At 45.6% G+C, this 144,179-nt stretch overlaps 1 protein-coding gene across 1 annotated transcript; it reads left to right on the plus strand.

The window, feature by feature from the left end:
* Positions 1-6,721: 6,721 nt before the first annotated feature.
* CHP1 (calcineurin like EF-hand protein 1) lies at positions 6,722-76,041 on the plus strand. Its single transcript, XM_082275769.1, has 7 exons — positions 6,722-6,823; positions 12,181-12,253; positions 49,066-49,146; positions 54,249-54,376; positions 57,159-57,220; positions 69,762-69,884; positions 75,798-76,041. Exons 1-7 carry the CDS (start codon positions 6,757-6,759, stop codon positions 75,849-75,851), a joined length of 588 nt encoding a protein of 195 aa, XP_082131895.1. The 5' UTR covers positions 6,722-6,756; the 3' UTR covers positions 75,852-76,041.
* The last annotated feature ends 68,138 nt before the right edge of the window (positions 76,042-144,179 follow it).

Consider the following 144,179-nt stretch of genomic DNA (forward strand, 5'->3'; position numbering starts at 1 on the left):
GGTATCCCAGAAACCGAAGGCAGCTACGTTCAAAGAGGCATTTTTCAATTTTGGCGTAAAGATGGTTAACACGGAGACGCTGGAGCACTTGACAAACATGGAGACGGTGTTCTTCCAGAGTGGAGGAGAAGATTAGTATGTTGTCAAGATAGACCACTACGCAGGTATACAACAAGTCCCGGAAGATCTCATTGACAAAGTCTTGGAAGACTGCAGGAGCATTGCACAGGCCAAAGGGCATGACAAGATACTCGAAGTGGCCATCTCTGGTATTGAAAGCGGTTTTCCACTCATCTCCTTCACGGATTCTGATGAGGTTGTAAGCGCCCCTGAGGTCAAGCTTAGTGAAGACCTTTGCTCCGCGCAAACGGTCAAAGAGCTCCGAGATGAGAGGCAGCGGGTAGCGATTCTTTACCGTGATTTTGTTGAGACCGCGATAATCAATACAAGGACGTAGTGACCCATCTTTTTTGGCAACAAAAAAGAATCCTGCTCCGGCAGGAGAGGAAGACTTCCTGATGAAACCTTTCTCAAGATTCTCCTGAACGTACTCCGACATGGCCTTGGTTTCAGGAGCGGAGAGAGGGTAAATCCTGCCACGAGGTGGTGTGGTACCAGGAAGTAAGTCAATGGGGCAGTCAAAGGGTCTATGTGGTGGTAAGACCTCTGCCTGTTTTTTGCAAAATATGTCAGCAAAGTCTTGATAAGCTTTAGGAAGGCCGAGCAAAGGAGAGGAGATTTGTCTGGTGGGTACCGACTTGAGGCAACGAGTGTGGCAGGTAGGGCCCCATGATTTAATGTCCCCAGAGGTCCAGTCGAGGGTAGGAGCGTGGCACTGGAGCCAAGGCAAGCCAAGAAGGATGTCAGAAGTGCAGTTAGGCAGAACAAAAAATTAAATCGTCTCTTGGTGGAGAACCCCTATGGTCATCAGCATGGGTTCTGTGCGGTAACGCACGGTGCAGTTCAGATTCTCTCCGTTAACTGTGGAAATAAAGAAGGGCTTGATGAGACGGATAACAGGGATGTTAAACCGGTTGATGAAGGAGGCTTTAATGAAGTTTCCTGCAGAACCAGAGTCCAAGAAGGCCTCCGCAGAGAAGAAGACTTTAGTGGCTGGAGAAATTCGTACTGGAACGATCAGGCGTGGAGAGGAAGAATTTACACCCAGTGACGCCTCTCCCACGTTCACTAGGTGCGAGCGTTTCCCGGACGCTGAGGACGAAGAGGACAGTCCTTTAAAAAGTGTTCAGAGCTCGCACAATATAGACATAAGTTCTCATTCCTCCGGCGAGACCTCTCTTGTTGGGTCAGGCGAGACCGATCCACTTGCATGGCCTCCTCGGTGGAAGGCAAGGTAGCAGACTGCAAAGGGTGCTGGAAGAGAGGAGCCAGGCGTGGGTATCGCCTGACGTGAACAAGATCTTTTTCCTGGTGGAGCTCTTGACGCCTTTCAATGTAGCGCATATCTATGCGAGTAGCCAAGTGGATAAGTTCAGTCAGGGAGGCAGGTATTTCTCGTGCGGCCAGACAATCCTTGATATGGCTGGATAAACCCTTTTTAAAGGTCGCGCAGAGAGCATCGTTGTTCCAGGCCAATTCGGAGGCCAGAGTGCGAAATTGTATAGCATATTCGCCCACTGTAGAGTCTCCTTGGACGAGGTTCAGCAAGGCTGTTACCGCGGACAAGGCACGGGCAGGTTCCTCGAAGACACTGCAGATTTCAGAAACGAAGGACTGGACAGAGTTAGTGGCAGGATCGTTGCGGTCCCAAAGTGGTGTGGCCCAGGCCAAGGCCTTCCCAGATAATAAACTGACCATGAACGCCACCTTAGACCATTCTGTGGGAAACTGGTCTGACAACATCTCTAGGTGCAGGGAACATTGGGACAAGAATCCCCGGCACGTCTTAGAGTCTCCATCAAACTTGTCCGGGAGAGATAAGTGGACTCTAGCGGTAGCAGCGGCAGCTCGGGGAGGAGGAGATGCAGAAGCTGGCTGTGATGGCAGAAGCTGTTGAATCATGGCGGTCAACTGCGTCAGTTGTTGTCCTTGTTGGGCAATCTGCTGGGACTGCTGGGCAACCACAGTAGTGAGGTCAGCGAGACTAGGCAGCGGCACATCAGCGGGATCCATGGCCGGATCTACTGTCAGGGTCCGGACTGGCGGCAGATGACTGCACTAGAGGTGGATCCTCTGTGTCAGTGAGGGATTGGCGTGGACCGTACTAGAGGACCGGTTCTAAGTTACTACCGGTTTTCACCAGAGCCCGCCGCAAGGCGGGATGGACTTGCTGCGGTGGTAGCAACCAGGTCGTGTCCTCCGGTAACGGCTCAAACTCACTGGCAGCTGAGACTGGCGTGGTACAATAGGACAAGGCAAAGGCAAGGTCAGACGTAGCAGAAGGTCAGGGCAGGCGGCAAAGGTTCAAAGTCAGAGGTCAATGGCAGAAGGTCAGATACACAGGCAAGGCAAACACAAACCGCTTTCTCAAGGCACTAAGGCAACAAGATCCGGCAAGGACAGGAAGGGGGAGTGGGTTTATATAAGAAACAGGAAACAGGTCACAGGAAACAGGAAATAGGTCACAGGAAACAGGAAACAGGTCACAGGAAACAGGAAGGGAGGTTTGGATCAGGAACCAATTACTGGTGCACAGGCCCCTTAAATTTCAAACAACCGGCGCGCGCGCGCCCTATGGTGCAGGGGCGCACGCGCCGGGAACCACATGAGCGGAGAGCGGAGGAAGGGGCCTGAGCGGGCACAGGTGAGTGGATCTGTAAGGAACGCCGCGAGCGCTCCAGTCCAGAAGCAGGGACCGGAGCGCTCAGCGTTACACCAACATTGATGTCAGTAACTGCAATAATAACTCCTAATAGTGTCAGCCACTGCAATAATAACCTCCAGCCTTGGTGTTTTTCCCTGCAATGACAAGCCCCAGCATTGGTGTCAGTGGCTGCATAATAACCCTCGCATTGGTGTGAGTTGCCACAATGATAACCCTTGTATTGGTGTCAGTAGCCACAATGATAACTCTTGTATTGGTGTTAGTTGCCACAATGATAACCCTTGTATTGGTGTTAGTTGCCAGAATAATAACCCTTGCATTGGTGTCAATTGCCACAATGATAACCATTGAATTGTTGTCAGTTGCCACAATAAAAACCCTTGTATTGGTGTTAGTTGCCACAATGATAACCCTTGTATTGATGATAGTTGCCTCAATAATAACCCTTGCAGTGGTGTCAGTTGCCACAATGATAACCCTTGTATTGGTGTTAGTTGCCACAATGATAACCCTTGTATTGATGATAGTTGCCTCAATAATAACCCTTGCAGTGGTGTCAGTTGCCACAATGATAACCCTTGTATTGGTGTTAGTTGCCATGATGATAACCCTTACATTTGTGTCAGTTGCCACAATGATAACCCTTGTATTGGTGTCAGTGGCCACAGTGATAACCCTTGTATTGGTGTCAGTGGCCTCAATGATAACCCTTGTATTGGTGTCAGTGGCCACAATGATAACCCTAGTATTGGTGTCAGTGGCCACAATGATAACCCTTGTATTGGCGTCAGTGGCCACAATGATAACCCTTGTATTGATGTTAGTTGCCACAATGATAACCCTTGTATTGGTGTCAGTGGCCACAATGATAACCCTTGTATTGGTGTTAGTGGCCACCATGATAACCCTTGTATTGGTGTCAGTGAGTGGAATACTAACCCCAACATTGATGTCAGTAACTGCAATAATAACTCCTAATAGTGCCAGCCACTGCAATAATAACCTCCAGCCTTGGTGTTTTTCCCTGCAATGATAAGCCCCAGAATTGGTGTCAGTGGCTGCATAATAACCCTTGCATTGGATTCAGTGGCCACAATGATAACCCTTGTATTGGTGTCAGTGGCCACCATGATAACCCTTGTATTGGCATCAGTGGCCACAATGATAACCCTTGTATTGGTGTCAGTGGCCACAATGATAACCCTTGTATTGGTGTCAGCGGCCACCATGATGACCCTTGTATTTGTGTCAGTGGCCACAATGATAACCCTTGTATTGGTGTCAGTGGCCACAATGATAACCCTTGTATTGATGTCAGTGGCCACAATGATAACCCTTGTATTGGTGTCAGTGGCCACCATAATAACCCTTGTATTGGTGTCAGTGGCCACAATGATAACCCTTGTATTGGTGTCAGTGGCCACAATGATAACCCTTTGTATTGGCGTCAGTGGCCACAATGATAACCCTTGTATTGGCATCAGTGGCCACAATGATAACCCTTGTATTGGCGTCAGTGGCCACAATGATAACCCTTGTATTTGTGTCAGTGGCCACCATGATAACCCTTGTATTGGTGTCAGTGGCCACCATGATAACCCTTGTATTGGTGTCAGTGGCCACCATGATAACCCTTGTATTGGTGTCAGTGGCCACAATGATAACCCTTGTATTGGTGTCAGTGGCCACAGAAAAGTCCCCAGTGTTGCTGTCTACTGACTTCCATTCCGCTTTAATTGTGCAGACATTGTAAAACATTCTATGGCCCCATTCACACAGTGTTTGGGTGGAAGACTTTTATTGCTGGTTTTTCCTGTCATGCACATAGAGCGCCCCTTTACCTCTTTGGGTGGTGATCTTCTTTCTGTTGTTACTGCCTGTTTTGCTGTTTCTGTTAGCTTTGTTTAGGGGTGTTATGAAGAATGCCACTGCAAGTGCAAACCTTTCCAGAATAACTGCAGTCAAGCCATCAGACAGTTCTAAATTAGTGGTCATGCTATCAGACAAGTTTTTTTTGTGTTGGAAATTGTAGACGGAAACATTATTTGAAACAATACAAAACCTACGAAATAATTATTACACAAATGTTTAATACACTCCCCTCTACCATATCTTACAATACGGTGGGATTTTACTGTGGGAATTTAAAGATACAGAGCCCCAAATATTACCCCTAAGGCTACAAATTGACATTTTTTTCCAAATTGTTAAATGGGAGAAAAATAAAATCACCCATTGGACCAATACGTTTACAATGCAGATGTGCCATACACACCCCCCTCTACCATATCTTACAATACAGTGGGATTTTACTGTGGAAATTTAAAGATACAGAGCCCCAAATATCAATCCATTGACTACAAACTGACATTTTCACAATACAGGCATACCCCACTTTTAAGTACACAATGGGACCAGAGCATGTATGTAAAACGAGAATGTACTTAAAGTGAAGCAATACCTTATTTCACTTCTCAATGTATGTAAATACACTAACTCCATAGGAAATCTTGGTCAGCTTGACATGGCATTGCTCCCAAACCATGTGACAAGGACACCAAGCTTGGGGAGCATGTTAAGGGGATCCAGGACTATGACATAGTAGATTACCTAGGCAAGCTGGCCAGCCACAAACAGGATATGTTGTAGTCCTTGGTCCCCTCTCGGTGCTCCCTAAGTTTGGTGTCCCTGTCACTTATGGTTTGGGAGCAGTGCCATGTCAAGCTGACCAAGATTTCCTATAGACGCCAATGTTAAAAACCGGGAGTAGTGTCATGCCAAGCTGAACAAGCTGTGTCCTTACTCGCGAGTGTACTTAAAGCGGGGTATGCCTGTACTTCAAAATGGGTCAGAAAGGAAATCTCCCATTGGACCAATACGTTTACAATGCAGATGTGTCATAAACACCCCCCTCTACCATATATTACAATACAGTTGGATTTTACTGTGGAAATTTAAAGATACAGACACCCAAATATCACCCCTTAGGCTACAAATTGACATTTTCGCAATTCTTTAAAATGGATCAGACATAAAATCTCCCATTGATCCAATACGTTTACAATGCAGATGTGTTTGTAGCCAATGGATTGATATTTGGGGCTCTGTATCTTTAAATCTCCACGGTAAAATCCCACCGTATTGTAAGATATCATAGAGGGGGGTGTGTGACACATCTGCATTGTAAACGGATTGGTCCAATGGGAGATTTCCTTTCTGATCCATTTTGAAGAATTGTGAAAATGTCAAATTGTAGCCAACGGGTTGATATTTAGGGCTCTGTATCTTTAAATCTCCACAGTAAAATCCCCCCATATAGTAAGATATCATAGAGGGGGGTGTGTGTGACACATCTGTGTAATAATTATTTTGTAGGTTTTGTATTGTGTCAAATAATGTTTCCGTCTACAATTTCCAACACAAAAAAAACTTGTCTGATAGCATGACCACTAATTTAGAACTGTCTGATGGCTGGACTGCAGTTCCAGAATACATGGATGATGTAAATGGGTCAGAGGGCTAGAATTACATACACATGGACTTTCTAACCAAGGACGGTATCTTTTTTGGTGCAATGTAGTCTAACCGTATCTGAATAGATGCTACAAATACAGACGCCCACCAGAATAACAACTGACGCCGGCAGAGTCACTAACATTGTCGCTGTCATCGACCTATTACCCCGTTCAGTTGAACTTGTAAAATAAAGCTGTGTTGAAAAAAAAAAAAAAAAGTTATGCGCAAAAATGGTAGGCGGGGCCCCAATTAGAAGGCGATTGGTAGTCTGGGCGTGACCCGCAGAGTAGGCGGCGTTTTTACAGCCAACCAAAGTTGACGAGGAAGTCGCTGAGCATGTTGTGGGCGTATTTGTACGCCGGTCACTAGACACGCCTTCTGGGTAAATAATAGAGGTTGAGTTTCTCTGTGTATAGAGTTGGTATCGCATTGGTGTAGAAGGATTGTTCGTCATCATGGGCTCTAGAGCTTCTACGTTACTGAGAGATGAGGAGCTGGAAGAAATCAAGAAGGAGACTGGATGTAAGTGGAGGGCGGGGGGAGCAATGGGGAGTCAGTGACAGTCAGTGACAGTGTACAGAGCACAGTCCGGGCCTGACACTGTCTGTGTGTAACACAGGGCTGTTATCAGGGAGCACAGCGAGTGCCTGGTGTCAGCGGACTGTGCTGTGCTGTGCTATGTATGTGGAGGGCTCGGTGTATGGAGCTGGGGGTGTCCTGTGTGTCAGCGGACTGTGCTGTGCTATGTATGTGGAGGGCTCGGTGTATGGAGCTGGGGGTGTCCTGTGTGGTTCCGGGTTCTCCTCTCCCCGGGCCGGGTCTGAGGTTTATAAGATAAGCCGGCTCTTGTCTTCTTCATATCGCTTCCACATTCAGCTGAAGGGGACAGATCGGACTTTCTCCTGTACTCCTGATCCCCAGCCATGAAATCTTTGTACTTGTATTGGGCCGGCTTGGGGTCACACCTCTGTGGAAGCTGAAAATTCATGGACTAGCCTGAGATCCTGGCTCAGGGTCCCCAAATTCATGTACTAGCATGAGATCCTGGCTCAGGGTCCCCAAATTCATGTACTAGCATGAGATCCTGGCTCAGGGTCCCCAAATTCATGTACTAGCATGAGATCCTGGCTCAGGGTCCCCAAATTCATGGACTAGCCTGAGATCCTGGCTCAGGGTCCCCAAATTCAGTACTATCCTGAGATCCTGGCTCAGGGTCCCCAAATTCATGGACTAGCCTGAGATCCTGGCTCAGGGTCCCCAAATTCATGTACTAGCATGAGATCCTGGCTCAGGGTCCCCAAATTCAGTACTAGCATGAGATCCTGGCTCAGGGTCCCCAAATTCATGGACTAGCCTGAGATCCTGGCTCAGGGTCCCCAAATTCATGGACTAGCCTGAGATCCTGGCTCAGGGTCCCCAAATTCAGTACTATCCTGAGATCCTGGCTCAGGGTCCCCAAATTCATGGACTAGCCTGAGATCCTGGCTCAGGGTCCCCAAATTCAGTACTAGCATGAGATCCTGGCTCAGGGTCCCCAAATTCATGTACTAGCATGAGATCCTGGCTCAGGGTCCCCAAATTCATGTACTAGCATGAGATCCTGGCTCAGGGTCCCCAAATTCATGGACTATCCTGAGATCCTGGCTCAGGGTCCCCAAATTCATGGACTATCCTGAGATCCTGGCTCAGGGTCCCCAAATTCATGGACTATCCTGAGATCCTGGCTCAGGGTCCCCAAATTCATGGACTATCCTGAGATCCTGGCTCAGGGTCCCCAAATTCATGGACTATCCTGAGATCCTGGCTCAGGGTCCCCAAATTCATGGACTATCCTGAGATCCTGGCTCAGGGTCTCCAAACTAAACAGAGGACCTGTGTACTGTGCTTCAGACTTTAGGGGGGCAGGTTGTGGTTATAAAAAATGCCCCAGTTTGGAGGATTAGTTGAACTGAAAGCATTACACTGCACTAGGGTTGCCACCTCATCCCATTAAACCAGGATACACATTGATTACACAGGTTCTGTGGCTGATTAAACTCATTCAGTGCATTATATTAGCTTCAGAACCTGTAATAACGTATGTGTCCTGGTTTAAAGGGATGAGGTGGCAACCCTACACTGTACCCCGCCGCCGATGGTGTGATGGCCACCATCTTCAGGGTGCCATGTTGAGCAGCTGCCCAGTAACCACTGCAGATGGGTTCAGGTGCCCCCTAACCTCTGAACTCTTGCTTCTTCTTATCTCCCATGAGATGTGGGTCGGGTTTTACCCTTCAGCTCATGAAAACTGGAGTTAGAAAAAGTAGGAGTTTGGTGTTTGTATAGCAGTGACTTTGGAGAACATTGGTGCTCATCTTAAGCATCCGTAGAGTGGCAGTCGCGAAGCTCAGCTGCCATTAAGCCCCGGTTCACACTTATGCGATGCGGGAAGGCTGCGAATTCGCAGCCTGTTCCTGCATCGCACACGCACCCTTGGCAGTTCACACTGCCATATGCGATACGCTGGGGGTGTCAATGTAATTTTAACGACACCCGCAGTTTGATCGCATATCGCAGTGCGATCTTGCAGTTTGCACAGGATCGGATCGCACAAGTGTCAACCGCTGTGCGATCCGATCCTGATGCGGCTGCAAAAAAGGGTCATGTGCGTCTTTGCTGCGGGTGCGGTGCGAATTTAGCCATACAAAGTGTATGGCTAAACTCGCACTGCACAGCCAATCGCATGTAATGAAGTGCCGGTTCACACTAGTGCGGCTGCGGCGATCACATGTAATGTCGGAGCGCACTGCTCCTTCGTTACATGCGATCGGCTGTGCGGTGCGAGTTTAGCCATACACTTTGTATGGCTAAATTCGCACCGCACCCGCAGCAAAGACGCACATGACCCTTTTTTGCAGCTGCATCAGGATCGTATCGCACAGTGGTTCACACTTGTGCGATCCGATCCTGTGCGAACTGTAAGATCGCACTGCGATATGCGATCAAACTGGGGGTGTCGTTAAGATTACATTGACACCCCCAGCGTATGGCATATGGCAGTGTGAACTGCCGGGGGTGCGTTTGCGATGCAGGAACAGGCTGCGGATTCGCAGCCTTCCCGCATCGCATTAGTGTGAACCGGGGCTTACAGGATGACTTGTATTTTTCTCAATGAATACAAAGTGTTCTCTGGATGAGGTGGAGAGGAGACAACTGTGAGCCAGGCCTTGCTACATTACCAAAAGTATTGGGACACCTGCCTTTACATGAACTTTAATGGCATCCCAGTCTTAGTGCATAGGGTTCAGTATTGAGTTGGCCCACCCTTTGCAGCTATAACCACTTCAACCCTTCCGGGACGGCTGTCCACAAGGTTTAGGAGTGTCTGTGGAAGTGTTTGACCGTTTCTAAAGAAGAACATTTGTTAGGCTAGCCACTGATGTGGGCAGACAACTGAATGACCCAAGCGCTCACTCCAATGGGAATAATAGGCGTGCCGCTCTCCTCAGACGGACGGGGAACTCCAAAGACTATAGACATGAAACCAAAAGGAGGCGCAAGCACCTAGTGCATTACCCTTGGACACCTTTAAAATGTTTATTAATATGCCAAAAACCTACTCAGACATGAAGAGCAAATGAAAACGCATACGAGTCCTCCAAATGTGGAAATGGACATGTCCCTGTACTAGGACCGCTAACGCATTTCTGGAGACACGCTCACTAATGTGGACAAGAAGGTCTAGCTTGCAGTCCCTGCTCTAATTTATCCCAAAGATGTTCTATCGGGTTGAGGTCAGGACTCTTGGGCCAGTCCAGTTCCTCCACCCCAAACTCGCTCATCCATGTCTTTTTTTTTTTTTTGTCATTCTTTGTGCGCAGTTCCCACAAAGTTGGGGAGCATGGAATTGTCCAAAGTGTCTTGCTATGCTGAAGCCTTAAAGTTCCCTTTAGTGGAACTAAGGGGCCAAGCCCAACCCCGAAAAACAAACCCAAACTGTAATCCCCCTCCACCAAATTATTTGCACTGGCGCACAAAGTGAGTTTAGTGTGAAGGACCTTGAGTGGCCTGCAGAGTCCTGACCTCAACCTGATAGAACACCTTTTAAGATGAATTGGTGAGACAACTGCGAGCCAATCCTTCTCATCCAACATCATTGCCTGACCTCACAAATGTGCTTCTGGAAGAATGGTCAAACATTCCCATAGACACTCCTAAACCTTGTGGACAGCCTTCCAGATAAGTTGAAGCTGTTCTAACTGCAAAGGGTGGGCCAACTCAGTATTAAACCCTATGGACTAAGCCTGGGATTCTATTAAATTACATTTCATGCTTGTGAATAGGCAGGGAACTCAATACTTTTGGTAATATAGTTTATAATATGTATGATACATTCTGACTGTGTGCCTCTAGCTACAGCCTTGGGCTTTTTGTGTAAGTTGTTAATTATGGATGTTGCTTAGATGCTTGCCTAAATCCTAAGGTTGGGGGGGGGGGGGGTGCACAAGGGACAGTAATTAGTCAATTTGAAGTGTCCCTTGTGCTGCTGGCTGGAGTTGTAGCTGTACTAAAGCCTCTGTAGATGAAAAGTGATCTATAAATGGAGGAGGTGGAGGTGGACCTTTTTTTATTCATCTGCCTGTCCTCCATCCATAAGTAGTTTTTCATTCATGGAAGCTGTAGAAAAGCTTTCTATGAATGGAGGAGGGGCCGTAAAGGGCAGGCATAGTTGGCTATCTTGACAAGTGGCTGTAACAGATCCCTCAGCTCATATTGGCCCCACTGCAACAGAAGATTGTGACTGCCAGGTAGGGGGCATCAAAGGATTTAGGTCCCTCACCCACCTCTCCAAAGATCCCTGCTAAGCAGGCAGATGACAGGTCCATGTCCGCTCTGCATCAGCCTGCTGTTCCCTGAACTCTTCGATGGAAACGGACCACCTGTCTGTTTTCAATCTGATCCAATCCACCAGACTGCTTTTAGCGGATTGGATGTTGGTGGAAGTCATGAACGGACACACGTGCATTGACATTCTCTGCTCCATAGAGGACAATGGATGGTCTGATTGGGTCCGCCTTAAAAAACGTACAGGTGGATCTGATCGGTCCGTCAGTTTAAAAGGGGCCTTAGGATTTTAACTAAAACTATAGCCAGCAGCACAAGGGACCCTTCATGGACTGTCTTCATCCCTTTTGCTGATTTATTTATTATATTTTTTTACTTAAAGAGAAAGTAAACCCTCCTCTACAACTTGTACCTATAGGTAAGCCTATATTAAGGCTTACCTATAGGTACTGTAAATATCTCCTAAACTTGCACCGTTTAGGAGATATTTACTTTGCATGCAGCCAGTGACATCACTGGCGCATGCGCTCTGAAGGAACGGCCGCTCGTGCCGTTATCGTCGGCTCCCGCGTGCATGTGCGGGAATGATGTTATCGCGGCTCCAGCCAATCAGATGGCAGGATGCCGCAAACCCGGAAGAAGGGCGACAGAACATGTCACCCATGGACAGGTAAGCGGGCGGCACTGCAGGGCTTCGTTCTTAGGTAAGTATTTCATAATGAGCTAGTATGCGATGCATACTAGCTCATTATGTGTTTTTCTTTTAGGTGTTCGTTTTTAAAAAAAAAAAAAAAAAAAATTGGAGGTTTACAACCTCTTTAACCTAGGCTTTAAAAGAAATAGTGCTTTGTGGTGCTACTTAAACCTAAATGCCAGAATTAGTTTAGAAATAGATTGAGGAATAATAAGCAGAATTATTTTCACTTCTCAAACTGAACTGGAAAAAATGAAATGTAATTCGAATGTTATGAGCAACACTTCCAAGCCTAAAAACAATCTAGTGCAAACGGTTGAGTAAACATAACTTTTTAACTTGTATTTCTTTTTTTCCCTAGTTTCTCACAGCCAAATAACGCGTTTATACAGCCGGTTCACCAGCCTCGATAAGGGAGAAAATGGAACCTTAAGGTGGGTGCTTAATAATTGCAAGAATATCTTCCAAAATCCCCTATAAATGAAATCAATTTGTCATTTTTCAAAACTGATCATCCTCTATGCTTAGAGGGGATCTCTTTCCACATTACATGATACTTCACAACTGAGCAGTCTTGGCTGCTTGTAGATTGCAGATGTCTGTGACGTCTGATTGGCCTTTAAAGTGCAAAGTAAGTTTTGGTACCTTAAATATATACCCAAAAAGAGCAGCGCTCGCAATGTGAAAAAAAAATATATGTAAAATAAAAAAATCATTTCATATTATAATGCTGAATATATGCATAAAGTGCTAGGTGCAAAAATTATGTTAATCCAATTAAGTGCAACAAATGCTGAATATTAAATAAATACAAAAAAACACAATATGCCCTGTAAGGTGCAAGAGCGCCAAAAATATATTCAAAGTCCCAAAAGATATTGTGGTAAACGTGCTCCTTTTTAAGGTGCCAATTTTCAAGGTGTGACGGTGCTCCACACAGTGACGGTGCTCCAAGTCCCCCCTGGAGGGAATCCACTCACCGGAGCTGACGGGTGAATGAGCCTTTATAGTATTGTTGGCCAATGCTACTCCAATCCTGGCAAGTACAGAGCTCCCCTCCAGTATTATCCCCTTCCGTATTACTCAGGAAAAGAATGAGCCAGAAATAGTGAAGCCCGTAATATCCATTTATTAAAGATAAATCAAAACTACTCACAATAAGCCATAAAATAGTCAGCAGAAGAAGAAAATTGATTAGTCACAGACACCACTCCGCTCCCGGAACACAACCGGTTTGCATTCCACGGGATCCAGGAAGTGACGTAATATGTTAGCCGTTCACCGGAAGTGCGTTGACACGTTTCGCCCGCCTACATGGGGGGTTATCAAAGACAGTTTTTTTTTTTTTTTTCCTTCCAATTTTGGCGTGGAGTTCCCCCTCAAGATCCCCCAGAGCGCAATTTGCATCGCAAGTCGGATCCTCATGATCTGACTTGGATTCGACTTTGATTCAAATCAATGGGCTTAAAGCCATGTCAGACGGCTCATAGGCAACCATTTGATTTTGAATGGAGGTAGAAAAACGCTGTTAAAACCCGTTCCTATTAGAACGGGTCCTGTGCTACTCTATGGCAGGCGACTTGTCAGGCGACCAGGTCGCCTGACAAGTCGCCCCAGTGTGAACGGGGTCTCAGATGTATATTTAAAAAAAATATAAACATGCTACATATAAACAAGAGTATAGTTATAATACAGAATTGCCATATGACTCTTTATCATACCAACGTCCGTGTAGAAGGTTGTGATACAATCATGATCAAGTCAACATAAAAAGTTTAAGGGCCCTTTCACACGAGCGCTCCGTATGTCCGCAAATCATCCTATTTTTTTGCGAATCATTTACGGACATAATGTAAGTCAATGGCATTGTGGATGTCAGCGGATGACCATCCGCTGACATCTGATTTTCTTCCTTTCAGTTCTGTTCCGTTTTTTGGAATGGAACAGAACCCTATTTTTCCTCCGTTCAAAAAACGGAAAGGAAGCAAAATCGGATGTCAGCGGTGTCATCCGCTGATATCCGCAATCCCATAGACTTACATTATGTCCGTATATCATCCGCAAACGGATGGGATGATATGCGGACATACGGAGCGGATGACACAAGTGTCATCTGCTCCGTGAAAAAAAAAAAAAGTCCCGCAGCGGAGCAAAAAACCAAAGCGGCCGTGTGAAAGAGGCCTTATTCTGTGAAAACTGATTGTGTGGTAGCAATAACTTCCACCAATTATTTTTGGGAGCGCACTCGCCTTTATGAATTGACCCTCATTAGAAAGGTCTTATTGCTCCTTTAATAAAATGAATCGGACTCCATGCAGGGGTGGACTGAACGGTCGGTCACTTCGGACGTGGTCCAAGGGCCGGGCCGGGGAGCAGCTGGCCAGTACAGCATTAATTCACCTGATGTTGTCTCAGAGACAACATCGGGCTATCGGGGCCATGGTGGTGAATTTGGGGGAGATCACATATTGGTGGGGGGGTTATGACCCAGCAGTGAACTTGGGGGAGATGACATATTGGTGGGGGTGTCGGTGGTGTGGGGGGGGGGGTGACAGCGGAGATGTCGCCACCGCTGTGTCATACCCCCCCCCCCCACACCACCACTGACACCCCCACCAATATGTCATCTCCCCCAAGTTCACCGCAGTGTCATTCCCCCCCCCCCCCCCCCCACACCACACAATTCACCACTGATTCCCCCACCAATATATAATCTCACCAAATTCACCACTGCTGTGTCATCCCCCACCACCCCACACACTTCACCACTGTCACCCCCCCCCCACCCCAACATGTGATCTCCCCACGAAATTCACCACCACTGTATCATATTACCCCCCCCCCCCCCCCCAATTCACCACTGATCTCCTCACCAAATTCACCACTCCTGTGTAATTCAGGGGGGAGTGACACAACAGTGGTGAATCTCAGCTCTCTCCCTCAGTCTCCTCACGTATCACTAATTTACTATCAGATATATCGGTCTGGATGTCACACCACTTCCTCAAACTCAATCCATCCAAAACCGAGCTTATCATTTTTCCTCCACCGCGTGCCCCTTCCCCGGATTTCTCCGTCAATATCGATGGCATTGCTATCAGCCCATCCCCCGCATGCCAAGGTCTTAGGTGTGTCCTGGACTCTGAACTCTCCTTCAAACCCCACATCCAATCAATGTCCAAATCTTGCCGCCTCAGCCTCCGCAACATCTCCAAAATACGCCCCTTCCTAACCAAAGACACAACAAAGCTCCTAGTTCACTCCCTGCTCATCTCGCGCCTCGACTACTGCAATTCCCTTCTCATTGGCTTACCTCTACACAGGCTATCCCCCCTTCAATCCATCATGAATGCTGCCGCCAGACTCATCCACCTCACCAATCGCTCAGTGTCCGCTGCTCCTCTCTGTCAAGCCCTCCACTGGCTTCCAATCACCCAACAAATTAAATTCAAAATACTAACATCATCTTACAAAGCCATCCACAGCTTAGCCCTCAGCTACATCACCAGCCTCTTCTCAAAATACCAACCTAATCGCTCTCTTCATTCCTCTCAAAACCTCCTGCTCTCTAGCTCACTCATCGCCTCCTCCCATGCTCGCCTCTAGGACTTTTCCAGAGCCTCTCTAATCCTATGGAACTCCTTACCCTTATCTGTCCGATGATCTCCTACTCTATTAGCTTTTAGGCGATCTCTGAAAACCCTCCTTTTCAGAGAAGCCTATCCTACCCACACTTAACAAATAATACCTCCATTCTCTCAATCAGCCCATCCCCCATGGTTATTGCCTTTTTGTTTCACTTGACCCTCCCTTCTAGATTGTAACCTCTTAATGAGCAGGGCCCTCTAGTTCCTCCTGTTTTCAACTGTATTGTAACTGTATTGTCTTCCCTCACATTGTAAAGCGCTGCGCAAACTGTTGGCGCTATATAAATCCTGTATAATATTAATAATAATAATAATTCTGGTGTGAGCCTTGTGAATTAAGCTTAGTGTATGATCATATCCACTTATATAGAACCAGTAAAGCATATGAAAGGGTGGAAAGAGTTAGCGCAAGGGCCTGTAGGTAGTTCGATTGGCAGAGGTACCTAGTGAGGTTGTATAAAGGATAGGAATGAGCCGATTGCTTTATTTCACCAAATAAATGGGTTTCGTGGCTTTAAATTGACACTTCCTCAGTTTAAGGTGATAAAATTTGTCTGTTGATAAAAAAATTGTCATAGGTTAAAAAGCTATTGTGCCCTAACTCGAACCCAACCAATAAACATATAAAAAGCAATTAAATATGTGAAGTGTGCGTGCTACACATGATTTATATGTCAATCTTCTGCTGTCTCTGATACATTTACCAATCGCTAAGGTATACCACTTGTGCCGGACCTTTGAACAACCTCCATTGGGTGCCTCCTGCAAATCGAATTGCCTATTACCTATGGGCCCTTTTTTGTGCTGACTTTCTACTGCTTCGTTAACCCACCTGAGAACCCAATTTGGTCACCAAGGATGGGAATGCCCGAGGCATAGAGGGTGACCACACTGAGCCTGCGTAAAGACCGGGTTTTCTCCACTCATGCACTAGGAAGGCTGCATGTTCCCCATAGATGGATGACCGCAGCCTCAACAGTTGTAAGCCCTTTTTGACCTTTTTTCCTTTGTGGAAGTGCTGCGTTCTTGTGTTTTTGAATTAATCTACTACACTCTTAAGGGCTCTCGCGCCTCCCTCCTTTTTTTTTTTTTTTTTTTTTTTTTTTTTTTTCGGTGGACTGCCTCCACTGCTCGCTGACACAGGAGCGCGGAGGAGGATGAACTGTTTAAAGCAGAGAAAAGGAGAGAGACTCACTATCACACTCATGAGCCCTGAATATACAGTGATCGCTGCCGGAGTTAACTGTGCTAGTTAATGAGAAGGCGATTGGTTGCTAGGACCGCCTATCATCCAATCACCTGCTCATTAACTAGCACAGGTAACTTTGGCAGTTCCCGCTGACCGCTGTGTATTCAGGGCACGTGAGTGTGACGGCGAGTTCTCTGCTTTAAACAGTTCCTCCTCCTCTGCTCTAAGGTGGGATTTGTATTGTAGAGAGGTTCTATTGGGGGGGGGGGGGGTCTGCATTGTAAAGGGGTTCTATTGGGGGGGGGGTTGTATTGTAAAGGGGCTCTATAGGGGGGGCATTGTATTGTAAAGGGGTTCTATTGGGGAGGGTTTATTGTAAAGAATTGCAGATCGCCGCCATTACTCGTTAAAAAAAAAAAATGACAAAAATCTTTCCCTTTGTTAGTAAACGCAATAACTTTTGCGCAAACCAATCAAAATACGCTTTTTTTTTTTTTTTTTTTTTGCGGGAATCCTGTACCGATATACCGTAGCTTCGGCTACATACAGTATACCGCGCTAAGCCAATCACGGTGAGCGATTGTATTCCATTATTGAATGCAAAGCCTGCTTGGATTGGCTGAGTCAGAGAGTAACATCAGCCCGCTTTTCTGACTCCGCCAATCCGAGCAGGCTTTGCATTCAATAATAGAATACATCGCTCACCGTGATTGGCTTAGTGCGGTATACAGTATGTAGCCGTACATCCGGTATACCAATACAGGATTCCCTCACAGCCAGCGCCTTGAGAGATTACATCTACCGGTAATACTTGCGGTACCTTGGAGATATGAGAGATTACTTTTACGATACCTTGGAGATTAATAGGGCACAGACAGCCAGCGCTTTGAGAGATTACACCTTCTTACCTTGGAGATTTTTATTATCGGCGTATAAGACAACCCCCCCTCATTTTTGATGAATTTTTTTTGAGGTTAAAAAGTCGTCTTGTACGCTGGAAAATACGGTTTGTATCTTTGGTGGTGACGTGGGGGTTTTTTTTTTCTGCTGCTTGACTGTTGACTTTCTATAAAATATGTAAACTACTTTAGTCTGGTTTTCCTCCTCAATAACAAGCTAAACTTTATTTGGCTTTAAACCTTGAAGTAAAAAGTTTGTGAGATGACGTGCATGTACATGTCTGTATGCACAAGGACATATAGGTGTATAGGCATGAACTGAAACCCTGGTGGAATAGCATGAAGAATATTACTCTTGTATATGCGTTAGGTTTAAGGAACCTAACTTTGCTTTTTTTTTTTTTTTGTCTGGATCCTATCACAGCCCCTGGCCTGTATAGACGCACCGCCCGCTTCCTCTCCCGGCAGCTGACTGACGTCACATCCAGGCCGGGGAGTTCTCTGTACCTATCACAGCGCGCCGCAGCCCCTGTACAGACGCACCGCCCGCAGCTGACGTCACATCCAGGCGCGGCGGTGGTCCGTTACTGGGGAGTTCGGTTCCTGTGCGGCGGACTACGAGCTGGCTGGAGCCCCGGGGTGTGTGTAGTTACGCGGGGGCTGGCTGCACAAGCGGAAAAAGGCGAAAAAAAACATAGTACTTTCAAGTTCTAATATCGAACGTTTTATCGTTCAATTTTTTTATTGCTATCGATCACGTGACTATCACGATGCATATCGGTATCATTTTATCGCCCAGCCCTACGATTTACCTTTTCTATGTAGTGCAAGGGCCTGCCAGATTGCATACAAATTGAAGTGTTTAGGTTTGACCTCCATATTATATGGTTTTGGTAAGTCTGAAGGAAAAAGTCTTCAGAAAATCTTATAGTGTGTATGGCCCATAAGGCTGCTATCAAAGCAACCTGGGCTTCCATAACACCTCAGCAGGCTGATCACCTCCATGCTATGCCATTGATGCAGTAATTCAGGCAGGAGTCCCGGCCAAGTATTGAGTGCATACTATATTGTACGTGGACATACTTTTCAGTAAGCCAACATTTTTGTGATAAAAATCTTCTTTTTCTTTTTTTTGTTCTTATGTAGTAAACTAATTTTATGAGATGCTGAATGTGGGGATTTCACTGGCTGTAAGCTTAAATCCTCAAAATGAAAAGAGAAATGTTTAAAATATGTGTGTAATTACGGTAATCTAAAATGAGTTTCACTTTTTTGAATTACTGAAATTAACTTTTTGATCTCATTTTTTTGAGATGTACCTGTATAATTTGTAAGCTTCCATCAGAAGGGTCCTCCTATTCCTTCTGTATTGTAATTGTACTGTCCCCCCTTTACACTGTAAAGCGCTAAAATCCTGTATAATATAATTAATATATCATTTTATATTTCAGTTTTTTTTTTCTAATTAAACAACAAACCCCCATCTGTCCCCTTGTCCAGATTGGAAGAGAAGGTGCCTTATCTTTGTGTGCTCTAAATAAACCATTTTTCTATTGCCTTTTTGACCACAATGCGCCTATAATACCTTGTGGTTTATCGGGGTTATGGCTGAAAATCTCAGCCGTAACACTAGTATGGTCTTTTTTTTCATGAGCCACTGGAATACTTTTAGAAGCGGCAGGAGAGGCGTTAGTGTTTGCCAGACTTACCAATTCCGCTGGCTCGCCCTAGGAACGATCCGACCATGCTGTTGGCTGGTCACACAGGTGATCAAAATAGATCTGTTTTGATCGCCTCTATGGCCTCAGAGGACCTGGAGCGATGGCATGACATCCCTTCCAGTCCAGTGTGGAAGCAAACCAATGCTTTTAAAGCAAAAGATCAAAATAATTTCTAATAAAAAAACTTTATTATTTGACCCCAGATCTCTAAATAAAGAGGGCCTGTAATCCTTATTTCTATTACAAGGAATGTTTTTTTTTTTTTTTTTTAAATAAGGAGGAGAATATGAAAACGCATACATAAGTAATCAGTGTGCGCACCACACATGTAAGGTAACGCTGGCCTATGGAGATTTTAAAGTACTGTAGTTTGTCGCCATTCCACGAGCATGCGTAATTGTAAAGTTTGACATGTTTGCTAACTATTTACTCCGTGTAACATCATAATTCATATTTGGATACAGATTGTGGGGTGTGTGTGGGGGTTATTAAAATGTATTCCCCAAAATAATTGCGTTTTGAAAAACTGCTGCGCAAATACCGTGTGGCATAAAAAAAAAAGATTTATGTCTACCTTTGATGCACTATACCCAACCCATTCAGGGGGGTATCGTATGGTTTTGCACATTAACCTTTTTTTTGCACATGCACTAGTATTTGCACTTTAGGAGCCATTTTTATTATAGGAAATATTATCTATTTACGTTCAATACCTATCTGCGTTGTGTTTTTGATTTTGCATTAAAAAAAAAATTGCAACGATCAACATGTTCCCTAGGGTCTCAAAAAGATGTATTATTGGGGGGTTATAAGTAACTTTCTAGCCAAAAATACTGTTTTAACTCATCTTGAAGCCTTGTCTTCAAGTGGTTAAAATTCAGATGTTGCCATACAAACTGTAACATGAAATCCCTTTTTTAGGCATGACCTTATATAAGTTGAATAGAGGTCTAGGATGCAGTTTTCTCCAAGGAAATAAAAACCTGCTTTAGCAGGGTGGTGAATGTTTTTGATTGCTTGCAAAGTAATTACTTGCATAATGACAAAGTTTGTTTGAAACCTAACTGCAAATTGTGCTTCAATTTAGCGTTTTAATTATAGTAAACTGCTGCTAAAAGGCATGTAATTGCCTTGGGAATGTTAACTTGGGTAAATGTTTAACTTTTGATGAGCAAGTGGTGAGGAACGTTCGATATGACTGTGTTGGGTGACAAGTTCACATTTCTAATGTATTGTGTGGGGTTTTTTTTTTTTTTTCCTCCATGTAGTCAATGCATTGCATTGTTCTGGACATTAGACACTTTTTTTTGAAAAAGGAAAAAACAATTTTTTGGCACAACAGAAATCCAAATCAATATTTGGGGTCACCACCCTTTGCCTTTTAAAACAGCATCAATACATCTCGGTACACTTGCACGCAATTTTTGAATGAGCTTAGTGGGTTGTTTAAAACATCTTGGAGAACTAACCACAGATCATCTGTGGTTGAAGGCTGCCTCAAATCCCGCTCTATTTATGTAATCCAAGACACCATTTTTTAGATCGGGGTGCTGTGGGGGCCAAACCATCATTTCCACAACTCCTTATTCTTGACACTGGAGATGGTTCCTGACATTGGCTGTATGTTTGGGGTCATTCACATCGCTGCATGTTGTGCAGTTTGCCTGGTGCTGTAAGTGCGTGATCGGTGTTGCGAGTCTTTTTGTAGGGTTTTCTCTCCCTCTCTGCTATAGCACTGGTAATGCTCTGTGCTGAACCCTGTGGTGTTGCCAGTGTGGTGGGTGGTGTCTCCTGGCAGTGTTTTGGGGTTTTTTTTTGGGTCCCCCTCTTCTTTGAGTCCCTGGAGCACATTTTTCTACCCGACCCCCCCCCCCCCCCACCCCCCCCCCCTCTCAGAGGCTGCTGTGCCCTCCGGGTCCCAACAATCCCTTACTGCACTGACGGTGGTCCTTTTGGTGTCCTAGCAAAAAGTGTCCCCTGCTTCATCTGTCTCATCAGAGTCTGAATCTGGTTCAGCCGCGGATGCGGGTTACCCTTCTGTGTCTGCATCCACGCACCCTAGGTGCTCATATAGCGTGGATGATTCCTCTTGCTGCGCATAAAAAGGCACTGGTAGATGCGCTGATTGTGTCAGTGTATGAAACTTTGAACGTGGAGGATGCGGCTGATGCTGCCTCGGAGGCTCCGGTCCCTTTTGGCACCCACAGGTCTTCCAAGGCGGTGAGTGTGTTCCCCTTTCCTGCTTACTTTGATAATATTGTCACTAAACAGTGGGGTTGTCCAAAACGCACTTTTGCAGTCCCTAAGTGTTTTGCGATGCAGTATCCTTATGAGGATTCCCTGCTTAAGAATTGGACGGTCCCAGCTGTAGTGGACTCGCCGGTTTCCAGGTTAAATAGTCACCTTAATTTCGGTTGAGGAGTCCCCGGCCTTTAAAGACCTGGCTGATTGGAGGTTTGGAGGCTTTGAACCGCCATATGTTCACTGTGGCTGGTTTGGCCAGTGGGCCGGTATTTACTACTGCCCTGGTGTCACAAACTCTGGCCGAGTGGGCTAAACATTTTTACGCCGGGACCTAGGGAGGGGGGGGGGGCTGCTTCCCCCTGCCTTTTGCGGAGCTGGCAGATCAATTGGTACAGGGGCTACAGTCTGATGCCTCTTTGGATGTGGCTCCGTTTGATTTCTAGACTGTGTCTCAGGAGTGATTTATCGGCGCATTTGGCTGAAATGCTGGTCTGCGCATCAGACTTTGAAAGGCCTTATCTGATCGCCTGTTTGTGGAGGTCCTTGGATGACATAACCACTTCTGGATGGTTTTACCCCCCTTAATGACCAGGCCATTTCTCAATTCTTTGACAGACGCAGCTTACAGGGGTCTCTTTGAGGTGGTGCAAGACTTGATACTTTAAGGCGTGATTGTCCCGGTTATGACTTGGGGGTGTTTTACTCAAACCTGTTTAAAGTTCCCAGGATGGAAGGCAATGTACGTCCAAGTCTGGACCTCAAGGCACTAAACTGTTTTCTGTGGATACAGAAGTTCTGAATGGAGTCCATTCGCACGGTAGTGACGTCCCTATATCTGGGGGATTTTCTCGCTTCTATCGACACCAAGGACGCCTACCTTCGTATTCCAATATGTGCCTGTCACCAGCGCTTCCTCCGTTTTTTGCCGCGGGCGAGGAGCATTATCAGTTTGTGGCGTTACCCTTTTGCCTCGCCTCCGCTCCTTGGGTCTTCACCAAAGTGTTGGCCCCCGGTGCTAGCATCAGTGTTGCGTCAGTGGGGGATCGCAGTACTGGGCTACCTGGACGATCTTCTGCGAGCAGAGTCTCTGACTGCTCTGATGAACACCTTGGAGATTACTCTGCGATCTCTGAGGGAGTTCGGTTTGATTCTGAACCTTCAGAAGTCTGCTCTGGTTCCGTCCACAAAACTGGACTATCTGGATGATTTGGCCTCAACCAGAGTGTTGCTTCCGCTGGCATAAACTCCAGACATTGCAGGAGGCGATTCAGCTTCTGTTGTTCAGCAGACAGTCATCCCTCCAGGCTTGCATGCCGGTGCTAGGACTGATGGTGTCTACCTTCGAGGAGGTTCCGTTTGCTCAGTTCCACACGAGATCTCTGCAAAAAAATTCTGGTGAAGTGGGACAAGAATCCAGTCTCTAGAGGTGGCTTCGTTCTCTGGCACTTCGACAGGGAAATCCTTCTCCCCGTGTTTTGAGCGATTGTCACCACGGATGCCGGCCTGTGCGGGTGGGGAGGCGTCCTCGGTACAGCTGGTGAAGAGAAGACTGCCGATCAATGTACTGGAACTCCGAGCGATCAGACTTTGTCTGGATCATTGGACAATTCATCTTCTGAGGTGTCCGGTACGAATTCAACCGGACAATGCCACAGCTGTGGCCTACGTCAATCACCATGGGGGCACAAGTGTCCTGGCGGATCTGGAAGTAGCTGGCATTCTAAGGTGGGCAGAACGATCATTCTGGCCCCCTCTGCTGTACACATTCCATGAAAGGTACAGAGCTTTGTGGCATGGTCTCGGTATCCTCTGACTCCTTGGCATCAGTATCGTCTGCTTTATGCCTTTCCCCCTCAAACTTTTGCCAAGACAACTGTGCAGGATTGAGGCAGCAAGGGATTCCTGTTTTTCTGGTGGCTGCAGACTGGCCTCACCGATCTGGTACGGCTGGTCGCCGATACTCCTTGGAGACTTCCTCTCAGGGAAGATTTGCTGTCTCAATGACCATCTTCCATCCTGTTTTACATTTGCTGGCTTTTCACGTCTTGCCTGTTGAAAGCCAGGTGCTAAAGGGTAGAGATTTGTCTAAATTGGTGATTCCTAAGCTGTTAAAGGTTAGAAAATCTACCTCTAGGAAGATCTACCATCGTATTTGGAAGACGTATGTTGCGTGTTGTGAGTCTTTTAGGGTTCTCCCGCGCTCCTTTTTTGGTCGCTCGGATATTGGCTTTCCTCTAATGGGGGGTTGAGCAGCGCCTGGCCTTGAGTAACATCAAGGGCCAGGTTTCGACCTTAGTGGCTTTCTTTCAACGTACATTGGCCACACTTTCCTTGGTACGTACCTTTTTTTTTTTTTTTTTTTTTTTTTTTTTTTTTTCTATCCAGGGAGCTTGCCACTTGGTTACTCAAGTGCTGTCCCCATTACTGCAATGGGTGCTCAAATTGGTGTTGCCAGTTATTCAGGACTCTCCCTCCGAAAATATTGGGAGGTTCCCCTGCTTGCACTGTCCCAGGAGGTGGCCTTTTTGATGGCTATTACTTCTGCGTGCAGGGTGTCGGAGCTGGCGGCGTTGTCTTGTCATTCACCTTACTTGTTTTACAGAGCGAAGGTGGTTCTTCGTCCCTTTCCGTCCTCCTTCCTTCCAAAGGTCATCTCTGATTTTCATTTGAATGAAGACATTGTGTTGTCTTCCCTATGTCCCAGGCCTAAACATCCTAAGGGAATAGCTCTGTATTCCCTAGATGTGGTTTGGGCAATCGGGGTGTATCTGGCAGCTATGGAGTCTTTTAGGAAGTCAGACTCGGACCTCAAAGGGTTGGCTGTTTCTGCTGCGACCATTTAAAGATGGATTAGACTGACATTGATTCATGCCAATTCCATTAGGGGTCAGGTTCCTCCTTTCCCTGTTAAGGCACACTCTACGTGGGCGCTTAGTGCCTCCTGGGCCTTCCGTCATCAGGCATCAGTGATGCAGGGTTGCAAGGAGGCCATCTAGTCGTCTGTGCACACTTTTACAAAGTTTTATAAAGTGGATGTGTTGGCATCTGCAGATGCTTCTTTGGGCTGCAAGTTTTTGCCGGCTGCTGTTTAGAGGACCTGGGCCTCTTCCTTTTTTTTTTTTTCAGCTGAGCTCCATGATTTCTGGCTGGCTATGGTTAGCCTTGAAATTTTATTTATTTTTTTTTTTCTGCGGTTTTCTCACCCATGTTTAACACTGCTTTGGGACGTCCCGATAGTTAAGAAGAATCAGGAGCTGTGTCTGTCAATGAACAAATGAGAAAATGGGATTTTTAACTTGCCGTAAAATCTTGCCGTGTATCCCCCACCCCAAAGCACCTTGCCCCCATGTTGATGAGGACAAGGGCCTCATCCCCACAACCCTGGCCGGTGGTTGTGGGGGTCTGCGGGCAGGGGGCTCATCGGAATCTGGAAGCCCCCTTTAACAAGGGGGGGCCCCCAGATCCCGGACCCCCTCCCTATGTGAATGGGGTACACTGTACCCCTACCCATTCACCCCATAAAAGGCAATGTATGGAAATAACGACAGACGTTTTGGAAAGTTTATTAAAAATCTTCTCTGCTCTTGTCTTCTGCTCTTTTGCTGTCAGCTCTTCTGCTCTTTTCTTCTTCCTCCGGTCCTCCTCCAACGATGTCTCCGGTGATTATGCCCGTCTCCGGTCTCTGCAGCTTGTTATATAGCCATTGTTGGCGTGGCCCCAGATGACGTCATCTGTGACATGAGGGGGCAGGCCTCCCAATGACGTCATCTGGGGCCACGCCCACAATGGCTATATAACAAGCTGCAGAGACCGGAGACCGGCATAATCACCGGAGACATCGTTGGAGGAGGACCGGAGGAAGAAGAAGAGAAGAGCTGAGGGCAAAAGAGCAGAAGAGCGGACAGCAAAAGAGCAAAGGACCAGAAGACCAGGAGAGGGAGAAGACCAGAGCAGAGAAGAACAGATGAAGATTTTTAATAAACTTTCCAAAACGTCCAATGGGTCAATGTGATGACAATTGGGTGAATAAAAATCAGTGATGAGAGCTGCCTCATCTATAAACCACTAATTGCCTCCATATGTAACAATTTAAAAAACATGACAGTATTTAAAATGCATATAAAAAAAACCTAATAAAACATAAATTTATACAATAAAATTAAAATTTGTGTGGTTTTGCACTTGATTTTTGAGGCTATTTATGAACTTTCACTTGTAATTTTTTTTTTTTCCAAATAATTGAAGTGTAAAAAATAAAAAGCTAAAAAAAAAAAAAAAAAAAATTACAAGTGAAAGTTCATAAATAGCCTCAAAAATCAAGTGCAAAACCACACAAATATTAATTTTATTGTATAAATTTTATGTTTTATTAGGTTTTTTTATATGCATTTTAAATACTGTCATGTTTTTTAAATTGTTACATATGGAGGCAATTGGTGGTTTATAGATGAGGCAGCTCTGATCACTGATTTTTATTCACCTAATTGTTATCACATTGACCCATTGGCGCGGCATTTTACATCTATTGGGCTTTTATTTGTGTTAAGTGAAGACACTATATGTAAGCTGCCATTGGGTTTAGCTCCTTTTTAATATTTGAACATTTATTTGTGATTGCGCTGATTTTTATTGATTTATTCATCTATAAGTATGGGTTCACTTATATAATGTCTCTACATTTGATTATTACTGGTTTTACTGGTACCGACTGCTTACACTCCTTTAGCCTATGATGCAAGCCTGAAAAGGAGGTTCGCACACCGCTAAGTATCATCCACCAGAAACTTTGGAAACTTCTCAGACAGAACATAGTTCTGCCATGGTGTTCTCTCCAAGCAGTCTCCAGTAACGTTTTTTTGTGGATAATACTAGCGGTATGCAACCCTCCTTTTTTGACTGGTATAGAATTGTATTCTCAAAAAAAAAAAAAAAAAAAAAAGAAAAAGCAGATGTCCAGAGCACCCCGCCCCCCCCCCCCCCACCACCATCAGTCAGGAGTCTCCCATCCTCCTTTGCATCACAATGCACCCCCTACCTTTGTGCTGCAGCTGGGAAGAAGCTGGGCATAGGGTTTGGAGGAGGATCAAAGGACTGGATTCTTCTGCCCAAGTCTGCTGAATGCAGAGACTAAGGGGTGCTTTGGCTGCACTGAGGCAGGATCTGGAGGAGTTTTGTCCTCCCCTCTGCTGCCAACTGCTGAGACTGGGGGGTTGGGAAGAGACCACCCTCTGCAGCTTGCTGGAGGAGCACTGCCGACTGCTGAGAAAAGGTAGGTGCCAAGTCGAGGGGGGTTCTGCAGGAGAGGTGCAAGGGCCACATGAATTGACCTGGAGGACCGCATTCAGCCTGTGGCATTTGTTTGGCACATGTGGCTTAGATCACTGCTCGTTTGCCCTCAAGAAGCCAGTTTGAGACAAGGCCTATAGGTTTTGCTGACTGCCATATGCAATTGCGACCTATTCTTGCTGAGCTGTATGAAATTTGAGCCATGGGTGTCCTTGCAGCAACACCCAGGTCGACAAACTTCCCTGAACAGTGACTGAATCCAATAGGGAAAATCCATCCACATACTTGTTTGGCTAGTCTGCTTGATTAGCTAAAAAGGTGGAGAGGCTTATCAAAGTCATGGCTACCCCTTCTTTTTTGGAGTCGGGATGTTAATGCAAATTCCTCTACTGTCTACAGTTTGTGGTTCCAGGAAGCTTATTCAAGGCTAACACACACTTGTTTTTCCATGCATTTAGTAAAACATTAAGAAGGGCTTTGTGTTCCAAAACAAACAGAACGTGCAGTATACAGGACTAATTGGCTAATCCTGTTGGTAGGTGTACACTGTATGTTTGCTTACAGACTACAAGGCATTGTGCTTTGTCTACTAGTTTGTGTGTACAGTTGTGCTCATAAGTTTACATACCTTGGCAGAATTTATGATTTCTTGGCCATTTTTCCAAGAACATCAATGAGAATACCAAAACTTTTCTTTCACTCATGGTTCGTGTTTGGCTGAAGCCATTTATTATCAATCAACGGTGTTTACTCTTTTTAAATCCTAATGACGACAAACTCCTAAATGACCCTGATCAAAAGTTTACATACCCTGGTGATTTTGGCCTGATAACCTGCACACAAGTTGACGCAAAGGGGTTTGAATGGCTATTTAAGGTAACCAACCTCACCTGTGATCTGTTTGCTTGTAATTAGTGTGTGTATAAAAGGTCAGTGAGTTTCTGGACTCCTGACAGACCCTTGCATCTTTCATCCAGTGCTGCACTGACGTTTTTTATATTCTGAGTCATGGGGAAAGCACAAGAATAGTCAACTACCTTTTCCTGCAGATCCTTTGAACTGTATAAAACAGGAAAGGGATATTAAGATATCCAAGGAATTAAGAATGCAGTGTTCAAACTCTAATCGAGAAGTGGAAAATGGGGAGCGATGGGTTTCTCTTGTACCAGAGTTACAGAATGAGGATTGGGACGATATGTGGAATCAGCCCTTTAAATGCTTGGTGTCATCCAAGCACTGCCTTATACAATACAAGATTCTCCATCAGGTGTATTATACGCCGACTAGAATTGCAGGTATATAAAATATAATTTATTTACTTACATTTTGCACAAAATTTCCAGCGTGCAGGACAGTTCCACAATATATAATTTTTTGCACTTTATACAGCTGTGTTAGGCAGCTATATGTCTTTATAAACATTATATATATATATATATATATATATATTCTTTGTATATAATTTCCAGCATACAGGCTAATTCCATAATACATTATTTTTGCACTTTACTCAGCTGTGTCAAACAGCTGGTATATATTTACAAAACACACATTTATTTATATATATATATATATATATATATATATATATATATATATATATATATATATATATATATATAATTATATATAGTGGGTACGGAAAGTATTCAGACCCCCTTAAATTTTTCACTCTTTGTTATATTGCATCCATTTGCTAAAATCATTTAGGTTCATTCTTTTTCCTCGTGAATGTATACATAGCACCCCATACTGACATAAAAAACACAGAATTGTTGCAGATGTATTAAAAAAGAAAAACTGAAATATCACATGGTCCTAAGTATTCAGACCCTTTGCTGTGACACTCATATATTTAACTCAGGTGCTTTCCATTTCTTCTGATCATCCTTGAGATGGTTCTACACCTTCATTTGAGTCCAGCTGTGTTTGATTATACTGATTGGACTTTCCTCAGTGTAAGACACATGAAAGCCCGCATGGAGTTTGCTAAAAAACACCTGAAGGACTCCAAGATGGTGAGAAATAAGATTCTCTGGTCTGATGAGACCAAAATAGAACTTTTTGGCCTTAATTCTAAGCGGTATGTGTGGAGAAAACCAGGCACTGCTCATCACCTGTCCAATACAGTCCCAACAGTGAAGCATGGTGGTGGCAGCATCATGCTGTGGGGGTGTTTTTCAGCTGCAGGGACAGGACGACTGGTTGCAATCGAGGGAAAGATGAATACGGCCAAGTACAGGGATATCCTGGACAAAAACCTTCTCCAGAGTGCTCTGGACCTCAGACTGGGCCGAAGGTTTACCTTCCAACAAGACAATGACCCTAAGCACACAGCTAAAATAACGAAGGAGTGGCTTCACAACAACTCCGTGACTGTTCTTGAATGGCCCAGCCAGAGCCCTGACTTAAACCCAATTGAGCATCTCTGGAGAGACCTAAAAATGGCTGTCCACCAACGTTTACCATCCAACCTGACAGAACTGGAGAGGATCTGCAAGGAGGAATGGCAGAGGATCCCCAAATCCAGGTGTGAAAGACTTGTTGCATCTTTCCCAAAAAGACTCCTGGCTGTATTAGATCAAAATGGGGGCTTCTACTAAATACTGAGCAAAGGGTCTGAATACTTAGGACCATGTGATATTTCAGTTTTTCTTTTTTAATAAATCTGCAACAATGTCAACAATTCTGTGTTTTTCTGTCAGTATGGGGTGCTATGTGTACATTCATGAGGAAGAAGAATGAACTTAAATGATTTTAGCAAATGGCTGCAATATAACAAAGAGTGAAAAATTTAAGGGGGTCTGAATACTTTCCGTACCCTGTGTGTGTGTGTGTATATGTATATGTGTGTGTGTGTGTGTGTATATATGTGTATATATATGTATATATGTATATATATATATATATATATATATATATATATATATATATATATATATATATATATATATATATATATATATAATTAATAGCCCAAATATATTTTTGATTGTGGATGCGATATCTACAACTTTGCACTGGCACTTTTTTTTTTTTTCATATTGTGGTTTAAAGGATATTCGCAGCCAGGTGTGGTTTATATAAGCATTTGCGCTTGTTTTTTCTTTAGCCTTAGAATTGCAGGTATGCCTTGGGATCTGCAGAGTACTGGCGGTGCTGGTGTTCTAAAATTTCATCGGACCCATGAAAATTCCAGACCTTGTCACTTCCGAGACATTTTCAAGGTCCGATGAAATTCTAAGACTTAGCAAACAGCTGACTGAGAGGAGGCGGGGCTGAGGTGGGACGGAGTTACCGCCGCCGGTGCGCCACAAGGCACAGTTGACTGAGAGGAGGAGGGGCTGAGGTGGGACGCACACACCGCCACGGGAAAATTTTACAACACGTTGCAGAGCTGACTTATTTTTTTTTATTATTATTTAGCATACTAACAGGAGGAGTCGCTTTTAGTGCATTCATTACGCACCTCTGTCCCGCCCCCTCTAAGTCAGCTCTACAACTCCATACCTGAAAGTGGGGGGTGTCATGGCGCTCTTCTAATATCCCAAGGTGGTACAAGGAATGTGGGTGGATGGGAGGGGGAGGGGGTTATGGGGCTGCGTGGGGGGGGGGAACAAAGTTTGGTACTGTAGGGAAGCTATAGTCCGCGGCAGCCGGCTGAAGCGTGGAGAAGCCCTGAGAGATGCAAGAAAGGAGAGAGCGGCGCCAGCTTAGTATAGTACAAGTTTATTTAACACTGTTAAAATTGGTGACTCACTGTCCGAGGTTGGGGGAGACCGGTACACAAAGACTGTTAGGGTCATCCATCTTCCTCTTCCAGGATAGTGGTCATAGGAGAAGGTGGTGAGGTTCCAGAGGTATAGCCGAGCCGCTGTGGGGCTGCTAGTTGTCACTGGCCGCGGCGGAGCATGCACAACAGGGCTCCGGCTGCCGACTTCTGATCCCTGATGACATCACTTCCTGGCAGGAGAAAAATAGGGGTTGCACGCGTTCAGAGCATCCGTGCTCCTTCGTCAGGCGATCACCCAACCTCGGACAGTGAGTCACCAATTTTAACAGTGGTAAATAAACTTGTTCTATACTAAGCTGGCGCCGCTCTCTCCTTTCCTACAACTCCATACCGCCTCCCTGTAAGAACTCGATGACGCGGAGGTAACTCCGTCCCACCTCAGCCCCGCCTCCTCTGTCAGCTGTTCGCTAAGTCTTAGAATTTCATGGGACCTTGAAAATGTCTTGTGCGCATGCGCACTGGGGCTCGCACCAGCTGGGTTATGACGTAGCGTTACCGGAAGTGACGAGGTCCGGAATTTTCATGGGTTCGGCGGACTTCGGGCATGTTTTTTGGCACGGTTTGCTCATACAGAGGTTCTGGCAGGGGGTGGTTGGGACTCTTGAAGTCGCCACTGTGAGGGTGCCATTGACACTGTATGTATGTATGTATGTATGTATGTATGTATGTTGGATTTGGGGGAGGAACTGGCACTCTTGAGAGCACAAAGAACCTTGTTGTCAATTACTCTGTTCTATGTGCGTAAGGCTATTCTTCTGCATTGGAGGAAAGCTATGGTACTGGAAATCGCTTGTGAACAAGATGGTACCCTTTTACACAGCAAAATATCTGAATAGAGGATGTATTACGAAGTTTCAGAAAGTATGGCAGGGTTGGACTGAGAGCTCATCCACCCTTTGTTGAGGTGGCTGTGGCCTGCCACCGGTGAGGGTGGCGGCCCTCCTCGGGGGGTGGCTTATAGTCCTCTAAAATATGTCATATATTTTTTTAGAGTAGAGGTACAGTGGTGGTGGGGGGGGGGGGGCTGCTTCATGATCCTTAGATGGTCACTGTATAGGAGAGACACCACCATGCTGCCTTTCTCCTGTCTCCTGGAAGATACTCCTTCGCACTTTTTCTGTGGATATTGTTACACTTGTACATTGCACTGAGGTTAGGGGGGATGTAAGGGGGGTTTGAATTGTTTTTGTTTTTCTTGTTTTTGTTTTTTTTTTTTTCTTTTGTGCCTGGCGTGGTGCCCACCCGGTTTCCATAGTGCGGTAAATAGTGTCTCCCCTTTTACTGTTGGGGTGGAAATGGGGCCCCTCCCTGGGATGATCGGGCCCTCTTGAGTTTCCGTCCTTCCCGCAGAGTGCCCCCCCCCCATTTATTGCGGTCCCGCTGTGGACCACCCCCCATCTGTCCACACCTAGCTCCGCCCCACCCCCCTTTATGGGTGTCCATACAGACCTGGCTGTTTTGGGGAGGAGTTCGGGTGATGGGGGCTGGGGAGGGGCGTGCCACCGGCTGCTACAAACGTGTTTTTTTGGGGGGGGTCATGGTGGGGGCTCCTACTGGGGCCCTCTCACCCCTTATTCGTTTCTGGGGGTCCCGTGAGCTGCGTGGAGCCGCCATTTTGCCATGATGGCTGCTATATCTATCGGCGGCCATGTTTGTTTAGTCCAGCGGCCATTTTCTTCAAGTTTCCCATTGAATAAAGTGACGGCCATGTTTTGATGCCTACAGAGCGGTGATACGGTGGTTGGCCTCCTAGTGTTAACTCAGGCTCTTCCTCCTTTCTGATCGCCGCACGGGGTGCAGCCGAAAGCTCTGCTCTGTACCTGGCTCTGTGTGGTGAGTCCTTGTGGGGGTAAATGGCTCTCCCTCTTCTCTGCTTTTAGCAGCAACTTGGTGGGCTGGGACCTGTGGTGCCACTTGTGCAGCGGTGGTGGTTTTTTTTTTTTTTTTTTTTTTTAAAGCCGTGTTTTTTTTTCTATTATGCTAAGGTAGTCAGTGGGTTAACCATGGAGCCCCTGGAGCATGTTTCATCACCTGACCCTCAGAGGCTGCGGGGCCCTTCGAGGCCCAGTCCGCTTTGTCTGCAATGACGGCGGTCCTGGAGTCACTAGTGTCCAAGGTGGACATGGCCCTGCAAAACAGGATGGACAAAAAGCGCCCCCCCCCCCCATCTGTGCCTGCATCCTTTGTCCCCTTAACTTTGCCACCGCGGACGTGAGTCTCCCTACTGGGTCTGCGTCCACGCACCCTGAGTGCTCTGATAGTGAGGATGATTCCTCATCCACTACAGCTGGGCACAAAAACAAGGCGCTAGTGGATGCACTGATTGTAGCAGGGCGGGAAACTTTAAAACTGGAGGACACAGCTGCTGCGGCATTGGAGGAGCCGGTACGTCTCTGTACCCGCAAATCCTCTAAGGCGACCAGGGGTGTTTCCCTTTCCTGCCTATTTTGACAAAATTGTCACGAGTCAGTGGGGTTCACCTAAACTCTGTCGGGGTGCCAAAGTGTTTCGCTAGAAGGTATCCTTTTGAAGAGTCCCTGTTAAAAAAAAAAAAGCTGGCCGTCCCACCTGTGGTGGATTTTCAGGTTTCCAGGTTAAATAAAGCTACCCTTCTCCCGGTGACGGACTCTCCATCTTTTAAAGACCCTTTTGACAAAAGAGTGGAGTCTCTGGTCCGACATCTCTTTACAATGGTCGGTTTCATCCTTAGACCTGTGTTTACCATAACTTTGGTCCCCCAGACCTTAACGGAATGGGCAAATCTTTTGTGCCAGGATTTGGAGGGGGAACAGATTTCCCCTAACCTCATGGAGCTGGCAGGTCAGTTGGTCCAGGGGTTGCAGATAATCTGTGATGCCTCTCTGGATGCGGCTCCTTTAGTCTGTAACAGCTGTGACCCTCAGGTGCATGATTCGGCTTAAAAATTGGTCTGCGGACCAGGCTTTCATGAAGGTCCGGTCTGATCTCCCCTTTTATAGGAGATATCCATAGAAGCTCCAAACAGGCTGAGATCATTAAGGGTCTTACGGGTGTTAGAGCACTCTTCTCCCACAGGCTACCAGGAGCAAGGCAGCTCATCGCAAACGTGGCCCTTTTTTCTCAGCTCACAAGCGGCCCTTTCGTTTCTTAGTACAAGGGATCAAAATCCCCTCAAACCCCCTCAGGAGGTCCCAACAGGCCCTGGTCTGGTAAACCGAGAGCGGGTCCCTTCAGACCCGCAGACAAGCCCTCTTTTGCCTGAAGGGGCGCACTCACCCGTATCTGGGGTGGGGGAACGTCTTTGCTTTTTCTGAACCCGTGGCCCTCCTTGATTCAAGACAGGTGGGTCCACGAGCTGATCTGGTCTGGTTACAAGATCAAGTTTCTGCCTTTTGCCTCTGGCAAGGTTCTTCCCTTCCAACCTGCATTATTCTCCAGTTCACCTGTGGGGTCTCCTCAAGGCAGTGCAAGATTTACTTCTACAAGGGGTCATTGTACTGGTTCCTAATTCGGAAAGTTTTGTTCAGGGGTTTTACTCAAACCTGTTCACTGTTCACAGGAAGAAGGGAAAGGTTCGTCTGATCTTGGACTTCCAAGGCCTTGAACCTCTTTGTGCGGGTACAAAAATTCCAGATGGAGTCCATTAACACGGTAGTGGCATCCCTTCATCGGGATCTTCTGGCCTCCATAGATATCAAAGACGCTTACCTTCATATTCCAATATATGTCAGGCATCAGCGTTGGACTCTGCCTCAGCCCGGGTGTTTCTTCCAGGGGAAAAAAATCCAGAAGTTGCATTATGCTATTCTGCTCCTGTTGTCTAACAGGAGGTCATCTCTCAGGACTTGTATGCAAGTGCTGGGCCTGATGGTTTCCACCTTCGAGGCGGTTCCGTTTGCACAGTTTCATACGAGACCTCTGCAAAGGGAGATTCTTGCCAAGTGGGTCTCTAGACAATGTGATCCTGTTGAGTCAGGGTATGAGAGGGTCCCTGATTTGGTGGCTTGGCTCTCCAGCTCTTCGACAGGGAAGATACTTTTTTCCCCTGTACTGGACGGTGGTCACCACAGATGCCAGCCTGTCCATGGGGGGGGGGGGGGGGGGGGGGTGGATGTCTTGGGCACAGATTGTGCTCAGGGTGTTTGGACTCTGGAGGAGTCCAGGCTGCCGATCAATATCCTGGAACTTCAGGCGATCAGGCTTTGCCTGACCCATTGGATGGTTTGTCTGCAGGGACGCCCGATCCGGATTCAATAGGACAATGCTATGGACTTGGCATAGGTCCATCACCAAGGGGGCGCAAAAAGTGTCCTAGCGGCCTGGGAAGTTGCCAGCATTCTACAGTGGGCAGAACACTTTTTGTACCAGCCCTCTCTGCTTTGCATATTCGAGGGGTGGAAAATTGGCAGGTGGATTACCTCGTGCGCCAGAGCGGAAGAAAAAAAAACTTTAACCTCTGCAAATCATGTGCTTGGGTTTGGATTTCTTGTACTGGAAGATCTTTTTTAATACAGATCTTTGCCAGCTCAGCTTGTTCGATTGCGTTACCTGCCTCACCTTTTCTGCCTCTGATGTGGTTTTTATCTCACTGGCCTTTTTAATAAACTATTAAGTCGGAAATGCTGTAAAGAACTGCCCTTTGCACAACATAGATATGCAAAAGATAATCTCAATGTGACAAGATGTGATGTAACACAGAATGAAAAATTTTTGATCGGTTTGGACAAGGAGCATTTTCTGTTTCTTCAGAAATTGCTAGTTATCCCTTTTGCGGAAAGATTGAGAGTAAGCGCAAAAAAATGAAAGGCAAAAGGAAAAGTGAAAGGAAGGTTTATGTAGAAGTGGTATCATGATTTTATCAAAGTTTCTCTCTGCAGAGTAAGCAAATCTTCCCATGTTTGTATCTTCAAATGAATGCTGCAAGTATATAAATCAAGTGACATGGTGTTTGACCTGGCTCCATTGGCTTGAGATGGGAGCAGATCTAAACAAAGATTTTGAGCTGGATTGTGGCTTGGGCTCTAGAGCCTAGAGCTGACATTCCACATCTGCTGTTTACCTGACATTGTCATACATGTAATGCATTTAATAGTAGCAGAAACCATGTTTTGCATAGTGGAGCTATATCCTTCTTTTTTATCTTGCAATCTGTGGGCAGCACAGTTGCATTTTGGTAAAATGCATTACGTTATGCTCTCCTGTCTTCCGGTACAAGATAAGCTACAGGAAACAAGCAATCCAGAAATTCTTACGGGAGTTTGTCAAACCGATAATTTACAGAACACAAATCCCCTTTATCAAGATGCAGAGGAGGTGGACAATATACAGTGGTCATGTAGACTGCCCTACATTCCAAATCCCGTTGCTGGTTTCTTTAGTTGCTGCAAAGCCAGAAGGGGCTCAGATTTCAGGGTTGGCTGATCTTCTTCTAATTTTGCCTTTTTAGAAGCTTTAACAAGACCAACCTAGTAGTGTCTTTTGGCACTACATTTTTTATAAAGGCTCTCACCCAGGTACCCAGATGCAACGTGTAAGACGGCAACAGAGTGCGTTACAGGTTCAGGGCAGAGGTGCACACAACTGGAGGAAACCTGTCCCTAAAGGCTCCTTAAGCCCCGGTTCACACTAATGCGATGCGGGAAGGCTGCAAATTCGCAGCCTGTTCCCGCATCGCAAACGCACCCTTGGCAGTTCACACTGCCATATGCGATACGCTGGGGGTGTCAATGTAATCTTAACGACACCCCCAGTTTGATCGCATATCGCAGTGCGATCTTGCAATTCGCACAGGATCGGATCGCACAAGTGTGTACCGCTGTGCGATCCGATCCTGATGCGGCTGCAAAAAAGGGTCCTGTGCATCTTTGGTGCGGTGCGAATTTGGCCATACAAAGTGTATGGCTAAACTCGCACCGCACAGCCGATCGCATGTAATGAAGGAGCAGTGCGCTCCGACATTACATGCGATCGCCGCAGCCGCATCAGTGTGAACCGGCTCTAAAAGGGCTATGCCCATCAGAGGGGTGAAGATTGAATATGCATACTAATCCTACCTTGGTGTTTTTTAGCTTTTTACTTTGCCTGCCACAGGGTCATCCAAACCACCAATGACAAAAGCAGAGAAGCGCCTCCTAAGTGCAATAGGATGGTGTATTTTAATAAACCCCACAACAGGGCTACTTACAATTTTTTGATGGGTAAAAAACGGCACAAAACACACACCCAAACCAAGATGGATACAAGCTCTACCTCTTCCATATTATTCAAAACATAAAGAGATTTTAAGGGTACTTCTAAATATCCCTAAAGAGGATAACCTGTAAATACACGTGCTGCTGACTTCCATCTATGTACAGTGCCTTGCGGAAGTATTCGGCCCCCTTGAACATTGCAACCTTTTGCCACATTTCAGGCTTCAAACGTAAAGATATAAAACTGTAATTTTTTTTGTGAAGAATCAACAACAAGTGGGACACAATCATGAAGTGGAACAAAATTTATTGGATATTTCAAACTTTGTTAACAAATAAAAAACTGAAAAATTGGGCGTGCAAAATTATTCAGTCCCTTTTACTCTTAGTGCAGCAAACTCTCTCCAGAAGTTCAGTGAGGATCTCTGAATGATCCCATGTTGACCTAAATGACTAATGATGATAAATAGAATCCACCTGTGTGTAATCAAGTCTCCGTATAAATGCACCTGCACTGTGATAGTCTCAGAGGTCCGTTCAAAGCGCAGAGAGCATCATGAAGAACAAGGAACACACCAGGCAGGTCTGAGATACTGTAAAAACCAGGGTATGGAGAGAACAAGAATCCCCCCAGAGAAAGAGTCAACTAAGGACACCGTTATGCAAATTAAACAAAAATAAACTTTATTAGGCACATGTGCCAATGCAAGGTAGCAAAATCAGTGTAATAAGGTGTGACATAACAACATAAGTTAAAATCAGATTAAAAACACAATATCATCCAAATGAAAAACATCAACCCGGGTTGGATAAATGAGCTTCCAAAGATAATTAGATGGTAATACTGATGATGATGATGATGATGATGATCATCATAATGATGATGAGGGATATCAGGTTACATAAACCAGGAGTGTGAATAAGATCAAGCAATCCCAGGGTCAAAGAATCAATCACATAAGTGCTGCCCGTATATAGTTCAGCCGATGTAATTCCTCAAGTAAGAGCTCACCACCATGGGTGAATGGATGTAAGAAATATAGGGTCCTATATGAAGAACCTGGAATCAACAAGAGCCGAGTATTTGGTAACTGAATGGCAGGCAGATGCGATTTGCTGATGTACACAAACTCTCAGGTAAACCCAGCGTTGTGTGGATAATGAGTTCTCTCAAACCATATCAAATAAAGAGACTGTTATAGGAGAGATAATGAGTTACCATCCTGGAGAGTAAACCATGGAAGTCTTCACGGGAGATGTTGACCCAAATGACCTGTAGACGGTGCACTCCGGCAAAGGCGTTCCCCGTGTCTGGCTCCCTCTGCGCGCTTCCCTATGGCGGGAACAGGAACGTCAATGGTAGCCCGACATCACGCCGGACGTAGGGGGCGGGGGAACGGATAAGATCCAACCGCACGGTGCCCGATGGTCAAAATTCAATTGGAGACAAGCTAATGACGTCTACGCTGACATGTTTCACTGGTGCCAAGCTAGTTTCCTCAGAGCTCTGATATTTCTTACATCCATTCACCCGTGGTGGTGAGCTCTTACTTGAGGAATTACATTGGCTGAACTATATACGGGCAGCACTTATGCGAGTGATTCTTTGACCCTGGGATTGCTTGCTCTTATTCACCCTCCTGGTTTATGTAACCTGATATCCCTCATCATTATGATCATTATCATCAGTATTACCATCTAATTATCTTTGGAAGCTCATTTATCCAACCCGGGTTGATGTTGTTTTTCATTTGGATGATATTATGTTTTTAATCTGATTTTACTTATGTTATGTCACACCTTATTACACTGATTTTGCTACCTTGCATTGGCACATGTGCCTAATAAAGTTTATTTTTATTTATTTGCATAACGGTGTCCTTAGTTGACTTTCTCTGGGGGGGATTTTTGTTCTCTCCATACCCTGCTTTTTACAGTACTGCTCTGTCAACGGCCACCTGTTGTGAATCTGGATTTCACCAATTTTTTGGTGCTCCTGTTCACTGGGGCCTTTTGGGTATATGCTCTATTTTTGGTAGGTCTGAGATACTGTTGTGGAGAAGGTTAAAGCCGGATTTAGATACAAAAAGATTTCCCAAGCTTTAAACATCCCAAGGAGCACTGTGCAAGCGATTAATATTGAAATGGAAGGAGTATCAGACCACTGCAAATCTACGAAGACCTGGCCGTCCCTCTAAACTTTCAGCTCATACAAGGAGAAGACTGATCAGAGATGCAGCCAAGAGGCCCATGATCACTCTGGATGAACTGCAGAGATCTAAAGCTGAGGTGGGAGACTCTGTCCATAGGACAACAATCAGTCGTATACTGCACAAATCTGGCCTTTATGGCAGAGTGGCAAGAAGAAAGCCATTTCTTAAAGATATCCATAAAAAGTGTCGTTTAAAGTTTGCCACAAGCCACCTGGGAGACACACCAAACATGTGGAAGAAGGTGCTCTGGTCAGATGAAACCAAAATCGAACTTTTTGGCAACAATGCAAAACGTTATGTTCGGCGTAAAAGCAACACAGCTCATCACCCTGAACACACCATCCCCACTGTCAAACATGGTGGTGGCAGCATCATGGTTTGGGCCTGCTTTTCTTTAGCAAGGGACAGGGAAGATGGTTAAAATTGATGGGAAGATGGATGGAGCCAAATACAGGACCATTCTGGAAGAAAACCTGATGGGAGTCTGCAAAAGACCTGAGACTGGGACAGAGATTTGTCTTCCAACAAGACAATGATCCAAAACATAAAGCAAAATCTACAATGGAATGGTTCACAAATAAACATATCCAGGTGTTAGAATGGCCAAGTCAAAGTCCAGACCTGAATCCAATCGACAATCTGTGGAAAGAACTGAAAACTGCTGTTCACAAACGCTCTCCATCCAACCTCACTGAGCTCGAGCTGTTTTGCAAGGAGGAATGGGCAAAATTGATAGAGACATACCTCAAGCGACTTACAGCTGTAATTGCAGCAAAAGGTGTTTTTTTTTTTTTTTTTGTTTTGTTTTTTTTTTTTTTGTTCACTTTTTTTTTCACTTTTCCCGATTTTTAAATCGGTATTGACCCCGGGACTTGCCGATATTGTGTATGTTGCGCACTTGGCCTAACCTTCTGCCTTCTTAGGATACCTCCCTCACCTTGGACAGCCTTGTCTGGAGTCGGGACAAGTCTTTCCGGAGTGTATAACACAGCCTGCCACCCACCCACAGCCCCTGTGCCTGCTAGCCACCACCACAGGGTGCCAGCCAGCAAGTGTTTTTTTTTTTAACCCTCTTTTCAATTCCAGTAGTGTCTTTCAAATTTAAATGGAGATGGATGCAGATGGCAAAAGTAAAAGTGTGATCTGGGAGTATTTCTCGTCTCCATCTCCAGGAAAAGCAGCAGTGTGCTACACGTGCACAAACAATGTAAGCATGGGATCAGCAATTGCAAAAACCCAAAAATACATCAAATCTTTGGGCCCATCTATGAGTTCATCATGTTAAATTAAAAAAAAACACAATCACAAGGTAAAATACCAGTACCCAGGCAACAATAACAGATATGTTTCAGAAAAAAACAGGTGGCTAAATTTGGATGGAAGATCCCAACTGCTGGACAGAGTAATCAGAGATGATGGTCACTGAGAACCAGCCATTTTACAATAATGGTGTCTGACTTTGGATTTTAAGTGGTGCTGTCCATACTTGAGCCAAGGTACACACTGAAGAGTGATAGGTATTATCGAACCGAAATGCCAGGAAAGATTCACCAAAAGGTTGTTGAGAAAGTAAAGTAAAGCAAACACACACACACACACACACACACACACACACATCATAGGTTGAACTGGATGGACTGATGTGTTTTTTTTCAACCTCACAAACTATGTAAAGGCTATGCTGAAACCAGAGAATGCTGGCAAGCCATTCTCGTTCACTACTGAATGCTGGTCAGGACAGAGTCCCTAATGAGTCTTACATGCCACTTCATTGACCGTGGATAGACCAGAAGGCCTTTGGTGTTGAATACAAAAGTGATGCAAGGATCCCACACTGGGGAGTACATTAGAGAGTGGTTTCTAGGCATGCTTGAAGACCGGGGAATCGCCAAAGACCGAGTGATGCTTGTGCTTCGAGACAGCGGAGCGAACATGGTGAAAGGAATGAGGCTTGCTGAAGTGTCAGACCTCAGTTGCATGGCACACACCCTCCAACTTGTGGTAAATGATGGTCTGTCAAACCAGAGAGCTTTGCTTCATATAATTGGCATGCTGAAAAGGTGCACAGGCCATTTCCACCATTCAATTCTTGCCAAGCAGCGACTGAGGTGCATTCAGGAAGACCTTGGCCTACCCAAAAACTTGATTAATGCCCTTCCAACACGATAGAACTCAAACTTCACATGCTACAAAGAATGCTGGAGCAGAAGCGAGCTCTTACCATCTATTCAGGTGAATATGGAGGATATACTTGTCCTACTGCTGATCAGTGGGGCATTGTAGCCAATGTCATTGAGAGCCTCCTCCCCATAGAGGAAGTGACACTAGAGGGGAGTCATTACGACTCATCTGTGTCATCTGTCATCCCATGTGTGAGTGCTGAAGATGCCTCTTCAAGCGAATGAAGGACCCAACACATGTGGCACTAAAACATATAGGCAGGCCATGAGGGACAGCTTCGCCAAACGTTTGAGAAGCATGAAGAGAATAAAAATGTTGTGCTTGCATGTCTTTTGGATCCTCAATACAAGAATCGTGCTTTCTCTTCTGAGGACGTATTGGCCAAGGCAAAACAATGGCTGACAGAAAATATTCTGCAGGAGGAAGTCAGGAAGAGCAGGTTTCTAATCTGGAAGAGCAGGATGCTGCAAAAAGAGAAAAATGTCCAAAAAGACAACAGACAAAAGGAAACTTCATCGTGGGCAGATAGATGCCATTTTCAGTGTTTTTTTATTGGTGTATCATGCAGATCTTCTAAATCTGCAATAATGACCCTCGATGATGATCTTCATCTCTATTTGAAGGAACCAGTAATTGAGTGGTGATCCTCTTCAGTGATGGAAAGAAAATGAGGCACACTACAAAAGACTTGCTTCTCATGCTAGAAGATACCTTTCGGCTCCCCCTTCCTCAGTACCAAGTGAGCGTATTTTTAGTGAAGTGGCAGCAATATATGAAAAAAACAAGCCGTTTTAACTGATGAACATGCTGAAATGTTATGCTTTTCTGCACTGTAACATTGTTCTTCTTAACTGGGAGAATTGAAAGTGACTAGTACTAGTGTCCAGTCCACACAGCAGCTACTAGATTTAATCATTGTCAAGAACCAACCATGATATCGGGGTGGGCAGGCCAGAGGCAGCTGACCAATGATGTCGGCATAGGGTGGAGCGATTGTGTGTTTTTGGGCTCAGCCCCCTCCTTCCCTTTTTTTTTTTTTTTTTTTTTTTTTTTCCCCATCCCCAGGAAAGACTGCAACTCCATAAGCACACCTACTGCTGAGGTTACAAAATGTTTCTTTCTTTCCTCTCAGGCCTCCTGCTCTCACCTGAAGTCGGTAGAAAACATTAATTTCATCAGATGACAATGGTCTCTAAGCCAGCCATGTGTGGCTCCAACCCTCTTCCCAATGAAGGGGGACCCTCATCTGCCATTTGGGGCCATAGTGTAATTCCAAAGGGCTACAAAGTGGAGCTTTGAACTCTGCCTTTCATGCTCTTGCTATGCGCCTTGATGGGCAGATCTTCTTGCTGCTGTTCAACAGGTCCTTTTTGCAGTGATTTACCGTAGTCTCCAAGTTTCTACTCTAGCCTGTTCACAAGTCCCAAGCCAAATTAATGAGTGAATACCCCTTCTAGATCTGAAGACTCACAAGTTGTTCCAGCGGTTTCAAGTTCCGCATGGAATTGACTAGGCCTGTCATTGCCTCTCCTTTCGGGGGAGTTTTTGGCTTCTGTGAACATCCAGGATGCTGACTTGCACATCCCATTTTTCCTTCCCATCAACACTATCTGCAATTTGCTGTAGATCAGCTTTACCAGTTTGTTGCCCTTCTCTTTGGCTGGTGTGCCAGAGTGCTTACCTTGTTTTAGCTATACTGTTTCTAGGGGATATTTGTTGTGGGTTCGACAAGTTTGTGGTAAAGGAATAGTCCTCTCTGTCCTCTGGACATTGGCTGTCAAGAATAGAATGCGCACTCTGCACAGGTTTGGTTGGATCCTCCAACGTCAAGATTTTTTGCTCGGAGCAGACTCACCAGTGTGAGTACGTAGGCCTTCCTTACATTTGACCCAGACTTGTCCAGGCTTTTCCTGCATCCATCCAACCACCACCCCATTGCTCTCAACCCCCCCCCCCCCCGATTTGTACCTGTTTAAAGATCTTTGGCCTGATATAAGTTTTTTTCCTTCTGGCCAGTGCCAGACATAGCCAGACAACTGGCTGGCTCTCATAGTCCACCCTTGTAACCCCTTTTGTGAATAAGGTCAGATATTGTAAAATATCCCTAAGTGTCCTTGCGATCACCTCTATCTGAGTTGTCAACCTTATTTTGTAATGAGCCTTGCTCAGTGTTCCACAAAGACAAGCTTGTCCTGAGAACAAAGTCCATTTTATATATAAAGAGGTTTACTCCTTCCACCTCAACCAGGACCTTGCTCTTCCCTTCTGTCCTGTTCTGAAATATCCCATGGAAACTTTTCTTCACGGTCTTTGACGTGATATACACTGTAATAGTCTGTCTTTCGACCACAGGCTATTTCAGGCAGTAGGATTCTTTGTACTTTCTAAGGGTTACTGTAGGGGGCTCTCTGCTTCTTGTGCCACTATTACTAGGTGGATTAGGCAATCCCTAATTTTGAGATTTGTTCTAAAAGAGTTCAATTTTAGATCGGTTTGTGCTTCATGGGCTTTTCAGCACCAGGCATCGGTTTCTCAGATTTGTAAGGCTGCTAGCTGTTCTGCTAATCACATGTTAATTTCAACAGGTGGATGTAAAGGCCGCCTCTGATGCCAGCTTTAGACGTCAGGTGTTACACACTTTTTGAGTCTATTGGCCTTCTTGACCAGTTTTTTGTTATGTGGGTCTATTGGAGTTTGTTTACTGTTGCCCACCTATCAGTTTGACTGCTTTTGAACAGCCACTGTTTGACTAAAGATCCTATGGTCCTGTTTTGTACGCTTAAAATGGATTTTTGATTTGGTAACATGTAAAATTTGTTTCTTTAAGGTCAGTACATGACTGTTCCTTTGCCCAGTACTGTACTTTAAATGCTTGCCAACTGTGGCTTTTTTTTTTTTTTTTTTTTTTTGCATGCATGTTAAAATCCTGCATATATATATATATATATAATATAAAAAATTACATAGAACCCACAAACGGAGACCCCAGAGAATAAAATGGTGGCATGTCATAAACACTGCTCAAAAAAAATTTAAGAAACTCTTTGAAATTACATCAGATCTCAATAGGGAAAAATATCATGCTGGTTATATATACTGATATGGACTGGGTAATGTGTTAGGAATGAAAGGATGCCACATCATTTGATGGAAATAAAAAATTATCTATCTACAGAGGGCTGAATTCAAAGACCCCCCCCCTCGAAAATCTGAGTAAAAAAATGATGCAGCAGGCTAGTCCATTTTACTGAAACTTCATTGCAGCAACTCAAAATGGTACTCAGTAGTTTGTATGGCCCCTATGTACTTGTATGCATGTCTGGCAACGTCTGGGCATGCTCCTAATGAGACGGCTGATGTCCTGAGGTATTTTCCTCCCAGAGCTGGACCAGGGCATCACTGAACTCCTGAAAAGACGGAGGTGCAACCTGGCGGCGTCAGATGGACTGAAACATAATTTCCAAAAGGTGTTCTATTGGTTTTAGGTCAGACAAGCACGGGGGCCCATGGTATCAATTCCTTCATCCTCCAGGAACTCTGGCTGCATACTCTCACCACATGGGGCCAGTCATTGTCGTGCATCAGAAGGGACCCACTGCACTTGTGTAGGATCGGACAATGGGTCCAAGGATTTTATCCTGATACCAAATGGCAGCCGGGTGCCATTGTCTGTCTAGCCTGTAGAGGTATGTGCGCGCCTCCTCAGACATCCCTGAACCACCACCACCACCAAATTGGTCATTCTGAATAATGTTACAAGCAGCGTAACCTTCTGTAGACCTTTTTCATGTCTGTCACGTGCTCAGGGTGAACCTGCTCTAATCTTTGAAAAGCATAGTGCGCCAGTGGCGGACCTGCCAATTTTGGTGTTCAAATGCCAATCAAGCTCCATGGTGCTCAGGCCACCCCCATGAAGTCTGTTTCTGATTGTTTGGTCCAAAACATTCACACCAATGGCCTGCTGAAGGCCCTTTTGTAGGGCTCTGGCAGTGCGCATCCTGTTCCTCTGTGTACTTAGGAGCAGATACCGGTCCTGCTGATGGGTTAAGGACCTTCTACGGCCCTGTCCAGCTCTCCTAGAGTAACTGCCTGTCTCATGAAATCCCCTTCATGCTTTTGAGACCGCCCATGCTAGGAGATGCAGTAAACCTTCCTGCAATGGCACGTATTGATGTGCCATACTGGAGGAGTTGGGCTGACTTTGCAATCTCTATAGGGTCCAGGTATCCCCTCATGCTTCCAGTAGTGACACTGATGCTATCCAAATGCAAAACTAGTGAAAAAGTCAAAAGACGAGTAGGGGAAAAAAATAAATTTGCCTCCACCTGTAAAACCATTCCTGTTTTTGGAGGTTGTCTCATTGTTGCCCATCTAGTGCGCCTGTTTTTTTTTTTTTTTTTTTTTTTATTTATCTTTTATTTCATTAACACCAAAGCAGCTGAAACTGATTAACTACTCCCTCTGCTACTTAACTGACCAGATCAATATCCCAGGAGTTTAATTTAATTGATGCTGTACTCCGATTAAAAGTGTTTCTTTAATATTTTGAGCAGTGTATTTGCACAGCTGTTTTTCAGACTCAGATTATACCTAATATTTTGTTAAAATATAGAAGATCATACTGTCAGGTAAATGGATACCAAACTTGTCAAGATTTAAAATTGTGCATGTTTAAAAAATGACGACAAACTATGGTACCTAAAATTGTCCTCAGGTGACACTTTGTCACATCACGGCACCTCTGATGAATGTGGTCTGACGGGAAACTCAGTTTACAAACTATAAGAACATATGTTAGATTGTCAAAAGTATTGGAACCCATGCCTTTACACACACGTGAACTTTAATGGCATCCTAGTCTTATTCTGTAGAGTTCAATATTAAGTTGGGCCACCCTTTTGCAGCTATAACAGCTTCAACTCATCTGGGAAGGCTGTCCAGAAGGTTTAGTAGAGTCTTCGAGCATTCTTCCAGATGTGCAATTGTGTGGTCAGGCACTATGTTGGATGAGAAGGCCTGGCTCACATTACCCACTCTAATTCATCCCAAAGGTGTTCTGTCAGGTTGAGGTTAGGACTCTGTGCTTGCCAGTCAAGTTCCTCCACCCCAGTCTTGCTCATCCATGTCTTTATGGACCTTGCTTTGTGCACTGGTGCGTAGTCATGTTGTGATAGGAAGAGGCCATCCCCAAACTTTTACCACAAAGTTTGATGCCTTAAGAGTTCCTTTCACTTGAACTAAGGTGTCAAGCCCAACACCTGAAAAACAACCCCACACCATAATCCACACCCTCCCCCTTTTTCCAAATGATTTGGACCTGTGCCCAATGCAAGGTCCATAAAGACATGCATGAGCGAGTTTGGAGTGGAGGAACTTTACTGGCCTGCACCGAGTCCTGACCTCAACCAGATACATCTTTTGGGATGAAATGGAGCGAGACTACATCAGTGCCTGACCTCACAAAATGCACTCCTGGAAGAAAGGTCAAACATTCCCATAGACACACTCCTAAACCTTGTGGACAGCCTTCCCAGAAGAGTTAAAGCTCCAAAGGGTGGGCCAACCCAATATTGAACCCTACGGACTAAGACTGGTATGCTATTAAAGTTTGTGTGTAAAGGCATGTGTCCCAATACTTTTGACAATATAGTGTATATAGTAATATACCAAACAGAGCAGGCTCCCCTGGAGGCAGTCTTTTCCTTCTTAAAGGAAAAGTAGGGTCAAATCTCTTATTACCCCTATTTCTCCTGTAGGTCACAGGAGTGCACTTGGGTCTGCACTCCTGTGTACAGAAAGAAAGAGAACTCACTGCTCTAGGTGATTCCAGTACAGAAAGGAAGAGAACTCGCTGCTCTAGGTGATTCCAGAAGCCTGATGATACACCGGTGCACGCCTTGGCTCTCCTCCGTGGATAATCAAATGTAGAAGAAATGGCTGCACTCCAAACCTCCATTTGAGAATATTCGGGAGATTCTCTTGCCTTCCCTATCCCAGAAGGTAACATTCTTGGTGGCTATTACCTCAGTCCGCAGGGTATCTGAATTGGTGGCATTATCTAGTCGCAGTCCCTATTTAATGGTCCATAGGGATAAAGTGGTTCTTTGCCCCTGTTCATCATTCCTGCCCAAAGTTGTCTCTGACTTCCATTTAATAATGAGGACATAGTGTTGCCTTCCTTGTGTGCCAAGTCGGCTCAGTCCAAGGAATTTACTTTGCGTACCTTGGATGTGGTTCATAAGATTTGGGTGTATCTGGCAGCTATCGAGTCCTTTCGGAGGTCAGACTTGCTTTTTGTGGTTATTACCTGACCAAGATAAGGCCTGGCCGCTTCATCTACCATTTCCAGATGGGTCAGACAGGCGGTGACTCAGGCCTATTCCATTAAAGGTCAGCTTCCATCTTTCCCTGTCAAGACTCATTCTACTCAGGCGCAGAGTGCTTCTTGAGCCTTCAGGCATCAATATCGCAAATTTGCAAGGTGGCTGCTTGGTCGTCAGTGTATATTTTCACAAAATTCTATAAGGTAGATACTTTGGTATCTGCGGATGCTTATTTTGGCTTCAAAGTTTTGCAGCCTGCGGATTAAGAGGGGTTGTTCCCTCTTGAGAGGTGTTGTGTGTGTTGTTTTTTTTTTTTTTTTTTCTTTTTTTCTTGAACCTTTTATTTTTCAGACGGTGCTCCTGTGACCCCGGTTAAGGCTCCTGTGTCCTGGTTAAGGGCTCTTATGTTAAGCCATGGGTTATTCTCCCCACCCCTCATTTTTCCTTTTGGCACTGCTTTTGGAGGACCCAGCAGTTATGATTTATGGAGCGCTGTGTCCGTTGATGGAAAGAGAAAAAGATTTTTGTACTTGCTGTAAAATCCATTTCTGAGTTTATCGATGGACACCGTACCCACCCCTCTATGGAGTTCTGATACTTCTAATATGGCTTGCTATTAAACTGATTACCTAGAGCAGAGAGGGTGGTTATATACCAAGCTGAGGACGGCCCATGGGCGTAGCCAGGTGGTTTTAGTTTTGCCTAGTCCTACTCCTGGAGGAGGCAATATAACCCAGTAGTTATGATTTATGGAGAGCTGTGTCCACCGATGAGCTCAAATTGATTTTACGGTAGGTACAAAAATCCAATTTTTGCCCCTGTACAAATCATTAGTAAGACCTCCTGTAATACGCAGTTCAGTTTTTGGGCACCAGTTCTCAAAAAGGATATTGGAACTGGAGAAGGGCAACCAAACTGATAAGGGGCATGGAGGAGTTAAGTGATGAGGAAAGATTAGAGGAACTCAATTCTCTCTTGAGAAAAGGAGATTAAGGGGGATATGATCAACATGTATAAATACATAAGGTGTCTATATAGTGAACTTGGTGTTGAGTTATTCACTTTTAAGGTCATTCCAGAGGACAAGGGACACTCTTTAAGTCTAGAGGAAAAGGGATTTTTTCCAAATAAGGAAAGGCTTCTTCACAGTAAGAGCTGTGAAAATTTAGAATGGACTCCCTCCAGAGGTGGTTCTGGCCAGTGTACATAACCGGGTAATGCTATTTATAGGTATGGTTGATCCAGGAAATATCTGATTTGCTTCTCTGGGGAACAGGAAGGAATTTTTTCCCCTGCTGTAGTAAATTGGATCTTGCTTTGCTGGCTTTTTTCTCCTTCCTCTGGATCAACTGTGGGTATAAGTTTGTGTGTGTGTGTGTTTTTTTTTTTTTTTTTTTTTTTTTGTTTTTTTTTTTATAGGTTGAGTTAGATGGATTAATGTCTAACTGTGTAACTATAAATATGGGAGTCAGGAGAATGCTAATCAACTGGCAGAGGGGTGCCAGCACATCTCATGCTAACTTAATTTCCGTTGTGGCTTGACTTACATTTTATTTATTTTTTTCTCCATCTTTCAATAGCCGTGAAGATTTTCAGCGAATACCAGAACTAGCGATAAACCCATTGGGTGACCGAATTATAAATGCATTTTTCTCTGAAGGGTAAGTTTTCAGTCCTTTAACTTTTTTGTTGGTCCATGCCTTGGAAAAAATGTTGATTTATAATAATGTTTGTTATCAAGCTAAGGACTGTGGAGATTTAGCAATTAATTGGCACAATTGATTGCGCTAATTTTGTTTTTTGTTTAATGTTTTTCTAGTTCATTTGAGAAAATGCCAGTTGCGGTCTGGATTTAAAAGAAAACCACTTTCTTAGAACTGTGGAGCTTTGCAGCAGTTACATTTCATTCGTACTCCATTTGTATTCATATTGACCTGATGGGGTGCCTGCTACTTCACATTTTCCAAAATTAAGGAAGAACATAAAAAGTAGCACAATAGGCATCACTATTCTCACTATTCACCTTCAAACAATCTATTTGCACACACATCACGTGAACCACACACAGTACTGCAAAAACATGAAAAAAAAAAAAAAATGGAAAATTGAAGCACCACACCACTGTTAAAGGGTCCAGGTACAACTTTTCTCCAATAAAAGTCAGGGAGACAAGCCAATGTGTGTAGCCAATCTGTTTCTGGGGTCCAGAAATGACCACTGCATCAGTTGATTAAAAATAATATATATGGATTAGACTTTAACTGGACCTTCCCCACTCCCATAGTTAAGACTGTAAGCAACCTGTATGACTCTTCTCCCCCCTAAATGTTTGGTATTTTTGTACTCGATCAAAGGAGTTTTTTTTTTTTTTTTTTTAGAAATTCTGTCCCTTAGGTGATTGTAGCTGTTTTTTGCCTTTATTTCCAGATCCCTCACCCCAGACTAGAGGCTGGAAGCTTTCTTCAGGCCTATGTCAGCTTTCGAGCCAGCTCAGGCTATAGTTGTACTCTATCAAACCATGGCTGACTGGTCATGTCCCTAAAACAGGATTTGGTCGATGCTGACCTAAACCAAGTGATGGATGATTATATAAACTGGGTGATTTTTGGCCCTAATGTTTAGTTATGATGGGACACTGGAGCCTTCTCATTCTGTCTTACATCAGCCTTCAGTCAGCACACATGCACAGAGCTCTTTAACCACTTAAGCCCCGGAAGATTTTACCCCCTTCCTGACCAGGGGGTATTTTGCGATTCGGCACTGCGTGACTTTAACGGACAATTGCGCGGTCGTGCGACGCTGTACCTAAACGAATTTGACGTCCTTTTTTTTCCCACAAACAGAGCTTTCTTTTGGTGGTATTTGATCACGCGCTATAAACAAAAAAAGAGCGTCAATTTTGCAAAAATAATATTTTTCACATTTTTTTTATATGAAATTCCCCCCAAAAAAAAGTAAAAATCAAAATTTTTTTAAAATTTTCGGTCAATTTGTTTTATGCTACCTATGTTTGGTAAAAAAAATCGCAAAAAGCGTATTTTGATTGGTTTGCGCAAAAGTTATCGCGTTTACTAACAAAGGGAAAGATTTTTGTCTTTGTTGTTTTTTTTTTTTTTTTAACGCATAATGGCGGCAATCTGCAATTTTTTTTTTTTTTGCGGTACTGCGACATTGGGGCGGACAGATCGGACCCTTGACTGACATTTGTGACACTTTTGGGGTTACCAGTGACATTTCTACAGTAATCAGTGGTATACATATGCACTGTTACTGTAAAAATACACTGGTTGTGAAGGGGTTAACTTTATTTGGGAGGGAGGGGCTGTGTGTGTCCCTAGGGGCGTGCTTTCTACTGTGATTGGCTGTGGCTTGAGCTGTAAGGACACTGATCAACGGATCTACATACTAGATCCGTGTGATCAGTGTCTTTACAGCGAGGAGAATGACAGGTGGCTTGTTTACACAAGCTGCCTGACATTCTCCCTCTCCCCCGCCGATCGCCGAGTGACCGGCGGACATCGGGTCCGCTGGTCACACGCGCGGGGGGGTCCGTGACCACGCCTCCGGGGGCGCGCGCTCGCTCCCTAGACCCTCACAAGCTAGTGACATAGCCCTACGTCACTTTGCCTGTGAGGGGCTGACTGCCGACGTAGATCGGCGTTAGGCAGTCGGCAAGTGGTTAAAGGACTGAACTATGGCATTCCCTTGTAAGCAGCATTTGTTCCACAGACCGCTTCCCTTTTTATCTGTAGTGTGGGATATAAAGCTGTCTCTGACCGTTAGTCCTAGGAGCTATGGAGTGAGATTTGGTGATGTCACTACTGCGCTGCTCACGGTTTTGCAGGTAGACTACAGAGAACTTTTAATTGACACCCCCTGCGTATCGCATATGGCAGTGTTCCTGCATCGCAGAAGTGTGAACCGGCACTTAAGAGTACAATTCAAATTTTATTGAACAAACCTCCTAATAACTATTTTTTAAAACCTAAACGTACAATGCACTGTTCCAAATTATTACGCACAGTAAGTTTGAAAACACTTTATAGGTTGTAAAGAGCTGAAAATTGTCATTTGTTGTGTTTGCAGCATATTTACTGAAATCAAAAGCTATTTCAATCAAACTTATAACAACATTTTAACTTTTTAAACATTTAACATTTAACAGGTCACGTTACATTTTAACATGGGACCCCTTATTTGATAGCAGCGTCACAAGTCTTGCATCCATTGAACTTGTGAGCTTTTGGACAGTTTCTGCTTGAATTTGTTTGCAAGATGTCAGAATAGCCTCCCAGATCTGCAGTTTGGATGTAAACTGCCTCCCACCCTCGTAGATCCTTTGCTTGAGGATGCTCCAAAGGTTCTCAATAGGATTGAGGTCACACCATGACTTTCTCTCCTTTTATCCCCATAGCAGCCATTGATGCAGAGGTATTCTTTGCAGCATGAGATGATGCATGAAGATGATTTTATTACGGAAAGCATAGTTCTTCCTTCTTTACCAGGGAAGAAAGTAGTCAGTCAGAAACTCCACATACTTTGCAGATGTCATCTTTACACCTTCGGGGACCCTAAAGGGGCTGACCAGCTCTCTTCCCATGATTCCGGCCCAAAACATGACTCCACCACCGCCTTGCTGACATCGCAGCCTTGTTGGAACAGGGTGGCCGTCCACCAACCATCCACTACTCCATCCATCTGGACCATCCAGGGTTGCACGGCACTCATTAGTGAACAGGACTGTTTGAAAATTAGTCTTCATGTATTTTTCTGCCCAATGCAGCCGTTTCTGCTTGTGAGCATTGGGTAGTGGTCACCGAATAGTAGGTTTATGCACAGTTGCCAGACTCTGGAGGACACCAGCAGCTTCAAATATTGGTTTGCTGATATTTAATGGTATTTTAGCAGCTGCTCTCTTTATCTAATGCATGGATCTGGCAGAAATCTTTCTCAATGTGCCTTTATCTGCACAAACCCGTCTGTGCTCTGAATCAGCCACAAATATCTTAATAGTGCGATGATCACGCTGAAGTTTTCTTGAAATATCTAATGTCTTCATACCTCGTCCAAGGCATTGAACTATTTCACTCGTTTCGGCAGCAGAGAGATCCTTTTTCTTCCCTATAGTGCATGAAAAAGATGCTCTGCTTTAATGATGTGGAATCCCCTCCTTTTTAATAGTTTTTCCTTAAATTGGGCTAACCTGGCAATCTAATTATCACGGGTGTCCGAAATTGTTTTCAGCGATCAAGAGTCCTGAGACACAATACCATCCAGGAGTTAAAATGAAAAACAAAATATTTAATCTTTGTGACCCTTAAATAGAATTTGCATAATAATTTGGAACAGGGTACACACGTTAATTTCATTACCACCAAAGCAGCTGAAATCGATTAACAACCCCCTCTGCTACTTAACTGACCGGATCAATACCCCAGGAGTTTACTTGACTTGATGCTTTAGTCTTATTAACCGGTTGACGACCACACGCCATCTTATTTACTGCGGCAGTGTGGCTCTCCCAGGCAAACCGACGTAGGGCTACGTTGGTCGCACGCTTTCAGCTAGGGGGCGAGCGTGCGCCGTCGGCGGCACGCTCCCGCCCTCGCTTGTCAGCAGGAAAGCCGATGCACAGGTCAGGCTGCTCCGCCTGACACCCACGATCGTTCCCCGCTGGGAGTGAAGGACGGGCAGCTGTTGTAAACACAGCGGACCGTTCTTCTCCCTGGAATGATTACAGAGCCCCTGTGATCCTTCTATATAGGATCACAGGTTACTTGGCACTGATTACTGTAGTAATGTCACTGGTTCCCCCCCATAAATGTCAGTCAGGGGTCCGATCTGTCCGCCGCAATGTCGCGGTCCTGCAAAAAAATAAAAATAAATCGCAGATCGCTGCCATTACTAGTTAAAAAAAAAATAAAAATGACAAATCTTTCCCGTAGTTAGTAGACACAATAACTTTTGCAAACTTTTTTTTTTTTCAGAATTGTTGCTATGTTTTTTTTTTTTTTTTTCTTTTGTTTATAGCACAAAAAAAAAAATCGCACAGGTGATCAAATGCCACCAAAAGAAAGCTCTATTTGTGGGGGGAAAAAAAGGACATCAATCTTATTTAGGTACAGCATCGCACGACCGCGCAATTGTCAAAGTAACGCAGTGCCGAATCGCAAAATATGGCCTGATCATTAACCACTTTACGACCAGCCACGTAGACTTACGTCGGCTGACTTTGCGTGGGTGTACCGGGATGATGCCTCTAGCTACCGTGTTTTTTTTTTTTTTTTTTTTTTTTTGAGCTGGCGGTCGACTTTCTGGTGGCAATGACCGGTGCAGCTCAGAAGCCGCTCGAGCAGGAGGGGATGCCCCTCCTCCCGCCGCCCTCTGTGGCTCTGCCCAGGTCTCCCGTCCCACTGGGAGACCCGAGCACCCAGCCGGCGGATGCGGCTTCAATCAGGTCTCCGATGACGTAACCCAGAGGGAGCATCCATGACGTCACATCCGGGTTACTCAGGTGCTAAAGGCGGCAGTTTTTAAAAAATGAGTGTATTCAAAAATGCCATTTTCGGTGCTTTGAATACATGGAAGTGTAGTGGAGGGGTCTGGGGTCTTTTTTGGCCCTCGATCCCTCCATAAAGAGTACCTGTCACTGCATATTGCTGTCACAAGGGATGTTAACATTGCTTGCGACAGCAATAAAAGTGATCAGTTTTTTTTTTTTTTTTTTTAATAAACCCGTGTTTATGAATTTTTTTATTTTCAGAGAGGACCAAGTTAATTTTCGTGGTTTTATGAGGACTTTGGCTCACTTCAGACCAATTGAAGATAATGAGAAATCTAAAGACCCGAACAACCCAGAACCTCTGAACAGCAGAAGCAACAAACTCTTGTGTAAGAAACACGCCTTTCCTATTTGGTATTCTTTCCTCTTTTGTGTTCACTGTAATATATTGTCAGTCTGTTTTATATAAAAATAAAAACCTACGCAATTCTATTCCAAAGCAAATTGATCATAAACTCGGCCAATCCAGACGGAGTTTGTTAGTAATGGGTTAGCAGAGGCTTTGTGTTGAAACTTTGTACAGTACTTCTGTCCATTTTTACATGGCCTAATGACCAGGCAGGAGACCTGTTGTTGGGTTTTTTTTTTTTTTTTTTTCCTCTGCCTTAATTTGCATCTTGTCAGTGCCTGTAGCCTGCAAGTGCACAGTTAGGGAGAAGCAGCATACGGATGGGCTCATCTATTCATCTTTTCTCTGTGTCAGCATGTTCTTTAGCACATGAGCACTGCAGAAAAACCTGATTGGCTGGCTCTTTTGTGCCTAATTCTCCCTTGCCCAGTCTGAGCTCTGCTATAAGGGCACTAAGGCTGATACCAGGTCAAATTTAAGTACACTATTTGAATTAAAACATTATGTCTTCATTTAAAGCATGGGTGTGCAACCTTTTGGCCTCTCTGGGCCACATTGAGTGTAGAGAAATTTTCTCGGGCCGCATATAAAATATATACTATAGTTAATGTATATAAGTAATAAAATTCCCCCGCGCCCTTCCTGCGCGGCCGCACCCCCCTCACTAATTTACCACAACTAGAGGATGATCAAATGAAATGGAATCAGTATACAGAGGTTTACTTCTTCTGAGAGATATTAAAGGAACACTAACCACTATGACCACTTCAGTGATTTGATGTGGTCATGGTGGTAGGAGTCAGAAACACTGCACATGCTCGCCTCCCCCCCTCCCCCTCCCCTCCGAGGCAGCCTCTGCCTACCATTAGTTGGAAGACGCTGTGGCTGTAGCAAAAAAACAAAATTGTCAGGGGGCAGTGGGACGCATTGCCTGGGGTTCCGGGCTGCATGTGGCCCCCGGGCCGCAGGTTGGACATGCCTGATTTAAAGGTATGCAACCCTTACCATACAATATGGTGTTTATATTACCTTTTCAATGTTGATATCCAGTTATATTTTGTGCATCTAGGAATGCATCCAGCTCTTTAAAAAAACAAAAAAATATCTACTGGGCTAGTACTAGTTCTTGAGGGGGTATATGTTGGTAAATACCTGTCAGCTGCTATTTATGACAATGTTTAAACTGAAATCTGTTTAATATTTTGTAGTAATGTGGCATTCGGTTTTAAGTATAATTAAAAGTCAAGACCTTCTTATATTTTTTTTTTTTTTTTTTAGTTTGGATAGAATAAAGGGGGATTAGAACGCCTGTCAGTTTATTTTTAATTTTTATTTTTTTTATTGCTGCCTGTGCCCCTGTTGAGATTCACCCTCTATTTGTTTCATTCACAATTATCATTCAAAGTAAAAGAAAATCCTAAATGTTGGGTTGTCCCAAAAAAGTAATAGGGGGAAATCTTCCAATGAGGACACTGGGGTTCTGGTGACCTGGGGGGGGGGGGGGGGGATGCCCAAGGAATTCCCCAAAGAATTACCTTAATTTGCAGGGGTTTCCTCTTACTTCCTGTCTAACTATGGGGCAGGAAGTAAAGAGAAATCTCCTCCGTAATGAGCTACAGATGGTGGAAAAAAAAAAATCTGGCAAGGGTTATAATCCTCCCTACTCTATCCAAAAATAAAAAAAAGTTTTACCTAGAGTTATTCTTTCAAACCCAAACATTTTAAAGTAGAAGTGAATTTAAAATCTACCATTGAACCCCTTCTATTCTAGAAAGATAAAAATGTAACCTAACCATTGTATCTTTTTCTCTTGAGAAATATGTTGGTGCACTAAGCTGAAGACCAGGAGTAACAATTTGTGGCAAACTGACTTTTATGGAGGATCCAGTGTAGTTTGCCACAGACTGCCTTCTCTGTCTTCATCTTGGAGATTTTAAAGCGGAGTTCCACCCTGGGACATTTTTTTTTAAATAAAAATACCCCGGGACAGTCAGGGCTAGTGCATTCCACAATGGCTAGCCTCTGATCTGTCCCGGGTTGCACTTACCTGCAAGAAGAAATACTTACCTTGAAAATTTATTGTCCAGCGCTGCCATCTCAGGTGTGGGCAGCTTGAAGCCAGCGCGATCCTCTTCTGTGTCCTCTTCCGTCTTCTTCGGTCCCACGATGCACTGCACCGGCCCCACGGTCACTTCCAGTGCGGCAGCGTCATCCCTGCACAGCTTCTAGGCATACCCAGAAGCTGTTTAGCAAGGTATGACGGCGCCTGCACCGGAACTGACGTCGGGGCCGGTGCATTGATTCCTGGGAGCAATGACGTTCAGCTCCCAGGAATCATTGCAAAGCCAGGAAGTGACGAATCGCCGCGGCCACCGAGGGGAGGAAGAGGAAGTAAGGTGAGTATATTATCTTCTAAACCAGGTAAGTAAGAAAAAAAAAAAATTGTGATTATCCATTTGTTTTTCAGGTGACCCGAAGCGAGAAGATGGAGGCAAGTTTAATTTTAGGGTGGAACTTTGCTTTAAGCAGTTTGTAAAGACTTTGACTTCAAACTATTTCACCACCCCAGTTAAGCCAGACTGTAATAATGAAGTGTACTTGATTACAGAAATGTTGCTTTTTGTTGCAGAGGCCACCTGGTATCAAGAAAAAGTTTATTATAAAATGCATTATTCTTAAAGACAAACTTAAAAAAAAATGTTGAAACAGATGCTTTCTTCAATTGAAAAAAATATTAATGTGGTCATGTTTGCATGTTTCAGTTGCTTTTAGATTATATGACCTTGACAAAGACGACAAAATCTCGCGGGATGAGCTTTTACAGGTAAGGCTGCTTCTCCGGAATGATCTAAAAGGCAGATACTTAGGAATGTGCAATAAACAAATTGTCTACTTCACATTTCGTTTTAGTTAACACAACAGGGATGGATCTTATTAGGTTAATTTCCTTCTTTGAAAGTTGCCACTGAAATTAGTATTCCCTGTTCTAATGATGGCTCAGGATATTAATATTCATATATAAACCCGCGCTAGGCATATACAACAAAATATAATTAGATATGCAGTTGCTGTTCAGCTAGTAAAAAACTCAGAGATATAAAAGGTAATAACAGCGCTTACCCTTACAAAATATACAAATGACAATCCTAAAAATTTAAAGCGGTTGTAAACCCTATAAAAAAAATAAAAAAAAAAAACCTGCAAGACAAAGGCATAATGAGCTAGTATGCATCGCATACTAGCCCATTATGTGTAACTTACCTTAAAACGAAGCCCCGACACGGACCTCCGGACATCGCTGCGGGCGCTGCCATGATCCCTCGTCGTCTCTTCCGGGTTCGGCGGCTCCGGCGCGCTGATTGGCCGGAAGAGACGGCTCCGGCGCGATGATTGGCCGGAGCCGCGATGACGTCGCATGCGCGCGGGAGTGATTTTTCCGGCAAGCTCCCGGCAACTTAATTGAAGGTCCCCCCGGACCTTCAGAGCGCATGCGATGCGCGAGCGGCTGCATGCACTGTAAATATCTGCTAAACCGTAAACCGGTTTAGGAGATATTATTTGTACCTACAGGTAAGCCTTATTATAGGCTTACCTGTAGGTAAAAGTGTCAAAAAGTGGGATACTACCGCTTTAATAAAGTGTTCTGTGATAAAAAAAATTTAATTCATAACATCAAAGTGCTTGGGGGTTTCTAAAAAATCTCAGAAAGTTGCTGATCCAAGTGCTGAAAGTGCTCCAAGATATCGACAAAAAGTGCTAAAGTGCTTCAAGATAAAAAGAAACTGTTGGAGTGCTTCAAGACAAATCATGCAGTGCGGGGTGCTTCACTCCACTCCCCTCCTGTGTCCCCACTCACCAGAAATAATGGACCCTCAGCTTTTTCAGTTTAGGGGTCAGTAAGGCTTATAGTGGTTGAGATGGACGCCAATACATCGCCACACCACTGCTGTACCCCGACTTGCAAAGGATCTTTTTGGGACTCAAATGAAATTAACAGATACCATAGTGAAGTCCGTTTTTTTTTTTTTTTTTTTTTTTTTTTTTGTTTAATGCGCATATAAGATGTTACTTACAGGAATTATGTGCAGTAGCTGCTTGTAGAAGAACATACAGGCTCTTCCGGGAACGCCGTCTAGCGTCCGTTCCATGGAGGACAGGAAGTGACGTCAATGATTCGGTGTAACCGGAAATACGCCAACGCGTTTCGCCACAACCTTCCAGGGCGTCAAAGGACTCCCACCTAACAAAAAAAGATTTTTAGGGTTTTAGGTACACACTTTTAGGGAGTCAGATCAATTTTCTGAATCCAAATATCCCCAACTGTTGACTGTGGATAATATATATTTCCATATAACCCGGCTCTTTTGAAATACTGTTTCTCTTTTGTTCATTGACTGACACAGCTGCTGTCATTCTTGACCATTGGGTTATACTGTCCCCTACAGGAGTAGGACACTAGGCAGAAAAACTTCTGGCTACACCCATGGGCAGTCCCAGGGGGGTATACCCCCTCTCTCTGCTATAGTTACTTTTTTACCTGCCTAGTCAGGAGTAAGGATCTTTGGTCCTGGCAACATTTTTTACATAGTAGATCTCACAGGAAAAAAATCCAGGAGGAAAACCTTTTCTGTCAACTGCCGAACTAGACAATGGGCTGGATAATCTAGATCCAGTGGTCACCCCAATCTGGGCAGCGAGCATGCGCAGGCCTCAGCTCCGCGCTAGGTCGGCCGTGACATAGCCCCACTGGATGGGGGCTGGCCCTGTGAGGTAAATGTCTCACGAGGTCGCATACGTCCTGGCCTCGGCCTAAATCGCAGCATTCCTCCTGGCCGACAGCCCCCCCATTTCAATGGAGAGGAGGATCTGTCTGGAGTGGTGCCCACCTGGTTCCTGGTATGGTGAGTACCTCCCCCCCCCCCCCCCCTTGCTCCTGGAGGGTTTTGGGGTGGACAGGGGCCCCTCCTTGGAACGGTTGGATCCTTGGGTTCCCCTTCTTGTAGTCACCCCTCCCCAGTTTTTTCTCTTACGTCCGCCGACAGTCGCCGCCACCTCTAAGTCATCACTATTGGGTATTGACTTCCGGTCCGCAGGAGTAGCTAGGCATGAGACTTGGTCAAAAGAACAAAAGCATTTAGCATAGACACACCCATGGGGGCTGTCCCACTGGTCAATACCCCCCTGCAGTGATCCCACCCAACTCAGTTTGTTTCTGCCTAGCGTCAGGAGTAGTTTGGCTTCCCTGTGCTGGGGCTACAGTCTCAGCCTTTCTAATCTTTTTTCTTTGATTTTCTTTGAAAATGTCAGGTTTTTTTTTCTTTGATTCACTAGCTGTTTATTTTGTCAGCTTTAGTTTTAGTCGGATCTTCGGATGAAGATGGATTCTTGCGGAGCTGGGAATCGGACTAACCGCCCTGGTTCCCCAGGGCAGAGGGTCAGAGGGACCCCCAGCCCGCCATCGAGCGTTCAGCCATGTGTTCGTCCTGGCATTATGAACGACCCATCCCTGCTCGCAGCAGGGATGCAGCCTGTGAGGTGGCTACCTCACTGGACACATCTGCGGTGCTGCAGTGTCCTGTCCTTGGCTAACGGCATTCCCTGTCAGATGAGGACAGCGGCTTTCCATTCATAGAGGCACCCCACACCATCCGGTACAGGTAAGTACTGCTGTGTGGGGCCTCTGTCTGGGGTGGCAGTCCTGTGTTGCTGTGTATTCCCCATGTCTGTACCTGTGTGGGGCTCCCTGATGCGATCCCTGCGGGGGTCTCCTTTTTACATGCGGTGCTGTGTGGTTTTGGGGGCCCCTTCCCCTGTGTCACTGCAGTGTTTTGGGGGTGCAGACTGTGTGTGGCGGCCGCAGCGGGTAAAAACCGCGCGGTCCGCCATTTTAGGTATGGGCAAGCATGTCTGGCTTAACTATATGCTGTTTTGGCGCCATCCGGCGCCATCTTGTGTGTGGCAGAACGATCGTTCCGAGCACATGTTCGGCGGCCATCTTGCCGAAGCCTCCCATTCAGTTCTATGGGCAGCCATTTTCCCTGGGTCTTGCAGCTTATAGTTCAGCCTCTGATGACCTCCCTTCCTTTTCCTCTGAAGCAGCGATCGATGTGGTAACACTCTGTGGGGGCTCTGCAGACTGTCTCTTCCATAGCTCCTTGTTTTTGTCTCCTTTTTGGGGGTCTTTGTTCACTGTGCATATAGCGGTGGGCTGCACACTCCGCAGCTATCTTAAAGGGCCAGTACCTTTTCTTGTACTTTTTTACTGTAACTTGGGCAATGGAATCTCAGGACAGCAAATTCCCTCCAGCCCTGGTGGGGGACCCCAGTCCTGCTGTACCCCCTGTTATACCTGATTTGGCCGCTGTAGTGGCGTCTTTAGTGTCCAAAATGGAGGTGCTGATGGCTGAACAAGCTGCCCTCCGGGCATTGTGTCTTTGTTTGGTACACATAGGACCCGCAAGTCGGCGCAGGTTTTTCCCTGCCCCGCTGAATTTCATTACCCTGTGAATGAACTGTGGCGCAATTTAAAACGTCCATTCACGTTACCTAGTCAGTTTAAACTGCTTTATCCCTTTGCGCCGGCTACGGACACGCGCTGGTGTGTGCCTCCACAGGTGGATCACACTGTGGCCGTCTTAAACAAGGCTACATTGATTCCCACTGAGGACACCCCGGTGTTCCGGGATCCCACGGACAGGAGGTTGGAGTCTCTTGCCCGCCATTCCTACACGGTGACGGGTTCCTTGCTCAAACCTATTTTCCCTAGTCCTCCTCCAGGACGGTCACATGAGATAGGCTCCACCTCCTGCAGGAAACGCAAGCACACAAGTTTAAAACCGGCCGCCCCCTCAGTTCTTGTGTTTCCTGCGTCCTGCAAACACCGGCACAAGAGGGGATAATTCCCCAGTTTGTTATTTTTGGCCTGGAAACAGGTCCTTTTTACCCACGGCAGGTGTCCCTGGGTACCCCCTGCACCCCCCTGCGATACAGCTGACGAGGCAGTCAGTCACAGGTTATGGGGTGAAGGGTGAAGGGGGGGGGGGGGAAGAGAAAGGGGGGAGAAAAAGTCCACAACATCGGACCGAAACCCCCCACTGAAAATGTAAGTGGCTGCTGCAAGGGATATAGGAAACTCTATTTCTTGCCTCCCATCCCTGCTTTAGGCTAAGTAGGAATGGGAGAAGACCGAGCCAGGAGTACTCACTATGGCAGCAGGTGTAGCACGTAGTTTGACCACCCTCCAATGCCCTGGGAAGGCTCACGGGGGAGCGGATGGACGGGTTCCTTCCTTGCTTTCCCCCATCGCGCTGCTGTCACCACGCTGCAAACATTTCCATACATGCGGCAGAGTGTCGCACAGGAAGTGACATCAGCAAGATGGCCCCACCACAGGAAGTGGCCAAGCGGCCATCTTGGATATGGGCGAAATGCAGCAAATAACCAAGGGGATGCCCTTTCTTCGAGGGGCGGGTCCCAATCGCAATCTGGTGCGAATTTTAAACATAAAAAGGCACCATAGACGCAGCAGCGCGGTTATTACTTCAGACCTTGAAGTGACCCCCCCTCCAGGACGGTCGGAGGACCGGACAAAACTGCCAGAGACTGCGGAACTTAACCCTAGCTCTCTCACAGTAAGGAGGCAGGGGGGGATGGATGGGATGCCCAGCATACGGCTTACCCTCACTCTTTTTATATGGGGGGAAAAGATATATTTTTATTTTTTTTTTGGCAAGGGGGGAGAGGTGTTCAAGGGTTGTAACTAACTTTCTTTCTCTCTCTCTCTCTCTCTCTCTCTCTCTCTCTCTCTTCCCCCCTCCCCCCACCTTCCTCTGTTTTGTCACTCACTATCCTCTCTCTACCGGCTACCCTGGGCTCTGTGATTTCTCTCTTAGCCCAAAAGCCAGGAAATGGCGGAAGCCACGGAAAAACCAAAAAAAGAGGAAATATTGTCGCACATGCAGTGCAAAAATGACACCGGAAAGTAACAAACTGTTATGCGAAAAATGCATTAAAAAGATAATAGAGGAAGAAAGTAAACCCTTAGCGAAAGATTTCATGGACTTCAAAAAAGAAATGTCTACGCTACAGAGTTTACAATCAACTATCAACACGATGAAGGGGCAGGACAGAGCAACCACTTCATCCCAGGGGAAAAACCCCTAAAACAAAGGGAAAACCCAGGGCTCAACATCGCAAATACATGCGTTGCTAGAAATGTCACTTTTTGGGTGGAGCAACTTAAAGATCATCTGAGCAAAATCCCAGGAACCGAAGAAGCTCTGGATTCCCTAGTCCTTGTAGAGAAAGGGGTGGCCTATATGGCAGATGCCTCAGTGGAAGCAATAAGATTTTCTGCCCGCAACACAGGTCTTATCAATGCAGCCAGAAGAGCCTTATGGTTGAAGACCTGGGAGGGGGATTATGCCTCCAAAAATAAATTATGCAACATCCCATTCAACGGTAACCTGCTGTTTGGGGCAGAACTCGAAAAAGTTCTAGAAAGATCAGCAGACCGAACAAAAGGATTTCCGTTTAAAAAAACAAACAAAACAAAAGAAGTTTTTTCGTCACCCAAGACGTGAAACACAGGCGCAAAAACGAGAGACCTCAGACACAACACAGATGGACCTTCAACAGGAACAAAGCTAAACCCAATGTACTGTTCCAAAATGCAGCTTCTTCCAGCAAGACACAATGACGCCAGCCAGGCAGTGAGAGGCAGACTGCGTCATTTTCTTCCGCAGTGGAAAGCATTCTGCTCAAACAACTTCATTCTACAAACAATAGCCCAAGGCTACAAAATAGATTTGATTCAAAACCATCAAACAGGTTCAGAGCTACGAAAGTACAAGCCGGATCAGACCACAAAAAGATCATGAAATCCGCAATCAGGGAGCTACTAAGGGAAGAAGTAATAACGGAAATAAACCCATCCCTCTTCTCCCAGGGGCATTACTTACACATCTTTCTGAGAGTAAAACCCTCCGGCAAACCCCGATTTGATTCTGAACCTAAAGAATTTGAACAAAACGATAACCTACAGAAAATTCAAAATGGAAACGATTTTTTCAATTCGAACGATCCTCCCGAAGGCAGCATTTTTAGTAACGCTCGACCTGAAGGACGCCTACCTACATGTACCGATACACCCAAACCACCAAAAATTCCTGAGGTTTGTCATATTTACAAAAATTATAGCGGAGGCAATACAGGAACTCAGATTAAGAGGGGTCCAGATTATCCCTTATCTGGACGACTTCCTAATCTATGGAGCCTCCCAAGAACAGGCTATGGCTGGTCTACAGGAGTCCGAACTATTTCTCACCCACATTGGTTGGAAAATCAACTTCAAAAAATCAATCAGGATCCCTTCCCAGGAAATCTTATTTTTGGGCTACATCATCAACTCCACAAAGCAAAAGATCCTCCTACCAGAGGAAAAAACAACGAAGTTGAGCAACAGAGCAAGCCAGCTGAAGACAGGGGACCAGGAGAGCTGTCATGTCTCTTAGGACGCATGTCCGCAGCCATACCAGCGGTCAAGTGGAGCCAACTACACATGAGGGCACTACAACACCACTTATTAGATGGAGAGAAACCCTAACCTGGTGGACGCACAAGACCACTCTCAGGGAAGGCAAACCCTGGTTACCACAGACACAAGTCCGGGTCACCACGGACACAAGTGCATCCGGATGGGGTGCGCACATCGGACAGCAGGTCAGGCAAGGGACATGGGACCCCACTCTGACAAAAGCATCTTCCAACCTAAGGGAACTAACAGCTGTAGGGAGGGCTCTACTAGCGTTCCAAGAAACAGTAGTAACGCTGAAAACATGTGCAGATACTGTCAGAGAACGTGACACCAGTAGCATACATCAATCGACAGGGAGGTACAAGATCAAAGACCCTTATGAGGACAGCACATGCGCTCCTCTCCTGGGCAGAAACTCACATTCAATCCCTATCGGCGATACATATAAAAGGTTCGCTCAATACACTAGTGGACACACTGAGCAGAAAACCACTAGACCCAACAGAATGGCAACTGAACGACCAAATCTTTGCCAAAATCGTCAGGAAATGGGGAGTCCCGGAGGTGGATCTCTTCGCCTGGGCGAATACCAAGAAGGTGGAGAAATACTTCTCTCTGAAGAGGGAAAAAGACTCCCTAGGGATCCCATGGCCATTCAGGCTGGGGTACGCTTTCCCACCCATACAATTACTCCCCAGAACAATCAGGAAGGTTCGGACAGAAAAAGCAACAGTGATTCTCATAGCACCACTCTGGGCAAAAAGATCCTGGTTCTCGGCCCTGAGGAAAATGACAGAGGCAGAACCCTGGACCTTGCCACTACAGAACGACCTTCTTTACCAGTCAGGAGCCCATCACCCTCCACTTCAAACCCTAAAATTAACAGCGTGGATGTTGAACGGGGCATTCTACGAAGAAAAGGCCTCACTGCAAAAGTGATAGAAACCCTTTTAAATAGCAGAAAACCCGTTACACAGAAAATATAGGGGAAAATCTGGAATAGGTACTCGGCAAACATGACATAGTAACAGTGCTGGAGTTTTTACTGGACGGAGCAGAAGCAGGGTTGACAGTAAGCACCCTCAAGGTACACACTGCTGCACTTTCTGTCTTTCTGGATACCCAGCTTAGTGCAAACCCGCTAATTACACGGTTTTTCAAATCTATAGCGAGATCACGCCCAATCGAGACCATGAATGTGGCACCATGGAACCTCTCCTTGGTACTCAAGGCTTTGACTCAAACACCTTTTGAGCCAATCTCGGAAGCCTCTGTAGAAAACCTGACACTCAAGACGGCTTTTTTGATAGCAATTACTTCAGCCAGAAGAAGGGTCAGTGAACTCCAAGCACTCTCAAAGAGCCTTTCCTCCCCGTCTTTCCAGACAAAATCATACTCAGGACTGACCCACTGTTTCTTCCTAAAAACTCATCAGAGCTTCACAGATCTCAGGAAATCATCTTGCCATCCTTTTGCCAAAATCCGGCTAACCAAGGAGAGGCTATGTTCGCAACCCTGGACGTTAGAAGCTGCACCCTAACCTATTTGGAAACCACCAAACAATTCAGAAAAGCCCCAAATCTATTCGTACTGTTCGGAGGGATACATAAAGGAAAACCAGCGTCCAAAAACTCCATTGCCAGATGGATAAACGCAATAAAAATGGCTTACGACAATCAAAAACAAGCTGTACCAACACACGTGAAGGCACGCTCCATAGCCACGTCCTGGGCAGAGAGAGCTGAGGCCTCCATTCAGCAAATTTGTCGAGCAGCCATCTGGTCCAGTGATTCTACTTTTGCATAGCATTACAGGATCGACCTGGTCTCCGCCCAAGATCTGACCTTTGGTCGAAAGGTCCTGCAGGCGGTAGTCCCACCCTAGGTATAAATCTTTGGGGTCTCATGTGACCGTCCTGGAGGATGACTAGGGAAAGCTAGAGTTATTACCTGATAACTCCTTTTCCAGGAATCCTCCAGGACGGTAGACCCCCCCCCCCACCCTCATTGATATAAGATACTAAGTCAGTATGTCAGCACACTCGTGTTTGAAAACAAGGAAATCTTTGTACAACTGAGGGGGCAGCCTAGGGCGGCCTGTTTTAAACTTGTGTGCTTGTGTTTCCTGCAGGAGGTGGAGCCTATCTCTCATGTGACCATCCTGGAGCATTCCTGGAAAAGGAGTTATCAGGTAATAACTCTAGCTTTCGCGTCCGTCCTGGTGGCTCAGGCGGTGGCGGATTGGACTAAGGTGCTTAGACGCAACCTCGCGTCTGATTCTGCCACGCTGGCTATGGTGGATCAAATTCACCAAGGAGTCATGTATTCTGCCTGAAGGGGCGCCCTCACCCATTTCTGGGGTGGGGGGACGTTTGCGCGGTTTCCTCCAACCTTGGCTGCTCTGAATTCCGGACAGGTGGGTTCAGAAAATCATTCGATCAGGGTACAAGATCGAATTCCTTTCCTGGCCGGCGGACAGATATTTTTTCCCTGAAATCTTCATTTAACCCCAGGGCGCCTGCAGGACCTGCATCAAGCGGTGCAAGACCTCCTTGCTCAGGGGGTGATTGTCCCAGTGCCTCATCGGGACAGGTTTTGGGGGTTTTATTGCAATCTGTTCACTGTGCCCAGAAAGGAGGGCAAGGTACGTCCTATTCTGGACCTAAAAGCGCTGAACCGCTTTGTGCGCGTTCGGAAGTTCCGTATGGAATCTCTACGCTTGGTGGTGGCCTCCCTGAGCCCAGGGGAATTCCTGGCCTCTATAGACCTGAAGGATGCGTACCTACACATCCCCATTTTCGAGGGTCACCAGAGGTACCTTCGGTTCGCAATAGCGGAGGACCACTATCAGTTTGTGGCGTTACCTTTCGGTCTCGCTTCGGCTCCAAGGGTCTTTACTAAAGTGCTGGCGCCTATTCTGGGCCTGCTAAGGGCACAGGGCATTGCGGTCTTGGGGTATCTGGACGATGTCCTCTTAAGATCAAGTGTCAGCCAGAACCTACTGCGCGATCTGTCCACCACGGTACAGACGCCCCAGGAGTTTGGATGGACCATCAACGTAAGGAAGTCGTCCTTGTCTCCTTCGGTTCGTCTTCCCTATCTGGGAATGATCCTGGACTCTGCTCAGGCAAAAGTGTTCTTGCCGGAGGACAAGCTTCGGACCTTACAGGACGAGATCAGGTCCCTCAGGGACAAGCCATCCTCGTCACTCAGGACCTGCATGCGGTCCCTAGGGTTTATGGTATCGGCCTTCGAGGTGATATCCTTCGCTCAGTTTCACACAAGGTCTCTTCAAGCAGAGATCCTGGCCAGGTGGGACAGACTACCTCAGTCCTTGGATCTGAGTGTCTCTTTGAGTCGCCAGACCAGAATGGATCTTCTGTGGTGGCTCCAGTTCCCAGCAGTGTCAGAAGGAAAATCCTTCCGTCCGTTACTGTGGACAGTGATTACCACGGATGCCAGCCTGTCGGGCTGGGGTGGAGTCCTGGGCAACCTGTCTGCCCAGGGCACTTGGTCGGAGGAGGAATCCTCCTCCTTTCCGATCAACATTTTTGGAATTGAGAGCGATCAAACTGTCTTTTCCAGTGGTCAGACCGACTTCGGGGCCGTCCTGTTCGGGTACAGACGGACAATGCTACCGCGGTGGCTTACATCAACCACCAAGGGGGCACCGGGAGGTGACTGTAAAAAAACATTTTATATGATCATTGACGAACACACCACCCTCCCCTCTGGAGTTGGCTTTCTTCTGACACTGCTTGTAACAAAACCCCACAGTGGGTGTATACCTCCTGGAACTGCACATAGGCATAGTCCAGCTTTTTCCTGCCTAGTGTCCTACTCCTGTAGGGGGCACTATAACCCAATGGTTACATAGTAGTTTAAGGTTGAATAAAGACAATAGTCCATCCAGTTCAACCTGTGTAGGTGTGTGTGGCTGTAATCCTCTCTCATACCCCTGAATGTTCTGATCCTTGAGATGTACGTCTAAGAGTCTTTTGAAAGCCACCATACCTCCCGCAGAAACCACCTCTTGTGGTAGAGAATTCCACAATCTTTTAGCTCTAACAGTAAAGAACCCCCCATGTTGCCTGAGGTTAAAACGCTTCTCCTCTAATCATTGTATGCCCTCTAGTCCTCATGCAATCCTTTCGACAGAATAGCTTTTTTTCTATGCTGAGATCACCATTGAGATATTTATAAATTGCTATCATGTCCCCTCTCAGGCGTCTTCTCCAGGGAGAATAAATCAAGCGATTGCAGATGCTCTTCATTAAGGTCCTCCAATCCCCCAATTAGTTTAGTTGCCCTTCTCTGGACTCTCTCCAGCTCCAACACATCCCTCCTGAGGACTGGCGACCAGAACTAGACAGAATACTCCAGATGTGGTCGGACCAGAGTTTTATAAAGTGGAAGGATTATTGTTTTATCTCTTAGAATACATCCCTTTCTTTATGCATGCTAATATTCTGCCGGCTTTGGCAGCTGCCGCTTGACATTGCTTGCTATTGCTTAGTCTATCCTCTACCAAGACTCCCAGATCTTTCTCCATTTTTGATTCCCCCAAAGGTTCCCCCCCCTAAAGTGTATGTATTCTGCTTTTATGTTTTTAGTCCCCAAGTGCAAAACCTTACACTTCTCCACATTAAACCTCATTTGCCATGTCGTTGCCACTCTGTTATATTGTCTAGGTCATTCTGTAGGATATCTGCTTCATGCTGTGCAGTTATTGCCCTGCCCAATTTTGTGTCATCTGCAAAAACTGATATAGAACTACTGATCCCGTCCTCAATGCTGTTAATGAATAAATTGAACAAGGTTGGTCCCCGGACTGAGCCTTGGGAGACCCCACTTACCACCTCAGACCAGTCTGAGTATGCGCTGTTTATTACCACCCTTTGGACACGCCCTTTTTAGTCAGTTCCGTATCCAAGAGCAAACCTTGCGGTCGATGCCTGCAGACCTTATTTTATAAATTAAGTGCTTGTGGGGAACTGTATCAAACGCCTTAGCGAAATCCAGGTACACCACATCCACTGGTCTGCCCCTATCTAGCTCACAGCTCACCTCCTCGTAGAATGTTAAGAGATTGGTTCACCTCCTCGTAGAATGTTAAGAGATTGGTTTGACAAGAACGCCCATTTGTAAACAAGTTAGGAACAATCAGGAGCTGTGTCCGTTAATGAACATCAGAGAAATGGATTTCACGGTAAGTTTAGATCTCTTCAGGCTGGTCACGTTACTCCTCGCTGCAGCCACGTGACCTCCCCCGGCTGACCTCCAAGGGAGATCCGTAGCCTGCAGATGGAGTAGGAGAGCGGCCGGGAGTCACGTGACCGGCCTGGAAAGAACTGAAAAAAGAGTATTTACGTTTTCAACAAACACTTAGACTGTGTGTTATGGTTGCATAAAATAGAGGGGCTGGCAGTGAATATTTTTTAAAGGTTACAAACACCTAACTGTATATTCTTGGCCTGTGTGTGGTTATGTCAGTGGCATCCTTTGGACTTATCAGGTGCACTCATGTATTTCAGCCTTGAACTCAAATCTTACATATTTGCAGGGTAAATTTTCCTCTTGACATCTGCTCCATACTTCACTCACACGCTGCTGTTTTTTTCTAAACCTATATAGTTTTCCTCTCCAGTAGCCTTCTCAGAATTTCAGGCCAATTACAGTAAGCTAGTATTGCTTTTGATCTTCAGGTTCCACTTAACGGTTTTGTTGGTGCACCGCACACCTTTGCTGGACCATAGGGTTCTTCAAGTCTGAACCTACCTGCAACTCATAGTGTTCGGTCTGCTTGCATTAATGGTTTTGGTTTTTGGCAGGTCCTGAGAATGATGGTTGGAGTGAACATTTCTGATGAGCAGCTTGGAAGCATTGCTGACCGTACAATTCAAGAGGCAGATCAAGATGGAGACTGTGCCATTTCTTTTACAGAGTTTGTTAAGGTAAGGATCTGTTAAATTTCAAAGTGTAAGAGTATATATGCACAATCTATGTAAATAAAAATATATTTTCTTTCGTTCATTGATGGATACCACTCCTGATATTCATAACCATTGGCTTATACTGCCCCCTACAAGAGTAGGACACTAGGCAAAAAAGAATTCTGTTGCAACAAGGAGAAACATGGGGCCTGGTATGATCCGATATATAGGTGGGATGCCTATGGGATAAGAGTCCATTCAATATAGCAACAGAAAGAGAAGGTTAAGGCTAACTTCATTAAGTCACAGATAAATTATATATGGTGACAATACGATGTAGGTGAGGATATCACAAGTGAAGCACCACTCTAGGATAATAAGAAATCCAGTTTGAGGCAATAAAAAAACATCAATGAACAATGGTAATAGTAACTTGCGCATGTAAAGGTGTCAGGCTGACTTGGCCCTCTTTATTCGAGTTCCTGTAGCCGTAGTCCTTGTGGAGAGCAAACATCCAGGCTCCGGCGGGAGGGATGTCCCTTACGGTGGATGTGCAGTCCTTCAGGAAAGATGTAGCGATGCGGTGTGCATCTACGGGTGGCTAGTGAAGACAGTGATGGCGCAGGTGATGACTTCAATCACTTGCGCTCAAGGATCAGACTCAGACGGACAACTCCAAATGTGTGAGGCGGCCACAAGTTCCTGGTAGGGTGAGTTGCCGTCCCCTCCCCTTGGAGGGTTTTGGGGTGGACATGGGCCCCTCCTTCCCGCAGGTACCCCCCCTGCCAAGTTCCTAATCCTGCCCCTCACGCTGGGGCTAGTTGGGTGGTCTGGCCACTTTCCTGGAATGGGGGCAGGAGGGCGCCAACTGGTGATGCTGGCTGGGGGTGTGCCGCCGGCGACTGGGCGATCGATCGTGCAGGGGGGGGATTGTACCTGGTGGGGGCTCCTGCCAGGGCCCCCCGTCCTGCCTGGATCTGCCCTTGAGGCCTGGCCTCCCTTCTGAGTCCCTGTAAGCCTCGTGGTGCCGCCATTTTGTTGTAGCCTGTGTGTTTGTTCGTGTAGTCTGACGGCCATTTTCTTGTGGTTTGCCAGTTTGCCATTGGAAATGGCAGCAGCCATAACAGTGGAGCCCTGTGGGCGGCGTTTTCGGCAGTGGGAGCACCTCCTCATCCCCTGGTGCGGACTCCTGGATCATTTTACTTCCTGATCGTCGCACGTGTAGTGCAGATTCCCCTGGTGGCTGAAGGTGCTTGTTTCTGTGAGTGGCGAGTCTGGTGGGGTCCTCTACCTCTCCGCTGTGGATCGCTTGGTGCTTTGTGCCTGGCGACCGGATGGTGGGGGTTGTCCCTTAGAAGTGTTTTACACTTTTTTGTGGGGTCCCCCTGGTTACTCCATGGAGTCTTTGGAGCATGTTTCCCCACCTGATCCCCTCTCTGAGGCTACAGGACCCGTCAGGTGCCAACCATCCATCCATGCACTGACGGCGGTCCTGGAGTCCCTTGTGTCCCAGGTGGAGGTGGCTTGCGGGCGACGGGCTAGCAAAAAGCAACAAGGCAACCACGATTCCAGTTGAAGAGTCACTGGCCTTTAAGGATGTGGCTGACCAGAAGGTGGAGTCTGTGGCCCCCACTATGTACACTCTGGCTGGCTTGGCAGTGAGGCTGGTATTCACCATTGCCCTCGTGTCTTAAACTCTGACCGAGTGGGCTAAGCTCTTAAACTGTGACCTGGAGGGAGAACAGCTCCCCCCTGCCTTTGCCGAGCTGGAGGACCAGCTGGTCCAGGGGCTACAGTTTATCTGTGACACCGCTCCCCTGATGGCTGGCGTTTCTTTTGGCTCAAGTTCTGGTCTGCGGATCAGACTTCAAAAAAGGCCTTGACTGATCTTGCTTTTCAAGGAGATCGCCAGTTTGGAGCTACCCTGGATGACCTCATTAAAGGTCTCAGGATGGAAGAGTACTTTTCTTCCGCAGGCTACAGAGGGCAAGGAACCTCTTGATGGAAGCTTCTCAGCTCATAAAGTTTTTTTGTCCCTCAGGGTAGACTGACAAGGGCTCAAAGCCTTTCAGGGCCTCTTATGGAGGATCCAAATGAACTGGTCTGGTAAGCCAAGATCGGGCTTCTCCAAACCCAGGGACAAGACTCCTTCTGCAAGAAGGTGCGCCCTCCCATATATCAGGGGTGGGGGCGTCTTTTGCTGGTTTCCGGACCCGTGGACTTCCCGGGTGCAAGACAAGTGGATCCACAAAGTCATTTGGTCCGGCTACAAGATCAAGTTTCGCTCTTGTTCCTCAGCAAGGTTTTTTCCCTCCAAATTGCGCCTGTCCCCAGACTGCTTACAGGGCCTATTTGGGGTGGTTCAAGTCCTGTTCCTTCAAGGGGTGATTGTCCCGGGTCCGATTGCGTAATGTTTTCAGGAGTTTTATTCAACCAGTTTACTGTCCCCGGCAAGGAGGGCAAAGTGCGATCAATCCTGGACCTCAAGGCGCTGAACTGCTTTGTGCAGGGGCAAAAGTTCAGGATGGAGTCCATTCATGAAGTGGTGGCTTCTTGCCTCCATAGACATCAAAGATGCCTACCTTCACATTCCAGTAAGTGTCAGTCACCAACGCTTCCCTCTGCTTTGCAGTGGGAGAGGAACATTATTAGATTGGGGCGTTACGATTTGTTCTCGCCTCCGCTCCCCGGGTCATCACTAAAGTGTTGGCCCCAGGACTTGCCTTGTTACACCAGCAGGGAATCGCGGTTTAGGGCTCTGCGAGTAGTCTTCTGCTGCGCTGGCAGAAAACCTGGAGATCACCATACAAGCTCTGAAGAAGTTTGGGTGGACTCCGAATCTTTGGAAGTCATTCTTGGTCCCTTCTATGAACCTATACTATCTGAGGCTGACTCTGGACTCGGCCTTATCCAAAGTATTTCTTCCTCCGGACAATCTTCAGACACTGCAGGTTGTCTCCTGCTGACCAGCAGATGGTCATCCTTCCGGACTTGTATGCATGTGCTGGGTCTGATTGTATCAACCTTTTGAGACAATCTTGTTTGGGCAGTTCCATACACGGTCCCTGCAACTGGAGATTCTCATCACATGGGACAAGAATCCACAATCTCTGGACAGCCAAATCCAGCTGAGCCATGGTACGAGAGAGTCCCTGATTTGGTGGCTTCATTCCCTGGTGCTCTGACAGGGCAAAATCCTTCCTACCCTTGCCTTGGACAGTGGTCACCATGGATGGCAGCCTGTCTGGGTGGGGAGGCATCCTCTGCAGAAGTTCTGCTCAGGGGGTCTGGACTCTGGAAGAATCTAGACTACGGATCAATGTCCTGAGTTGCGAGCTATCAGGCTGTGCCTGGAATGATGGATGGATTGTCTACAAGGCTGTCCAGTGCACATTCAATCTGACAATGCCACGGCCATGGCTTATGTCAATCCCCAAGGGGGCATGCGAAGTGTCCTGGGGGCTCAGGAGGTAGCTGGCATTCTCAGGTGGGCAGAGCGTTTTGTTCCAGCCCCCTCTGCTGTTCACTTTTCCGGGGTGGAACATTAATAGGCGGATTACCTCCAGTCTGCAAGCCTTAGTCCAGGGGGAATGGTCTCTTCATCCCGAAGTGTTTCATTAGTTGTGTCTCTGGTGGGGCACCCCCGAGGTGGATCTGTTGGCGTCTTGTCTCGACAGAAAGGTTCATAGGTTTGTGGCTCAGTCATGGGATCCTTTGGCAAGCGCCACAGACGCGCTGGTGGGGTCTGATTTACACCTTCCCTCCTCTGAAGCTTCTGCCAAGACTTCTACAGGATCAAGGCAGAAGGGATTCCGGTGCTATTAGTGGCCCAGGACTGGTCTTGCCGGACCTGGTACACCGCCCTGTAGACTTCTCCCTCAGGGAGGATCTGCTGTCCCAATGGCCAATCTTCCAGCCTGCTTTACAGTCGCTGGTTTTGACAGCTTGGCTTTTGAAAGTCAGGAAATCTTATTTTTGGATGATCTACCATCGTACGTGGAAGATGTACATTGCGTGGTGTGAATCCCTTGGGGTTCCTCCTTGTTCTTTTTCAGTGGCTCGGATCTTGACCTTCAACGGGGGGTTGAACAGAAGTTGGCATTGAGTACTATCAAGGGCCAGGTGTTGGCCTTGGCGGCCTTCTTCCAAAGACCCTTGGCTACAGCTCTGGTGCATACTTCTCTTCAGGGTGTTCGGCACTTGATCCCTCCAGTGTGCTCTCCTTTGCCGCCTTGGGACCTCAAGTTGGTACTTTCGGTTCTCTAGCAATCTCCCTTTGAGAATCTTCGGGAGTTTCCCCTGCTTACACTGCCCCAGAAGGTGGCCTTTTTGGTGGATATCTCCTCTATTCACAGGTTGTCGGACCTGGTGGCGTTATTCTGTCGTTCACCTTATCTGGCAAGTCACAGGGATATGGTGGTGCTTTGCCCTGTCCGTCATTTCTCCCTAAGTTAGTCTCTGATTTTTTAATTTCATTGAAGACATTGTGTTGCTATCCCTGTGTCCCAGGTTTCAACATCTGAAGGAAATTGTCCTGCATGCCTTTGGATGTCGTCTAGGCAATTAGGGTGTACCTGCCAGCTGCAAAGTCTTTCAGGCACTCAGACTCTTTGTGCTCACAGGTGGACCTCCGTAAAGGGTTGTCCGCTTCTGGATGGATCAGAGAGACGGTGGTTCAGGCCTATTCCATCATTGGTCAGGTTCCTCCTTTCCCTGTCAAGGAGCAATCTACTAGGGCGCTTAGTGCCTCCTGGGCCTTCCATCATCGGGTGTCAGTGATGCAGGTCTTTGGTGCACTTTTTGACAAAGTCCTATAAAGTGGATGTGTTGGCATCTGCGCATGCTTCCTTTTGGCCGCAAGGTTTTGCAGGCTGTTGGTTAAGAGGACCTGATCCTCTTTGAGAGTGTATTGTTTTGTTTGTTTTTTTTTTCAGGTGGGCTCCAGTTGTTTGAGCCTCTGTTGCCTGGTTGGCTAATGTTTAGCCTTTTTGAATTTTTTGCGGTTTCCCACCCCTCATGTTTATCACTGCTTTGGGATGTCCCAATGGTTAAGAATACCAGAAGCTGTGGCCGTCAATGAACAGAAACGGATTTTACGGAAAGTCAAAAGTCCTATTTCTGCAAGCTTGCCATGAATATAATATAACTCCTGTAAGTGCCAAATTATGAATTTTGAATAATAATCGAACCACATGAGACACAAATGAAAGAAGATTTGACTCAACCAGGGAAGGTAAAGGACGTTTTTTGTTTACTTTGAAGTGTAAGCACCCAATAACTGGATTGTCTGATGCATAGATTTGGAGGCCACCCACAAGTCAAAGGAGGGGTCAGGCCTCCTGAAATTGAGATTTAATTTTGGAGGCCTGTCGTTTGAAAAAATAAATCTTTAAAGTCCTTAAATATCCCAAAGTCGTTTTATACTGGGAGAAGTATTGCTGTGTTCTTCTAAAAGTGCTGGTTTCTTGGCTTTAATGATGATCCAGTGACTTCAGTACTTTACAAGTCACCTGGAAAAATTATGCAGATTAGGAGTTTTGACTTTACCCTGGCTTTCCTGACCCTGCTTTGGGTTGAGTCATATAGTATTTTAAGCAAAAAGACAGCTAGACAACTAACCTTTCCTTTTTAGTACAGTTGTAGTTCCAGTGTGCTGAAATAAAAAAAGTAATACATGCTCTGTGTTTTTTCTAAACCATTTTGACTTACTGACGCAATGTGCTGTGGTGCATTACAAACGTATAAAATTTCATACTGTGACATTTCAATAAACTTGGAAAAAAGTAAACCGTGCAATGGCTTTTTAAAATGCAATGGTGCACGCCAAACAGCCACAGTATAAGGCAGCTGCTAATGACAAGCAAACAGAACAATGCCAAAATAATGCTTTATAAAATAAATGTGTAATGTGTGTGTTTTTTTTTTTTTTTTTAGGTTCTAGAGAAGGTAGATGTAGAGCAGAAAATGAGCATCAGGTTCCTTCACTGACCACTTGAACTTGAATTGCAACTCTAGAAAATTCATCATGAACCATAGAACAGTGTGTGCTTTACATCTCAAAAAGTGCCCTTCAGAAGACACCGACCCAAACAAAGAATATATGTATCGCACTACTGCCGACAACTTGTAGATACTGTATATTTTAGGTTTCCGGCCTGATGGCTTGTTCCTGTTGGCTACTATTGATCCTGTTCCACAACTATGAATGATCTATATAGCACTACTTTGCATATATTTAACCAATGAAATTACTGCAGAGATTAGGGTCAGACAATTATTTTACCATGTTTGGGAAAATGTTGTAATTTGGTGCAGCTTATGGTTCCTATATTTAAAGCCGTATTAAACCCAAAAACAAAAGTTTTATTATATTGCAGCTTACTAATGATTATATGTGACGGCTGCATTAGTTTTTTTTAGACATTCTTTCATGTGGTGATCTGGTTGGCAAGTCTGTTTATCAAAACAACAAGTCTTCTTGCAAATGTATCAGTTACAGGGATGGGGACAAACCATTAACCACTGGCAGGGGTGCTTATAATTAATGTTGTAGTTTTACATAGAAAATGTTGCTGTAACTGCTTTATAAAGTGTTAGCAGATTTTAAATACACCTAACAAATTAAAGCCAAGCTCTAGCTAATACATTTAACTACCCCCCCCCCCCGACAGAAAACAGATGGCGGGGGGGGGTGCTAAAAATAGAAAGCTAATGCAGCCACCATATCTAATGATTGGTAAGCTGCAATATATTTCACTTTGGGTTTAATCTTGTATTAAATTATATGAATGTATAATTGGCATTAAAAATGTAAACTGCATTTAAAGCAGAAATCAGACTAAAGAAAAACAGACTGAATATTAGAAAATTGGTTGTATTTATTTAGTTCACATGATTTTCGTTTCATTGCAATTGTGCTTCTTGGGATGCAAATATTTAGCCGAATCAGAACATGATGAAATGAGGTTTCATGGCCATAAAAATGATGACGATGTAGAAACATGGTAGTTCACGATTTATGCCTGTGGATATCCGCATCATATATACAGAGAGATAAGTGTAATTCACATTATTACACTTGCCTCACCACGGCTTAGAGATCTGTAGTAGTCATTTTACTTTACATTTGGTTAAAGCAACTGAAAGCGGAGTTCAAACCGGTTTTGTTTTATTAAAAGTCAGCAGTTACAAAAACTGTAGCTGCTGACTGTTAATAAACCTGCACTCCCCTGTCCCATGATCCAGCAATGCGGCTGGTGGGAGCTTCACTCCTCTCCCCGCGGCATTACAAGTGTGGGCATCCAGCTGTGACAGCTTGCGGCTTTACAGCCGGGTATGCACTGCACATGCGTGAGTCGTGCTGCATGTCCTGAGTGGACGGGCAGTCTTCTGGAAACTGTGACATGTCCCAAAAGATTGGCGGTCCAAGCAGGAGTAGGAGCGGGTACCGGTCAAAACGGGGTACCCGCGCCCCCCCCCCCAAAAAAAAAGACATGCCAAATGTCCTCCAGACTGTCTGATTTCTCAACAGGAAAATAGTGAAAAGTATAAATTAAATTTCAATTTTGATTAGGTACCATCTAACAAAGTTAAATATTTATGCAATTTTTTTTTTTTTGCAAAATGAGGTCAGTCTAGCTGCTGCAAACTTTTGGTATATGGTCTTTGAGGCTCGATCGACACTTCACATTTGTGAAAATATGTGCAGTTATGTGGTTTTAATGCATGTTTTGGCATGCATTTTGTACAATATTGCTTTAAACATTCTGCTTATCATATGTTGCATTTAATTGTAGAAAAATGTACCTAATGTGTATTGTTACTGCATTACAATTCATTTCTATGGCCCACTCAAAACACCCAGTAAAGTTAATATAGGCTGCATTTTATGTAATGCCCTGCAGCCAAAAATCTAAAATATGTAATTGATTTCGGTATCAGTCCAAGGTTGGCTTTGGTTTCCTTGGCATAGCAGATTGCATTATACTGCTAGGTACCTATTTGGCTGTGAATTCAGCCTCCATATTTAAATAGAAACCCGAATTGTGTTTAAAATCCTATTTATGTCCTCTACATGTATTCAAAGGAGTTTGGAAAACCCAATTTCAAATTCTTACTTGCTTTGTTATGGAGAGATCAGACATCTTTGTTTTTTTGTAGGTCTACTAGGTTATTTTAAATGAGGAATGATTCTTCAAGGCATGGTCATCAAAACAAGCCCAACCAAAAACTATACCTCCCATCACCGCAATTTAAAGTGGTTGTAAAGGCTGAAGGATTTTTTTTACCTTCATGCATTCTATGCATAAAGGTAATAAACCTTCATGGTGCAGCTCCCCCCTCAGCCCCCCTAATACTTGCCTAAGCCTGATCTTGATCCAGTGATGTGCACGAGACCGGAGGCTCTCCTGGGTCTCTCCTTCCTTTTGGCTCCCACTGCTGTCACCCACAGAAAATGAAGTGGTAGCAGGGGGCAGGGCTGAGCTGTGCTCTGTGTCTTATGAACACAGAGAGAGTTGGCTCAGGATCAAGCACGCACAATTGCCCCTACAGCAGGTGCCAAGGAAGAGGTGCCCAGAGTGCTGGCGGTGGACCCAAGAGGAGGATTGGGGCTGCTCTGTGCAAAACCACTGCACAGAGCAGGCAAGTATGATTTGTTTTTTTGTCTTTAATCTTTATTTTTTTTTTACAATGACTTTAGGAGGGAACACACTTAGAGGAAAATTGATTGCTGGAAAGTATGCAGTGCATTTATATATAGCCATTTACAGATGTGAGATTATCTTATCTACCCGATAAATAAAAATGGATCTCTGGGTGCCCTGTGATTGTTCAGGCGATTGGCAGCTCTCTTGGCTCCTGATATACTTTAATCTACTTTGATGAAGATTGTCATTAGTAAATCTTAAGCTGCCCATACCCAGATTCCACCATCCAGACTACACAGAGTAGATGGACTAAGGAACCAGACCAAATTTACTCCAATTATGACCAGCTTTAATTTCAAAGCAGTTTATTATCTGTTAAATACAAATCATTGGTTTGCTTTTAACTTCACCCTATTCAATTAACCTTTGACAATAAAACCTAGAAGCTGATTGGATACAATGCACAGATGCCCTATAGTCTGTGTGCTACAGTTCAGAAGTGAAGGCTGGCATACATTGAGAGAGACCTGTGTAGCAGGTAACGGCTCTTCTGCACAACCACCAAGAGTGTAAAATTGTAAAGGACACACATTTGTAAGACCATGACTTTAAATTGAAAAATAAACAGTTTCAGTCTTCAGTACAATAAGTCAGGGAAAAGGTAAATAGCTGCAGTAGAGTCTATGATGTATTTAATTAGGAAAGGCAGGTGGTGTTTTTTTTTTTTTTTTTAGAGGTTTAATTTTTAGGTAAAAAAGGAATCTACTTAACGTAAACCTGTGCCACAGACTATGCACATTAAAGTGTTCTATTCTAAACAAGGAGTAAAGGCACTTTAGAACAAACTCGTATCCATCTCTAAGATAGATAGATACAGATAGATAGATATAGATAGATAGAGATATATATATATATATATATATAGTATCTCACAAAGTGAGTACACCCCTCACGTTTTTGTAAATATTTTATTATATCTTTTCATGTGACAACACTGAAGAGATGACACTTTGCTACAATGTAAAGTAATGAGTGTACAGCTTATATAACAGTGTAAATTTGCTGTCCCCTCAAAATAACTCCACACACAGCCATTAATGTCTAAACTGCTGGCAACAAAAGTGAGTACACCCCTAAGTTAAAATGTCCAAATTGGGCCCAAAGTGTCAATATTTTGTGTGGTCACCATTATTTTCCAGCGCTGTCTTAACCCTCTTGGGCATGGAGTTTACCAGAGCTTCACAGGTTGCCACTGGAGTCCTCTTCCACTCCTCCATGATGACATCACAGAGCTGGTGGATGTTAGAGACCTTGCGCTCCTCCACCTTCCATTTGAGGATGTCCCACAAGTGCTCAATAGGGTTTAGGTCTGGAGACCTACTTGGCCAGTCCATCACCTTTTACCCTCAGTTTCTTTAGGAAGGCAGTGGTCTTCTTGGAGGTGTGTTTGGGGTCACTATGTTGGAATACTGCCCTGTAGCCCAGTCTCTGAAGGAGGGGAGCATGTTCTGCTTCAGTATATCAAAGTACATGTGGGCATTCATGGTTCCCTCAATGAACTGTAGCTCCCCAGTGTCGGCAGCACTCATGCAGCCCCAGACCATGACACTCCCACCACCAAGCTTGACTGTAGGCAAGACACACTTGTCTTTGTACTCCTCACCTGGTTGCTGCGACACATGCTTGACACCATCTGAACCAAATAAGTTTATCTTGGTCTCCTCAGACCAAAGGACATGGTTCCAGTAATCCATGCCCTTAGTCTGCTTGTCTTCAGTAAACTGTTTGCGGGCTTTCTTGTGCATCATCTTTAGAAGAGGCTTCCTTTTGGGACGATAGCCATGTAGACCAATTTGATGCAGTGTGCGATGTATGGTCTGAGCACTGACAGGATTCCCCCCCCACCCCTTCAACCTCTGTAGCAATGCTGGCAGCACACGTACGTCTATTTCCCAAAGGCAACCTCTGGATATGACCCTGAGCACGTGCACTCAACTTCTTTGGTTGACCATGGTGAGGCCTGTTATGAGTGGAACCTGTCCTGTTAAACCGCTGTATGGTCTTGGCCACCGTGCTGCAGCTCAGTTTCAGGGTCTTGGCTATCTTCTTATAGCCTAGGCCATCTTTATGTAGAGCAACAATTCTTTTTTTTTTTTTTTTCAGATCCTCAGAGATCCCCTTGTGATGAAGTCAAAAAATGGCTCCAGGACTCCAGGTTCAGCCAGAATGTAAACCAAGGCTGCAGCTGTCGGACCAAAATATATCTGTGGAGGGATGTGGGGGTTATGTTAGGTCAGGGCACAGGGGCAAAAAGGATAAGTGCACTCATAATTTAACTTTCTATTTTCTGTCTGGGTAACCTGCCAGCCTCATGTAAACAAACAGGGGCTTGTAAGCTGTTAGAATCCAACTGAAACCAGGCTTCAGAGCCTTTCTGTTGTAAATCTTTGAGGATGAATAACTTTATAATGTATAGAACTAAAGTGGTTAGGGATGGCTTGATTTAAGGGCTTTTTTACATGCGACAAGCACTGTCCCTTCTCTGAAAAGTGTTCTGTGCTTGGATCACTTTTTTAAGGCATTTGACCAGTGGTGAGGAAGCAACGTGTCTCCTCCTCAGCACCTGTTTTTAACTCCCTCTATGCTGCACTACCATGCCTCATACCATGCCTGTTTAATATGACAGCGGGCATAATTCCTGCTGCAAAGTGCTACCTTTTGCAGTTTAAGGGAGTGCCTAAAAACAGTTTGTTTTTATCACCCCCCATCCAACTGCAAGTGTAATTGAAGCCTCAAAGTGGTTATATAGTAGGCTGAAGGTTTATTACTGCTTGTTAAGACTATGTAAAGACTTATAGGCTGGGCACATGTGCACTTAAGCATGCATATCAGCAACACGCTATAGGAGAACGACCCTTACCACAATGCTGACATGCAGATGTGCGATGCAAATATTCTACTCACGTCATCCCTGCACTTTATGAAGGTTGACATACTGTTCTATATGCAACAGGAAAATCTGGAATTCTTTAGGCCTGATGTTATTAGCATGTGCCAAAAGGCAGCAAGCTTTTTGAGCAGCCTGGCATGTTTCAGCTGAGCCTTTGCAGTAGCAGATGGCACTCTGAAAATGGGCTCTGTTTAAGCTGACTGTCTTTCTTGTGACTTGTATTAAAATCTACATTGCAGGCTTTACCAATTAGAATTGCATGGCAGTACATGTTTGAGATGCCTTTTTGTGTAGTGTTACAATTGATAAATTAGCTGCTGCAGTATTCTTACCCCCATGTCCCTTTATCATTGCTTCCTCAACTGAACATGGCAGAAATTGTTATACGTTGGGGAATCCTTACACATGCATATTAGTAGCAAGAGTTTGAGAACACTAGGGGAGCTACAGTTATCTTTACATGAAGACTGATAATCACACCTTGGCCAAAGCTTAATATCTGTGCATTTATAATTTAGTAAAAATTAGCTAATGAAATCAAATTTATCAGAACTGCTTTTCTTCATTTTGTTGCCTTACTGAATGTTTTATCTATTTTGTGAATTTACTTTTTTTTGCTATTTGTATTTGAAAGTGAATAGTAAATGAATTGCACATAATAATCTTCACACACTTTCTTTGTGCTGCCCCTCTTCAGATTCTGTAAAGTGGAATAGAAGTTAGAAAACTTGACTGTACTTATTGTACGTGCAGATTTTTTTCCTTGATCAGGTATCTACAATGTGGTGTTCACAAGGATCAGTGAAACCAAAGGTTCTGTTGATTTAAAAAAAATAAATAAATGACCACAGGCTCTGAAATCAAGCCCATTAATGTAGATAGAAAACGTCTGTACGGATCTAATTATATGCAAGGCTATGTTATTCTACTTTGTGTACTTTGAAACTGGTCATTCTAAGAACTATCAGTATATAAATCCATGCAGAGAATACTCCTAATGTTTTTTGAGTAGTCTTCTACATTTTAAAAATAGGAAAAAGGGGCACCCGTAGAAATGGGGTAACAATGCTGATCACCCCCCTCCTCACACGTTCTCTGGTTTATTCTGCTGAAGCAGCACATTACTTTCCATTGATATACCAGCCAAACTTCTCCCTGAGAGCAGTTGGATTGTTCATTCACCACAGACAGTTCGTTGGATGTTTTGGTTCTAGAGGCAGCCATAGTTTTTGACAAAAAGAGAAAAAGATTGGGGCATAATACTGAATAATTAAACAGGAAACAGGTTTTGTCTCTGCAGCATGGTATGAAATAGGAAATGGAACAAAAAGTGGTTCATTTTTAATGCGCTGGGGTTGCACACTATAAAGAAAAAGTAGGAGCAGTGATTTAGCATCTGCATAATATAAAGCCGAGTACGTGGCAGTCCAGTCGATGATGCTTCAGTTAAAGAAACAAACAATTTCTTCAGAATAACAAAAGATGGGAATCTGCAACAAAGTTTGTTAAAATCCTTGCAATGTTCAGAGATCACCCAGAGGGGAATGTTTTTTTTCTCAACAAAAGTGGAGTTATGCTTTAATGGAAATTCCACTCCTGTGGATTTTGTTTGTTCTTTTGTGTACATGTGTGTTTTCTGCAACAATCAAAAAAATGTAGGTTGACAGACAGTGGCGGCTGGTGCTCCATCAGTCGGGGGGAGGATTGGCAGATGGACCCCCCCCCCAATCACTCCAGCATGCACCACCATATCCCCCCCCCCCCTCTCGGCGGCCATCTCCTCCCTCCTCCTTAGCCAATCGGATGCCTTCTCCTTTCGGCCAAAAGGGAAACGGGTCTCAGGACCCGCTTCCTGATTGGCTGAGAGGAGAATCAGTGGGGCAATAGTGAATATTCATTCGCTATTGTCACACAACTGGGTAAGCTCAGGGCACAGTACTCTGTGCCCCGAGCCCACCCTTTTTTGAACCCTATTCCAGCCTCTGGCTCTAATCCCGTGCTTCAAAAAAATCAAAAAGTCCCCCATTGGAATCTATGCATCCGCCCTGCATGTAGATTAGGGTGCCGGACGCATGGATGGGGGGGGGGGGAAAGCCCGCCACTGTTGACAGGCTTGCTCCACAAATTAACCCAAACCTGTGTGCATGCAGTAGGGACATTAGCTTTTGAGCTCTGAGAGATAGAGACTTAAATGAGTGATGCGGTGTATGTTGTAAATCACTGCATACCATGTTGGCGCTATATAAATGCAGGAGATGAATATAATGCATGTAAGGATTAGATTGTTGGAACACTGGATATTGTCTTGACATTACCTAATATCCTACAGAAAGCCTTATAAACAGAACATTGCCTGCCTTCAAATTATGTATACATAAAGCCAAAGCACATAATAGCCATTCACTTATTTTATTTATAACTGCAGGTTGTATTTTTTGCTGAAGTTTTTTATTTACTTGGAGCTATCTATAACTAAATGTCAAATCAGGTGATGATCCCTTTTGTTCTAATCTTTTAAACCCTGTATAAATGCTAAAAATATGAAGTTTGATTTTAATTGTAATTAAAAAAAATATATCTATATTAAATATAGTTTGTGAAACTCTTAAGTAGTATTTGGCAAATTAAAATGTGAAAAAAATTGTAATTTCTCTAGATTTGCACCTGCTTCTATGACTTTAATGGATGAGACTAGCTACAGAAATATTTGTTTGTTACTAGAAGATGCTATCCCTCTCCGTAAATTTCCTAAGCTGAGCATTTTCATTCTAACAAGGCAGCAGTGCACAATATTATGCCACGTGCAACAGCAATGCAGATTGGCAGGCACTCCAACTGTCTTATAATTGATATACGGTAGTTACAAAAAGTTAAGGATTACACATGAGCACTGCTCTTTACTAATTACTTCTTGAATAAGCCCATGTGATAGAAAGAAATGAAGATTTCTCTTTCGTTCACCGACTGGCACAGTGCTCCATAAATCATTACTGGGTTATATTTCCTCCTCCAGGAGAAGGACTAGGCAGAGCAAAAAACACCTGGCTTTGCCCATGGGCCATCCTCAGCTTGGTATATCACCCCCCTCTCTGCTTTAGGTAATCCGTTTTAATCTGTCTAGTCAGGAGTAAGGACCTAGGCTCCTGGCTGGGAACTCTGGTCCTAGCAATTTTTTTCTCCTTCCTTACATCTTTTTTTTGTTTTTTCTCTCGGGAGATCTACAATCAACTGCTGGGCTGGGCAACAGGCTGGATAATCTAGATTCAGTGGTCCCTCCAGCGAGCGTGTGCAGACCGCAGCTACGCGCTAGGTTGGCCACGACGTAGCTTCATGGACAGAGGCTGGCCCGCGAGTAAAACTTCTCTCAGGGTCGCATACTACTGGGCTTGGGTCTGAGTCGCAGTGGTCCCTTGGCCGACAGCTCCCCTACTTCGGTGGCAAGGATTCTGTCTGGAGCATTAGCTGCACCATGGAAGGGTAAGTACAGTCCCCTGCCCCTCCCCTTTTGGCGTTTTTTTGGGGTGGACGCGGGATCCTTTCAGGGGTGGTTGGACCTGCTTTCAGGTTCCCTCCTTAACTCCCTCACTCAGCTAGTCTTTCCCCACTCCCTTTCCCCCCTGTCTGGATCTGGAGTCTGGTGGAGGTCCCAGGGCAGAGAATGTAGTGGAGATCCCTGGTGTCTTCCCTGCTATCCCCACTCTGTAAGCCTCCTGGGATAGTATGTGTCCTGCCCTGGTAGTCTGGAGGGGTCCCAGTGTAGGAGACCCCTAGGTGCATGCCCTACTGTTTGCAGTGTGAGTATAGTGCAGGGGGGTTCCCGTGCAGAGACTGGTATAGAGTGCACAGTGGAGTCTACACTAACGTGTGTCCTACCTTCAGGGAGTTCCCTTGCAGAGGGTGCAGGGAAAATCCTGGCAGCATGCTTCAGCAATTGTAGCTGATGGTAGCCATTTTCCCTTAGTCTGACTGGCCCCCGGTTGGCGGCCATTTTTGTGTAGCCCAATAATGTCACAGGGCCAGACGACCAAAACCTCATAGGGATGCCGAAGCTCCTCTTGCTTTTCCTACTCAGTTTCCTCTTCCTGTGTCCAGTACATGTGAACAGGGATGGTGTCCATGATGCTGGATTTGAATTCAGGGCACTCCTCCGGTCGGTAGGGTGAGTCATTGGGGGCCCCTGTTATCTCTCTACTGATAGGTACCCTAAGCCTTGAGGGGATCCTTTAGTTGTGACAAAAGATCATTTTTGTATTGCCAGGTCTTCCTTTCCTTTATGGAGCCTCAAGGTCACATCTCCTCCACTGACCTCCTCATGGAGGTGGCAGGTCCCTCGGAATCCCAGCTTCCCATGGTTACACTGACGGCGGTCCTGCAGTCCTTAGTGTCCCGGGTGGAAGTGGCGTGAGGAAAAAGACCCCAGAGGAAGCGTCCCCCGCCTTCCCCCTGTTCAGGCTGTCTCCTCGGATTCTGAGCCTTATGCCGTGGACCTGGCCATCCAGGGGGACTTAATATCACACCCCTGGTAGATACACTTATCACTGCAGTGCGTGAGACTTTAAAAATGGATGATGCGGCTGATGTAGCTATGGACGTGACTGTTTGGTACGCATAAGTCACCTCATACTCCAAAGGTGTTTCCTTATGTGCCTTTTTTTTTTTTTTTTTACAGGTTTTCCTGTAAGTAATGGGAACAACCTAAATTACCCTTTGCGGTCCCCAAATAAATATTTTGCTGTACATGTCCTTTTGAGGAGTCACTTTTAAAAAAAAAAAAAAAAAGTGGACTAGTTCACCAGTGGTGGACTCTCCTGTTTTCAGGTTGAATAAAGCAACCATGATCCCAGTAGAAGAATCCCCATCATTTAAGGACCTGGCTGACAGGAAAGCGGAGGCTGTGGCACGCATCATGTTTACTATGGCTAGTTGGACATTGCAGCCAGTCTTTGCCTCAGTGAAGCCCTCCACCACATACTGCCTCTTACCAGAGAGGGATGGGAGATGCACAAAAAGGAGTTAAGGACTTCTTTGCCTGTATCCAGCACATCAGCTCCAGTAAGGGTCCAATCATATGATAACCACCAATAGGATAGATGAACTGCCACTCTCACTGGAACCACTCTCAGAGGGTGATAATATGGAAAAGAAGGCAAGAACGGCCCATAGCGTGATACAGTCTTAATCGGTAGTTTATTAAAATCACATTACACTCACCGAGTATAAAATGAAGCGTATAGCCACAGCGTGGGCACCAAAGCGGAGCAGGGCACTTCCGGGTTCCGGGTATGACGAAAGACGCTCCTCCCGGGGAGGAGCCGAACTTGCGTCTTTTCAGCGGTGGTGATTAGGCGTGTGCTGTGGCTTAAGAATTGGTCCGCAGACCCGGCCTCTTAGAAAGCTCTCATTGATCTGCCCTTTCAAGGCGATCACCTGTTTGGGGCTGTCCTGAATGACATCATTAGGGTATTACGGGGTGGAAGAGTACCTTCCTGCCACATTCAAGGAAAGGGAAGGAGCCTCGTCACAGAAGGGGGCCCTCCTTCTCAGCCCATAGAAAATTATTTTGTTCTTCTGGGATAGAGAATAAGGGAAACGGATCTTTTAAATCTTTACCGGAAGGTTCCAAGCAACATTGGTCTGGTAAGCCTAGAGCTAGCTTCTCAGGACCAGCAGACAAGACCCCTTCAGCATGAAGGTCTGCCCCATGGACTTCTTTTGTGAGCGTCAAGAAGATCTGCGGAATGTTTCTTTGGCGGGGGGTACCCAGAAAGGGGGGCAATGTTTGTTCTTTTCAGGTTTTTTTTTAGGTCCTGAGTGCGGATTTAATTCCTGCAAAGGTTCAGGTAATGCCCAAACTACCTAAGGTCCACCCTATCCCTGTCCAGGGAATTGATTTACCTAGGTCTGATTTTAATTCTGACCAGGGTGGTCCTTCCCCCTGGACGAATTTCAGGAACCACAGGCCATGATTCACCGTCTGTTGTCACACAGATAGTTCCCTCTCTCAATTTGCATTCAGGTTCTGAGTCTGGTGCTATCCATCCAGGAATTTGCTTTGCATACGGTTCGTGCAGTTTCGGGTGTATCGGGCAGCTACTGAGTCCTTTCGGAGGTTAGACTTGCTTTTTGTGGTTAAGGACAGGCCAAGAAAAGGGCTGGTCGCTTCTTGGGCTACCATCTACAGATGCATCGGACAGACGGTGACTCAGGCCTATTCCATTAACGGTCAGGTTCCACCTTTCCCTGTCACAGTGCATTCTACTGGGGCGCTGAGTGCTTCTTGGGCTTTCCGTCATCAGGCATCAATATTGCAAGTTTGCACGGCGTCCATTTGGTCGGTGGTGCATACCTTCACAAAATTCTATAAGGTAGATACTTGGGCATCTGCGGATGCTTCTTTTGGCTGCAAAGTTTTGCAGGCTGCTGTTTAAGGGGCTGTTCCCTCCTTGAGGTGTTTTTTTTTTTTTTTTCCTTTTCAATTAAGCTTTTATTCAGATGGGGCTTCTGTGACTGTTTTAAGGCTCCTGTGTCCTGGTTAAGGGCACTTATGTTTAGTCTTGGGTTATTTTCCACACGCCTCATTTTCCTATTGGCACTGCTTTTGGATGTCCCAGTAGTTATGGTTTATGGAGCGCTGTGTACGTCGATGAACGAAAGCGAAAATGGGATTTTAGTACTTACCGTAAAATCCATTTCTCTAAGTTAATCGACGGACACAGGACCCACCCAGTAGTTATGATTTATGGAGTGCTGCGATTTGTCTATGAACTCAGAGAAATGGATTTTAAGGCAAGTACAAAAATCTAATGCCTGTAGGAAAATTTAATGTGAAAAATGTAAAAACCAGTGTAAATCTGCACTGGACAAGAACACTTACAAATTTAGAAAGCTGCTGGCACAGTACGGGTCAACAAATACCAACCTAATCAATATCACTAGGGTTGAGCGGACACCTAGATGTCCGTGTTCGACGGGTTCGGCCGAACTTTAAAAAAAAGTCCGGGTCCGTGTCCCGGACTTTTACCGAACTTTTCCCGGACACCGAACCCCATTAAAGTCAATGGGGACCCGAACTTTAAGGCACTAAAATGGCTCTAAAACACCAAAGGAAAGGGCTAGAGTGCTGCAAATGGCAGCAAAACGTAATTAAGAGCATGGCAAGTGCTCTGCAAACAAATGTGGATAGGGAAATAAGTTAAAACAACAAAAAAAAACAGAAAAATAAAACAATGTTCTTCTTCATCTCTGAAGGACGAGGCCCATATGGAGTAGGAGGGAGGTTGAGGTGGTGGTGGATGTGGCGGTGACATAGGCGTGCGCACAGGGTGTGCCGGGTGTGCCTGGGCACACCCTAATCACCTAGGGCACATAGCATTGCCAGTGAGGAGATGGGAAAGATCTCCCTCGGACCTGCTCTGCTCTATTTCTCTTTGCCAGCAGGGAGAGTAATGTATCGGGGCCATGTACCTGTAGGCAAACACATGCATGTGTATTTCAACTTTGGGGTGCACACCTTAATGCAATAGGCTGCGCACACCTATGGGCGGTGTAGGTGGAAGCGGTGGTGGAGGAGGACCAGGGCCGGATTAAGAGCATCATGGGCTTGGTGCTGAGGATTTTGAAGGGCCTTAAGGGCCGTGCCTTGGCATGCACCCAGAGGAGGAAGGGTGCAGCCATGCATGCCTAATTCAACATGGGATGCTGTCTCTGAAGCCCATAAACACATCCATGCATCGGCAACTGTCCCTCCTTGTCCGGCCTTCGCGCTGTGTGGGGAGGTTCTGAGGGTGCTGCCTGGGGAAGCGAGCATAGAAGCCAGACTTCTGTGTTTACAAGTGACAGAAGAGCGGTAACAGTGAATATGGCCAACCCGGGGCCTATATAAAAGGTAGGGGCCTGGAGCTGCAGCTCCAATAGCCCCTACGTTAATCTGGCCCTGAGGAGGAGGACGAGGTAGCCAACACTGCTTCTTTTCACAAATTTTAAATGAGGGTACACCCCAAAAGAGTGAGAGAGCAAAAATGGAACAATGGGTGGGTAAGGTCGGTATCCATTGCTATTCTGCATAAGGTACGGAAAAGTCCCATGGGATCATTTTAATGAACGTGAGCTTGTCCACATTGTCTCTGGACAGGCGGCTGCGCTTGTCTGTTATAACACCCCCAGCCGTGCTAAATACCCGTTCAGATAATACACTGGCTGCAGGGCACGCCAGCACCTCCAAGGCGTAAAGGGCAAGCTCAGGCCATGTGCCCAATTTGGAGACCCAGAAGTTGAAGGGGGCAGACCCGTCATTCACTACATGTAGGCGTGTGCACACATACTGCTCCACCATGTTGGTAAAATGCTGCCTCCTGCTAAGACGTTCCATCTGAGCTGCTGGTGCTGCTGTTTGTTGTGGCGTGCTGACAAAGCTTTTCCACATTTCGGCCATGCTAACCCTGCCTTCTGAGGTGCTGGCGGTGCCCTGGTTGCGTTGGTGACCTCCTCCTCCTCCTCCTCCTCCTCCTCCTCTGCCTTGTGCTTCCACTGCGGCCTTGCGCTTGTACTCGCGCATCTTGCGATCGCGCTCCAGTGAGTGAATTAAGGACGGTACGTTGTCCTTGTAACGGGGATCCAGCAGCGTGGCCACCCAGTAATCAGCACAAGTTAGAATGTGGGCAACTCGGCGGTCGTTGTGGAGACACTGCAGCATGTAATCGCTCATGTGTGCCAGGCTGCCCAGAGGCAACGAAAGGCTGTCCTCTATGGGAGGTGTATCGTCCGTGTCCTCTGTATCCCCCCAGCCATGCACCAGTGATGGCCATGAGCTGGCCTGGGTGCCACCCTGCTGTGAACATGGTTCCATCTCCTCCTCCAGCTCCTCCTCCTCATCCTCCAGAACTGTGCCCCTGCTGGACAATTGTGTCCCTGGCGTTTGTGTGTGCAGGAACCCACCCTCGGAGCCCCTTGTGAATGACTGCCCTGAAAGCCTTGGAAATGTTACCTCCTCATCCTCCTCCTCCTCCTCCTTCACATCCTGTGCCACATCCTCTTCCATCATCGCCCGAATTGTTTTTCCAAGGAGGCATAGAAGTGGGATAGTTAAGCTGAGAACGGCGTCTTCGCCACTGGCCATGTTGGTGGAGTACTCAAAACAGCGCAACAAGGCACACAGGTCTCGCATGGAGGCCCAGTTATTGGTGGTGAAGTGGTGCTGTTCCGCAGAGCGACTCACGCGTGCGTGCTGCAGCTGAAACTCCACTATGGCCTGCTGCTGCTCGCACAGTCTTTGCAGCATGTGCAAGGTGGAGTTCCACCTTGTGGGCACGTCATCCTGCCTTTAGGGGTACAAACAATAGTAATTGGGGCCTAGTGTGGTTGTTTACGTGTGATATACATACACTTTTTTTTGGATCATATTTTCTATTCTGCTATTTAATCAAAACCTTTGGGTATAAACAATTAAATTGCGTGATAGTCTGTGTCGGTACGTGTGAGATACACCTTTCCAATTTTTGGGGCGCATCTCATACTGCCGAGGATTTGAGGGTGCTTCAGTCTGCCTCCTGCCTGTTCCGAACTCCTCCTACTCCTCATCCTGCCTTTAGGGTACAAAAAATTGTAATCGGGGCCTAGTTGGTGTTTGTACGTGTGAGATACACCGTTTTGTAAAATTTGTCCTATTCCGCTATTCAATATACACCCTCTTTGAGTGTAAACAAATTAAATTGCGGGATAGTCTGTACCGGTACATGTGAGATACACCTTTTTAAATTTGTTTGGCGCATCTCCTTCTACCGCCGAGGATTGCAGGGCGATTCAGTTTGCCTCCTGTTCCCAACTCCTCCTACTCCTCTTCCTCATCCTGCCTTTAGGGTACAAAAAATTGTAATCGGGGCCTAGTTGGTGTTTGTACGTGTGAGATACACCGTTTTGTAAAATTTGTCCTATTCCGCTATTCAATATACACCCTGTTTGAGTGTAAAAAATTAAATTGCGGGATAGTCTGTACCGGTACATGTGAGATACACCTTTTAAAATTGGTTTGGCGCTTCCCCTGAAAGCCTTGGAAATGTTACCTCCTCATCCTCCTCCTCCTCCTCCTCATCCTGTGCCACATCCTCTTCCATCATCGCCCGAATTGTTTTTTCAAGGAGGCATAGAAGTGGGATAGTTAAGCTGAGAACGGCGTCATCGCCACTGGCCATGTTGGTGGAGTACTCAAAACAGCGCAACAAGGCACACAGGTCTCGCATGGAGGCCCAGTTATTGGTGGTAAAGTGGTGCTGTTCCGCAGAGCGACTCACGCGTGCGTGCTGCAGCAGGATGAGGAGTAGGAGGAGTATGGAACAGGCAGCACCCTCAAATCTTCAGAAGTATGAGATGAACCCCAAAAACTTGGAAAGGTGGATCTCTCCCACACGTACCAACACAGACTATCCCCCAATTTAACTGATCCCCAAAGGTTTTTGATTAAATAGCGGAATAGAAAATATGATCCAAAAAAGTGTATGTATCTCACACGTACACAACCACACTAGGCCCCAATTACTATTGTTTGTACCCCTAAAGGCAGGATGAGGAGTAGGAGGAGTATGGAACAGGCAGCACTCTCAAATCCTCAGAAGTATGAGATGAACCCCAAAAACTTGGAAAGGTGGATCTCACACGTACCAACACAGACTATCCCCCAATTTAACTGATCCCCAAAGGTTTTTGATTAAATAGCGGAATAGAAAATATGATCCAAAAAAGTGTATGTATCTCACACGTACACAACCACACTAGGCCCCAATTACTATTGTTTGTACCCCTAAAAGGATGGATGAGGAGTAGGGGGAGTATGGAACAGGCAGCCCCCTCAAATCTTCAGAAGTATGAGATGAACCCCAAAAACTTGGAAAGGTGGATCTCATACGTACCGACACAGACTATCACGCAATTTAATTGATCCCCAAAGGTTTTAATTGAATAGCGGAATAGAAAATATGATCAAAAAGAAAGTGTATGTATCTCACACGTACACCACCACACTAGGCCCCAATTACTATTGTTTGTACCCCTAAAAGGATGGTTGAGGAGTAGGAGGAGGAGTATGGAACAGGCAGCACCCTCAAATCTTCAGAAGTATGAGATTGTGTTCACTGTACCCCACAAAGATTGTGTTCACTGCACCCCACAAAGATTGTGTTCACTGTACCCCACAAAGATTGTGTTCACTGCACCCTAAAAGGATTTTGTTCACTGCACCCCAAAAAGGATTTTGTTCACTGCACCCCAAAAAGATTGTGTTCACTGCACCCCACAAAGATTGTGTTCACTGCACCCCACAAAGGATTTTGTTCACTGCACCCCAAAAAGATTGTGTTCACTGCACCCCAAAAAGGATTTTGTTCACTGCACCCCACAAAGATTGTGTTCACTGCACCCTAAAAGGATTTTGTTCACTGCACCCCAAAAAGATTGTGTTCACTGTACCCCCCAAAGATTGTGTTCACTGCACCCCACAAAGATTCTGTTCACTGTACCCCACAAAGATTGTGTTCACTGCACCCTAAAAGGATTTTGTTCACTGCACCCCAAAAAGGATGTTGTTCACTGCACCCCAAAAAGGATTTTGTTCACTGCACCCCAAAAAGGATGTTGTTCACTGCACCCCAAAAAGGATTTTGTTCACTGCACCCCACAAAGATTGTGTTCACTGCACCCCACAAAGGATTTTGTTCACTGCACCCCAAAAAGATTGTGTTCACTGCACCCCAAAAAGATTGTGTTCACTGCACCCCACAAAGGATTTTGTTCACTGCACCCCAAAAAGGATGTTGTTCACTGCACCCCAAAAAGGATTTTGTTCACTGCACCCCAAAAAGATTGTGTTCACTGCACCCCACAAAGATTGTGTTCACTGCACCCCACAAAGGATTTTGTTCACTGCACCCCAAAAAGATTGTGTTCACTGCACCCCAAAAAGGATGTTGTTCACTGCACCCCAAAAAGGATGTTGTTCACTGCACCCCAAAAAGATTGTGTTCACTGCACCCCACAAAGATTGTGTTCACTGCACCCCACAAAGGATTTTGTTCACTGCACCCCAAAAAGATTGTGTTCACTGCACCCCACAAAGATTGTGTTCACTGCACCCCAAAAAGATTGTGTTCACTGCACCCTAAAAGGATTTTGTTCACTGCACCCCAAAAAGGATGTTGTTCACTGCACCCCAAAAAGGATTTTGTTCACTGCACCCCAAAAAGGATGTTGTTCACTGCACCCCAAAAAGGATTTTGTTCACTGCACCCCACAAAGATTGTGTTCACTGCACCCCACAAAGGATTTTGTTCACTGCACCCCAAAAAGATTGTGTTCACTGCACCCCAAAAAGAATTTTGTTCACTGCACCCCAAAAAGATTGTGTTCACTGCACCCCACAAAGGATTTTGTTCACTGCACCCCAAAAAGGATGTTGTTCACTGCACCCCAAAAAGGATTTTGTTCACTGCACCCCAAAAAGATTGTGTTCACTGCACCCCACAAAGATTGTGTTCACTGCACCCCACAAAGGATTTTGTTCACTGCACCCCAAAAAGATTGTGTTCACTGCACCCCAAAAAGGATGTTGTTCACTGCACCCCAAAAAGGATGTTGTTCACTGCACCCCAAAAAGATTGTGTTCACTGCACCCCACAAAGGATTTTGTTCACTGCACCCCAAAAAGATTGTGTTCACTGCACCCCACAAAGATTGTGTTCACTGCACCCCAAAAAGATTGTGTTCACTGCACCCTAAAAGGATGTTGTTCACTGCACCCCACAAAGATTGTGTTCACTGCACCCTAAAAGGATGTTGTTCACTGCACCCCAAAAAGATTGTGTTCACTGCAGCCCAAAAAGATTGTGTTCACTGCAGCTCACACACAGAAAAATGGATGTGGATCACTGACACCTGCCTATCTCCTATCCCACACCACACAGCAATATCGACTGTAGTTTGTAGAACACAGTTTCCCTAAAATTCAGCAGCAGCCTCTCCCTAACAGGATTGAGAAGAGATCGTAGATCAGGATTGAGTGCAGACCCCACCCCCCACACAGCAATATCGATTGTAGTTTGTAGAAGACACTGACCCTATAATTCAGCAGACTCTATCCCTAAAATGCCTACAACTCGCCCTGCCTAAACACTCCGACCTGTCCCTCAATTCTATCCGGACACCAATTTGTTTTCCCTGCCTGTCTTTCCCTAATCAGCAGCCAGCACGTATGTGTGCTCTGTCCCTGAGCTAAGCAGCAGAATGAAGCCGCTGCGGCTGCCTGGAACTTATAAAGACTTGGTCACATGCTTCAGACGGCCAATCACAGCTACTGAGACATTTGCAGGCATGGCTGGGATGGCTTAAGGCACACCAGTTAAACGATTGTTGATTGGCTGTTGAAAGCCCGCCATGAAAAGAGCGCCAAAGCATGCAAAACCCGGAAATAAAACGACCGAACACAGATTTTTACCCGAACATACAGTAAAGTGTCCGTGTCCGTGTTCGGGTACAAAAAATCCAATTATTCGGTACGAACACGAATAATACAGTCCGTGTTCGCTCAACACTAAATATCACAAAAACAAAATGTAGAGTAAAATATATTTTTATATATATATATATATATATTTATATATATGAACCAAAACTTTGCAACCAAGTCTTGTGTGAATGTCTAGATTCATATAAGCCAGGGGACAGTATATTGCCCAAAGTCTTGGCACGTCTGCTAGAAAATCTGCAGCCTATTGAGATTAAAGGGGCTAAGTCTTTATCTGTTGCAAATATAGGCAAGTACTTAAAATTGAGCCAAATTCGAATGAATTGGTGGTTACAAAAGTAACGGGTTTTTTATTTCTAGATAATGGCATCTTTTTAAGACAAGTTTCATTTCATTTGTCATATTGACCTCTGCCTGAGGTTTTTCTCAAACTAGATTCCCTATCTCTTTAGGAGGCCAGGCCGAATGCTTCAGTGATGCGTTGTTCATTATATTGTTTCTCTTTAACTCTAGAAGTGATAGTTTCACATTCCACATGAATCGCATCATCAGTAGAGCAATTATGTCTGGCTCTAATGAACTCTCCCATTGGTATTGAATGTATTGAATGTGCTGGATGACAACTGGAAGCCAGGAGCAAAGTATTTCCAGCACATTCTTTACGGTAGGTATAAGTAAGGAGAATACCACGGGCACGATTTCCTACCAAAACTGATGCCATGAAAAAGAAAGTCTGTTGTAATGTATCATTACAATTGGAAAAATAAAGTTCAAGCAAAAATTCCTCAAAGATGTGTAGTGTCCTCAAACATACGTGATACCCAAACATGGAAAACGCATCCACCCACAGGGATTCCGTCACCTCTCTTAGTAGATATCACTCCCCAGCACCCCAGGCTGTTCAGATTATAAACCAACTCACACACACCAAAAAAAGTTTTAATCGAACACAGTCCCCACGCCTCTCCACAGTGCTTTCCCCTTATTTAAACTATAGCACTCAGTGCAAAAATTTTTGCTTGAACTTTATTTTTTCAATTGTAGTGACACATTACCACAGACTTTCTTTTTCATGGTGTCACTTTTGGACTTTAAAGCCCCGTACACACGCTACGAATTTCCACCGACCGGTCGTCCGTCTTTTGTCCAGAGTGCGTGTCCATTGGTTGGAATGTGCTCTAGACTGCACACAAATTTTCCCGTACGACAGAATTCTACTTCAGAAGTGATGTCATGTGTTGGATTGCTTTCTTTGTGTTCTTTCATCTCTGAGCATGCCTAGTCTTGCTCATAAGATTTTTCCCCGTCGAAATCTGTACTAATGAGACGAAAATCGGATGTGTGTTGACGGAGGACAAAAATTTTAAAGCCCGTACACACGATAAGAAATTCGGAAGGGAAATTTCGTCCGACCGATTTTCGGATTGTTAGTATGGTGCTTTCAACAGCCGACTCCGACTTTTCGGCTAACAAAATCCTGATGTGCAGGCATTAAAATTTTTGTCCTCCGTCAACACGTCCGATTTTCATCTCATTAGTACAGATTTCGACGGAGAAAAATCTTATGAGCAGGACTAGGCATGCTCAGAGATGAAAGAACACATAGAAAGCAATCCAACACATGACATCACTTCTGAAGTAGAATTCTGTCATACGGGAAAATTCGTGTGCAGTCTAGAGCACATTCCAACCAACGGACACGCACTCTGGACAAAAGACGGATGACCGGTCGGCAGAAATTCGTAGCGTGTGTACGGGGCTTAATGCCTGCACATCAGAATTTTGTCAGCCGGAAAGTCAGAGTCGGCTGTCGAAAGCACCATACTAACAATCCGAAAATCGGCAGATCGGTCGTCGGACGAAATTTCCCTTCCGAATTTCTTATCGTGTGTACGGGGCTTTACCTTTTTCAGATTTTAGTTCACTTGGCATCAGTCACTTTATATGTTGTATTGCACTTTATTGTAATACAATATGCACTTAGCACTTTTGAGAATTGTCGTATATTGCACATATATCCTGTTTTATTTTTTTTAACACATTTTTTATACATATGTTGTATGATTTATGCAATTTATTTACGCTGTTGATTGAGAACATTGAGTTAGGTGTATGGATCAGCGCTTCTCACTAAAAAAAAATTCCTTCCTGATCTAATTGGTTTCCAATTAATTAGGGCAGCAGTGATCCATCAGATTGATCTATATTGTGATTCGTTATTTCTGTGGCGCTGTTACCCTAATAGAAAGTTCTACATACAGAATGCATTAGGTCACTGATCGCCGTCATTACTAGTAAAAAGCATATACAAATTCCATAAATATATCCCATAGTTTGTAGACAATATAACATTTCTGCAAACCAATCAATACATGCTTATTGGGATTTTTTTTTACCAAAAATATGTAGCAAAATACATTGTGTGTGTGTGTGTGTGTGTGTGTGTATATATATACACATAATCAGTTTCAGCTGATGGACAACAATGAGACAACCTTCAAAACAGGAATAGTTTTACGGGCGGAGGCAACTAACATTTTTTATTCCTACTCTTTTTAAATATTTTTCACTAGTTTTGCATTTGGCTAGGGTCAGTGTTACTACTGGTATCATGAGGTGATGCCTGGACCCAATGGAGGTTTGCACAGGCAGTCCAAATCCTCCAGGATGGCACAGCAATACGTGCCATTGCCAGAAGGTTTGCTGGGTCTCCCAGCAGAGTCTCAAGAACATGATAGAGATTCCAGGAGACAGGCAGTTACTCTGCGAGAATTACTCTAGGAGAGCTGAACAGGGCCGTAGAAGGTCCTTACGCAGGACTGGAATCTCTTCCTTTGTGTAAGGAGGAACAGGCCACAACATACAGGGGTATAAAATGTACGGTTTACAGAAAACACACACACACATCATAGGTTGAACTGGATGGACTGGTGTCTTTTTTCGTCCACACGCATCAATTATTGGCCATGAATTTTCAGCCAACGTCCGATCGGACGATTTTCGGCTTGTTAGTATGATGCTTCCGACAACCGACTCCGACTTTTCGTCCGAATAAAATCTGGTGTGCAGGCTATAAAATTTTTGTTGGCAGTCAACACAACGGCCGATTTTCCGTCAGTCAGTACAGATTTCGGCAGACAAAAACAGGATGAGCAAGACTGGGCATGCTCAGAGAAGAAAAAACACACGGAAAGTAAACCAGCACATGACATCACTTCTGAAGTAGATTTTTGTTGGCCGAGAAAATTCGTGTGCAGTCTAGGCACATTCCAACCAACAAAACACAACTCTGGAAAAAAGTCGGACGATCGATCGGCCGATAATCGTTGCGTGTGTACGAGGCATAAGGATGAGCACTGCCAGACCCCTACAAAATGACCTCCACCAGGCCACTCAATAGCTCTGACCCAACAATCCGAAACAGACTTCATGAGGGCCCAAAATCCTCTAGTGGGCCCTGTGCTCACTGCCTGGCACTGTGGAGCTCGATTGGCATTTGCCATTGAACACCAGAATTGGCAGGTCCGCCACTGGCACCCTGTCCTTTTCACAGATGAGAAGAGGATTACCCTGAGACCATGTGACGGAGGTAAAAGGGTCAGGAGAAGCCGTGGAGAATGTGGGTGGTGGGTCAGTGATGGTGTGGGGGGGCATATCCATGGAGGATAAACACAAACCTCTGCATGGTAGACAATCGCACCCTGACTGCCATTAAGTATCGAGGGGAAATCTTTGGACCCAGTGTCAGACCCTATGCTGGTACAGTGGGTCCTGGGTTCCTCCTGGTGCATGGCAATGCCCGGCCTCATGTGGTGAGAACACCTCTGGAACATTATGTTTCGGTCCATCCGTCGCTGCCAGGTTGCACCTCAGTCTGTTCAGGAGCTCAGTCCAGATCTGTCCAGCTCCCTCGTCCAGATCTGGGAGGAAATACCCTAGGGCACCATTCGTCGTCTCATTAGGAGCATGCCCCGACATTGTCAGGCATGCATACAAGCACTTGGGGGGGCCATACAAACTGAGTGCCATTTTGAGTTGCTGCAATGAAATTTCAGCAAAATGGACTATCCTGCTGCATAATTTTTTCACTTTGATTTTTGGGGTGTATTTGAATTCAGCCCTCTGTAGGTTATTTTCATTTCCATCAAACATTGTGTCATCCTTTCATTCCTAACACATTACCCAATCCATATCAGTATAGATATCCAGCCTGATATTTTTCCCCATCTAGTCAGGAAGATACTGGAGAGTTTAATAAAAGATCACATAGATAAGTTCTTGCTGGAAAAAATATTTTCCTGTCAGTCTCCATGGCAGCCTACGTGTGGGTTAACCCCGCCTCCACTCCAAGGGTATAGGACCCCCCTCCCATAAATTTCAGCTCTCAGGTACAGCAGGTGTTCCTTTTTTGTCCTCCTCCAAGGACCTACAATTCTGATGTCTTACTATTGTCCGGCTTACCTCAGGATACTTTGGATGGTGTCTGCATGTCCAGGGCCCAGCCACGGGCGGGTGAGTGACAATTAAATCCCCCTGCTCTCTGCGGTTGACTGAAGCTTGGCCGGCATTTCCTGACATGGGTCTGAAGATTCGCATTGCATCCCTTCATGGCAGCGGTATTTGTCATTTATGTGCACCTTGTTTGTCTCTTTTTCTATCACTTTGCAGTGTTTGTTTGGCCCCAATGGCGCTGGAACGCTTCCTGCGTTCCAGCAACCCTTCCTCTTCCTCCTCTGCCTCTTGCGTCCAATCGGTGGACGCTTCGTAGTCCCGCACATGCGCAGTACGTCGCGAACGAAGCCGAGGCTTGGTTCGCGCATGCACATTAGCGATCACGGCCGCATCACCGCTGACGTCATTCTGGCGGGAGATTTAAGCAGCTGACGGTTCCCCTGTACTTTGGGAAAGTACTGTGGGCGTTGCGGCAGCTTCCCTGTGTCTCTGGATTCCTTGCTACAGGTATGTGTAATGAATACTTGACTGCAGAGGGGGTGGGGGGGGGGGTGGATGGTTGCTACCTCACAATGTATCACTGTCCTGGTGTCTGATGTGTATTACCTTTCTTTATCAGTCTGGTTATTGGCCTGAAGTATGGATCCTGCGTCACCGCCCTCCTGTGGCCAGCCCTCTCACAACAGGTGGGTGCTGGCGTTTTTTAGGGGGGGGGGCGGGGGAGGGCTAGCTGGTCCCTGTTTCATGGCTAAATCCAGTGTCTCCCCGATTTTCTCTTTTTCCATCAGCTCTTCCAGGCCTGATTTGTCACAAGAAAGAGACCCTGTCAGACCTCGTGGGAGTTCATCCTCCAGATCAAAGCGCCATGAATCTCCATCAGGGAGTAGGCAGCAAGGGAGACGCTCTAATTCCTCCCCCAGACACCATAAACAACACCAGTCACCGCACATACCAGAGAGCCTGTTGGGGTTGTGGGGCGCATGTCCCGGAGGACAAGTCCCTATGTGAGCTATGTTTTGCTCAAGCAGCCGGTGAGAGGGTGCACGAGGACCATGGATTGGAATCTCTAGTGAAGAGAATAGTGCAACAGTCCCTGAAAGAATGGGGTACGGTCCCACCACTTGGTCCCACTACATCCAGTTCTCCAGCGGAAGTGCAGGAAGATCAAGGCCCCTCTCAACCGAGCATTACTTCTGCAAAATCATCTGACAGTGATTCGGAAGAAGAAGGGGCAGTGGGCGGCTTTGAGTTTGCCCTGGTTTCACCCCTGATCAGAGCCATTAAGGAAGCTCTAAGATGGGAGGATCCTGTGTCTCCCCAGAAAAATCAGCGGAAGTTCTTCAAGCACCTTGGCAAGGAGCGTATCAACTTTCCTTCCCTCTCTGAACTACAAGAGGTGATTACTGAAGAGTGGAGTAAAGGGGATAGTAAGTCTTCCCTATCTTCCAAACTTGGGAAATTATATCCCTTAAAACCTGAAGATGTCGCCCGTCTGGAATCTGCTCCCCTTGTGGATGCGGCAGTTACAAGATTAGCAAAGCATGTCACTTTGCCCCTGGATGACGCGGTTTCCTTCAGAGATCCCTTGGATAGAAACATTGATCTAGACTTAAAGAGGATCTATGTGACGGCAGGAGCGGCCTGCAAACCCGTTATGGCATTAGCTACGATGTCTAAAGCCTTGGAAGTCTGGGTATCTGATATTGAGACTAAACTTGGAAGCTTTTCAGAAGAAGCTGTTGAAAGCTCTCCTATTCATGAACTCAAGTTGGCTTCAGTATTTCTAGGAGAAGCATCCATTGATGTTCTGTGCCTTCTGTCCAGATCTATGTTATCCTCAGTGACGGCAAAAAGGGCCTTGTGGCTTCGCCCGTGGCTTGCGGATCCAGCTTCTAAGCAAGCATGGTGTAAGATCCCTTTCAAGGGTACTTCCCTTTTTGGGAATAAATTAGACAGCGCCATTGCTAAGGCTACTGGCGGAAAGTCAGGCTTCCTCCCGCAGGATAGACGTTTGTTCGGTCAGAAAAAGCCCCAACCTAGGAGGCAATACACGGAGAGATCAAGAGATGCACGCTCTTACAAACCTAATAGAGACTTCCGGAGAAATTGGAGAGGTGGTCAATCCTCTACTCGGAGGTCATCCAAAAATCCAGCGCCTGCTGGACAAGAATCCACTAAATCCTTTTGAGATTGGGCCCGTTCAGGCATGCCAGGTGGGGGCACGTCTTCTCCATTTTCAGCATGTCTGGACGGCCTCAATCACGGACTTTTGGACCGTAAGGACGGTCTCTACAGGCCACAGATGGTCGTTTCTGGCAGATCCAGTTCCATGATTCATCCCAACTCATTTGCCCTGTCTAGAAGAGAGAAGAGAAGTCTTGCTCGCCTATGTAGAAGCTTTGGTGGCTCAAGGAGCAGTAGCTCCGGTTTCAGAACAGGAAAAATTTTCAAGGGGTTTACTCACCCCTCCTCCTAGTCCAGAAGAAGAACGGGGCCTGGAGGCCTGTTATAGATCTCACATACCTGAACAAGTTCATAAAGAACGAAAAATTCAAGATGGAAACACTCTCAACTATTCAAAAGGCAGTACTGCCGGGAGACTGGCTCGCCTCAATAGATTTGAAAGACGCGTACTTTCATGTACCCGTGGCAACCGACTTCCACAAATATCTCCGCTTCTGTGTTCTGAATCGGCATCTGCAATTCATTTGCCTACCCTTCGGCCTGTCTACCTCGCCCAGAGTATTCTCCAAAGTTCTTCTGGCTGTAGTAGCCTTCATAAGATTGAAAGGAATATGTCTACATCATTACTTAGTCGATCTTCTGCTGCTGTCTCAAGAGAAAGATCAGTTATTGACACACAGGGATCAGGTCATTTCGACCCTCAAAGAGTTTGGCTGGCTGTTAAACCTACAAAAGAGTCAGCTGGAGCCCACTCAGCGCCTAGTCTATCTTGGGGCGCAATTCGACACCGTAGAGAATTCAATCTCTCTCCCAATAGAGAAGATACCGGTAGTGAGGGAGAGAATCCTTCCAGCTCTTTCTTCTCCTCGGCTGAAAGCCTCTCAGTGCCTCAAAATCATTGGCACCATGGTGTCCACGGCTCCAATGGTCAAATGGGCTCTTTGGCATATGAGGCCCTTCCAGAAAGGGTTCCTACAACAATGGAACTCAGAAGAGAGGGATCAGTACATTCATATCTCCTCCAGCATGAGATACAGTCTTCTTTGGTGGCTGCAACGCAGGAATCTGCTCAATTGTCACTCTCTGATACCAGTCTCATGGACTATAATCACAACAGACGCCAGCAACTCAGTTTGGGGGGCTCATTGTCTGACAGAGATGAAACAAGGAAAGTGGTCTTTTCAGAGACACACACCAGTCTCCAATATACTGGAGCTCCGAGCAGCCTACCAGGGTCTTCGATCTTTCCAACACCTGCTGGAAGGGAAATCTGTAATGATTCGGATGGACAACACCACAGCAGTGTCTTATGTGAAGAGACAAGGTGGGACACGGAGTCTCTCTCTACTACGAGAGTTAGACCCAATCATGTCCTGGGCCCAGACTCACCTAGTAAATATCTCGGCATGTCTACATTCCAGGTTCACAGAATGTTCAAGCAGATTTTCTGTCCAGGGTCCAGTTGAACCACAACGAGTGGTCTCTCCATGTGGAGTCATTCAAATGGATCCTGTCGTTGGGAGTATCTCCCGAAGTCGACCTGTTCGCCTCTCCTTGCAACCACAAGTTGGAGAAGTATGTCACGAGAGGCAAATGCCATCAAGCCTACGGGATGGATGCGCTAACCGACAGGTGGGAGTTCAGCAGGGCTTATGCCTTTCCTCCAGTACCCATCATTCTCAAATTTCAAGCGGAAGATGTAGAGGTAGTGATGGTGGCGCCTTTCTGGCCGAACAGGCCATGGTTTCCGCTGCTCCTACAGCTGAGTTATCGGGACCCGGTCCCTCTTCCCCTCAGACCAGACCTGCTTCTTCAGGGAACTTCAGTGCACCCCTGTCCTGCAATTCTCCGGTTGATGGTCTGGTTCTTGAGAGGGAAAGGTTGGAATCGCTCGGCTGCCCATCTACAGCCATTTCCACCTTGATGAATGCTAGACAACCAAGTACTAATAGAGTATACTGTAGAATCTGGTCAAGATTCATGAAGTCTGCATATCCAGAAGGTATGTCTTCCTCAGTCCCTGGGATTCAAGAAATACTAAGTTTTCTTCAGGCTGGTCTGAGTCCAAGTTTCGGCTTTGTCTGCCTTCTCTGGGGTCATGTGGGCCCAACACCCACTGATTCAACAGTTCTTCTAGGGAGCAGTCAGGCTCAATCCCCAAAGAAGACCTAGGTTTCCAAAATGGGATCTACCTCTTGTCCTAAATGCCCTCTCAAAAACGGGCATAGAATCCTCTTCTTCTATCAAGAATCTGACCATCCGGACTGTTTTCCTGGTAGCCATTACTTCGGCTAAAAGGGTCTCGGAGTTAAGTTCCCTCGGATGTAGAGAACCATTTTTGACTTTCTTCCCAGATCGGGTAGTACTTATACCCATGCTGAATTCAAATCCGAAAGTCACCTCGGTGTTTCACCAGAATCAGGAGATCGTCCTGCCTACCTTCCGGTCATCTAATGAGTCCAATCCTCATCCGTTGGATGTAGGAGAGTCCTTAAAAGTCTATCTTCAAGCAACTGCACCATTCAGGTAGTCTGTTCTTTCCCCAGAACAGGACAAAGAGGTTATCAGAGGTAAACCTGCTTCATCCAGGACTATCGCTTCATGGATAGTGGCGGCTATCCAGCAGACCTATAGTATAGAGCTGAGGGGCTGGCTCCTCCGGAGGTGGTGACAGCGCACTCTACAAGGAGTATCTCTACTTCCTGGGCGGCCTCGCGGCACGTGGCTCCAGATGTAATTTTCAGAGCGGCTTCGTGGTCGTCGGTCAATACTTTTATGACCCACTATTGTGTGGAGCCTGCTTCTCTGTCCTCAGTTAATTTTGGTTTGACTGTTTTGTCTGCAAATAGCATGAATTAAAGTTTCTTTGCTAAAGCATTCCCACCCGTGTGGTGTGAGCTAGTTATTTCCCACACGTAGGCTGCCATGGAGACTGACACGAAAACGGAAAATTCCTATCAATTACTTACCGTAATTTTCCTTTCCTGATAGTCTCCATGGCAGCCGGAGTTCCCACCCTCTCGTCTTGGATTCGGCTAAGATATGGAACACCTGCTGTACCTGAGAGCTGAAATTTATGGGAGGGGGGTCCTATACCCTTGGAGTGGAGGCGGGGTTAACCCACACGTGGAGACTATCAGGAAAGGAAAATTACGGTAAGTAATTGGTAGGAATTTTCCGTTTTAAGCAGCAGACAGCATGGATTCATGAAAGACAGATGTTGTCAAACAAACATGATTTATTTTAATGAGGAGGTAAATATAGCCTTGGACAGAGGGTTGGCTATGGACGTAGTATACTTGGATTTTGCAAAAACGTTTGACAGAGTTCCCCACACACAGCTAATGTGTAAGGTAAAGTCTATAGGCTTGGAAAGATCAGTTTGTAAATGGATAGAAAAATGGCTAAAAGATAGAATTCAGAGAGTAGTGGTTAATGATTCTTACTCTGAATGGTCTAAGGTTATCAGTGGTGTTCCCCAAGGTTCAGTGTTGGGACCCTTACTTTTTAATATCTTTATAAATGATATAGGGTCTGGGATTAAAAGTACCATTTCAGTCTTTGCAGATGACACCAAGCTTTGCAGTGGAATAACTTTTTTACAGGATGTCTCCAACTTTCAAGCTGACCTCAATTCCCTATAAAGTGAGGCAGACGCAGTGTGCGTGCAGCTTCCGTTGATGTCATTCCAGTGACGAAACACGTCAAGCTGCAACGAAAGCTGCCTCGTTCTGGGCCCCGCTGTGAACGCACGCCAATCACCCTACTGCCGGGAATGGCGCGGCTCCCGCGATAGACTTAACGGACTACCGCAAGGTACTCGGCCCGTACAGGATTTCAGCAAGGGCACCAGCTTTTTCTTCTTTTAAAATATATTTTTATTGTATATGCGTGGATTGTTTTATCCTTGAAGAAACCTTTTTAATAAAGATGGAATGCTTTTAAACATACGGCACTATGAGGAGCCCTCTTCATTTTTCTCCCTACGAGTGCAAAATAGGTGAAGCATAAGGATATCCATCCATCCCTCGGAGCTCTAAATTGCCAGTGAGAGGAGACCCTAAAGCCTAAAGTGATCCTTTGCTTGTGTATGCCAGCTAGGATCAACACCATCTGGTAAGTGCGCTACCTTACCACAATATGTTGGCGTTGAAGTGGAGGGTGACACCACCATTGTTAATGTGCATGTACAACCACTTGATCCAGTCGGGCTGTGCGACTGTGAGTGTGGTGCGACTGGGAGTGTGGTGCGACTGACCGGGCTGTGCGACTGTGAGTGTGGTGCGGCTGTGAGTGTTGTGCGACTGACCGGGTGGTGCGACTGGGAGTGTTGTGCGACTGACTGGGCTGTGAGATTGTGAGTGTTGTGCAACTGAGTGTCAAGTGAGGGTAGCGGAGTACCAGAGGGTGAGAAGGTAGAGTTAGGAAGCCAGGAAATAGCCACATAGGATAGACTTAAATCACTGAATCCCCATTAGATTAGATTAGTAGGTACAATGCCCGGCGGGTGTGGAGATGCGACTCGGTGTACATCTTGTGATATGTATGCATTCCTCGGTCATGCGATCGAGGGCGAATACAAATGCGCAAAATGTAAGCAAGTTGCTTCCCTGGAAGCTCAGGTCCTGAATCTAGGGAAGCAGCTGGCAACACTGAGACGAATGTCCATACCGGAGGAGAGCCAGGATCGTACCCGTCAGGCGCAGGCAGGGGTTGGAACAGAGGTGGGCGGAGTAATGGAGGTGCAGGCATCAGAGCAGAGTAGAGGGGTGACAGTTAGGAGGGGTAGAAGGGGACAAGGCAAGGAGGCTGATCCTGGGCTGGAGCACCCCAATAGATACGCCCCGTTGTGTGATGCTGGGGAAACCAGTCAGGGACCAGCATTGCTGGAGCAGAGCGAGGCCCCTAGGTGCCAGGGGAAGAACTCCTCCAGTGAGGCCGGGAGAAAGGGAAAGGAAAGACAGGTGCTGGTGGTAGGGGACTCAATTATTAGAAGGACAGACAATGTAATCTGTCACAAAGACCGTGTGCGCCGAACAGTCTGTTGTTTACCGGGCGCTCGTGGGGTTTCGGCACATCGCGGATCGAGTGGACAGATTATTGGGTGGGGCTGGGGAAGACCCAGCTGTCATTGTACACGTGAGTACCAATGACATAGGCAGAGGAAGATGGAGAGTCCTAAACTATTTCAGGGACTTAGGAGCTAAGTTGAGGAGTAGGACCTCCAAGGTAGTATTTTCAGAAATACTACCTGTACCTCGAGCCACACCAGAGAGGCAGCGGGAGACTAGGGAAGTTAACAAGTGGTTGAGGAGCTGGTGTAGTAAGGAGGGTTTTGGGTTCCTGGAGAACTGGGCCGACTTCTCAGTCGGCCACCGGCTCTTTGGTAGGGACGGATTGCACCTAAATGGGGAGGATACAGCCGTACTGGGTGAGAGGATGGCCGAAAAGTTAAAGGGGCTTTTAAACTAGGTGATGGGGGGGGAGGGTACAGATGTAGAATTAGCCAGTGGAAAGCAAGATTCAGAGGGCACACATGGGGGCATTAGCGGTAGGGTGTTCGGAGCTCCTAAACCCAGGGTGGGTATGGGGAAAAATCAAGAGAGCAGCCTAAAAACATCAAATGAGGATATATGTAACCGGTCAAAATTAAGAGGTTTGTATACCAATGCCAGAAGCCTGGCCAACAAGATGGGAGAGCTGGAGCTACTGATGTTTGAGGAGGACTTAGATTTTGTGGGGATAACAGAGACTTGGTTTGACAGCTTTCATGACTGGATGGTGACCATTCGGGGGTATTCCCTTTATCGCAGAGATAGAGAAGGTAAAAAAGGGGGAGGGGTATGTCTGTATATTAAGAACAGTATACAAGTAAATATGAGGGATGATATTAATAATGGAGCTATGGACGAGGCAGAATCCCTATGGGTAGAGCTTCAAAGGGAAGGCATGGTGGGGAAGGTAATATTGGACGTATGCTATAGGCCCCCCAACCAGAGGGAGGAGGCGGACCTCATTTTACAGATAGGATTGGCAGCAAGGATGGGAAATGTCATTATAATGGGGGACTTTAATTATCCAGATATAGACTGGGCAGAAGGAACCGCACACTCAGCCAAGGCTCGGCAGTTCCTAAATGTTTTGCAGGACAATTTCATGGGTCAGATGGTGAATGCACCGACAAGAAACAATGCGGTACTTGACCTACTGATTACCAACAATACAGACCTGCTCACGGATATAGAAATACGGGGCAACTTAGGAAACAGTGACCATAGGTCAATAAGTTTCAGTATTAATTACAGTAATAGGAAACACAAGGGTAATATAAGGACACTGAATTTCAAAAGAGCCAATTTCCCAAAACTGCGCTCTCTGCTAGAAAATATCAAATGGGATAGAACCCTGGGAACAAAGAACACGGAGGAAAAATGGGAGTGCTTCAAAAGCATACTTAACAAGGGGATTGGCCAGTGCATTTCAAAGGGATATACATTTAAAAGAGCAAAACTAAACCCTGGGTGGCTAAACTCCAACATCAAAATGCATATTAGTGCTAAAGAAAAGGCCTTCAAAAAATACAAGACGTGAGGGGTCATTGGCAACATTTAAGCATTACAAAGAGTGCAATAAGAAATGTAAAGACGAAATCAGGGCGGCTAAAATAGAACACGAGAGACATATAGCGGAGGAGAGTAAAAAGAACCCCAAGAAATTCTTTAAGTATATAAACAGTAAGAAAGTGAGGCCAGAACACATTGGCCCCATAAAAGATGACAAAGGAAATATGGCCACTGAGGACCGAGAAAAGGCGGAAGTGTTAAATAGTTTCTTCTCTTCAGTCTTCACAAAAGAATCGGGGGGCTACACTAACCCAGCTTGTAAGGCAAAACTAAGCAACACACCTCAGGAACTGCCGCCATGGCTAAGAGAAGATAGACTTAGAACTAAACTAGAGAAACTTAACATAAATAAATCACCGGGACCGGATGGCTTGCACCTGAGGGTTCTTAAAGAGCTCAGCCAGGTTATTGCCAGACCATTATTCTTGATCTTTAAGGATAGTTTACAGACGGGTACGGTGCCAGCTGATTGGAAAAAAGCCAACGTGGTACCAATATTTAAAAAGGGGCCGAGATATATCCCGGGTAACTATAGGCCGGTCAGCCTAACATCTGTAGTCTGCAAGATCTTGGAGGGGATGTTAAGGGACCACATACAAGACTTTAGTAATGAAAATGGTATTATTAGTAGTAATAAGCATGGATTCATGAAAAATCGTTCTTGCCAAACCAATCTATTAACCTTCTACGATGAAGTGAGATAAAGGAAAGCCTGTGAATGTGGTGTATCTGGACTTTGCAAAGGCCTTTGACACCGTTCCCCACAAATGCTTACTGTACAAACTAAGGAAGTTAGGTATGGACCATAAGGTGAGTACCTGGATAGAGAACTGGCTCCAGGGGAGAGTCCAGAGGGTGGTGATAAATGGGGAGTACTCAGATTGGGCGGGTGTGGAAAGTGGGGTCCCCCAGGGTTCTGTCCTGGGACCAATCCTGTTTAATTTATTCATAAATGATCTAGAGGAGGGGATATCTAGTACAATCTCAGTATTTGCAGATGATACTAAACTAGGAATGCCAATATCTTCTATGCAGGATGTGGAAACCTTACAAGCGGACCTGAACAAAATAATGGGGTGGGCAACTACATGGCAGATGAGGTTTAATGTTGAAAAATGTAAATTAATGCACTTGGGTGCCAGAAACCGGAAAGCAAGCTACTCACTGGGGGGGGGGGGAACCTCTGGGTGAGTCTAGGATGGAAAAGGACCTGGGGGTACTGGTAGACAAAAGGCTTGGCAGTGGCATGCAATGCCAAGCCTCTGCAAGCAAAGCCAACAGAATACTGTGATGCATAAAAAAGGGGATTCACTCCAGAAATAAAGAGATTATTCTCCCGCTCTACAAGACTCATGGTACAGGAGAATGCAGTGCTGCGGGCATGGTAGAGAAGAATGCAGGGCTGTAGGCATGGTACAGGAGAATGCGGGGCTGCGGGCATGGTACAGAAAAATGCGGGGCTGCAGGCATGGTACAGAAGAATGCGGGGCTGCGGGCATGGTACAGGAGAATGCGGGGCTACGGGCATGGTACAGGAGAATGCAGGGCTGCGGGCCTGGTACAGGAGAATGTAGGGCTGCGGGCCTGGTACAGGAGAATGCAAGCTGCGGGCATGGTACAGGAGAATGTGGGGCTGTGGGCATGGTAAAGGAGAATGCAGTGCTGCGGGCATGGTATAGGAGAATGCAGTGCTGCGGACATGGTACAGGAGAATGCAGGGCTGCGGGCATGGTACAGAAGAAAGCAGGGTGGCGGACATGGTACAGGAGAATGCAGTGCTGCGGGCATGGTACAGAAGAATGCAGGGCTTTAGGCATGGTACAGGAGAATGCAGGGCTGCGGGCATGGTACAGGAGAATGCAGTGCTGCGGGCATGGTAGAGAAGAATGCAGGGCTGTAGGCATGGTACAGGAGAATGCGGGGCTGCGGGCATGGTACAGAAAAATGAGGGGCTGCGGGCATGGTACAGAAGAATGCGGGGCTGCGGGCATGGTACAGGAGAATGCGGGGCTACGGGCATGGTACAGGAGAATGCAGGGCTGCGGGCCTGGTACAGGAGAATGCAAGGCTGCGGGCATGGTACAGGAGAATGTGGGGCTGTGGGCATGGTACGGGAGAATGCGGGGCTGTGGGCATGGTACGGTAGAATGCGGGGCTGCGGGCATGGTACAGGAGAATGCGGGGCTGCGGGCATGGTACGGGAGAATGCGGGGCTGCAGACATGATACATGAGAATGCGGGGCTGCGGGCATGGTACAGGAGAATGCAGGGCTGCGGGCATAGTACAGGAGAATGCAGGGTGTGTATTCATTTTGATTGCCGCGATCTTACCCATGAAAGATAGATGGTATGAGGACCTATTTTTTAGTGTATTGCGAATTTTAGTTAATAAAGGAGGGTAAGTACATTGGCATAATAGGTGATAAATATTAGCGAGTTGTATACCCAGGGCTGGCCCAAGACATTGTGCTGCCTGGGTCCGAGAATGAAATGCTGCCCCCCTCCCCCAAAAAAAAAAAAATTCACGCCCTCCAAGAGGTTCCCACATTCTATAGGACTAAGAAAGCAGTCAGAGGGGTGTGAGTGTGTACGGAGTGACAGCAAGAGCAGGACAGAGCAGTAGACACTGGGCAGATGAGCGCACCAGGCTTTCTATGGTCTATAGTGCCACAGTGCCCTGCAGGGCTGGGGGCATGGTACAGAAAAACGCAGGGTGGCGGACATGGTACAGGAGAATGCAGGGCTGCGGGCATAGTACAGAAGAACACAGGGTGGCGGACATGGTACAGGAGAATGCAGTGCTGCGGGCATGGTACAGAAGAATGCGGGGCTGTAGGCATGGTACAGGAGAATGCAGGGCTGCGGGCATGGTACAGGAGAATGCGGGGCTGTGGGCATGGTACAGAAGAATGCGGGGCTGTGGGCATGGTACAGAAGAATGCTGGGCTGCGGGCATGGTACAGGAGAATGCGGGGCTACGGGCATGGTACAGGAGAATGCAGGGCTGCAGGCCTGGTACAGGAGAATGCAAGGCTGCGGGCATGGTACAGGAGAATGCAGGGCTGCAGGCCTGGTACAGGAGAATGCAAGGCTGCGGGCATGGTACAGGAGAATGCGGGGCTGCGGGCATGGTAAAGGAGAATGCGGGGCTTTGGGCATGGTAAGGGAGAATGCGGGGCTGTGGGCATGGTACGGGAGAATGTGGGGCTGTGGGCATGGTACGGGAGAATGCGGGGCTGAGGGCATGGTGCAGGAGAATGCGGGTCTGTGGGCATGGTGCAGGAGAATGCGGGTCTGCGGGCATGGTGCAGGAGAATGCGGGGCTGCAGACATGATACATGAGAATGCGGGGCTGTGGGCATGGTACAGGAGAATGCAGGACTGCGGGCATAGTACAGGAGTATGCAGTGTCTGCGGGCATGGTGCAGGAGAATGCAGGGTCTGCGGGCATGGTGCATGAGAATGCAGGGCTGTGGGCATGGTGCATGAGAATGCAGGGCTGTGGGCATGGTGCATGAGAATGGAGGGCTGTGGGCATGGTGCATGAGAATGGAGGGCTGTGGGCATGGTGCAGGAGACGGACATGGTACAAGAGAATGCGGGGCTGTGGGCATACTACAGGAGATGCAGTGCTGTGGGCATGTACCATGCCCGCAGCACTGCATCTTCTGTAGTATACCTGCAGCCCCGCATAATGGCAGGTAGTGTGCAGTCTCACTTACCTGTTCCTAAAGGACGCCTTAGGATTTAAAAATGGCGCCGTCAACACGTCCGCGGTCGGCCTGACATGCACACTGTGAAGGCAAAGAAGAGAAGAGGCGGCCGGGGGCCGCCCCTCTCTAATGGCCGCCTGGGACCCATGTGTATACCCAAATAAGATATCGTATTATTGGACCAAATAAAAGATAAATTATTTTTTAAATTATCAAACTTTATCTAACTCTAGGAAGGGAAAGATGAATGGAAGTGCTACCGATTTGGAGACATTATTTTTAAGCCTAAGATGTTCACAAATTTATTTAGAAAAAGTAAGGCATCATCTGCATAAAGGATAAATTAAATGTCCTTTGGTGTAACCTAATATATCAGGATGTTGTGCTATAGCTATATAACTATAAGTTCTAAGGCTAAAGAAAATAAGAGTGGAGAAAGAGGGCACCCTTGTCTAGTACCCCTTATCAAGTTGTCAAACAAACCTAATTTCTTTTTATGGGGAGGTAAGTAAAACCTTGGACAGAGGGGTGGCTGTGGACGTAGTATACTTGGATTTTGCAAAAGCGTTTGACAAAGTTCCCCACACACATAATGTGTAAGGTAAAGTCTACAGGCTTGGAAATATCAGTTTGAATATGGATAGAAAACTGGTTAAAGATAGAATTCAGAGAGTATTGGTTAATGATTCTTACTCTGAATGGTCTAAGATTATCAGTGGTGTACCCCAAGGTTCACTGCTGGTTATTACTTTTTAATATCTTTATAAATTATATAGGGTCTGGGATTAAAAGTACCATTTCAGTCTTTGCAGATGACACCAAGCTATGCAGTGGAATAACTTCTTTACAACTTACAAGCTGACCTCAGTGCACTGTTTCATTGGGCAACCATGTGGCAAATGAGGTTTAATGTTGATAAATGTAAGGTTCTCAAAAAGGATATCAGGGAACTACAGAAAGTGCAGAGAAGAGCAACCAAACTGATAAGAGGCATGGAGGAGCTCAGTTATGAGGAAATACTAGAGGAACTGAATTTATTCTCTCACGCTTTGCTGGGGTTTATCGCCTTCCTCTGGATCAACTGCGGGTATGTTATTGCATATATGGGATTGTATGGTTGTGTTTTCTTTTTTGTTTTTTTATTGGTTGAACTAGATGGACTTGTGTCTCTTTTAAACCTGACTAACTATATAATGGGGTCTGAAAGAAGAGATTCGTTTAATCCCCATGAATAAGGGGAAGGGGATAAACCCATGAATTTTGTAATAAAAGACATGATATGGTGATCAGACCAAACACAGTGGTAAATACCTAGGGATATAATATTAGCCAGTATAATTGGAGAGCAAAAGATATAATCAAGTCTGGCTGAGGTATTGTGAGGGTTGGAGTAGAAAGTATACTCCCAGTCCCTAGCACCAATATTCAAGGCTCTCCAAGTCTTTTGGAATTTTGGAAACATCTTAGATAGGGAGAAAGGGGTGCTTTTAATCAATAGTGGATGAGCTACCATATTGAAATCCCCTCCTAATATCATGTGAGGGGAATGATATTTTTCTAGAATGTCAAGGAATTAATGAAAAAAGGAAGAAGATGCTTCATTTGGGGCAAAAATGTTTTCAATTGTGAGCTCTTGGACCAAGATACCACCCTCAAGGATTAAGAATCTGCTCTCACCATCTCAGTATACATCCTGGACCTCAAAGGAAATGCATTGTGTGTGGAAATTGCAACCCCTCTACATTTGGAGGAAAAAAGTGTATAATAGGATTGGTTATATGCTTTGTGGAAGTATTTTTGGTGATCTGGGTTGGCAAAAAGGGTCTCTTGAATTAAGATCATTTTTGCTGCCGCACGCTTATAGTGGTGAAATGCTTTTGTTCCTTTTGTTAGGCAAGTTAAAGCCCTGAACATTGTACGATATACATCATATATATATATATATACAGTATCTCACGAAAGTGAGTACAACCCTCAGATTTTTGTAAATATTCTATTATACCTTTTCATGTGACAACACTGAAGAAATGACACTTTGCTAGAATGTGAAGTAGTGAGTGTATAGCTTGTATAACAGTGTAAATTTGCTGTCCCCTCAAAATAACTCAACACACAGCTAATAATGTCTAAACCTCTGGCAACAAAAGTCAGTACACCCCTAAGTGAAAATGTCAAAATTGGCCCCAATTAGCCATTTTCCCTCCCCGGTGTCATGTGACTTGTTAGTGTTACAAGGTCTTAGGTGTGAATGGGGAGCAGGTGTGTTAAATTTGGTGTTATTGCTCTCACTCTCCCATACTGGTCACTGGAAGTTCAACATGGAACCTCATGGCAAAGAACTCTCTGAGGATCTGAAAAGAATTGTTGCTCTACATAAAGATGAGTTTGCCAAGTCCCTAAAACTGAACTGCAGCACGGTGGCCAAGACGCTACAGCGGTTTAACAGGACAGGCTCCACTGATAACAGGCCTCGCCATGGTGGACCAAAGAAGTTAAGTGCACATGCTCAGCGTCATATCCAGAGATTTTCTTTGGGAAATAGACATATGAGTGCTGCCAGCATTGCTGCATAGGTTGAAGGAGTGGGGGGTTAGCCTGTCAGTGCTCAGACCATACACCGCACACTGCATCAAATTGGTCTGTCGTCCCAGAAGGAAGCCTCTTCTAAAGATGATGGACAAGAAAGCCCGCAAACAGTTTACTGAAGACAAGCAGACTAAGGGCATGGATTACTGGAACCATGTCCTGCGGTCTGATGAGACCAAGATAAATGTATTTGGTTCAGATGGTGTCAAGCGTGTGTGGTGGCAACCAGGTGAGGAATACAAAGACAAGTGTGTCTTGCCTACAGTCAAGCATGGTGGTGGGAGTGTCATAGTCTGGGGCTGCATGAGTGCTGCCGACACTGGGGAGCTACAGTTAATTGAGGGAATAATGAATGCCAACATGTACTGTGACATACTGAAGCAGAGCATGATACCCCTCCTTTCGGAGACTGGACCGCAGGGCAGTATTCCACAATGATAACGACCCCAAGCACACCTCCAAGATGACCACTGCCTTGCTAAAGAAGCTGAGGGTAAAGGTGATGGACTGACCAAGCATGTCTCCAGAGCTAAACCTTATTGAGCATCTGTGGGGCATCCTCAAATGGAAGGTGGAGAAGCTCAAGGTCTCTAACATCCACCAGCTCTGTGATGTTGCCAAGGAGGAGTGGAAGAGGACTTCAGTGGCAACCTGTGAAGCTCTGGGGAACTCCACGCCCAAGAGGGTTAAGGCAGTGCTTGAAAATAATGGTGGCCACACAAAATATTGACACTTTGGGCCCAATGTGGACATTTTCACTTAGGGGTGTACTCACTTTTGTTGCCAGCCGTTTAGACATTAATGGCTGTGTGTTGAGTTATTTTGAGGGGACATCAAATTTACACTGTTATACAAGCTGTACACTCAGTACTTTACATTGTAGCAAAGTGTCATTTCTTCAGTGTTGTCACATGAAAAGATATAATTAAATATTTACAAAAATGTGAGGGGTATACTCACTTTTGTGAGATACTGTGTGTATGTATGGATAGATAGATAGATAGATAGATAGATAGATAGATAGATAGATAGATAGATAGATAGATAGATAGATAGATAGATAGATAGATAGATAGATAGATAGATAGATAGATAGATAGATAGATAGATAGATAGATAGATAGATAGATAGATAGATAGATAGATAGATAGATAGATAGATAGATAGATAGATAGATAGATACAAAGAATGTAGGGACATTTCAAAAGATATCTGGGACAATATACCTATAGGCAACGGGTACAAAAACATTTCTATTGAGATAAAAAATATTTCAAACACAGTTCAATTGATGAACTGTAGGTAGTTTAGATATCAGGTGAATAATACAAAATAGAAGAAGCAACGCGTAGGTTTGTCCATTGAATTGAACCTAAATATCATCAAGTGACCTGAGGGGGGAAGCTATGCACTAGCACAGAAAATAATTGAGCAACCAGAAATGTTATTAAAACACTGATAGGTCATCTGAAAGGAAAAATGCATGAAATGAGAGGCACAATATGGTTTCCTCTCTTTCATGGTACCCTTCCTTTTAACCCTGTTGGCAGCGAAAAGAAGACCATTACCAAAGATAGGCTTCCAGTCTACTGATATAAATCAGGATTCACAGTAACTTGAATGCTGCAGATTAAACAGGTTTTATTCCAAAAGTAGACACAAGATGTCACTGCTATTTAAGGAATCTCAGTGTTCTAACAGTATCTGTCCATTATCTGCTTGATTGTAAAATAAGGAAAAGTATGTTGACCGATTTATATCAGGACTTAACTTGAATGCTGCAAATTAAACAGGTTTATGTCCAAAAGTAGACATAAGATGTCACCACTATATCTGGAATGTCACCACTATATCTGGAATTTCAGTAAACTAACAGAATCTGTCCATTATCAGGTTGTCTTAAACCCGGGGTCTCCAAACTTTTGAAACAAAGTGATAGTTTACTGCCCTTTAAAATTTGGGGGGCCAGAGTGTGGCCAGTAGGAGTAGAAAATGTCCTGGCATCAGTGGAAGTAAACAATGCCATAGGCTTTGGTAGTCAGTCAGAGTAAAAAAAATCATATCATTGGTGTCAGTGGGAGGAATAGTGCCCCATCACTGGTGTTAGTGATAGGAATAGTGCCCCATCACTGGTGTTAGTGATAGGAATAACGCCCCATCACTGGTGTTAGTGATAGGAATAGTGCCCCATCACTGGTGTTAGTGAATGATAGGAATAGTGCCCCATCACTGGTGTTAGTGATAGGAATAACGCCCCATCACTGGTGTTAGTGAATGATAGGAATAGTGCCCCATCACTGGTGTTAGTGATAGGAATAACGCCCCATCACTGGTGTTAGTGAATGATAGGAATAGTGCCCCATCACTGGTGTTAGTGATAGGAATAACGCCCCATCACTGGTGTTAGTGATAGGAATAACGCCCCATCACTGGTGTTAGTGAATGATAGGAATAGTGCCCCATCACTGGTGTTAGTGATAGGAATAACGCCCCATCACTGGTGTTAGTGATAGGAATAACGCCCCATCACTGGTGTTAGTGATAGGAATAACGCCCCATCACTGGTGTTAGTGAATGATAGGAATAGCGCCCCATCACTGGTGTTAGTGATAGGAATAGTGCCCCATCACTGGTGTTAGTGATAGGAATAGTGCCCCATCACTGGTGTTAGTGATAGGAATAGTGCCCCATCACTGGTGTCAGTGGGAGAATTAGTTCCCCATTGTTGGTGTCAGTGGAAGAAATAGTGCCATGCATCAGTGGAAGGAATAGTGCCATGCATCAGTGGAAGGAATAGTGCCATGCATCAGTGGAAGGAATAGTGCCATGCATCAGTGGAAGGAATAGTGCCATGCATCAGTAGAAGTTTTCCCTGCTTACCGGAGCTGTTGGTAGCGGGGAAAATTATCCAGTCCGTTGCAGTCCCAGGCAGGAATTTGAGTGAGGGCAAGATGGCCCCCACTGGACTTTATGGCCTTGTAGGACCAGAGTGACGTCATAAGTCGCTTCCGCCCGCCGGCCTTAAAAGGCCCATTTTTTTTCTTGGTAGAAAAAAAAATGAATTTTTTTTATTTTTTTTTGCTTTTAAGGGTAGATGCGAGATATGAGGTATTTTTGACCCCCATATCTCACATTAAAGAGGACCTGCCCTGCTTATTTTTATTACAAGGGATGTTTACATTCCCTGTAATAGGAATAAAAGTGATTAAAACATTTTTTTTAAAGGGACAGTGTAAAAGAAAAAAAAGGTAAAATAAATAATAATAAAAAAAAGTAAAGCGCCCGGTCCTGCCCAGCTTGCGCGCAGAAGCGAACGCATACACAAGTCGTACTCACATATGTAAACGGTTTTCAAACTACACATGTGAGGTATTGCCACAATCAATAGAGCGAGAGCAATAATTCTAGCCATAGACCTGCTCTGTAACTCTAAACTGGTAACCTGTAGAAATTTCTAAAACGTCGCCTATGGAGATTTTTAAGTACCAGCATTTGTCGCCATTCCACGAGCCTGTGCAATTTTGAAGCATGCCATGTTGGGTATCTATTTACTCGGCATAACATTATCTTTCACATTATAATTTACTGTTTTCTTATTTTTTTAATTAAAAAAAGTGTATTTTTTCCAAAAAATTTGGGTTGTAAGACTGCTGCGCAAATACCGTGTGACATATAGTAAAACCATTTTATTCTCTAGGGTCTCTGCTAAAAAAAATAAATAAATAATGTTTGGGGGTTCTTAGTAATTTTCTAGCAAAAAATACTGATTTTACAGAAATAGGTCTGGTCCTTAAGTGGTTAAAGTCTGTTCTGAACAGAGCTAAACGATCAGGCTGCCATCCTGATCCGTGCCACGCAGGCACCTCCGGCTTCAGTACGTTTTGCGCCACTGACCTGGAAGAATCATCAGATCAACAACATCAAAGGGAACTGGGAGCTCCTAAACGGCATATTTGGCTTGGATTAGTAAATCTGAAAGTGCTGAAGCTATGAATTTAGTAAGACAGTCCAACAGTATATTCGGGGGGTGGGGGTAGGTCAGTAATGGCAGCCTTTTACACACTAACTAAAAGTTTCCTTTAATAATCATGCATCCTACACTTGTGTTGGATGTACTGTATTCAACCTTAAGATGTTACTTTTCCTTCCTTCATGCTAGGATTCCTCCGTTGGAAATGTTCCAGACTTTTAAAAGGAAGTTTTATACATTTTTTTAAACTGTTTTATATCTGCTTTTTTTCAGTGTTTGTATATATAATCTTTGCTTAAAAAAAACAAAAAAACAAAAAAAAAACCATTTAATTCTTTACATTTATCCACTTAACTTTAGGTGAACGTCATAAGACATCCTTAGGTTGAAGTGCAGATATCTGAATGATGCCTGCTGCTGTAGGAATCATTCAGATATCGTTTTTTTTCTACTGGCGATTCCCTGCAAAGTAAAAGAAATCATAACGGCTGTCCAACTCCTGTGCAATCAAAGAGCCAGAGAATGAATTGGCCAGCAGCAGCTGTTTACCATAGAGCTGACCGTGGACCAGATGGTCCATATGACCAATCTGGTCCATGGTCCATGCGACTCTCAGTGGGCACGGGCGACGTCATGACATCACTTCTGATGTTGGCAGATGGCTTTTTTAGCTGGAGAGCCTGAGGATCATTTTTTTTTTTTTTATCTCAGGCTTTTCAGCATAGAGGAGAGATCTGGGGACTTATAGACCCCAGATCTCCCTATTAAGAGGACCTGACGTGCCTTATTCCTATTACAAGGAATGTTTATATTCCTTGTAATAGGAATAAAAGTGCTCGCACACAGAAACGAACGCATACGTAGCGGCTGCATATGTAAACGATGTTCAAATCACACATGTGAGGCATTGCCGCAAACGGTAGAGTGGGAGCAATTTTTCTAGCACAAGTGTTTTTTTTTTCCCAAAAAATCGCCTGTGAAAAATTGCTGCGCAAATACTGTGTGAATTGCAATGACTGTCATTATATTTCCTAGGGTCTCTGCTAAAAATATATATACAGTATAAGGTTTGGGGGTTCTGAGTAATTTTCTAGCTATAAAAATTATCCTTTTTTACAGGTAGGACAGTAGTGCCAGAATAGGCCTGGGCTGGAAGTGGTTAAAGGGTTCCCAGAGCACTATGAATCAGGTAAAGAACCAGCATATTGAGAGCTAAACCCTCCAATAAGACACTGCTTATCACTGTTAAAATAGTTTATCATATAATTGTATTATAGTGCTATTATAATTACATCTGTATTGATTCATCCACCTACGTATGCATGTAAATTGTTTTTCTTTCTCCAAAGAAGCCTGTAAAACATAAAAAGGAGCCTAAAGTTTAACCTGCAGCCTCAAAGGGAGAATGCACACTATCAATACAGTGGTGATTGAAAGTTTGGGCACCCCAGGTAAAAATTTGTATTAATGTGGATAAAGAAGCCAAGGAAAGATGGAAAAATCTCCAAAAGGCATCAAATTACAGTTTAGACATTCTTATAATATGTCAACAAAAGTTAGATTTTATATCCATCATTTACACTTTAAAAAGTACAGAAAACAAAAAAATGGTGTCTGCAAACGTTTGGGCACCCTGCAGAGTTAATATCTTGTACTGCCCCCTTTGGCAAATATCACAGCTTGTAAACACTTTTTGTAGCCAGCCAAGAGTCTTTCAATTCTTGTTTGAGGTATCTTTGCCCATTCTTCCTTACAAAAGTCTTCCAGTTCTTTGAGATTTCTGGGCTGTCTGTCACGAACTGCTCTTTTAAAGTCTATCCATAGATTTTCAATTATGTTGAGGTCAGGAGATTGTGAAGGCCATAGCAAAACCTTCAGTTTACTCCTCTTGATGTAATCCCCTGTGGATTTCGGGGTGTGTTTAGGATCATTATCCATTTGTAGAAGCCATCCTCTCTTTAACTTCAGCTTTTTCACAGATGGCATCAAGTTACCATCCAAAATTTTCTGAAATTTTATTGAATCCATTTTTCCTTCTACTCGTGAGATGGTCCCTGTGCCACTGGCTGCAATACAACCCCAAAGCATGATTGATCCCCCCCCATGCTTAACAGTTGGACAGAGGTTCTTTTCATTAAATTCTGTGCCCCTTCTTCTCCAAACGTACCTTTGCTCATTCCGGCCAAAAAGTTCAATTTTAACCTCATCAGTCCACAGAACTTGTTTCCAAAATGCATCAGGCTTGTCTATATGTTCATTTGCAAAGTTCAAACGCTGATTTTTGTGGTGAGGACGTAGAAGAGGTTTTCTTCTGATGACTCTTCCATTAAAACCATATTTGTACAAGTAACTCTTTATAGTAGAATAATGTTCCACAACTCCAGTGTATGCCAGATCTTTCTGGAGGGATCGTGCAGTCAAACGTGGGTTTTGAATTGTTTTTCTCACAATCCTGCGAGCTGTTCTGTCTGATATTTTTCTTGGTCTTCCAGATCTTGCTTTAACTTCCACTGTTCCTGATGACTGCCATTTCTTAATTACATTCCGAACAGAGGATATTGACATCTGAAAACGCTTTGCTATCTTCTTATAGCCTTCTCCAGCTTTGTGAGCGTCAACTATTTTCAGTTTCAGTTTTCTAGACAACTGCTTAGAAGATCCCATGGTGCTGATTGTTGGGGCAAGGTCAGATGAGTCTGGGCATTTAAAACCTTTGAGATTGACATCACCTGGTCTTCCCAGACGATGATTGAGAACAATCCATGACACTGGCAGGTCTCAGCCTTGCAAAGGGGGCAGTGCATGCTATAAATTCTGCAGGGTGCCCAAACTTTTGCCGACGCCATTTTTTTGTTTTATGTAATTTTGAAAGTGTCATTGATGGAAATAAAATCTAACTTTTGTTGACATATTATAAGAATGTCTAATCTGTAATTTGATGCCTTTTGGAGATTTTTCCATCTTTCCTTGGCTTCTTTATGCACATTAATACACATTTTTACCTGGGGTGCCCAAACTTTCGATCACCACTGTATGTATTATTTTATATTTTATTGCTGACTACTACAAATAAAGAAATTATACAACAAATTAGTAGAAAACCAGAATACTTAGGTGACTTCTGGCCCTACCCCACATTTTCTGGGGAGGAGGGATGAGTCATCTTAGTTGATAGCACAGTATGATATATAAGTTGGTGTTCAGTCATTCATATTTTTGGTTTTGAGGAAGAGGGCTTATCCTTCAAAATGTGTAAGCCGTTTGGACACTGAAAGGTCTTCCCATGTCACCGGTGGAGCCCTGTGGACCTGGAGGCAGTCTCCCTTGCATTTTATGATATGTCCATTTATGGCATGTGTTTGGGAGTATAACACTTGCTTTTATTATATAATAAAATTGTATAATGGTAATGCGCTAGATAGGTGTGCCTTCTCTTTGTTATTTTGTAGTACATACAGTACCTTGCGAAAGTATTCGGCCCCCTTGAACTTTGCGACCTTTTGCCATATTTCAGGCTTCAAACATAAAAATATAAAACTGTAATTTCTTGTGAAGAATCAACAAGTGGGACACAATCATGAAGTGGAACGAAATTTATTGGATATTTCAAACTTTTTTAACAAATAAAAAACTGAAAAATTGGGCGTGCAGAATTATTCAGCCCCTTTACTTTCAGTGCAGCAAACTCTCTCCAGATGTCAAGGGGTCTGTGGTAGTGAGCCCTTATAGATCCCTAGCTCAGGATTCCCCAGGGTGCGGAGTCTAAGCCCCAGCCTGCTTCTTCACCAGGGCCCCTGATGGTGGGGATGGACTTGCAGCAGACTGGAACCAGGTCGCGGCCCCCAGGTAGGCCCAGCTGAGAATGTGGAGACCGCTGGCGTGTGCAGGGTAAACAGGAGACTATAAGGAGATCCAAGAGACAAGCCGAGGTCAGGACAGGCAGCAGACAAACGTAGACGGAGAAACAAAGCCGGGTCAGTACACAGGAGATCAGATACAATAGCCAAGGGATACACGGATGGGAGCTCAGAGAACAGCGAAGTTGCTCAAGCAAGGAACAGTGCACTGAGCATTAGTATATATAGGGAAGCAAACAGGGAGGTGACCCAGGAAGTAATTGACAGGAACAGGATATAATCCACAGTGGAGGACGCCCATAGAAGCCCAAACACCACATGTGAAGGGAAGCAAGACAGAAGCACTGCAGCAAGGAGGTAAGAATATACAGACAAAACTATAGGCTAACTTGTGACAGTACCCCCCCTCTTACGGGGCCTCCCCACTCGTTTGGGCCCAGCCTTGAGAGGAAACTTCTGATGAAAAAGTTTCACCAAACGAGGTGCAGAAACATCAGTGGAAGGAATCCAACATCTCTCCTCAGGACCATATCCTTTCCAGTCCACTAGATACAAGAGACTCCCCCTGGAGAATTTGGAATCCAAGATTTGCTTGATTTCGTACTGATCCGAAGTACTGGCTATTGGAGAAGGACGACGAATAGGACGAGAAAACCTATTGATGATGTATGGTCTAAGGAGAGAAACATGGAAAACATTGGGGATTTTTAGATGTGACAGGAGACGGAGCTTAAAAGCGTCAGGGTTAACCTGGCAGAGGACTGTAAAGGGACCAATGAAACGGGAAGCAAACTTCATAGAGGGTACCCTGAGACGGATATTCTTGGTAGAGAGCTAAACCTTATCACCAGGGAGAATTTTGGGGCTCACACGGCGATGACGATCTGCAGCTACCTTGTACCTAGAAGCCGCCAGATGTAAATTCTTGGAAACATCTGCCCAGATAGAATTGAGAGACCGTTGCACCTCTGCGGCCGCCGGCACCTCAGCAGAGATCGGAACAGGAAATGGTACTGAAGGATGGCGGCCAAATACCGTGAAGAAGGGAGACTCACCAGTGCTGGCATTAGCATGGTTATTGAGGGCAAATTCTGCCCAGGGTAAAAGATCTACCCAATCATCCTGATGGGCAGAAATGAAGGCACGAAGATACCGTTCCACATTCTGGTTAACCCTTTCCGTTTGACCGTTTGACTGTGGGTGAAAAGCTGAGGAGAAATCCAACTTGATTCCAAATGACGTGGCCAGGGCTCTCCAGAAGCGGGACGTAAACTGAACTCCTCTATCTGAGACGGGGGGCCGGATTTAAAGAAACTGCAGCTTCAAACATCTATGACGTGTTTCAGTTTCGCCGCGTTCAAATCAATTAACTGGCGCTGCGGCGAATTGGCTAGTGAAACAGCAATAATGAATTCCGCCGTCAGCGGGATTCACTTACGATCGCGGCTTCGCCAATTCGCAAACTTATGTCTTCGTGCTTATAGCAGTTTCACATAGCGATGTGGGGTAGTGGATTAGTGCACACATCACACGTCTGTAATTCATCTCCCTCTGCTGTAGGTTCGAGGCTTACCATCTCCACCTACTTTTTTTATTTTCTTTTTTTGTTTATATTGCTAAAATGTAACGGATTACATCATATATATTGCTAAATAATGTTACACTCAGAAGCGCTTGCAAGCTTACACCATTTTAAGTGTTTTTTTGATCTTGTCTGTGTGTCAAATCGATCTTATGATTGAAAGTACCAAAGGCAAGTGACCAAACCCCTACCCTACTTCAGGGCAAGATGAAACCTCACAATTTTACCATGGTCTTCTTCCCACATTCCATACAATGTTTAGTTCTTTAGCTATATGTGCTTTTTAGCCTTAACACACTCCTTTTTTTCCACCATACAGCTTTATTCTGCACAATAGCTAAGTGCTTTGCAACTTCACTGCAGTTAACAACGTCATGGGTTCAAATCACATCACTACACTTGGGATCTCTTTTCACTCTCATTTTTTTTAACAGTTTTTTTTAACTATCTTGAATTTGGGGGGGGGGGGGGGGGGGTGTCCTACCCAAATTTCAAGCACATCAATGGAAACAACACAATTTTGATTTTATGAGTGTGGTCCTAGTTTTATCGAGATGCAATTCTTTACATATTTACCATGGTTCTTACAATTTCTTGACCAATAAACATAGGTGTCTGATATTGGACTCTCTCCATATTTCAACAACACAGACCCTCATAGTCCAACACTACATTTGCCTCACACCTCAACACAACACTGTCACATCCCTACTCTACATTACAACCCCTCACATCAACAGTACAAGCAGCATGCAAAGTGCAAAACTCCGGCCTTGGCAGCTTAATGGGCCATACACTAACAATTTGTCTAGACTTTTTCCTGTAGACTTAACCAAACCATATAATATAAGCTCAAACCTCAACACTTTCAATTTGGATGCAATCAGGCAGGCCCTTGCACTACATAGAAAATGTCAATCTGAAGGATAAAGTCTTCTCTAAATCTTACAGTGTGGATGGCCCTTTTGTCTGTAGGCACCCACACAAAACAAAAAAACACATGTTCAATTCTAAAGTCTTTATTTATTTGAGAATGACAGCAGAAGGAGGGATGCAGCAAAATAATATTGTCATTCTCCAGTCCGTGTGCCTTTACAGCGCCAGACCACGATCTTTGCTCCATGGCTACGGGATTCTGATGTCTTCCACAACTTCAGGCAGAGTTCAGAATCTATTCTGCACCTCTACCAGCTCATAGGGGACAGGCATGGCAAGGTTGCTGGTCAGCTTCCAAGCCACTTTCGAAGTTCCAGGGTGTTCATGTTGGTCATTGGCCATGTGCCTTACCAAATATCCACTGACCACAAAAGAAGATGAGTGGAGTCCATCAAGGTGGGTTTCTACCACCTACACCCGCAAGCAGTACCACTCCTGGAAAAATAAAACAAAGGATAAGACATTTCATTATGAAAATCACATCTTAATGCCTGTTTGCTTCATTCTGAACTTCATTTAATTTCGACATCACGAGTGAAATAACACATTTCATGCCAACTTACACAAACCAGAAATCATTAATGTAAACATTTGAATACACACCTGTGACGCCAGACAGCCCATCACCACAGGCTTCCCATGGTACGTGCCATGATTCCAAGATGTTGATGTTCTGGAAAATTACAACACCATAAGATACCAAGCAGCCGTTCATGTTATCAATAACTACACAGGTGGCATAGACACAAATAAACACCTGCCAGCTCTTCTCAGCCCTTTACACTATTCACAATACCAACATGTTTATGGTTAGAGGTGCATGTTTTTGCTCAAGTAACACAATTTTACCAATGTTGACTACACTTTATCTACAATGGCAAGTGTCATTGGCAGATGATAATGACCCTCTGTCTCCCTGTGAGTGGCACCTCTGCTAACTAGCTAATTAATACACATGCCCTATCTTGACCGGTTACAGTACTTACATGTAAAGTGGCTAGCAACCAGGGTATTCCGGGTGGCCATACCGGCAGCGGTGCTCCGCTGCCTGGGGGCCGCCGGCTGACGGACCTCTGGCTCCCTCTCCTCCGTCAGCTCCCAAGATTCATCCCGGGCAACGCACATGTTGTGCAACACGCAGCACGCCAGGATGATCTTGGAAGCCTTTGTAGGAGAGTACAGGAGTTCACCCCCAGGCCGGGCCAAGCAGAGAAACCGGGATTTGAGAAGACCTATGGTCAACTCAATGATACTCCGGCTTCTCCGCAAGGCCCTGTTGTAATTCCTCTCTGCTGGGCCCTGGGGGTACCTGATTGGAGCCATCAGCCACGTCAGCTGCGGGTAACCAGCATCCCCTGAAAAATAAGAAAAATATACATTAGTTCTTCCTATCATGTGACTTTAGATGACTCCTCAAAATGGGAGACAATTAGGCATTTTACTAAACAACCTGCTCGTCTGTTTGCAAAAACTCATATGAAACATCTCAACTCTGTCTAACTGCCTAAATCACTAATACAAATGGGAAAAAGGACACACAAAGTGGTGGGTTTCTCTTGCAAGTTCCAACTTGGCCCCTATTTTGTTCCTATTACATTAGCCTAGGTCTTACTTCTGGAATATATCTGCAACTAGAGTGAGGAAACCAATATTGACTCACTTATGCAAAGTACTTTGGGGATATGGCAATACCATTGGAATCATTTGTAGGTTTTCTTTGGGTGGCTAGAGGACACCATTTACACATTGGTTAACCACCTTCATTGGACTCAAAGACAACTTTGCAAATCTTTCTTTTGTGAGCTGCTAAGCTGCTGATCTGGTTGTGTGTGAACAGCCTGACAACTCCTAACACATCCATTTTAGGTAGGCTTTGCTTAAATCAGGGTGTACACCGATGTAGCTTATTCCTATGTCTATGTAATCTTACAGTTTATGTTGTTAAGACAAAATACTTTACCAATAAGCCACCCTTCGGGCATTTGTCCACTTTCAAACACCTCGTACAGAGTACTGGTTCTTAACATACTGGAATCATGGCACGACCCTGGGTGACCAGTGTTGACACTCATGATGCGCTGTTTGGCGTCACACACTAATTGGACGTTCACAGAGTGGTACTGCTTGCGGTTCCGGTACTCACTTTCGTGGCTCCTTGGTGGCCTAATGGCTATGTGGGTGCCATCGATTGCCCCTAGGATTTGCGGCATGTGTGCCCGCAGGTAGAAACCCAACTTGACTTCATTCCACTCATTTTCATTCTGTGGCCAGTGGATAAAATTGGGCACTATATCCACTATGGCATTAATGACCAACATGAACACCCTTGAAACTGTGGGCTGGCTAATGCCCATGATACTTCCCGAAGTGGCTTGGAAGCTGCCACGCCCTAAAATATACAAAGTGGCCAGCAATCTGGCCATGCCGGGCACCGCATGGCCGCGCTGTGTGTCCGGGTCAATTTTCTCTGCTATGAGCTGGTAGAGGTGTAGAATAGTTCCTCGCTCGAGCCGGAACTTCCTCCTGACATCAGAATCCCGCAGCTTGTCCAAATAGATCCTTGGAGCAAAAATGCGTGGCTGGCGAGGTAAGGGCACACGGACTGGATGTGCTGCTGCTGGAGGTGCTGCTGCTGCTGCTGCAGCTTCCCCACCTTCTGCTGCAGCTTCCCCACCTTCTGCTGCCTCCTGTGCTAGGGCCTCCTCAAACAAGGCACCGATAAATGCCAGCATTGCACCATCTAATGCGTCTGGGATATCGTCCTCCATTTTGAACGCGCAAATTCGCGAATGCGCAGATATATATAGAAACGGCCGCTAATTATCACACCTGTGAGCCAGCTATAAAAGGAGCACATGGCCAATATGGCTGCTGGATGTTATAGATCGATGTTTCTTATGTGCTAGCAAGACCCTGTGACCCACAACCTACATTATCTGGAGGTAAGACAATTGTATCTCTCTCTCCCAAAAAAAAGGAAGGAGAGAATTTGTACTTATCTTGGGTGTGCTTAAGTTGTCTATGGTGAATCCCCTCCAACCCACAATAGCTTGGGAACCCCTCAAGTGTCTTTTAAGCATTGGCAGTTGGCCCCATGTGCATGTGGTTTGGACATGTGTTTTCTCATGTTTGTTAAAGGTGTGCAGTCTAGATTTGGCATCTAAACCTGCCCCCTTACCTTCCCAGCTTCCAAAGACACCATTTTTGCTTTCCTGATAACTGTAATTTATTATGTGCACGTATGTAGGTCATGCGATTTCTCATGTATGTTTAATGTTTGCAGCCTCCTTTTGCCTATAAAGGATTACACCACCCCCCCTCCACCAAGTTTGTTTGTGCCATTAGGTAAGTGTTTGGAGGGCCTTGTGTGATTTGTACCCATATGCGTTTTCTTATGTGTATTTTTTCCATTTCTTTGCAGCCTCTTCTGCTCTTTGCCACCACCACCACCACCGTGTTTGTGCCATTAGGTAAGTGTTTGGAGGGCCTCGTGTGATTTGTACCCATATGCGTTTTCTTATGTGTTTTTTTTTTCCATTTCTTTGCAGCCTCTTCTGCTTTTTTTGCCACCACCACCACCACCACCGTGTTTGTGCCATTAGGTAAGTGTTTGGAGGGCCTCGTGTGATTTGTACCCATATGCGTTTTCTTATGTGTTTTTTTTTTCCATTTCTTTGCAGCCTCTTCTGCTTTTTTTGCCACCACCACCACCACCACCGTGTTTGTGCCATTAGGTAAGTGTTTGGAGGGCCTCGTGTGATTTGTACCCATATGCGTTTTCTTATGTGTTTTTTTTCTTCCATTTCTTTGCAACCTCTTCTGCTTTTTTTGCCACCACCACCACCACCGTGTTTGTGCCATTAGGTAAGTGTTTGGAGGGCCTCGTGTGATTTGTACCCATATGCGTTTTCTTATGTGTTTTTTTTTTCCATTTCTTTGCAGCCTCTTCTGCTTTTTTTGCCACCACCACCACCACCACCACCGTGTTTGTGCCATTAGGTAAGTGTTTGGAGGGCCTCGTGTGATTTGTACCCATATGCGTTTTCTTATGTGTTTTTTTTTTCCATTTCTTTGCAGCCTCTTCTGCTTTTTTTGCCACCACCACCACCACCACCGTGTTTGTGCCATTAGGTAAGTGTTTGGAGGGCCTCGTGTGATTTGTACCCATATGCGTTTTCTTATGTGTTTTTTTTTTCCATTTCTTTGCAACCTCTTCTGCTTTTTTTGCCACCACCACCACCACCGTGTTTGTGCCATTAGGTAAGTGTTTGGAGGGCCTCGTGTGATTTGTACCCATATGCGTTTTCTTATGTGTTTTTTTTTTCCATTTCTTTGCAGCCTCTTCTGCTCTTTGCCCACTACTACCACCACCACCACCACCACCACCAAGTCTGTTTGTGCCATTAGGTAAGTGTGTTCTGTAACTGTTCACTAATTATACTGTATATGAAGAGCAATCTGCAAATCCTGTTTTTTCTGTTTTCTCTTTTGTCATTTCAGATTTAGGAGTTTGGGGCTCTTTGCTGCTGCTGGACAGCCAGATTCTCTGCCCACCTCGTGCTCCCATGGCCCCACCCACTGGAAGGATGAGAAGGGGCAGGGTGGCCAGGGTGGCCAGGGTGGCCAGGGGGGGCAGGGGGGGCAGGGTGGGCAGATCGTCTGGCTCTGGTGTGAGGGAGGCTCCAGCTGTATCCATGAGGGAGTCCACCATCCCCATCCCGGAGGAGGAAGCCGGGGGAGGTGGTAACACACCAAGTGGACAAGCTGGCTCTTCTGACAGTAGTCCTGGAGCGGGTCCGTCCACCAGAGTCAGCTTGTCCACATTATCCCGGCTTCCCCGTTTCACCCACAATCAGTGCTGTGCCCTGGTCCACGCCTATATGGCCAGATATCAGGCGATACATGGGACCAGGGCCGCGTCTTACTCAGTAACAGAGAAGAACAGATTGTGGGATGAAATCCGGGATGCTGTAAATGCACTGGGTGAAGCACCTCGCCACCGTGACAGTGTGCGGAAGAAGGTCAACGACATCTGTGGGTCCGTTCGGAAGAAGCTAATTGCATGGGCTGCGGAGGGTCTTTATGACCGACAAGGTCGGCTGGATGAACGTGCACGAAGTTCTCTCTGGGATTATCAATTACCTTTCTTGAACATCATAGGACCTGATACCATCTTTACCAGAGAGGACTTAGATTCGGATGCTTTGCACCGAGGTAGGATATTATCTTGGATGTCAATTGTGTGAGTTGTTTGGAAAAGATTAACTACTATCCTATGTGTGACATTAATAGAATGTGATACTTGCCCTTCCAATTGTCCTTTTTTTGTTTTCCCCAACCTGCAATTTGTTCATCTGTAGCACGGATCTCAGCCCCTCCACAGCCCATGCAGCTTGGCGAACCAGACGGACTCACAGGTGTTGACATCAGTGCTGACCCTCCTCCTGGTAGGTCCAATATCATACTGTGCCAAACAATGTAGATGTTTTTTTTTTTCCAAGATAGCTCATATTGCTATGTCCTTTACAGAAGATCCGCAGCAGGGAACACACCCAGTGCAGCTAGGCCTGGAGGAAGGTGTTGGTATGTCTAGCCAAATAATGTTTTTTGGAATCTTATTAACCCCATTAACACACATGTTTTTTCTTATGAAAGAGTGTTGCCTTTTAGATGTTTACCCTGCAAAACACAGTTGACAGCATTAATGGGTGCCGTCATTAGTAGGCAGACCAAGCCTTCTTAACCTTTGGGAGGGTTTAGCAAGTGTCCTATGAGCCCAGGAAAGCACTTTTGAATGTTTGGCCTCAATGCTTCATTCATGAAGCTAGGAGGGCAATCTGGCCATAATCATTACTGACTAAGGTTATGTACTAAACATGTTTTTTTTTTTTGTTTTTAAAAGAACATCAGGCCCCTCTTGACGTTGCAGCTGGAGTTGGATCAGGAGCTGGCGACGATTCTGCATCCAGTGCTGTGGTATGTGATATAAGGGAACAAGGCTTCACATGTAACATTTCAATGGTAGCATTGATTTTGGACTAGATGTGGCTTACATTGTGTGTGTTAAATTAGTGCTATGACATTCTGACGATGCACCAGCACAACAAGAGTTCTATCTTGAACATCAGGGAATTATGTTATAATTTGGTGTGCCACTAATGTTCCAAAAACATCCAGGATCTTTAAAGTCCGGCCCGTCTTTGATTTTCCAGGTCCAAATTCATGGGTATCGTTTGGTTGGGTTGTCCTCTAGCCGATTGATGGCAAGATTTTAGACAACATACGTAGATGTATAAAGTCATTGGTGTAGTAACAGATTTACCAAAAGCATAAACAACCTACCACACCAGGGTTAATTGGGAACACCTTCATGTTGAATCTTTTTTGCCTTTGTCATATTAGTCCTACCAATATAATATGTACCCATTATCAGAAGTGTTGCTAGCTTGGATAATCTTACAATGAACAAGTACTCATTAGAAGCACATCAAACTTTTCAACGTTCTGCTTGGGGTGTTAAGTTGTCAAACTAATCTGAAATATTTAGTCATGATGTTTGATAATGATTTGGTCTATTTCTTCTGCTTTCAGGTAGCCTTAGATGCAGAGGGATTGTCACCTACCCAACTTCGTCCATCTATGCTGGATGTAGCCGAGAGGCTGCTTGATGAGTATCAGGTCCAAAATGAGTTAAGGAGGCGTACTCAGCAATCTACTGAGGCAGTACTTTTGCTCGGGCTCATACAGGAATCTGTAGCAACAATGGTACAGGTTCACCAGGATATGTTACAAGTTCAACAGGATATGCGTAACAGCTTGGTAAGTTTAGCAGACCAGCATCAACGGGATTGGCAAAGTGTTGACACTCAGGTGCTGGCCACACGCCAATGCCTGTTTGGATCTGAAGATGCCCCATTGGCAGAGCCCTCCCAAACATCTCACTCACCTGCCACTGCAGGTTGTGGTAGTGGGAGGGTAATGCCAGTGTTGGCCACTTGTCAGGCAGCTGGGGATGGGACAATTCCTCCTGTAGCCACTCCTAGCACTTCACACTCCGTTCGGACTCCCACACCCCTCAATGAGCAATCCTCCTGCACAACCTCAATGCGCACTGGTTCCACAGTACCCCTTCCACCTGACTACATTCCCTCCACACCTTTATCACTTCACTCCTCCCCAGGCCGTTCTTCTTTTTTGTCACCAATGCGACATGTCGTTTGCCCCCGCACCGTGGACCACAACAACCAATCAACCACCACTCCCCACACATCTTCACAACCCTTGCACCACCAGCAGCATCAAATAGCCTCGGAGCAGCAACTATCCCATCTCATGTTAATGGCACACGTTGCCCAAATTCTTAGGCTGACCCCAGAGCAGATGAGACTATTGGCACAACATCTTCTGTCTGGGACATTTCCAAGGTTCAACACCCTGCATCATCAGCAGCCTCAGACACAAGATATGATCCTAATGGGCCACTTGACCACAACTCTACAGCTAACCCCAGACCAGATGGAACTATTGGCCCACCATTTGATGGCAGGAACCTTAACAGTGCTCACCACACTGCTTCAGGCACCACCACCAACTTAATTTTTTGATTTTTTGTTTAATTTGGTTTAGTTTTGTTAATGATTGTTACATTGGCCAATTTGTTGGGCCATTTTTTTGTTTAATTTGAGGGTGGCACAATATGATTTATTATAGTGCTTTTTTTGGGGATGAAATAAAATTTTATGCAAAATGATTAGTTTGTGTTTGCTCTTTGGTTTTTTAGGAGTGTTGGTGGCCAAGTAATGGCCCTGGTTAATGTAGGCATTTATACACACGTGCTTCTCGATCTCCAAACATATGATTTCATGTAAATTTAGATAACTCAATGTTCACATAACGACCCAAGAAAAGGTCTCCCTTCAAATGTAGCTTCAAAACAAGTCTCAAGGCTAACATAAACCAAAGCCAACATACTAACAATTACAGACCACACCACTCGACTAAACAAATACAACACAAAAGACATTCGATGTGTACACCAAAAAGAAAACTTGGGTAATAAAATAAATGTTTTAATAACACATGTGGGTGTCTACCAACTGTAGCGTACAAAAAATATATTACAATATATAATAGAATGAACTAAATTGCCAATGTAACATTTGTGTTGCAAAGAGCAACATACTTTAATTTTATTTAGATAAACATATTTTATGTGTTTTATAATTTTTTTTGAGGTTTTCACTAAAACAAGTCTTTTTTGTAAACATTTTTGGTTTAGTTTGTTACCAAAAACAACAAGGCTTTTTTGTAAACATTTTTGGTTTAGTTTGTTACCAAAAACAACAAGGCTTTTTTGTAAACATTTTTGGTTTAGTTTGTTACCAAAAACAACAAGGCTTTTTTGTAAACATTTTTGGTTTAGTTTGTTACCAAAAACAACAAGGCTTTTTTGTAAACATTTTTGGTTTAGTTTGTTACCAAAAACAACAAGGCTTTTTTGTAAACATTTTTGGTTTAGTTTGTTACCAAAAACAACAAGGCTTTTTTGTAAACATTTTTGGTTTAGTTTGTTACCAAAAACAACAAGTCTTTTTTGTAAACATTTTTGGTTTAGTTTGTTACCAAAAACAACAAGTCTTTTTTGTAAACATTTTTGGTTTAGTTTGTTACCAAAAACAACAAGTCTTTTTTGTAAACATTTTTGGTTTAGTTTGTTACCAAAAACAACAAGGCTTTTTTGTAAACATTTTTGGTTTAGTTTGTTACCAAAAACAACAAGTCTTTTTTGTAAACATTTTTGGTTTAGTTTGTTACCAAAAACAACAAGGCTTTTTTGTAAACATTTTTGGTTTAGTTTGTTACCAAAAACAACAAGGCTTTTTTGTAAACATTTTTGGTTTAGTTTGTTACCAAAAACAACAAGGCTTTTTTGTAAACATTTTTGGTTTAGTTTGTTACCAAAAACAACAAGGCTTTTTTGTAAACATTTTTTTTTTTTTGGTTGCCAAAAACAAGGCTTTTTTTGTTTTTTTGGGTCCCAAAAAAAGGGGTTTTTTTAAATTTTTATATTTTTTTTGGTTGCCAAAAACAAGGCTTTTTTTGTTTTTTTTTTGTTTTTTTGGGTCCCAAAAAAAGGGTTTTTTTTTAATTTTTATATTTTTTTTGGTTGCCAAAAACAAGGCTTTTTTTGTTTTTTTTTGTTTTTTTGGGTCCCAAAAAAAAGGGTTTTAAATTTTTTATTTTTAATTATAATTTTTTTTTTAAGGGAGAAATGTCACATTGCTGGGTACAATAACAAAACCAATGAAAAAAAACTATGATCTTTTTAACGGGGTGACATTCCGCACAAATGGCTCCTTTGGGTCTGGAGCAACCCCCGAAATGTTTTCTAAAACTAGAATTCGGTCAATACACCATGTCACATACTCCAAAAGATCCTCATATGTGAGGTGGGTGTGCCCTGGGTAGAAAAAGACATAACAATTAGTTTTAGCCAAAATGATCCAAACAACGATTGTAATTAATGTGCCTCAACAAATATGCTTAGAAGTCTATTGTTTGGCTTTTATCAACACTCTGAAGCAAATATGCTAAATTGCTGTTGTAAACCTTGAACTCAAACTTTCACAGCAAATTGGTCAAAAGGTTACATAAGATGGCTTGGAATGTTAGGAGCAGTTCCACCAAAGCTAAGTAAAAGGCTTTTCTTCATGTCAACACAAGCAATCATTTAGAAGAATGTAAGGTGTTTTGGGTTCAATTGGTCAACACGATACATGTGCACACATTTATCTCTATCACCATTGGAGTTTGTGTAGCGTTCTCTCTCCCTCTTACTGTCTATAGATTGAACCTGACACATAGTAGAGACTTACCCTTTGGAATTCGGAGGGCCAGTTCTGGCCGAAGGAGATATGTCTGCTCCCCTTTATGTTTTTCCGCCATCCCAGCTGTGTTAAGAGAAAATAAAAAATGTATCTAAAAATCGAATCACGCTAACTGTAGGTTAGATTTAGACTTTGATATGGTGGTGATGCAGATTTGTACAGTGCAAGCGTCATTCTACTGGGTGAAGCTTGTAGCGTTAAGGATACGTACTCCCTGCTTTGGTGCTGATTGTGTTTTTCGGATGTTTTTTGTGCCTCAGCCCTGCCTGTTCTAAGTGTTGGAAACATATCATTTTGGGAGGGCTGCGGAAAACTAATCAGGTTAGACTTACACTCTCTAGGTTTTTGGGGACAAGAGAAATAACAATCCTCCTTTTTACATGGCCCCTGTACACACCTCTAGGCACCTCCCTCCTGTTGTTTGACCCCACAGCAGGCAGCTTGCTATGGAGGCACATGAGATGAAGCCAAGCACCCTGTGCCTGTTCAGGCACTAGGCTGTGAGCCAGCCTTGCCCCCCTCCCTTCCAATGGTCTCAATGATTAGGAGTGACAGCATCAGGAGGCAATATTGGCATGCTGTCACCTCAGTTAAGGAGGAGGGGGAGTCTGTTCCAGACAAGTATTAGTGCAAAAATTTGGACCGTAAAAAATGGTCCCAGTAAGTCTTAGGGGGAATATGCACACCTATCACTTGGAATACTAATGCATAGAATGCATTCACATAAAGAACCTGCTGCCTTTAGAACAACTTTTTTTTTTTGAAAAATTCTTTTTATTGTTTTATAACAAGAAAAAATACAGACAGTGACAAACACCAGTCCCTAACATGGCGGGACGGCACAACAACCCTTCCCAACCCACCCCTCCCACCCTCCCAACCCTGGCAGCTTACCTATAGAACCGAGTAAAGCATAGGGGGCCGGGGGCGGCCGGGACAGCACAACCCGTCCAGACCGCCCCCCCCAGGCCCAGGGGTACAGGACAAAAAAAAAAAAAAAAAAAAAAAAAAAAAAAAAAACATACATGACAACTGGATCAGAACACAAAGTTACAGGTCAGAAATAGCAGAGGTTTCCTGACTGAAAGAAAAGAACCAGTGAGAGTGCGGGCCCAAATAAACCATAAGATACAGACACTTCCCATTCACAATTAGCCCGCCGTCTCGGTGGATTCCACCCATGCCTTCCACACCTTTTCGAACTTCCGGAGACAACCACGGGACTCGTAAGTGGCCTTATACAAAGGCAAAACAGCGTTCACCAGCCCCTTCCAGAAGGGTATCGAAGGGGGTGACACTTTTTTCCAGTGTAGTAGGATGGCCTTCTTGGCATAAAACAGTAGTATAATCAACAGCGTCCTATGAGCCACCGAGGGGACCACCTCCTCCACCAGGCCCAGGAGACAGACGCTCTGGGTCAGCGGAACCGGAGTCATAAGCACCCTTCCAAGGCAGGAGACGACCTCCGACCAGTAGCGCTGAACCAGAGCACAGTCCCAAAATACATGTCGGGCATCCGCTGGGGCAGCCGAACATCGCCAACACTCAGCGGACACCGACGGAAAGATCTTGGCCAGGCGGGCAGGCGTATAATACACTCTGTGGAGAAATTTAAATTGGATGAACTTATCTCTAGCCGCCACCAGGTGTTTAAAGGGATCTGTCCACAGGTCATCCCAGTCGTCCCCCTGCAAGTCAGGAATATCCTCCGTCCAGCGCTGCTTGCAGCGCACAATCCCCGGAGGGGTGAGGCGGAACAGTTCCTTGTAGACAGTAGACAGTGTTTTACTAAGGTCAGGGTTAGTCAACATCAATTCCAGGTCCGACGGCACTGGCTCGATCCGGAGATCCGCAAACTGACTCTGGAAAGCGTGCCGCAGCTGTAAGAAACGGAAGAAATAAGTCGTGGGTAAGTCATGTCGGGAACGTAAGGTGTCAAAGGGGACCAGTGCACCCTCGGTGGTAACGTCCCCCAACGTCTTTATACCAACAGCAGCCCATACCCCAGGGTCCGGGAGGTGGTAAAAATGGGGAAGTCTGGGATTCATCCACAAGGGGGCAGAAGGTGAGAATCCAAGATAGCTAGGGCACGCCAGCTTCACCGTCTGGCCCCACGCCTTGATCGTAGCCTTCATGGAGTCGGTCAACGGCAGATCGGTGCTCACCCCTCGAAATAATGCCAGGCGTAAACTCTCATAGGACCCCAGGTGTGCAGCCTCCAGAACCGTAGCCGAATCCTCCGCATCCGCCCTCAACCAACGTCTCGCAAATACCATCTGCCCAGCCAGGTAATATTTATGCCAATCAGGAAGAGCAAGCCCACCACTGGCCTTGGGCTCCTGGAGGGCCCGCAGGCCTATCCTAGGGGGCCCAGGAGACCACAAAAAGGATCCGATGATGCCATCCAACTTGCGAAAAAAGGCTCGAGGGACCCAGGTAGGGGAGTGCCTCAAAAAATACAATACCACGGGAAGAAACTTCATCTTCAATAAGGCAATACGCCCAAGCAACGAGAGCGGGAGCCTCCTCCACACCTGTACCAGCTGTTGTAGCCTAGGCACAAGCGGGAGGAGATTCAGGGAGTAATAATCCCCCGGGCGCCGCGTGACTTTAACCCCCAGGTACGTGAAGGAGTCCACCCAACATAGGGGAGGATCAGCAGGGGAGACCGCCACCGGCGCCCCAGTAAGGGATAGGACGGAAGATTTCCCCCAATTCACCCGGAGCCCGGAGTAGGAGCCGAAAGTGTCCAGGATGCGTAAAACCGCCCGTAGGGAGGGACCCGAGTCCCTAAGGAAGAGCAGCATATCGTCAGCATACAGAGCCACGCATTCCCTAATGGATCCCACCTGAATGGCATCAAAGGCATTGGAGGTCCTGAGAGCGGTGGCCACCGGTTCAATCGTGAGGGCAAACAAAAAGGGAGAGAGGGGGCAACCCTGCCGGGTACCCCGCCCCACCCCAAAGTACTCAGATTTGGCCAGACCCAGCCGAATGGCCGTACGAGGAGAGGAGTATAGTAGTTTAACCCACAGCCGGAACGTAGGGCCGAAGCCCATCAGCTCCAGCACTTTATGCATGTACGACCAGTCGACCGAGTCAAAAGCCTTTTCAATATCGATAGAGACCACAATCCGCTGCGGATAGTCAGCAGCGGGTAGCTGAAGATGGGTAAAGAGGCGTCTGATATTGGTATCCACTGACTTCCCTGGCATAAAACCCGTCTGGTCCGGGTCAACCAATGTATGGATGACCCCCGCCAGTCGGGACGCCAGGATTTTGGAAAGGACCTTCAGATCTGCATTTAGAAGGGCTATAGGCCTGTAGGAGGAGCACTCCACGGGGTCCTTACCTGGTTTCAGCAACAACACCATGGTGGCATCGAGCATGGAAGGGGGAAGAGCTTTCTCCTCCAAACAATATTGAAATAGACTACTAAGGCGTGGAGCCAGCTGCTCAGCAAATGATTTATAAAAATCTGCGGGGAACCCATCCGGACCCGGGGCCTTATGCGGAGGAAATGCGGCAATAGCCTTTTCCACCTCCAAAGGGGTAATAGGGGCGTCCAGAAGGGCGCTGTCGTCAGCAGTCAGTGTGGGGAGGTCGAGACCTTGAAGGAGCAATTCCATGGCAGTTTGGTCATAGTCAGTGGCAGGGGTATACAAGGTCTCAAAGTACCTCCTGAACTCAGCCAGTATGTCCGCGGGGTCCGTCAAGAGGTCACCCCCCGAGCTCCTGAGAAGCGGAACATTAATCGGGGCCTTTTGATCCGCCACCAGCCTCGCCAAAAGCTTGCCGTTCTTGTCCCCCTGCGCAAACACCGAAGCCCGCACATGTGAGGCCTCGGTGTGGGCGAGGTCAGAGAAGTGGAGAGAGAGAGCGCGCCGCGCCTCCATTAAAGAAATGTAAGTGGAATCAGAGGCCGACTCCGCATGTTCTCTCGCCCGCTCTCTCTCCTCCTCCTGTAGGGACACAATCGTACTGTTATGATCCTTCCTAGCAGACTTAATACCAGCTATACATTCACCCCTGGCCACCGCCTTAAATGCCTCCCACACCATCCCAGGTTCCGCAGAACCCCCGTTGCTCTCCCAATATGTCTGAATAACCTTCTCCAGCCGGGAGGTAATCTGCTCATTTTGGAGCCATCCAGAGGACAGCCTCCAGCCCCGCTCCCTAGCCTCCACCTGGAGGTGCACTGTCAAGAGAAGCGGGTTATGATCAGACACCCCCCCGGCCAGATAGTCAGCAGTGGAAAGGAGGGATTGCAGACGAGCGTTCCCAAAAGCTAGGTCAATGCGGGCCGCAGAACGATGCGAGGCGGAAAGATGAGAATAACACCGATCATCAGGATGCTTCCAACGCCAGAGTTCCACCAGGCCCAAAGCAGATGCCCAGGCCAAGAGGTCAAGCGAGGCCGGCCGACTGGAGTTGGAAGTATCCAACCCACCATCCAGAATGGCATTAAAATCCCCCATCAAGAGCACTGGCAATGAAACATGATCAGAAAGTTTGTTCATAAGGTCATACAGTAGTTGCACCCTAAAGGGTGGAGGCACATAGACATTAATCAGAAGCAGTTTGAGAGAATATAAAGTAACGACTAAAGCCACATAGCGTCCCTCCGGGTCAGAGACCACCTGGTGGATGGAGCAAGGAATCGCTTTACTAATCAGGATCGTGACCCCCCGTGCATAGGTGGAATGAGTGGCGTGAAACGCCTTTTGTATCCAGGGTTTTCTAAGTGCCCGGACCAAACTACCATCCAGGTGAGTCTCCTGAAGGAGGAACACGTGTGGTCTGTGTTGCTTAAGATATTGAAATACAGCAGCCCGCTTATACTTGCTATTAAGCCCCCTCACATTCCATGAGAGGAATCTATAAACATCAGCCATGGGGGGCATGTAGAAAAGGAAAAATAAAAATAAAAATAAAAGGGGGATGAAAAAAACAGTCAGGGATGGCCAGGAAGTCCACAATCCAGTTGTCCGAGTCACATTCAGTGCACCACAGAGACCAACAGGCCCCGAGGATCCATATAGTCAGGAGGAGGTAAAGCTGCCCAGAAAAAAACTGCCCAAATGCCCTTGTACCAGCAACATCAAACAAGCCAGGGAGTCCTGGCAAAACCCAGCTGGCACGGGCCTGAAGCCCCAAACTTCCCAACATGAGAGTCAGTGAACGCTGTGCAGTGCAAACAAAGTCCGACAGGAACCAAATGAGTGTAGTAGAGACTCCAGCGGAGCCCCCGGGCAGTCAGGAGCACATGAGACCAAAAAAGGGATACAAAACGGGGGGGGAAAAAAGAAAAAAGGAAAACCTTGCACAAAGGGACATCAGCACTCCAGGAAGCAGGGGACAGATCCGTGAAGAAGAGCAGTCCGCAGCCGGGAATCAGCGAATACCGTCCATCCACTCTGAGACCTCTTGAGGGGATTCAAAAAATTTCACGGAGCCGTTAAATTGAACCCGGAGCCTGCTGGGGTACAGCATGCTATATTTAATTTCCTTATCTCGGAGGCGTTTACGGACTTCCGTGAACGACCGGCGTTTCCTCTGGGTTTCAGCCGAAAAATCGGGGAAGAGCATGATCCGGGTATTCTCAAAGTGTAGGTCTTGATGCTTCCGGGCCTCGGCCAGGAGCATGTCCCGATCCCGATAGTTCAGGAATTTGACCAGGAAGGGCCGTGGCGGGGCCCCCGGCGGCCTAGCGCCCAGGGGAACGCGATGGGCTCGCTCCACAACATATGTGGGGGGGAGATCCGTGAGGGCGAGAAGATCCTTAAAGAATTGTTCCGCAAATATGGCCGGTTTAGACCCCTCCACCCCTTCAGGGAGCCCCACCACTCTCACATTATTGCGGCGTTGGCGGTCTTCAGCATCGTCCGCACGGTGCTGCAAGGACTTGACCAGGCCCTGGAGTTCCGCAAGTTGGGCGGCATGAGTGGTCGTGCTGTCCTCCACGTTGGAGATGCGGCCCTCCGCAGTAGCAATGCGGCCCCTCACCTTATCAAGGTCGTGGCGTATCAGGGTGCACTCCGAGGCCAGATGGTCGATCCGCACCATGAGGGAGGCCTTGCAGTCATCGATGGCCGCCAGGATCGGAGCTGTAATGGCCCGCTGGTCTGCCTCCTGCTGTGTGACAGAGGACTGGGACGTAGCCGGCTGCACCTGAGGAGAACCGTCCGCCCGCTGCTCCGGCTCCATGGTCACACTCTCCCTCGAGGCGCGCTGCGGTGTGTGCAATGGCGCCAAGATGGCGGAGGCGGAGCTCTGTGCCTGGCCGCGAGCGGAGCGGGTCTGGCGTTGATCCTTCCGGGTCTTACCGGGAGTGCCGGAGGCCGATGTAGGCATCCCCAGGATGAGCAGAGGTTCCCCCACCGAACAGGAGCGATTACAAGCCCGGGAAAACGGTCAGGAAGGATAAATGGCAGGATAGAACCAGGAGCTCCGCCGAGACACGTCCTGTCTTGCTCACATCCGGACACGCCCCCCGCCTTTAGAACAACTTGAAGCCTGAGCGGGGACATACACAGTTAGCATTTCTCCACTTACTAAGTAGACACATTACTGGAAAAGCACACAACTTACCATCATCAGGTTTTTTTTGGGCCCCTGAAGTGGATGGCGTGGCTGGCTCTGGAGAAACTGCACAAAAAGAACACAAATTGTGAACTGGAATGTGGTACATTACCGAGGAAGAGTATTTATGAAAGATTGACAAACACACATTTTCAGTGTTGACTAAATCAGGACATGATTAAATTACAATGTCCACAAAAAATTTACAAGTACAAAGCACACCATTTCCAATGTAGAGAAACTAACACCAATTTAGAATAGGGTGGCTTGAGATAACTTACAAAAGATAACATGTCCTGTAAAGCTCCCCAAAACCACCTTTCAAACATGAAGGTTAAGCAAGAGTGTTTCATGACCAACCTTCCTGTCACATATAGCAAAACTACACTTGCTTAGACTCCAACTTAGATTATCCTAGATACACATCATCCTAGCACACACAATTCATGTGAGAATCTAATTTTAGGTACTTACAGACTAGTTCAGGGGAGCCTGGAGTGGGGGAGGATGGGGGAGACCCTACATGGGGGGATGGTGTCCCTTCATGGGGGGATGGCGTCGTATCTCCTAGAAACACAAAGACACAAATACAATCCTTGAACCAAAGCTATTTGATAAAGGCACACAGAAAGTAGTTGGGAAACATTGAAGGTAGTAGTTACTTTGGACTGGGTAAGCAGCAGCCCCTCTTCCCCAGTCCTCCACAACTAACATCCTCAATGTCAGCTGCTACATAACCCCAATGGCAAAATATAGATATTACAGCCCTTAGATTTCCCAGGACACATTGAACACACAAACACATGTAGAATACTTACTTCCCATTTGAGGAGAGCCCAGGTCCTCATCCGGTTCAGACCAATTGGCCTCTTCTTGGGCAACAATGTGTTCCTGGCCCGGATCCAGGCGACTTGGCCCTGCCTGAGGCTCCTCTCTTGCTGAAGTTACATCAACCACAAAAGAAAACAAAACAAACAATCATTCCTCCAAGTTTGACCTAATACACAACACACCAGCACATCCACATTACTTACAGGGGGCCTGAGAAGGCTGAGCCTCCACATCCTGATCACTGGTTTCTAAAATAAAAGAAAAACATTATATATTATTTATGGACACAAATAGGCAGTAACCTCTCATCATGCTAGCACCATACTCAATGCCCCTACAATTCAGAACATAGAAGTGCACTTACACCAATGAGATGCATTGACCATGTTTTAAAACAGGAGGGCACCATGCAAATTAAGCGGGCGCCTAAGGCCTCGCACCTACAGGGGCCTTGCGGCCAGTGGCGGAGCACCAACATTTCGAAGGGCGCAGTCAGGGAAATCTCCCAAGTAAAAGATTGCTTTCAATCCTCGGATCAAAAAGTTGCAGCAGTGTGCTGCAGTCCCTTCACTGCGTCTGCCAGGTGTCTGTTGTCCGCTGACACTTACTCCTCCTTCTCTGCCTGGGGATTGGCCGTCTGATCATGTTATCCTAAGATGTGGAGGAATCGGTAGGTGTGTACCTGCACCAGTAGGAAGTGACTGGCCGGTCAACTCACTCTGCTATCATCAGTTGTTGCTCTGGGAGGAGAGCTCCGCCCTGGACCCGGAACATACAGGTAACCAGGCCCAGACTTGATATTTTGCAGGCTGGTCATAGATTTGTTGTGTCCACTATGCAAAGGGGTTGAGTAGCCCCAGGGAAGTTGGAAGAGTCTGAAAATGGTTGGTGGAGGAGGAGGAGAAGAAGGCCCTGGGTGGCTGGGGGACAAGGAGAGGGCCCCTGGGGGTTTTCTAGAGGAGGAAAGATCCACAATGACGCCAGAGTCAATTGCCAAGGAAGAGAGTGGAGCTGAGCAAGTCCTGCCTATCTGACATGAAAGCCAAACATGGTGTAGATGGAGCCCTTTGCCCTACACAATGACAGCACCGGAGGTGGAAGGTGAGTGGTAGCGGGTATTTGACATTATAGAGCATATGGACTCTGTCCATTATTGGTAGTTTTGTTTGGAGTTGTCCTTTAGATGTTTAACTGTGTTGTTTTTGACCCGAGCTGTGAGGGACTGAGGTATGACAGCCCACTATGCTGAGACTTATAGTGCCCTAGAATGTTGAGGACTGAGGAATCCTTAGTCACTAACAGAGGGCACTACAAGTCTTAGCATAGCAGGCAGTATTTCCTCATTCCCCTACAGAGAGCATTACAAGTCCAAGCAGGTAGCCTTCTGCAGTGGGACTTGTTGTGCCCTTGACTGTGGTGGACTGAGGAAGGGAAGTGTAAGAGGGTCTCTGTAAGCTCAGATTTATGGGGGAGTTTTGGGGACCACAGAGTTCCCTTTTACACCAGAGTCCACGGCTTCCCCCCTCAAATAATGGTTCCCAGAACTCTCATTACATCAGAGTCTTCACACTTCCCTCTTACAGTGTAGTAAGTCTGGAGACTCCGATGTAAAGGGGGCTCTGTAAAATGTGATTATAGATTTGAAATTTCTACCATTTTTATTTTCTACTTACGATCCACAATTTTCAGCTGCTCAAATGGCTCGCTGCCTCGTAAGGCATATTGGAGTGTGGCCGTCCTCCTCCTCCCCTTCTTCACCAAAAGCACAAGAGGGTGCCGGCCGTCCGCTTTGGCTAGAAGCAGAAGAAAAAAAAAAAACATAAAAAATACGAATGTACATAGTAGTATTAAAGGTTGTGAAGAGACACTTGATGGAGGTAGGAAAGGTAGGAGCGAGAGGGAGGGGGGGGGGGGTGTGTTGGTATTAGTGTTGTTGCATAGCTAAACACATGTCCACCTACCCAAAAAATTGTAACCTATCTGGTCACATGTAATGTATATTTTTAC

Source organism: Pelophylax lessonae (genome assembly GCF_965119305.1).
Source record: "Pelophylax lessonae genome assembly, chromosome: 13".
Taxonomy (NCBI): domain Eukaryota; kingdom Metazoa; phylum Chordata; class Amphibia; order Anura; family Ranidae; genus Pelophylax; species Pelophylax lessonae.

Coding starts and splice junctions, on each gene's coding strand:
- CHP1 (XM_082275769.1), top strand. CDS start 6,757: ATGGGCTCTAGAGCTTCTACGTTACTGAGAGATGAGGAGCTGGAAGAA. Junction 6,824..12,180: donor AATCAAGAAGGAGACTGGAT/GTAAGTGGAGGG, acceptor TTTTTTCCCTAG/TTTCTCACAGCCAAATAACG. Junction 54,377..57,158: donor CAGAAGCAACAAACTCTTGT/GTAAGAAACACG, acceptor TGCATGTTTCAG/TTGCTTTTAGATTATATGAC.